The 102,058-nt window shown below is 46.9% G+C and overlaps 3 protein-coding genes and 1 long non-coding RNA gene across 17 annotated transcripts; 2 read left to right on the plus strand and 2 right to left on the minus strand.

Moving 5' to 3' along the window:
* Positions 1-41,210: 41,210 nt before the first annotated feature.
* On the minus strand, positions 41,211-51,975 carry C10H8orf33 (chromosome 10 C8orf33 homolog). 2 transcript variants are annotated; one of them, XM_005294411.4, is made up of 8 exons: positions 51,245-51,975; positions 49,336-49,403; positions 47,843-47,933; positions 45,734-45,871; positions 44,364-45,058; positions 42,667-42,757; positions 42,399-42,545; positions 41,211-42,229 (listed from the first exon to the last, which is right to left on the minus strand). In XM_005294411.4, exons 2-8 carry the CDS (start codon positions 49,342-49,344, stop codon positions 42,015-42,017), a joined length of 1,386 nt encoding a protein of 461 aa, XP_005294468.1. In that variant the 5' UTR covers positions 49,345-49,403; positions 51,245-51,975; the 3' UTR covers positions 41,211-42,014. The 2 variants fall into 2 exon arrangements, with proteins under 2 accessions (XP_005294468.1, XP_008172197.1); XM_008173975.4 differs by having other exon boundaries at positions 51,350-51,706.
* A 6,185-nt stretch (positions 51,976-58,160) lies between these two features.
* On the minus strand, positions 58,161-85,378 carry AMDHD2 (amidohydrolase domain containing 2). Of its 6 annotated transcripts, none has more exons than XM_065558642.1 (13): positions 85,279-85,378; positions 83,610-83,719; positions 81,015-81,119; positions 80,048-80,184; positions 78,127-78,266; positions 77,424-77,478; positions 76,172-76,384; positions 73,842-73,930; positions 73,176-73,320; positions 71,966-72,073; positions 71,166-71,234; positions 59,937-60,038; positions 58,161-59,294 (listed from the first exon to the last, which is right to left on the minus strand). In XM_065558642.1, the coding sequence occupies exons 3-13, from the start codon at positions 81,095-81,097 to the stop codon at positions 59,206-59,208; spliced, it is 1,230 nt and encodes a 409-aa protein (XP_065414714.1). In that variant the 5' UTR covers positions 81,098-81,119; positions 83,610-83,719; positions 85,279-85,378; the 3' UTR covers positions 58,161-59,205. The 6 variants fall into 6 exon arrangements, with proteins under 6 accessions (XP_065414714.1, XP_065414713.1, XP_065414717.1 ...); XM_065558641.1 differs by having other exon boundaries at positions 85,157-85,339; XM_065558645.1 differs by lacking the exon at positions 59,937-60,038.
* LOC135973787 (uncharacterized) lies at positions 61,035-69,088 on the plus strand. 2 transcript variants are annotated; one of them, XR_010590812.1, is made up of 2 exons: positions 61,035-63,558; positions 66,296-69,088. It is a non-coding gene; the product is annotated as an uncharacterized LOC135973787 (long non-coding RNA). The 2 variants fall into 2 exon arrangements; XR_010590811.1 differs by having other exon boundaries at positions 61,035-63,550.
* On the plus strand, positions 84,098-100,746 carry LOC101932413 (uncharacterized). Of its 7 annotated transcripts, none has more exons than XM_065558649.1 (7): positions 84,098-84,284; positions 85,984-86,097; positions 90,178-90,252; positions 90,761-90,868; positions 94,336-94,490; positions 96,251-98,911; positions 99,863-100,746. In XM_065558649.1, exons 6-7 carry the CDS (start codon positions 98,377-98,379, stop codon positions 100,456-100,458), a joined length of 1,131 nt encoding a protein of 376 aa, XP_065414721.1. In that variant the 5' UTR covers positions 84,098-84,284; positions 85,984-86,097; positions 90,178-90,252; positions 90,761-90,868; positions 94,336-94,490; positions 96,251-98,376; the 3' UTR covers positions 100,459-100,746. The 7 variants fall into 7 exon arrangements, with proteins under 7 accessions (XP_065414721.1, XP_065414725.1, XP_065414719.1 ...); XM_065558647.1 differs by lacking the exon at positions 84,098-84,284 and adding an exon at positions 85,350-85,490 and having other exon boundaries at positions 85,987-86,097; XM_065558648.1 differs by lacking the exon at positions 84,098-84,284 and adding an exon at positions 85,351-85,490.
* Positions 100,747-102,058: the final 1,312 nt, after the last annotated feature.

Below are 102,058 nucleotides of genomic sequence, written 5' to 3' on the forward strand. Positions count from 1 at the left end.
GTCTACGATGGGTCTGAGATTCCTGTTGGCCTTGGGGATCAGGAAGTAGAGTGAGTAGACCCCCTTGCCTCTTAACTCCAAAGGAGCCTCTTCCACAGCTCCCACCTTTAGAAGCCACTGTACCTCCTGGGCTAGAAGCCGCTCATGAGAAGGGTCCCTGAAGAGGGAATGGGAGTGAGAATATGAAGGAGGGGAGGAAATGAACTGCAGGGTATATCCCACTTCTACCATGCAGAGTACCCAGCAATCCAAAGTGATGTTGATCCACACACGGTAAAAATGGGACAAACGGTCCACAAACGTAGGGGTAAGATCCAGCCTTGTTCTGGTGTGCCATCTTCGGGTGCACCCTCATAAGGGCTGCTTAGACCCCGCCGGTTGTTTTGCGGGCACAGACACGGATGTTGAAGGGGCGTGAGGTGTATATCTCCTCCTAAAACCCTTGTTTCTCTGCTGACTGAAATCCTGCCTCTGCTGTTGAGGTTGGTGGAATGGGCCCATAGGTTGGGGCTTATAAATGTTTATACAATGTTATAGTGTTTACGAACCGGGACTGGCACGTGAAGTCCTAACAACTTTAGAGTGGCCCTGGAATCCTTCAGACTATGTAGGCAGGCATCTGTCTGGTCTGAAAAGAGGGAAGTTTCCTCAAACAGCAGGTCCTGAATTGTTTCCTGGACCTCATGAGGGAGTCCAGAGGGCTGGAGCCAAGAGCTCCATCTCATCACTATGGCTGTGGCCTGGAGGGATGCCTTGGATCCAGCCTTACCTTCCTCCATCGAAGCCGCAAACTCAGATCTGGACTCTGTTGATGAGAGTTCCTTGAACTTTAACATGGCAGACCATGAATTAAAATCATAATTTAGGAGGGCCTGGTGGTTTGAGATTCTCAGTTGGAGGCTCTGCGTAGAGCAGACTTTTCTCCCCAACAGGTCCAGTTTCCTGGAGTCCTTTGCCTTAGGAGAGAATCCTTGTTGTCCCTCTCTCTCCCGCTAATTGGCAACAACCACAACTAGGGAACCCTGCGGGGGATGGGTATAAAGTACTCATACCCCTTCGGGGCACAAAGTACTTCCATTCCACCTGCAAAGCCTTGATGGGCTGTAGAATGGCCTCGTTTAAAGGTAGGGCCACTCTAGCTGGACCTGAGTGTGCCAGTATGTCTACCCGGGCCAGGGCTGACTCCTAACTCTTCTGCTTGTACATTCAGGCTTTGAGCCACCCGACGCAAGAGCTCCTGATGGGCCTTGTAATAATCTTGTGCGGGTGCTATGAACATGCCCGCCACTTCTTCATCAGGGGAAGACAATGAGGAGGCTTGTACTGTCATCTGGGCTTTCACGTCTTCCGTTGCTAGTCAGTCCCCTGCGGGGGTATCCTGGGTCTCATCCACTTCTGCAGCCGGAACTGAACCCCTCTCTGAAGGGGAAGGTGGCGGTACTCTTGCCTCCAAGGGTGCCGAGTGGGACCGACCCGTGTGGGAGGCTCAGTAGGATTATGCTGCCCACGGAGTCCACATTGGCCACTGTAGTGGCCTCTGCTACTGGACAGGTGGCTATGTTGGCTGGCTCAACCCTTAGATCACCGGCACAGGATGCCTACAGTCTGGCTCGATGTCTGTTCCATTGCAAGGTATAGGACCTTGCCATCGACTTGGAGCTCGAGGACTCACTTCTGGGTGACCATGGAGGTGCCTTACCCACCCGGGCCGTGGTATCGCGAGAGGAGTGGTGCCTTGATGATGATTTGCTCTGGGAATGTGACTGGTCCCTCAATGTGGGATGGTGCCGGGGTAGTGACCAGTGTTAGGATTCCAATCGGTGCTGTGATTGCAAGAGGTGCCGGACTGTGATCAGCGAGGAGTGGAGCCTCTAGAGGATGAGTGAGATACCAGGCACTGTCTCGCCATCATTGAAGGCTTGCCAAAGACAGGCACTTGCATCCATGGGACAGTTCTTGTGGTACCCGACCTACCTCCGATGGGCCTTGGCTCGGAGAAGGTGCTGGAAGGGACTGAAAGCCTTTCGCTGCCTCATATGCCTCTGGCGTAGTTGGCATGGCCAGGGCTGAGTCATGTCTATGGCTCACCCTAGGCGAGGAGTCCATGCTCACCGGACTCAATGGGTCCCTTCCTGGGGCCAGAGTCAATGGCGCAGGCTGGTCACCGCCAGTGTGAGAGTAGCCCAGCACTGGTCTCACTCTGTCTGCAGCTTTTCTCAAAGAGGATCGTCCCCAGTCCCACTTCTTTGTCCTTTTGTTTGGCACTGTTGGCGATGGGCATGAGTATTTGCTTGCAGAACAAGAGCATTCCAGCAACTGTCACAGACTGAAAGAAGGAACTGAGGAGGCAGTTGTTTTAATTGTCATATTTGAATTCAGCACATCAAAATACATAATAAATAGCACATTTTATCTCTGAAGCAGACGACTTCTCAAAAATTGTAGACCAGTGTAATGTGATAAATAACAGTCAGCATGGATTTGTCAAGAACAAATCATGTCAAACAACCTGATAGCTTTCTTTGACAGGGTAACAAGCCTTATGGATAGGGGGAAGTGGTAGATGTGGTATATCTTGACTTTAGTAAGGCTTTTGGTATGGTCTCGCATGCCCTTCTCATAAACAAACTAGGGAAATGCAACCTAGATGGAGCTACTATAAGGTGGGTGCATAACTGGTTGGAAAATCGTTCCCAGAGAGTAGTTTATCAGTGGTTCACAGTCATGCTGGAAGGGCATAATGAGTGGGGTCCCGCAGGGATCAGTTCTGGGTCCGGTTCTGTTCAATATCTTCATCAATGATTTAGATAATGGCATAGAGAGTACACTTACAAAGTTTGCAGAGGATACCAAGCTGGGAGTGGTTGCAAGTGCTTTGGAGGATAGGATTAAAATTCAAAATGATCTGGACAAACTGGAGAAATGGTCTGAGGTAAATAGGATGAAATTCAATAAGGACGAATGCAAAGTACTCCACTTAGAAAGGAACAATCGGTTGCACACATACAAATTGGGAAATGACTGCCTAGGAAGAAGTACTGCGGAAAGGGAACTGGGGGTCATAGTGGATCACAAGCTAAATATGAGGCAACAGTGTAACGGTGTTGCAAAAAAACCAAACATCATTCTGGGATGTATTAGCAGGAGTATTGTAAGCAAGACAAGAGAAGTAATTCTTCCGCTCTACTCTGCGCTGATTAGGCCTCAACTGGAGTATTGTGTCCAGTTCAGGGCGCCACATTTCAGGAAAGATGTGAACAAATTGGAGAAATTCCAGAGAAGAGCAACAAAAATGATTAAAGGTCTAGAAAACATGACCTATGAGGGAAGATTGAAAAAACTGGGTTTGTTTAGTCTGGAGAAGAGAAGACTGAGAGGGGCCATGATAACAGTTTTCAAGTACATTAAAGGTTGTTACAAGGAGGAGGGAGAAAAATTGTTCTTCTTAACCTCTGAGGATGGGACAAGAAGTAATAGACTTAAATTGCAGCAAGGGCAGTTTAGGCTGAACATTAGGAAAAACTTCCTAGGCAATTTATTCCAGTGCTTAATGACAGCTAGGGAAGTTGTGAAATCTCCATCATTGTCCAACCCGCTCTTAAAAATCCCCAAACACCTGTCAGTGATGGTCTAGATAATACTTAGTCCTGCCATGAGTGCAGGGGACTGGACTAGATGACCTCTCGTGGTCCCTTCCAGTTCTATGATTCTAAGTTAAGACTGAATGCTCCTATATGTATATACATTAACAATGAGCTGTAAAAAAAAAAAAAAAAAAAAAACATGCACCTTTTATGGTTTCATAATACACTAACCAGGCCTCAACTTTTTTTTAATTCTCCCCTAAACTCCTTTTTAAAAAAAACCATTAGAAATATCTGCTCTTTACTTTCCTGATTTCCTGGAAATCCAGTTAGACAATCATATGGCAATAGGCTGAAACCTGAGTTGTAGCTTTCACAACCCTCATTAGACAGGCTGGGATGTTGAGCCTCAGGTCAATATTTTAAGGGGTAGGAAAACTGCAGATGATGTTTGACCCTCTTGAGATGTCATTATCCATCTTCAGTTCTCCATCTTTATTATTATTTGGTTTCAGTTGCGATTCCACCATGTCTCTATGAAGGCACACAGCCACATTTATTTTTCTTTTTCAGTTTGTCTTAAAAGTATAGTCCCTCTTTATACCATGGTAGAAAAGAATCCATACAATATTGTGCAGCATATCTAATACAGAACACAGACTACTGTAGAATTTGACACAACACATACACCATGGTGTACTACTATGTAATACAGACTCTATGCCAGAGTTAGACCTCAGCTACACTGCTGTAAATCCAGAGTCAGTTTGTTGGAGTGGCTCTAGCTTTACACTGGCATTACTAAGGGCTGGTCTATACTACCACTTAAGTCGATGTAACTTGTATCGCTCAGGGGTGTGAAAAATACACCCCCCAGAACGATGCAAGGTACATTGTTTTAAACGCTGTCCACACTGGCGCTATGTCAGTGAGAGACACCCTCCCACCAAGATAGCTTCCATCTCACACAGAGGTGGAATAATTATGCCAATGGGAGAATGCTCTCCCATTGGCATAGCAGGTCTTCACCAGACGCGGTGCAGCTGCACTGATGTAGCGTGGTAGTGTTGACTTGCCCTGAGAAAGGAGAACTTGTTTTTTTAAAGAAAAGCCAGTCAGCAGAATGAATGATCAGAGTCAAGTGACATGTTTCTTGGTGAAGTAACCAGCTGGGGTCATTGATAATTAGCTGTCTTCACTGTCCCAAAGGAGGTAGAAAATGGTCCCCTCCTCAAGTTTTCTATCCCAGCCTTAGCAGGTATTGGCAAAAACTATGCTAGAAGCTCATCCCACTTGGAGTAGGCCATCCAATATGGCCTTAGGTGTCCTCCCTAACCATGAAGAGAATACATTATATGCTGTACATATGGGACGTATGACAGATTGCACTGTACGTTCTGCCAGTGCCCAATCTACAGGCTGTTACCCTTTCAATTGATCTCCATTTCCTCGGTTACCCACTGCTGCCTACTGTAATGCCTGTTGAGGCTGCAGCAGCATCCATGCTGCTGTGAGCTCCCTTGCAAGCAGTCATTCTTTTAGAAGCTTTGTCTCCTTTCTGCTATTCAGACAGAAAGAACTGGCCGAGCTTAGCAGAAATGGAAAATCCAGAAGAGCAAATAAAAAGCTTATCTGAAGAGCCAAAGATCACTGAGGGCATGGCTACACTTGCAGATGTAAAGCGCTGGGAGTTAAACCAGCCTTCAGAGCCCGCAGCAGGGAAAGTGCTGTCATGTGTTTACACTGTCAGCTGCAAGCGCAGTGGCATGGCCACATTAGCAGCTCTTGCAACGCCACAGAGAGCAGTGCATTGTGGTAGCTATCCCAGTGTGCAAGTGGCTGCAGCATGCTTTTCAAATGGCAGGGTGGGGAGTGTGACAAGGAGTGTATTGTGTGTATGTGGGGGGAGAGAGAGCGTGTTTTGGGGGAAGAGAGTGTGTCAGCACGCTGTCTTGTAAGTTCAGACAGCAGCAGGGGGAAACCCCAACATTAGCCCACACACACACACCTCGGCAGCAGCAGCATTCCACAGTAACGGTTTCCTTTGTCCCAGAGCAGATAAGCATGCTGGCTGTCAGAAATAGAGCTTTGAAAGGGGATATCCGCATGCCTGCAGTCGAGTTCAAAACAATGACAAGAGTGGCCACTTGACTTCAAGGGATTATGGGACGTTTCCGGAGGCCAATCACAGCGCAGTAATGCAACACATCATCCACGCTGACACCTGGGCGTTTCAGCCAGTACACAGCAAGCTCTATGCTTCTCGTGGAGGTGTATTACCAGGAGTGCTCCAGCTGCAGAGTCCAGGCGCTCTAAGTGCCTTGCCAGTGTGGACACCTCAGGAGTTAGAGCACCCGGGACTGATTTAATGAGCTCTAACTTGCAAGTGTAACCAAGGCTTGAGCCAAAAGCACACCCAGGATGAACTGTCTTTACCATTGAGCCTCACCGTGGCTCCTGGGGATTGTCTGGTGCTGTCTTCTCACATACAGCTCTGTGTTTGCTGTCTCCTGCACTGCTTGTTCTGGAAGCAGGACATAGAAAAATATCTCTCTCTGTTTGATAAGATCTGAGACTGCCTTGCAGTACCAGCTCTTGATCAGGTTAACCACTGATGGAGGCTAGGACTTGAACTTCTGTCTTCCCTGCTGCTTATGAGTCCTACATCTGACACAAAGCTCCTGCAAGCCTATAAAACAGCCCTGAGGTTTCCTTCAGTTGGAAATGCCTTTATCATTTCAAAACTTTTTTATTTTAATTCAGCATTTATTTTTGGTGCTGTATGTAGTGACTGAGAACAGTGACCTTTTGGAGAGCATTACACTTCAGCAGCACAAGAGAACATAGCACTCTCATCCCTCCAACATCAAGGAGGGGTCTCTAAGGACAGGACTGTGACCAGACCCATGGAGCTATGAAAGGTAGCATTAGAGGGTTCCAGGCAAAATCATAGTCCTTGTGCTCCTAGAGCACAGGGCAAGAGCCTACAGTGGCACTGGTCTCCAAAAGTGGGTGGCAGCTATGGATCTGTCCCCTCTCCTGTGCCACTTTGGCCAGCACAGCTGGTCCTACACCAGGTAAAGGGAGCATGTCACACCCTTTCAGCAGGTGCAGCAAGGACTGTGCTTACCCTCCACTCCCCAGAGCTAAGGGAAGCACTTGAACTTGTTTCCAGGAGCTCCTTTTAGGGCCATGCCACCCTCAATGCAGGGCTGTGCCCGAACGGCTCAAGACAGACCAAGATGAGGGATATGGCCAAAACCAAAAATAATGAGCAGAGGAGGAAACGTTGTGGGTTCCTTTTCTTCAACATGTACAGTACAAACTTCTGTAGAGAGCTGATCGAATAACATTCCCTGGATGCATAATTCGGCAGATCTGGGCTTTTTTGTGAAGCCCTGGTGCATCATTCATCGGCATTCAACCGACATCACAAATGAATGAATGGCCATCTATGGAGCATTTATGTTGTGTCTAGTATTGGTACTGACTATCTAAGCTTCGAAATTGGCCATCCAGGTCACTCGTGGTATGACGCATCTATTCACAGTCAAAAGCGTGTATGTGCAGTTGACCGCAAACATACAATGCCAAAAAGGTGTATTTGATAAAGCTGGGAAACATTTTTTCTGCCAAGACATAATTCTGACAAACAAGGCTTTTGGTCAAAAACAATTTGTGTGTGGAAAAAATTATTTTCAAACTATTCTGTTTTTTCACAGGAAAAAAATGGAAACCCAAACCTGAAAATTTTTACTGAATGATTTTCAGATTTTGGGAACCGTACATTTTATCTGAAAATGGTTTTTGGTGTATCATTTTGGTTGAAAAATTCTCATGAGACATTTGATGAAAACAAAAAACCCTCAAAATTTCCAGTGAAAAATTACTGGCATTTTTTGACCAGCTCCAGAATTCAGCCAGATCATACAAAACAGTTTCCCAGCTTTGCGAACACTAAGGGGCTGGGGTGTAGTGGAATTCTGCATCTGAAATGAGAGGTGATTTGTAAGGGGAAAGGGTAATTTGATGAAATTTGATAAAATGAATGACATGAATCAGGTAAAGCACACACATAAAAAAGGGGAAGGCACTCTCACATCCTGGATTAGCAGAATCATGCGTCAGGGGCTTTATATAGTCCCATACCCCTATGTAGGACTGGCTTGACATGAGTAATTAAATATGGAGGAGGCCTCATATCTTGGGAGACAGGATTAGGTGGGTAAATGGATAAGCAGGCTGGAAACAGAATGTCTGAGCTTGCTAAGATAAGAGGGAGAACACCCTGGGAACCATTTACTAAGAACAAGATAACAATGGGGAAAGAGAAGTCAGGAGTGTAAAGAGAAAAGTTGAATATGGACAGCACGTGGGCAGAGCTTGCTATACAGGGATAGGTTCCTGCAAAGTAACTAAGCCAATCCCCAAAGGAATAATGCAATATATAGTGAATATAATGTATATAATGGAAGGGAGTTTCTGTATAACTTTGGATATGTGGTATAACCTGTGCCCACCCCCACATCTCAGTCTGATCAACTCAGCATAGCTTGAGGTATCCCAAATAAAGGACCCTGAGTGACGAGACCGGTGTCAAACAAAATTCTTGGGGAACCAAGTGGACAAGGTCTCAGAGGTACCCCAACATAGTGGTGCCATGACAGATCAGATTAATTCATCTGAAGCAGGTAACACATGGTTTATTATACTTGGAGCTTTACTGTCAAGGATTGCAACCCAACAGGTTAGCAATGGCACTGGAAGGGTTTACATTTAAGAATGTTTCCAGGGCACTAAAGAAGTAAGTTAAATCTAAGGGCGGACCCTAGGGACTCCCCAGAGAGATATCAGAACAACACTGGAACCAGGTGAAAAAGGAAATCCAATGGATAGTGCGGACTCCAGTGGCTGACTGCAGGCTCAGACGAGCTGCATGGTTGGATGGCTGCAGCTGGGTGCAGTGAGATGGATGGCATTAAATGGGGGAAGAGGAAGCCCAGACTTAGTTTTAGGATTCCCACTTCAATCTACCACGTTCTGGAGTCACTGCATCCAGACAGTGAATGCTCCCTCCCTTAACACACCTCAACTACACTAACACAGCCAGAACTCCCCTACACTCAAACTCTTACATTTCCTCCCTCTGGATTTACTTTCTCTCTAAGGAAATCTCCATTTGGTTAGCAGGTTATACACTAGATGGGAACCCTGGACTCCGGGAGAAAACTAAGAAGAAATCACAATCCATTGCTGGGTGCTCACTGTGCTGCAGAAAGCAAAGCTAAGTGTATTTAGTCTGTTGTTCCATTCAGCACGTAACAGATGAAATTACTCCAGTGAGCTCTGTGATGTCTGTGATCCCACTGATCAGCCCAACTCACCAATCTCATCCATGATATTCCCAGGGCCTCCAGGATGAGTTGCTTTCTCCTGTTTTAAAACAAACACACAGCAAAAACAAAAGAAACATCAATACTGCAGCCTTCTGTCCAGGACAGAATTAACTTCCTCTCCCTGAAACAGCTAACCTCAGATGGGTGCTCTCTGACCTGATTCTTTATTCTGAGAGAGGCAGTAATAGGCGCATAAGATTTCATGGCCACAATTATAATACATATACTGTGATAAACAACCCACAGCACCGAGTCTCAGAGCCCAGCTCAGCTGACTCTGACTCCCAGGGCTTGGGCTGTGGGGCTAAAAAGAGCAGTTTAGACATTCAGGCTTGGGCTTCCCCTTGCCCAAATGTCTACACTGTAATTTTATAGCCCTGAAGTCTGAGCCTCGCGAGCCTGAGTCAGCTGACCCAGGCCAGCTGAAGGTCTTTTACTGCAGTGTAGACACACCCTATGGCTGCAGCAGCAGTGGGGCTAGAATTCATATCCTTCTGCTCCAAAAGCACAGACCGCTACCACTTCAGCTGAAGGAAAATCTCCTTTACCTTTAGCAGTATTAGGACTATGCCACACAGTCACCTGGTTCCATTCCATCAAGTAGAGGACACACTATCAGCCTATGACATTTTTTTTTTAAATACAAAACAGTGACACTATTTCGTGTATCTGCCAGTGTGAGCCTGAAAAACACCACCACCATGAAACAAAGGGACTGGAAGGAGGCTAGTAGTGGAGCTCCTCCAAGATTGGTCTTGGGCCTAACCTTATTCAATATTTTTATTAATGATCTTGGCACAAAATGTAAGTGTTCTAATGAAATTAGCTGATGAGACAAAGCTGGGAGGTATCGTCAATACAGGGGAGGATTGGAACATTATACAGAAAAATCTGGATGACATTGAACACCAGAGATACAGAAACGGGATGACCTTCAATAGTACAAAGTGCAAGGTCATGCACATGGGGTCTAATAATAAGAATTTCTGCTACAAGCTGGGGGCTCATCCACTGGAATTGACACAGGAAGAGAGAGACCTAGGTGTGTGGGTCCATCACAAGATGACAATGAGCCACCAATGTGATGTGACTGTGAAAAAGGCAAACACAATCCTAGGATGCATCAGACAAGGCATTTCCAGTAGAGATAGCGAAGTGTTAATGCCTTTGTACAATAAGACCTTATCTGGAATAATGTGTACAGTTCTGGTCACCCATGTTCAAGAAAGATTAATTTAAACTGGAGTAGGTACAGAGAAGAGCTACTAGGATGATCAGGGGAATGGAGGGCCTGTCTTCTGAGAGGAGACTAGAAGAGCTTGGCTTGGTTAGTCTAGCAAAAAGAAGGCTGAGAGGGGATATGATTGCACTATAAAATACATTAGGGGGATAAATACCAGAGAGGGTGAAGGCTATTTAAGCTATAGGACAATGTTAGCACAAAACTAAATGGCTATAAACTGGCCATGAACAAATCCAGGCTGGACATTAGAAGAAGGTTTCTAACCATCGAAGAGGTGCACTTCTGGAACAGCCTCCCAATAGAAATTGTGGACAAATGTATGAGTGCAGTTGTATGACAGGATTGCTTGTGATGGTGCAGGTCAGGGCAGGGTTCAAAAGCCCTGGGGCTCGATTCTACTTTATGGCTTATGTTCCTAAAGCTCAAGTTTCAGAGTTTCAGCTGGCCACCTGGAGGGGTTAGGAAGGGATTCTCCCCCAATGTATTTGGAGATGGGGTTTTTTCTTCCTTTGAAGGAATCCATCCATCAGGGATGGCCATGGCTGGAGATGAGACATTGGAGGAGTGGGCCACGGCTCTGTGGTGATACTGAACATTGTCTCTCTCAGGTGCAGGACTGGCAGGTTCTTGTTCATATGCTCAGAGTCTAACTGATTGCCATATGTGAGGTCAGAAAGGAATTTCCCCCTAGGTCAGATTGGCAGTAACCCTGGGGGTGAGGGGTTCGCCTTCCTCTGCAGTGTGTGGGTGTGGGTCACTTGCCAGGATCATATGGGTATATCTCTGTGATGTTCCCCTCTGGTGTTATCTGGACCAGTGATCTGCTAGGTCACTCTAATCCTTGACTCTGGGAGCCAGCCTCACCCTGCTCTGCTATGAGAACCCCCACTCCTGGGCTGTTCACGCACAGCCTCTGACATGTAAGCTGCTCCTTGGATTGTGCAACCGAATGACACTAGCCAATACCTCCAGTCCCAGACACAACCCAACCCTAGGAACCTCCATCTTGCACTGCCCAGTTATGCCCGCTGGACACTGCAAGCTTATACGAGTTCATCAATTTAACAAAGAAATTGATATGTACCAGGCTTGTTATCTCAAGGGGAGCCTCCAACACTAAGTCCAGGAAAGTGACAGGAATGGACAGAATATACCACAAAATTGCTGAAGAACCTTGGCCTGAAGGCAAGAAGTTGGCTGGTAGACTTCTTCAGCAACATCCACTCTTCTGGCATAATACCGAAAGAGTGGAATGTAGCCAAGCTCATAGCTATTTTGAAGCCTGGAAAAGAACTTGGCCCAAAAAGCTACCAGCCCATCTGCCTCCTTAACAGTTGCTATAAACTGTTGGAGCAGCTCCTATTTCAAAGGTTACAGCCAACTCTGGAGCAACTGGTCTCCAAAGAGCAGGCTGGATTTAGAACCGGTCACAACTGCTGTGGCCAGGTGCTGGCTTTAACCAGCTACATAGAAAATGGCTACCAGCGAAAATTAAAAACAGCAGCAGCATTCATTGATATTTCTTCTGCATACGATACTGTGTGGCACAAAGGTCTGCTGAAGGTAACATTAGCTCTCCCGTGCCAATCAGTCATCAGACTCATCACCAAGGTGTTGAGTAACAGAAGATTCATTGCACACCTTGGTGAGTCTTCTAGCAAATTATGGAGCTTGAACAATGGCCTCCCACGGGGATCTGTTTTAATGCCTTCACTGTTCAATCTCTATACCAGTGACATTCTGGTCACATCATCCCATAAATTCATCTATGTGGATGACATTGTGCTAACAACACAAGCGTCCTTTCTGAAGGCCACAGAAAAGGTCATGAACAATGAACTCTGGACACTTAAGACATATTACAAAGCTTGGTGACTGAAACCCAACACTTCGAAAACACTTGTTTCTGTCTTCCACTTGAACAACCATGATGCCATGGTCTACCTCTTTTATGGTCTACCTCTTTTGCATGACCACAACCCATGGTACCTTGGAGCTACCATTGATTGGATGCTGAGCCATCACCAACAACTTGACAACACCACAAAGAAGATAAAGGATGAGGGTTAACATTATCCAGAAGTTTTCTGGCACATCCTGGGGATGTGATGCACACAAGCTTCGAACGTCAGTACAAGCCCAGGTTTTGTCAACAGTGGAGTATTGCATACCAGTTTGGTGCACAGCTCTCACACCAATCTCATTGACACTGAAATGAATGCGGCACTCAGGATTGTTAATGATTTTCTTGCATCAATGCTAATACTGAAGCTCCTACTTTAGGCGGACATCACACTAGCTAAAATCAGGTGAGATGTTGCAGTGGTCTGGGAGTTAAACAAGATTCTGGCCACTCCGGAACTGCCAATACACCAAGACCTCAATTCACTGTCACTCTCCTGACTCATATCCAGGAAGTTTGCTGGATCAACATGTCAATGCCACAGGCCAACAGAAAGGATGCTAGAACTTGCTGGCTCAAATTGTGGGCTGGTCCCAAACAAAGACCTCATTGAAAACCCAACAAAAGAAATCCCAGGGTTCTGTCTTCCCTGTAGGCAGTGGACTGCACTAAGCTGCGTTCAGACAATGTATGGAAGGTGTGGCTATCTCCTTCATTAATGGAAAAATTAAAGAATCACCAAATTGTGACAGTGGTGAGGTACAAACCATGCAACATCACAGATAACTGCCCCATTCACGCTTACCATGGTGGTAAAAGTGGGATCCACCAAGCTCGTCCAGAAGCATGAGAATGGCTTTTGAATCTTAAGATTCAATTATAATCCCAGCCCACTGCTTTTCCATTGTCACATGAAAGAAAAGAAGAAGAAGAGGAAACTCATTGATTCTGTGACCCCTAATGCACTGGTGCTTGAGGACTTGTGGGTTTAGTATTTGGAATAATAATAAGTGTGATATTCGAGAGTCTGTGAAGTGGAATGTAAATTTAAAAATTAAGAAAAAACAGAAACAGTAGTGATAAAAATAAAAATATATATATAAAAACTAGGCTGAGGTTTAAAAAATAAAAATTAAGATAAAAGGAGTTTAAATTAAAAAAAACGAACAAAAACTCTACTTCCTCTCTCCCCCCCAAAAGGAAAAAGCTAACAACAACATGATGTAATTGAATCAATTGCACACCGATGCACATGGCTGGATCATATAACTGCCTACACTACTGCGGTAAGTAACTGAAGTCAACGTAGCTTAGGTTGACTTACCGCAATGTCTAAACCCCACTGTGTAGACAGGAGACGCTCTCCTGTCAACTTACCTTATGCTTCCCAGGGAGCTGGAGTACCGGAGTCAACCAGAGAGTGCTCTGCCATCGACTTAGTGGGTCTTCACCAGACCCGCTAAATCGACACCTGCTGCATTGATCTCGGACCTACCTGTAAGTGTAGACATGGTCTTAGTACTGTCAACATCATTTTCCCAATTGTTCCCTTACTTGTTGCATCTTATTTTAATTTACAGTGTAAGCACTTCAGAACAGGGGCTGTGCCTTTCTATATGCCTGCACAGAGTCTAGCACAGTAGAGCCCCAGTCAATAGTAGGCAGTAACATAATATGAACAATTACAATAATTATTAAGAACATAAGAATGGCCATACTGGGTCAGCGCAATGGTCCATCTAGCCCAGTACAGTGGCCAATGTCAGGCGTTTTAGAGGGAATGAACAGAACAGGCAATCATCAAGTGATCTATCCCGTAGCCCATTCCCAGCTTCTGGCAAACAGAGACTAGGGACACTCGGAGCATGGGGTTGCAACCCTGACCATCTTGGCTAATAGCCATTGATGGACCTGTCCTCCATGAATTTATCTAGTTCTTTTATAGTTTTGGTCTTCACCACATCCCCTGCCAACAAGTTCCACAGGTTGACTGTGCATTGGAATCTAAATCTGCATTGCCCATAAAAAGAGTCCATAATACAATCATATAAGTTGGATTTTAAACATAAAATCCTTTCTGGGTTTCCCACTGTGTTCTCCTTCTGTATCACTCTTGCTTAGACTGTAATAGGTAGTGTGGCCTTTGAGAACTGGACTAGGACTCAGGAGTCCTGGATTCTATTTGCAGGTCTACTGAGTGACCTGGTTGAGTCACTTCACCTTTTTTATGTCCCCATCTGTAGATGCTGACGTCCGTTGTTAAGTGCTTTCAGACCTACTGACAAAAAGTGGTAGGTATTTATCTGGGGTAAGGACTATCTTTACTGGACGTTCTGTATGATGCTGAGCCCCTTGATGATAATATGTTGAAATTAGATATATTTTTGCCCTTATGGACCAACTCCATCCTAATATCCGTGGATTTGCCACCAGTCCTGCCACTTACTTTCTGAAGCCTTTAACAGCTTGTGGCTCTTTTGGTAAGAGCTCCTGGGGAGGGAGGATTCCTTGACAGCAGGCACTCAATGTCACTCTCTAGCTGTAACAAGAATCTCACATGAACCCCCTTAGTTTCATTTGTTTTGAAAGGCTGCTCTGACTAACTGGGCTTCCTTGAACATGCCTTGGCACTGGAGTCTTTACTTATCGTTTGGCAGTGCATGTTTTCTGGGCTATCTGGAACTGACCTTTGGGATGGGGAAAACACAGTTCAATTTCCCATCCCTTCTAAATGTCTTGAAGGGGCTCCTAAAGTAGATGTTGCTGTTGGCATTGGCCTCTCCTGCCAGGTACCCACTGACCATCTCCTCCTGCTAGATGGATCTCTTGATCTCTCCCCGTCACTCATACTGTGGTAGTGGCAGGTAGGTAAGAACCTACAAAGATCAGACAATAAGCTGAAAGTCTGATGTAGAAGGTTGGCTTGCCCTGGCCCCAGTGTGCTGCCCTATAGCATACAGCGATGGAAGTTTTTATAACAAATTAATCAACCAGTGGGAGATACGGAACAAAGAGAGGAAAAATATAGCACAGGTGGTAAAATTACAGCTGATTATCTCTCCCTAGTTGCACTTCCAGAAGCCCTGTCATTGGCAGAGACATGGCATGACATTAATTTGACCTTTTGGGTTCAAGGCTTCCAAGGGCTCCAGCATATCATATTAGATCATATTGGTATAGCCTTACATTCCTGTGGGGGCTTGAGTGTAACTAAATATTGCCCATGTTGAGCAGTGGCATGTGACATCAGCCTTCCCTGCAAGAGCAGGAGTCTAAGATTCCTTCTTCACTGCTCACAGAATGTGTGCTACAGCTCAGCCAATGACCCTCAGACAGTGTGTTATTACAGCACACAGGGATGGCACGTTGCTTGGAACAAGCGTAAAGCAAGACCTGGCTTTCAGATCAGCTGCAGATGCACCCAGGGTTTTCACCAGTGACTTTGCTGATGTGTTACAAATTTAGAGCTGATTTAGGCATTTTAGAAACAAGCAGAAGGAGCAGTCTGGAGGTGGGAAGTCAGCAGTCTTTCAAAGAGTAAAATTTTAACAGAAGCATTCAAGTGGCTGAAGTATGGGATGAAGGGCCAAAAACATGGACAGCATTAATTCCAGAACACTAACTCCAGATGGATGCAAATGCTTATTGAGGAAGGAGAGTAATGCCAGCTGAAAGGCACAGGCTTACCACCTGCTTGAAGAGAGCCTTCTCACATGTCTGCTGCCTAATGAATCTTACTCCAGTTCTGTAATTGCTCTCCTATGGCTCTGCCCCAACAGATTATTTTCCCCATCTCCCTCTATGACAGTGTGCTATTTCAGGACCCTCTCTACTCCATCATCAGTTTTCACTGGCACTTCAGCTGCCTAGAACCTGAAGAAAGATATACGATTAGCTGTAAATCGGTCACTATGAGGACTGACATAAACACTTCATTATTACGTTTTGGCTAGCTGGCTGCTGTGCTAGATTCCATTCCAGTGCCCACGGTTAGAAGAGAACTTGAAGCCTGGTTTGTCAAAACTGGGTTAATTTTCATTGGCTGGCTGAAACAACCTGCTATCTTGGTTTGACCTAGAATTCACCTTATATGTTCTTTCAGACCGAAGACTCTCTTCCCATCAGGCAGAAATGGCAAGGTCTAAATGTCCAATACACCTGCTCAGTCCCTCATCAGTTCAGCCTATCAAACAGTCTATTTTTGACTGCTACAGCTCTTTGGGGGTGGAACTAAGTTCCAGTTTGATTCCAATTAGGAGACAAAAGAATAGCATAAACAAGGCAATGTCTCTTTTCACCAAGAACAGGTAGAATAAATAGCTTGGGAGCTAAATCTGATAAGAAAGCTTAAACCATACAGTTTCTTTCTTTGTGCACAACTGGGATAACTGCTATCCAGATTTATGAACAGGCTATCGGTTGATGGATCTGGTGACTAGCTCTTCTAAGATCTCATCTTTGGAATTTGCTTCCATCTATTGGACCATCACAGTTTGAATGTATTCACCTCTTAGGCAAAGCTGGCCTGTTCACTCACAATTTTGCCTAATGGGGAGATTGTGGGGAGTGTGTTGAGCTTTATTCTGTAGCTGAAGTCTATGTTGTCTGACATGTCAATCAGTGAGAATATATATGTGTTGTTTTGACTTTCTGTCCATGCATCTAAAGAGGGTGCAATAGGCCAATTTTATAACAAACAAAATAAAGTTAGAGTGCAGTAACCAGAAGAGAAACAAAATGAGCAGCATTTCTCACCACTGGAAAAACTGTGACCTGCATTTGATAATTAAGTTCAAAATTAAAAATTATGCCTTTTAAAAATAAAGGAAATTTGGTGCTTGTTTAAAAGTGCAAAGTCCCACAGCCCTGGAGGCTGAAATCCTCTGGGAGGCCACAAGAAAGGTCTGTCATGGACAGTAACAGTCTCTATGCTATCTTACTCCTTGGGTTCTGCAAAGATTTTCCTCATCTCAGTTCGTACCTTTGTTGACGTGTGTTTGCGAAGACCTGGACTGAGATCATAAACAGTCACACAAGCACTGAATAGTTGGACAGCAAGAACCTTTAGTCACTATCAACCTAGTAGCTTCTGAAGCAGCAATCTAGAGGTAAAAAGTTCCCTATTGCCTCTACTCTAACCTCTGTGAAATAACACCCACCTGCTTTACTATACTTTTGTTATTGTTATTTACATCATTGGGAAAGGTTCTCTCAAAACTAAGAGCTGAAGAAGAGAGTTCCCCTCTGACACAGATGGTAAGGACATCAACTCTTGAGAACTATTATAGTGCCCAAAGGGCACCTCTGGTTGTATTTGTAGCGTAAGTACTTTGGGATATGGATCCACTAGGAGACCCTAACGACCAATTTCTATCCTGCCTTAATGCTAATGTAACAATCACAAGAACTTTACTAGGCACAAGTTAGACAGTTTGTTAAAATTCTTCCTCCAATGTTAAAGCAGTATGAAACAAAAGGCAGAAAATTGGCGTGGGGGTGGTATTTCCTCCAGACCTGGACTGCTCTAGGACCTGATCCAAAGCCTGCTGAATTTACTGGAAAGACTCCCTTAGAGCTGTGGATTGGGCCAATAGTGCAGATATTTCATGCTATGGGTCAGATTGCCCCCTGCCATGGGGAAACCAATGGATCCTGTGGGATGGGCAGCAAACTGCCTTGAGATTCTCCTTGTGGAGTATCCTGCACATTATGACGACTGCTCATAGCAATGCCAATTTGAATGTAACAGATTCTGCCCAAGAAATTCTTCCCATCCTGTGAGCTCCAATGACAGTACAATGAAAAGAAAATGTCACCCAGTTTTTTTTAACAAGAGAAGAACAATCCTTTACAAGAAACAAAGATGGAGACATCCTGTGCTTTGTACTGAAAGTCCTGGTTCTCTCATTATATTCCTATATGAATTTTTATTACATTAGTTGTACTAGGAAAACATGGCTCCCTTTGCTGTTCCTGCCAAATCTGTAGCAGAGGTGGCCAGGTCACCGGCAGTGCAGGTTAGATAAGACTTTAGCAGAACTGATGTAGGAAGCAGGCTGACTGAGCCAAGGAATAATTTCTGAGCCCTATCTAAAATTACCTCGGCTGCTGCTCTCAAAATGTTATAGAATCCCTTCCCCAGTCCTCTCAAATCTAACCTCCCATGCTATATAGCTCATTCCCTCAGATCTGATTACAAAAAGGAACCAAACTAAAGTCCAAGATACAACTGATTTCTCTTTACCGTGCACTGTGGTAACTACTCTGCAGCCTCTAATCCCCGCCTCCTTTCCTGCCTTATGTTGTCTTCACCCCTCCACATCTGCCATCAGACTATTTTTATCCCTAATCTCATGGAAATCCTTAGAACAGGGAGTTTCTTAGTCATTTTATTTTTACCTAGCAAGTGCCATGATGCTAGATAAATAACCAATAATCTGAAGGTCTTGTGCAAACCTGTTTTAAGTGAATTTTGGTCTCCAACAAAAATACACATCACAATATTAATAAAGCCAAATTGTATTCACTCCATGTTGATAGGACAGTACATGAGCTGATGAAGGAGAATTTCTAAAGCATTGTTACAGTGGAGTCAAAAGTGAAGTAGATCTGCTATGGTGGTTTTAAAAAGTACTTCATGCAGAGCATTCATTATGATTCTTTTGATAGGCAAAGCCAGTCTTCAACTTTCTCCCATTCTCTCACCTACAGTAGTGTCCAATCAGCATTGATAGAGAAGTGAGTGTGTACACAACTAAACAGCAAAAATTCCATTAGCAGTCACTGGTAATGGGTGGCAAAAAAATTAGAAACTTAAATTCAGCAGGCTTTGGATCAGCCCCTACGGCAGTTCAGCCTCAGAGGGGGAAAAAACCCACCCAATTTTCTGCCTTCCTTTCATACTGCTTGGGTGGCAAAAAATATAAATTCAATAAATGCACTGAGTATTTATATGACACATTGCTTAACAACACAGGAACATGTGGTAGGACTGTTTTTCCAAAACTCCTGGCCAGAGCTCTAGTACAAACTCAATTAAAGGAGCTGGCCAAGGGCATATGACTGCACTCTTCATTCTCTGTACTTTGCAAAATCCCTGGACCAAAAAGAATTAAATAAGTCATGCAAGCATCTGGTCATTACCGTCTAGGACCATGGATGCACACATTACATGCGTATATTACCATAGCCTGCTTTTGTTAGCAGTGATGTCTCAGACAATTCCTGACTTAAGTGGCAAATAAAGGAAAAAGTTGAAACTATCCTAAAATTTCCCTAGTTATGATTAACTCCTAACTCCCCCCAACTGCTCCCACTCTCTTCCTGAGAGAATCAAACACCCTCGTGTTGTATCACACTTGCCTCCTCTTACTGCAGCTACACTCATCCAGCTGGGAGCAGAACAAACGCCATACAGCTAAGATGCTTCATTAACCAAACAGCGGTGATAAGACATGTAGCAAACGACCCAAAGCTGAAATATGTTCACATAAAACAGTCACACAATTATGCAGTACAAACAAAGGTGGGGTCATTTCCAAACTTCAGATCTGTGATCTGATTTCAACCACTCCCTAAGTTTTAGGAATGATCAGATCTGTGGTTCCGATTCAGGTTCAGATCTAGTTAAAAAAAAAGCACAACTAACTTGTTTGGGACAAAACATCATTCTTTTCTTTGGGATTCAAATATTCTTACTAATTTACATACCAAACCACACCCACTCCCAAGCCCCATACCTCCACTGTAAAATTCTAGATCTACTAACATCGTGTTGGTTCAACATGACTAAAAACAGTGACAAAAATGGGATGTCTCTTTAGACCTTATTTATTTGTATTGCCATAGTGCCTAGCAGCCCCAAACATGGCACAGGACCTCAGTGTGCTGGGTGTTGTACAAAAACACAGAACAAAAGGTGGCCCCTGCCCCAGAGAGTTTACAATCTAAGATTAGGTTCTTTAGTATTCCTCCATCTCCTGAATAGTGAACTGTAGTGGGCAAACCTGCAAGAAGTCCTGCCTGCTGCCTTACCCAAAGCACAAACTACTGAAAGACCTAACTAAAAAGTGGTTGATGTTGCCATCTTCTCCTTGCTTGCAGAGCTGATGTGCTCATATCAGCATTGCTGATTGTTGGCTGACGTTGTAAACTGCTTGGATATACTGGATTCTTACAAGGCCTCATAGATTACATGTTGATTTCATAGCAAAATGGAAGTTAAATCCTGCAAGTTTAAAAGCCTAATCTGCTATATTACAAATAAAGCTTGTGCTCACCAACCGCTGAGCTATAGGCCCTGATCCCAGGAGTGAGAAATTTTGGACCTGTAATAAATGATTTCTACGTATGATGAGCTCTGAACCCGCAAAAGATGTTATCATCCTACTGGATCTTCCACTCCTAGGCCTTACCTTACAGCAAGCAAAGAGGATGGGTGTGTGTGTGTGTGTGTGTTTGTGTGTCAGGATGGATTCCTCAACTTAAAATAGAAGCACTAGAGCCCCTTGCTGCAAAATTCAAAGCAACTGGAAGTCATCAGAAGTCAGTTAATAGAAAGCCTACTAGTATCTTTAAATTTGGGGTGAGTGAAGGAGAGGGGCTCATTCTTGTATCATAAGAGGCAACACCATCAAGTATGTATAATAAATACTTCCTTGCAGTTCCGTCCACTTGCTGTAATAAATGCCAAACACATATGACTTAGACTTATATTAGCACTGTCATAAAGCAGTTTCCTGGGTACAGCTTTCTGAGGCCTGCTAAAGGAGACCCATGTTTAGGTCAGCCCTAGCCCTAATACTGGAAAAAAAACTACTTGGTTCAGGAGCACCGGCTGTAGGCACGTCCACTGAAAGAAGTGACTTCACCTGACCCACTGACCAAAGGTGAATGCAGTCTGAAGAAGAGTAATATATTATATATATACACACATACACACACACACACACACACAGGTGTCCATATTCTGGTCTCAGTTATATAGCCAGGAAGTTACTATGGATTTACACCACTGATATCTTAATTTAATTTTACAGTCAATGATTGACAGCACAGGCTCTAGTTGTAAATACTCTAAGGAGACAGACTAAGACATGCTCATGCCAAATTTTAATTTCCCCTATCATGGAGCCTTACCCCAATCTACAGCCAAGCAGATTTGGACACAACCCCCATGTTGTCATTAGCTGGGTTACTACACTAGCCCTGAATGACTAAGTTGGCACGCTTGGTTTTTAAAGCCCTTGGCTATACTGAAGACTTCCTATTTCTGCCTTGCCCTAATGGGTATGTGCACCCTGACACTTTAGGGTACTCTTTAGGGTACAATAAGATTAGCATCCTCTGTGCCATCTGTCTCAGTCCATTTCTCTCGACCTTTAAAGAACAACTTGAGAGTCTGACCCTGCTCCAGGAGACTTCAGTGGAGTGGGATTCCCCTCATTTGTGTTGCGTTTTCACAATATGACTGCTGTTGATCCCACATTTATGGCCTACACCCATCTAAACCTCCCGCCCCTTATATTTGAGTATTGAATCCCTTCACCTGGTTTTGTGTGTCTGAATTATAACAAGTGGTTCATGTTACTAGACTGTTCAGCTTCCACAAGTATGGGGAGGAGAGAGATGGTTTGTAAAATAGAAGATATACTTTAGTCAAACATAAGTTACTGGGCTTCATACAGTGGTAACTGGATGAAATTCTATGGCCTGTGTTATACAAGAGGTCAGACTCGGTCTAATGTTCCTACCAGGCTTTGAAAAATCTATGCATCTATGAATGTATCAGTCTAGCTCTATAGAGCAACACGAGTGTATTTGGAAAATACGTACATACTTGGTTTCAGAGTAGCAGCCGTGTTAATCTGTATCCGCAAAAAGAACAGGAGTACTTGTGGCACCTTAGAGACTAACAAATTTATTAGAGCATAAGCTTTCGTGGACTACAGCCCACTTCTTCACATATCTCCTCAATATATGTTTCACTCTATATGCATCCGAAGAAGTGGCCTGTAGTCCACGAAAGCTTATGCTCTAATAAATTTGTTAGTCTCTAAGGTGCCACAAGTATTCCTGTTCTTTATACATACTTGGGTTACCAAATGTCAGTTGACCCATAGTATAATAGCAGAAATAAGAAACCCTAACAATCAAGTTTCATGAATACCAAGGAAAGATAATCTATAGTCAGAAATGAGATTTTGTATCTAACTCATCAAAAACGGCTTCAGAGCATCCACAGTAACTATTTTACAAATGGGATGGTCGGTCACTTCAAAGCTCTTACAAAACTCAGGCTTTAGTAATGAAATACTCCCCTTAATTTTGTTAGATTTGTTAAATTAGCTTAACTGGATGTTGCAATAACACAATCATATAAGAACATAAGAAAGGCCGTACCGGGTCAAACCAAAGGTCCATCTAGCCCAGTATCCTGTCTGCCAACAGTGGCCAATGCCAGGTGCCCCAGAGGGAGTGAACCTAACAGGCAATGATCAAGTGATCTCTCTCCTGCCATCCATCTCCATCCTCTGACAGACAGAGGCTAGGGACAGCATTCCTTACCCGTCCTGGCTAATAGCCATTAATGGACTTAACCACCATGAATTTATCCAGTTCTCTTTTAAACTCTGTTATAGTCCTAGCCTTCACAACCTTCTCAGGTAAGGAGTTCCACAAGTTGATAATTTAATAATTCTACAAGACTTCACTTTTATGATTGTGGCAACTGCCCATATTTAAAAATCATTTCACAAAATAAAAGGGTGTATAAAGGTGATGTTCAGAGGCACACACAACAGTTCTGTCAAGTGCCCCAAGAGAGCCCCAAAAGTGCGGATATATGGCATCAAGATGGCGGGGGAGAAAAAAATCTAGTTTTTGGGCAAACGAATGGAAGACAGATACCCTAAGAACACTGTTTCCAAACTACAACAACAAGCTGACAGTATTTCTTTACAATCTAAATTCCTACTAACGTGTCTATAAACAAAAAGTAATGCCATTATTCCACTGGATGAGCCATAGTACTTCAAATACAGATCTTTGCCATTTTCAGCCTAAAGAAGAGATAATAAAACAAACAGCACCTACACTTAAAATAAATAAATAAAAAATATATCTAACATGCCAGGGAGTTTGTCATTAACTGAGTTATTGGGTCTCTCAATATATGCTGCATGAAATAATCTCACATTTTGGATATCCTCCACCTCTACCTCCCTTTAGTTAGATTATTTTAATCCATAAATAGCCACTCTGTCAGCTGCTGACGACTGGGAATTTAAAATGGGATTTCTTAGTCAGCTGCTCAGAGTCTAGCTAACTGAAAAGACAGTATGCAATGGTAACTCATACCAAGGGAAGTTGGGAGCACCTTTTGCTGCTTTGACAAGAAATGGGATATTGACATTAAGTGCCTGTCTGCCCCTCTGGGCATCAGGGACTCAGCATTTAGAAATATCTCCCATTGAGCAAAGAATATGTTATCTCACAAGTGGGGTACTGGCAATGGAAGACGTTTGTGCCTCAAACAGCTGCTAGCAGAAAGTAATAGAGCTTTGCAAAACTGGCACAAAACTTTGTCAGCCCAAGCACAAAAATCTGACTTATTGTGATGAGAACAATGATTAAAAAAATATAAAGGTATTTAACTTGTCCCCAACCCCTTAAAAAAAATTACTTGCCTAAGGCAAGCTGCATTTTACAAGTCTACAACAGCATCTTTCATATTCTTAGGAGTTAGGAACACCACCAAAATAATATGCATTATCACCCCACACAAGGGCAAATATATATAAACACTGTCCACCATTCAGCATTATACCTGCAACAGGCAAGCATGGGCGTCAGCAGAGCATCTATACATATTGGACCAGATCCTCAGCTGGTTTAAATGGACACAGATGCATTAAAGTCTAAGGAGTTTTGCAGATTTGTACCAGCTGAGGATCTGGCCCATTATTTCTTAAAATAAAAAAAAATCCTAGTTACTTATATGCTTAGTACAGTCAAAAATAAGATGGATTTACCAGGTTCATATACACACAAGTGGGAAATATCTATATCCAATACACACTACATGGAGCTTAAGGTTGAACTGTTGGATCATGTTGAAATACAGCATAAGCCTGTGGGTTTGTGTGTGTGTATTACATACATACACATCTCCACCCACCGACCCACCATATATATTTCAACAGGACTCAATATATCAACCAAGAGCTCAATGTAGTGCTGACTCAAATTCTTGGGTGGCCTTGCTCCATTACCTGAACCCTGTGCTGGCTAGATAGATGCTGGGAATGTCCTGGCCCCTTTCCCATTAGCTCTTTATTTTCAGACTCTGCGTCAGGTGCTTTGTGATGGTGATAGGCTTCTGCCTTTGCTGTTTTCTGCTCATGGTGGGTTTCCCTTTTTCTAGCATCTACCTCATACAAGATGCTGGTTAGCCTCTCCAGGGATTTCTCCATCTCTTCTTCAGTGTATTCCAGATGTTTGCCAGCACCACTGGAATAATAGGTGGTTGGTGCTGGGGTGCTTGGTGTTTCCTTAACTTTCTTTGCGGCCTCCAAATCTGGGTCACGCTTCATTAAAATGAGCACCAAGACAAGCAAGAACAGGGACAAGTAGACAACCCACACTTCTTCCATCTCGACACAGACACTAGGAAGATAGGTGCCTGAGAGAGAAAGAGAGAGAGAGAGAGAGAGAGAGAGATCTGCTAACCAACACAAGGGTTAATTTAACAAGCCTCACTGTTTTCACTGTCAAGGGGGAAAAGGTCTATTACTATGAAGAGGACCAGTAATTAAACCACCCTCTAATTTACCAAGAAAAATGTTCAAAACCAAAAAAAAAATTAAAGCAACGTAACTTAAAAAGCTTTCTTCAGATGAAAATACCAAGTAAGAAAATAGCATAAGCAGTAAACAGCCAATAAAACAGATATTTTCTTGAAGAGAGGAAAATAAAAATGATTTCTTCTACCTTTTGAATGAAACAGCTTCAGTAGAAAGTTACAAGCTTATGCCTGCCAGCACTTTATAGTCCCGAAACACCAATATTTCTTTTTTTACTGGCTTCAAACTTTTAGATGCAGTCTCTTGGAGTGGGAATATCTTCAGGGGAAGAGAGTCCCAAAGAATCCTAGGTCAGGAACGTCACAGCTAGAGTTTCTACGTGAAATTAGGTATCTCCAAGTCCAATTCCTCCTTAATGTCTGAATATTAAGTCTTTTCTTATGTTTAAATCGAGTATTGATTATTTCCTTGGCTGCTGTTTTAATTAAATATCAAGGTTTTCTTTTGTTTGATTTTTTAAAAAAAATTGTAATTCAGGATTCATTTTTAATTGAAGATATAAAATATTTTATCCCCCAATGATTGTTAAATGCAGTTTCCCCCCATCTCTTTAACACTATTTTAAAAAAAGATTAAATGACCCAGGTGAATGATAAACAAACTGTTACTTTAGATAAAGATTCAGTGGGAGTGACTTCAGGTGGCTTCTCTCTCTGCTGGCCTTGGGGAGAGGCGGTCAAAGCAGATGATGGAAGTGGTTGCTGGGACTCCACAGATAACTCCAGCTGCACCTTTGCAGGGAGCCCAAGATCCTCCGTTGGCTGTTCTTCAATGTCTAAGCACTCGGATGCTCTGCTGTCCCACCTGCTTACTTCATGCACCACATGGGCAGCCCAGGGACCAATCAGTTCACTCCTTCAACCAATCCCAGGGGGAAGGAAAAGGAGGCAGCTGGCCAATCGGCTCTTAGCATTGGGTATCACAGCCAAAATGGAAACTGAGAAAAGGAGCTGATAGTACTGGGCCAATCAGGGAGTGGGGAAAGCTTGGCTGGTGGTGCCACTCTTTTCAGGGCCTGACTGGAATGGGATTATGTTTCAGAGCCTTTGCTGTGGGATATTATTACAGATGAGGGTGCCAAGCCTAAAAGGGACAGAGACTGTGCCCAGGTGTTGCCTGCCTCCACCATATAACACTCCTCATCTCAATGACCAGCAAAAACAACTCCAATTTCTTTGTTTCCAACCCATTCCCTGCTTCTCTGTGAAATATCCCTGAGCTGGAAGAGCATTTTGGCCTTCTCCCATCCATTACTGACTCTACATGATGACAGAGGCTCACCCCAGGGCATCAGCAACCTCAGTTCTGCCATTTCCGACCTTTTAACTCCAACCGTAATATCCTCTTAACATAATTGTTTTGGATGTAATTTACTAATGTAAAAAAAACCCTGAAAAAAAACATATGCCATCACATTGAACTATATTGATTCACCCCCACACACACACCTGGGTTGACCCTTTATATCTTCAGCACAGATCTCTACCACTTGAATTAATGGAGTGAATGGTAGCAGTAGTAGGCTGTTATCCCTATGTAGACCAGTCACTAGACACACACTTTGCCAATGGATTTCACAGTTATTTGCTGACAACAGAGGAATGTAGAGACTGAGGACTTCTGGATTCAGCTCCAGGTTCTGGAGGAGAGTGTACTCTAATGGTTATAGACCCTTCTGCTTCTGTGTCCCTGGCCAGTCTTGGTCTCTCCCCCTGCCCCATTCTTTCCCCACTTCTACCCACAACCTCCTCATCCCCTGCTGCCATTCCTCACCCCTCTGTATTCCTATAAAGCATCTTCCTCCTCCTCCTCCTCCTTGCTGCCAGGGCGCCTGCAAGGGTGGACCCTGAGAGCCCAGGAGAGACAGAATCTCCCTGCTCAGTTCTGGTACCCAGCACCTCAGTAGCCTCTTGACAACCAGGAGGAGCAATTGCAAGGAAAGTGCTGCTCAGCCCCTGCAGCCCTAGGATGGAACATGCTCAATAGCTCTGTGGGGATGGTGCGCAGAAGCTGTGAGGTGATGGAGCATGCTCAGTGCAAACAGAAAAAGATGGTTACTAACTTTTCCATAACTGTTGTTCTTCGAGATGGGTTGGTCATGTCCATTCCAATATAGGTGTGCGTGCGCCGCATGCACCATTGCCAGAAGCTTTTCTCCTAGTGGTATATTTCAGATCAACTCTGGTGCCCCCTGGAGTGGCACCTTCATGACGCAGTATATAGGCACCTGCCGACCCACCACCTTTTCAGTTTCTTCTTGTCGGCAACTCCGACAAAGGTGCAGATGGGTTGGTTGTGGAATGGACATGAGCAACACATCTCGAAGAACAACAGTTAGGAAAGGTTAGTAACCATCTTTTTTTCTTTGAGTGCTTGCTCATGTCCATTCCAATGTAGTTGATTCCCAAGCAATCAGTTAGGTGATGTGATTGGAGTTTCGCTGAAACACTGACCGGAGGACTGCTGTGCCAAAAAGCCACAGCATTTCTGGACTGTTGAGTGATGGCACAGCACAAGGTGAATGTGTGTATGGAAGACCAGATCGCCACCCAGCAGATATCCAGGATTGGGACTTGAGCCATGAATGCCGCTGAAGAGGCTTGAGACCTTGTGGAGTGTGCTGTCAAGCGTGGAGATGACACTTTAGCTAAGTCATAGCACATGCGGATGCAAAATGTGACCCAAGAGGAGATTCTCTGTGCCAAGACAGGGTTCCCCTTCATCCTGTCCGCGATAGTGATGAAAAGCTGGAGTGGTCTTCCAGAATGGCTTGGTCCTTTCTTTTTAAAAGGCCAATGCGCCTCTAGCATCCAGAGAATGTAGAAGCCTCTGCTCTTGCCTATTAGCATGAGGTTTGGGATAGAAGACTGGAAGAAAAATGTCCTGGCTACTATGAAAATGAGAGACCACTTTCAGGAGAAAGGATGGATGTGGTCAAAGTCGGACCGTATCCTTGAAGAAAACCATATACAGTGGTTCAGAGGTGAGGGCCTGGATTTCTGAGACTCTTCTGGCCTAAGTAATGGCTACCAGGAATCAGAGTAGCAGCAGTGTTAGTCTGTATCCGCAAAAAGAACAGGAGTACTTGTGGCACCTTAGAGACTAACAAATTTATTAGAGCATAAGCTTTCGTGGACTACAGCCCACTTCTTCGGATGCATATAGAGTGGAATAAATATTGAGGAGATATATATACACACATACAGAGAGCATAAACAGGTAGGAGTTGTCTTACCAACTCTGAGAGGCCAATTAAGTAAGAGGAAAAAAAACTTTTGAAGTGATAATCAAGATAGCCCAGTACAGACAGTTTGATAAGAAGTGTGAGAATACTTACAAGGGGAGATAGATTAAATGTTTGTAATGGCTCAGCCATTCCCAGTCCTTATTCAATCCTTTGTTGATTGTGTCTAGTTTGCATATCAATTCCAGCTCAGCAGTCTCTCGTTGGAGTCTGTTTTTGAAGTTTTTCTGTTGTAATATAGCCACCCGCAGGTCTGACATTGAATGACCAGACAGGTTAAAGTGTTCTCCCACTGGTTTTTGAGTATTATGATTCCTGATGTCAGATTTGTGTCCATTAATTCTTTTGCGTAGAGACTGTCCGGTTTGGCCAATGTACATGGCAGACGAGTCACCTCCTACAAGACAGGCCCAACAAAGAAAAGAACAGAACACCACTAGCTGTCACCTTCAGCCCCCAACTAAAACCTCTCCAGCGCATCATCAGAGATCTACAACCTATCCTGAAAGATGATCCCTCATTCTCACAGATCTTGGGCGACAGACCTGTCCTCGCTTACAGACAACCCCCCAACCTAAAGCAAATACTCACCAGCAACCACACATCACTGAACAAAACCACTGACCCAGGAACCTATCCTTGTAACAAAGCCCGATGCCAACTCTGTCCACATATCTATTCAAGTGACATCATCATAGGACCTAATCACATCAGCCATACCATCAGGGACTCGTTCACCTGCACATCTACCAATGTGATATATGCCATCATGTACCAGCAATGCCCCTCTGCCATGTACATTGGCCAAACCGGACAGTCTCTACGCAAAAGAATTAATGGACACAAATCTGACATCAGGAATCATAATACTCAAAAACCAGTGGGAGAACACTTTAACCTGTCTGGTCATTCAATGTCAGACCTGCGGGTGGCTATATTACAACAGAAAAACTTCAAAAACAGACTCCAATGAGAGACTGCTGAGCTGGAATTGATATGCAAACTAGACACAATCAACAAAGGATTGAATAAGGACTGGGAATGGCTGAGCCATTACAAACATTTAATCTATCTCCCCTTGTAAGTATTCTCACACTTCTTATCAAACTGTCTGTACTGGGCTATCTTGATTATCACTTCAAAAGTTTTTTTTTCTCTTACTTAATTGGCCTCTCAGAGTTGGTAAGACAACTCCCACCTGTTTATGCTCTCTGTATGTGTGTGTATATATATATATATCCTCAATATTTATTCCACTCTATATGCATCCGAAGAAGTGGGCTGTAGTCCACGAAAGCTTATGCTCTAATAAATTTGTTAGTCTCTAAGGTGCCACAAGTACTCCTGTTCTTTTTGCGGCTACCAGGAAGACAGTCTTCTAGGATAAGTAGAGCAACGGGCATGTTGCCACTGACTCAGTCTTGACACTACCCGGTTGAGGTTCTAAGGAGGCAAACGTTGGTGCACCTGTAGATACAAACACTCTAATCCCTTCAAGAATCGGGCGCAGATTGGGTTTGAAAATACCAACCGGCCATTCACCACTATGTGGAATGCCGAGATTGCAGCAAAGTGAACCCTAATGGATGATACCGCAGGACCTTCCTTTTTCAAGTAGAGCAGGTAGTCCAGGACAACGGGCAGTGGGGTCTCCAAAAGGTAGGATCTTTCTCTGCAGTGACCGCAGTGTAAACTTCTTCCACTTAGCCAAACAGGCCATTCTAATTGATTGCTTTCTGCTATCCATAAGAACGGCACACACCAATGCCGAGAAACTCCTTTCTGCCTCATTCAGCCATGGAGCTTCCGGGCCATCAAGTGTAGGGACTCGAGGTTGGGGTGGAGCATATGTCCGTGCTCCTGGGAGATCAAGTCTGGCAGCACCGGAAGGCTGACTGGTGTGTCTATCGAGAGGGCCAGCAAGGTTGTGAAACAATGCTGGCGCAGCCATGCCAGTGCTATAAGGATTATGTGCGCCTTGTCCCTCCTTACCTTGAGGAAGACCCTGTGGATGAGCAGTGCCGGGGGGGGGGCAGAAAGGTGTAGAGAAACCTCCCTCCCCAGGGAAGGAGAAAGGCATCTGAGAGTGAGCTGGGCTGTTTCCTAGGCACAAGCAAAACTGGGGACATTTCCTATTGAACCTGGTCGCAAACAGGTCTGTCAAGGCTGACTCCCCATTCTGGCACTTTGAGTGCCGAAGGTGACGGCCCGTAAGGATTCTAAAAGTTAATACTGGCCACTCCAGTCTTGTATTAAACTCCCAAGGTTACAGTTTCTCTCTGACCTTGGATGGGTAGATGCTGCCACCCAAATGCAAAAAAAACCCCACCTTTGAAACCATAAAGGCGCACTTGGGAATTTCTTCCTGTGGGGTACCCTCAATCCCTTTCACCCCCCTCTGGGGAAGAGCTGAGAAAGAAAAACAAAAGGAAATCAGCTGTTGCCACCAGCTAATTAAACATGTGCACAACTCTCTTAGGACACCAAAAAGCCAATCCTGTTCTTAAAAAAGGTAAATTTTATTAAAAACAAAAAGAAAGAAAATACATCTGGAATTTAGGCTTTTGCTAGATTTTAAAAACCCACTTACAAAATTTAAACATCAAAAATAACCGTCTTGAGATCCAGCTTAAAGGTTACAAGCAAAACAAAAAGCATTTGGGGTTAGCACAGAGAAGTCCACAAGCCAATAAGAAATAAACAGAAATAGACCTAATCGCATCTTTCTAGACATTCCCTAATTTATTTGTATATCTGGGGGTTTCAGATAAGCCATCTCTAGGTATGATCGGATTGTTTTCATATCCGGCTTAAGCTTCTCACAGCATACCTGCTCCCTGTTAGAACATCAGAACGGCCGTACCGGGTCAGACCAAAGGTCCGTCTAGCCCAGTATCCTGTCTACCGACAGTGGCCAATGCCAGGTGCCCCAGAGGGAGTGAACCTAATAGGCAATGATCAAGTGATCTCTCTCCTGCCATCCATCTCCACCCTCTGACAAACAGATGCTAGGGACACCCTTCCTTACCCATCCTGGCTAATATCCATTAACGGACTTAACCACCATGAACTTATCCAGTTCTCTTTTAAACGCTGTTATAGTCCTAGCCTTCACAACCTCCTCAGATAAGGAGTTCCACAAGTTGACTGTGCGCTGCATGAAGAAGAGCTTCCTTTTATTTGTTTTAAACCTGCTGCCCATTAATTTCATTTGGTGACCCCTAGTTCTTTTGTTTACTTATACCCATAATACCTTTTCCTTATCCACTTTCTCCACAGCACTCATGATTTTATATACTTCTATCATATCACCCCCTTAGTCTCCTCTTTTCCAAGCTGGAGTCCTAGCCTCTTTAATCTCTCCTCATATGGGACCCATTCCAAACCCCTAATCATTTTAGTTGCCCTTTTCTGAACCTTTTCTAGTGCCAGTATATCTTTTTTGAGATGAAGAGCCAACATCTGTACGCAGTATTCGAGATGTGGGCGTACGATCAATTTATATAAGGGCAATAATATATTCTCAGTCTTATTCTCTATCCCCTTTTTAATGATTCCTAACATCCTGTTTGCTTTTTTGACCGCCTCTGCACACTGCATGGACATCTTCAGAGAACTATCCACAATGACTCCAAGATCTCTTTCCTGATTAGTTATAGCTAAATTAACCCCCATCATATTGTATGTATAGTTGGGGTTATTTTTTTCAGTGTGCATTACTTTACATTTATCCACATTAAATTTCATTTGCCATTTTGTTGCCCAATCACTTAGTTTTGTGAGATCTTTTTGAAGTTCTTCAGTCTGCTTTGGTCTTAACTATGAGCAGTTTAGTATCATCTGCAAACTTTGCCACCTCACTGTTTTCCCCTTTCTCCAGATCATTTATGAATATGTTGAATAGGATTGGTCCTAGGACTGACCCTTGGGGAACACCACTAGTTACCCCTCTCCATTCTGAGAATTTACCATTTATTCCTACCCTTTGTTCCCCGTCTTGTAACCAGTTCTCAAACCATGAAAGGACCTTCCCTTTTATCCCATGACAGCTTAATTTATGTAAGAGCCTTTGGTGAGGGACCTTGTCAAAGGCTTTCTGGAAATCTAAGTACACTATGTCCACTGGATCCCCCTTGTCCACATGTTTGTTGACCCCTTCGAAGAACTCTAATAGATTAGTAAGACACGATTTCCCTTTACAGAAACCATGTTGACTATTGCTCAACAGTTTATGTTTTTCTATGTGTCTGACAATTTTATTCTTAACTACTGTTTCGACTAATTTCCCGGTACCGATGTTAGACTTACCAGTCTGGTAATTGCCGGGATCACCTCTAGAGCCCTTTTTAAATATTGGCGTTAGATTAGCTAACTTCCAGTCATTGGGTACAGAAGCCAATTTAAAGGACAGGTTACAAACCTTAGTTAATAGTTCCGCAACTTTACATTTGAGTTCTTTCAGAACTCTTGGGTGAATGCCATCTGGTCCCAGTGACTTGTTAATGTTAAGTTTATCAATTAATTCCAAAACCTCCTCTAGTGACACTTCAATCTGTGACAGTCCTCAGATTTGTCCCCTACAAAAGCCGGCTCAGGTTTGGGAATCTCCCTAACATCCTCAGTTATGAAGACTGAAGCAAAGAATCCATTTAGTTTCTCCACAATGACTTTATCGTTTTTAAGCGCTCCTTTTGTATCTCAATCATCAAGAGGCCCCACTGGTTGTTTAGCAGGCTTCCTGCTTCTGATGTACTTAAAAAACATTTTGTTATTACCTTTTGAGTTTTTGGCTAGCCGTTCTTCAAACTCCTCTTTGGCTTTTCTTATTACATTCTTGCACTTAATTTGGCAGTGTTTATGCTCCTTTCTGTTTGCCTCACTAGGATTGGACTTCCACTTTTTAAAGGAAGTCTTTATCTCACTGCTTCTTTTACATGGTTGTTAAGCCACGGTGGCTCTTTTTTAGTTCTTTTACTGTGTTTCTTAATTTGGGGTATACATTGAAGTTGGGCCGCTATTATGGTGTCTTTAAAAAGCGCCCATGCCGCTTGCAGGGATTTCACTTTAGTCACTGTACCTTTTAACTTCTGTTTAACTAACCCCCTCATTTTTGCATAGTTCCCCCTTTTGAAATTAAATGCCACAGTGTTGGGCTGTTGAGATGTTCTTCCCACCACAGGGATGTTGAATGCTATTGTATTATGGTCACTATTTCCAAGCGGTCCTGTTATAGTTACCTCTTGGACCAGCTACTGCGTTCCACTCAGGACTAAATCTAGAGTTGCCTCTCCCCTCTTTCCCGGAGAACCAAAATACAAAGGGAAGTTTTTTTCCCCCCCAATTTTAAAAATTTCTAGCCCTCCCATTGGCTCTTTTGGACAGGTGCCCACTCACTTCCTTTTACCTGTGGGCTTGCTAACGCGGAAGGCTGACTGGTGTGTCTATCGAGAAGGCCAGCAAGGTTGTGAAACAATGCTGGTGCAGCCATGCTGGTGCTATAAGGATTATGTGCGCCTTGTCCCTCCTTACCTTGAGCAAGACCCTGTGATGAGTGTGTGTGTGTGTGTGTGGGGGGGGGGGGTTGGTAATAGAGAAACCTCCTCCCCAGAGAAGGAGAAAGGTATCTGAGCATGAGCTCGGGCTGTTTCCTAGATACAAGCAAAACTGGGGATATTTCCTATTGAACCTGGTCGCAAACAGGTCCACCTAGGGAAACCCCGACTCTGGAAAACTGCATTCAAGATGTCTGGTTAGATGGGCCACTCGTGATGATTGGTGAAGGATCTGCTCAGGTGGTCCACCACCCCGTTCTGAGCACCTGGTAGATAGGAGGCTTCCAGGTGAATGGAGTGAGCTATGCAGTACCCCCATAGAATCAGTACTTCCTGGCACAGGGGAGAGGAGCAAGCCCCCCTTTGTTTGTTTATATAAAACCATCATGGTCATGTTGTCTGGAGGACTGACACGCATTTGCCATGTAGGATGTGACAGAACACCTGACAGGCTAGGCTCACCACTCTTAGCTCCCAGACATTGACTTGTAGGGCTAATTCCTCTGGCATCCTGAGGGGCCCTAAGTGAACTTCCCATCCCATGTCCGAGGCATCAGTTACCAGCGTCATTGAAGGGGCAGGCCTTGTGAAGGGGACGCTGGCACACACGGTGACCTGGTCCAGCCACCAATGAAGAGTGAGTGTTACTGCACAGGGAAGAGTGACCACCTTGTCCAACAGGTTACAGCCTGGTATACATACCAATGCCAGCCACGCTTGGAGAGGCCACAGTCTGAGCTGCGCATGTTGCACCACGTAGGTATAGGAGGCCATATATCCCAGGAACCTCAAGCATCTTCGTGCCATGGTGATGGGAAAGAACCATGGGCCGTTTATGATCTCTTTGAAGGCCCGGAAGTGGTTCTCCGGCAAGGAGGCTCTGGACTGGTTCGAGTTGAGAACTGCTTCTATGAACTCCTTTGTATAGGAGAGAAAGTCGACTTGTGCTTGTTTATCAGGAGCCCCAGGTTCCTGAAAGTGGATTGTATGAGGCTCACGTGCCCTTCTACCACGTCTCTGGACCGACCTTTGATCAGCCAGTTGTCCAGATAAGGGTGGACCTGGACTCCTTGCCTGCTGAGAAAGGCCGCCACCACTGCCATGCAGTTCATGAATACTCATGGGGCAGCTGACAGGCAGCACTGTAAACTGATAGTGTTTGTGGTCTACCACAAACCGAAGGTATTTTCTGCACCCTGGGAGGATGGCTATGCAAGAGTACACATCCTTCAAATCGAGGGCGGCAAACCAGTCCCCTGGATCTAAGGAAGGGATGGGCAGGGAGACCATATGGAACTTCAGTTTCTTCATGAACTTGTTGAGGTTCCACAGGTCTAGGATGGGTCTGAGATTCCTGTTGGCCTTGGGGATCAGGAAGTAGAGTGAGTAGACCCCCTTGCCTCTTAACTCCAAAGGAGCCTCTTCCACAGCTCCCACCTTTAGAAGCCACTGTACCTCCTGGGCTAGAAGCTGCTCATGAGAAGGGTCCCTGAAGAGGGAATGGGAGTGAGAATAGGAAGGAGGGGAGGAAATGAACTGCAGGGTATATCCCACTTCTACCATGCAGAGTACCCAGCAATCCAAAGTGATGTTGATCCACACACGGTAAAAATGGGACAAACGGTCCACAAACGTAGGGGTAAGATCCAGCCTTGTTCTGGTGTGCCATCTTCGGGTGCACCCTCATAAGGGCTGCTTAGACCCCGCCGCTTGTTTTGCGGGCACAGACACGGATGTTGAAGGGGCGTGAGGTGTAGGTCTCCTCCTAAAACCCTTGTTTCTCTGCTGACTGAAATCCTGCCTCTGCTGTTGAGGTTGGTGGAATGGGCCCATAGGTTGGGGCTTATAAATGTTTATACAATGTTATAGTGTTTACGAACCGGGACTGGCACGTGAAGTCCTAACGGCTTTAGAGTGGCCCTGGATTCCTTCAGACTATGTAGGCGGGCATCTGTCTGGTCTGAAAAGAGGGAAGTTTCCTCAAACAGCAGGTCCTGAATTGTTTCCTGGACCTCATGAGGGAGTCCAAGAGGGCTGGAGCCAAGAGCTACATCTCATCACTATGGCTGTGGCCTGGAGGGATGCCTTGGATCCAGCCTTACCTTCCTCCATCGAAGCCGCAAACTCAGATCTGGACTCTGTTGATGAGAGTTCCTTGAACTTTAACATGGCAGACCATGAATTAAAATCATAACTTAGGAGGGCCTGGTGGTTTGAGATTCTCAGTTGGAGGCTCTGCGTAGAGCAGACTTTTCTCCCCAACAGGTCCAGTTTCCTGGAGTCCTTTGCCTTAGGAGAGAATCCTTGTTGTCCCTCTCTCTCCCGCTAATTGGCAACAGCCACAACTAGGGAACCCGGCGGGGTATGGGTATAAAGTGCTCATACCCCTTTGGGGCACATTCCACCTGCAAAGCCTTGATGGGCTGTAGAATGGCCTCGTTTAAAGGTAGGGCCACTCTAGCTGGACCTGAGTGTGCCAGTATGTCTACCCGGGCCAGGGCTGACTCCTAACTCTTCTGCTTGTACATTCAGGCTTTGAGCCACCCGACGCAAGAGCTCCTGATGGGCCTTGTAATAATCTTGTGTGGGTGCTATGAACATGCCCGCCACTTCTTCATCAGGGGAAGACAATGAGGAGGCTTGTACTGTCATCTGGGCTTTCACATCTTCCGTTGCTGGTCAGTCCCCTGGGTCTCATCCACTTCTGCACCCGGAATTGAACCCCTCTCTGAAGGGGAAGGTGGCGGTACTCTTGCCTCCAAGGGTGCTGAGTGGGACCGACCCGTGTGGGAGGCTCGGTAGGATTATGCTGCCCACGGAGTCCACATTGGCCACTGTAGTGGCCTCTGCTACTGGACAGGTGGCTATGTTGGCTGGCTCAACCCCTAGGTCACCGGCACAGGATGCCTACAGTCTGGCTCGATGTCTGCTTCATTGCAAGGTATAGGACCTTGCCATCGACTTGGAGCTCGAGGACCCACTTCTGGGTGACCATGGAGGTGCCTTACCCACCCGGGCCGTGGTATCGCGAGAGGAGCGGTGTCTCGATGATTTGCTCTGGGAATGTGACTGGTCCCTCAATGTGGGATGGTGCCGGGGTAGTGACCAGTGTTAGGATTCCAATCGGTGCCGTGATTGCGAGAGGTGCCGGGACTGTGATCAGCGAGGAGTGGAGCCTCTAGAGGATGAGTGAGATACCAGGCAGTGTCTCGCCAACATTGAAGGCTTGCCAAAGACAGGCACTTGCATCCATGGGACAGTTCTTGTGGTACCAGACCTACCTCCGATGGGCCTTGGCTCGGAGAAGGTGCTGGAAGGGACTGAAAGCCTTTTGCTGCCTCATATGCCTCTGGCGTAGTTGGCATGGCCAGGGCTGAGTCATGTCTATGGCTTGCCCTAGGCGAGGAGTCCATGCTCACCGGACTCAATGGGTCCCTTCCCGGGGCCAGAGTCAATGGCGCAGGCTGGTCGCCGCCAGTGTGAGAGTAGCCCAGCACTGGTCTCACTCTGTCTGCAGCTTTTCTCAAAGAGGATTGTCCCCAGTCCAACTTCTTTGTCCTTTTGTTCGGCACTGTTGGCAATGGGCATGAGTATTTGCTTGCAGAGCAAGAGAACAAGAGCATTCCAGCAACTGTCACAGACCAAAAGAAGGAACTGAGGAGGCAGCAGGTTGGCAGGTGCTTATATACCGCACCATGAAGGTGCCACTCCAGGGGCCACCAGAGTTGACCTGACAGATACCAGTAGGGGGGAAAAAAACTTCCAGGGATGGTGCACACGCCCTATATTGGAATGGACATGAGCAAGCACTCAAAAAAACCCCTCAGATTTAGCTATCAAACTCCAACAAGTGTCCACTGAGTCTGAGCAAAGTGAGATTTATCCAAGGTTTATAACTTGGCCAAATTTTGTCAGATATTCACAGGGATGGCAAAACACACATTCCTGATACACGCTCCCTCCCCATTCCCAATGAAATTTCAAGTCCCCGCTCCACAACGTGGGGGCACTAGAGCTTCTCAATGAAATGGTTGTAAGATTTTCTTTTTTCCCCAGCACAAGCAAACAGCATATTTCCCCCTAACCTCATTCTTGGAAATGGCCACTCACTTTTAACTAAAACTTAAAAAAATTAAATTAAAATAAAATAAAAAATTACAGCCTGAGGAAAACAGTTGGCATGGAAAATTTCTGCCCAAATAGCTGGAAATTTGGCAATGTTTGAGTAAGGGTAAGATTTTATCATGGATATTTTTAGTAAAAGTCAGGGACAGGTCACGGGCTTCTGTGAATTTTTCTTTATTGCCCGTGACCTGTTCCTGACTGTTACTAAAAATATCCATGATAAAATGGGAAGGGGCTGGGCAGCTGTTGGGTGGCTGGGAGCTCCAGGACCCCCACCACCTGTGGGGGCTCAGAGCTCCAGGGTTTCCCTGTCCCTGCAGTGACAGGGAGCTGCAGGGATCCCCCTGGCCCCCTCGTGATGGGGGCCGTGGAGCTCCGGGGGTCCCTCTGCCCTGCCACGGTGGCCAGGGAGTTCTGGGGGTCCTCCTGCCCTGCCGATCCCCCTGCCCTGTTGCAGCTGGCAGGGAGCTGTGGGGATCCCTCTGCCACCATGGTGGCTGGGGAGCTGTGGGGGTCCCATGTCACCTGTAGCAGCTGGGAACTTCGGGGTACCCCCCTTGCCCACAGTGGCCGGGAGCTGCGGCAGGGGCTTTGGGGAAGGGGTTGGAATGGGGGTGGGGAAGGAGAGGGAAGAGGCAGGACAGGAAAGATGTTGTTAGCTGGATCAGCAAAACATAATCCACCTCTGGCCCTGCTGCTGCCAGCTTCCACACACATGCTCTGGGGAGGAGGGCAGGCTGACAGGCGGGCTCTCGGAGCTGCTGTTTAAAGTCACTCTCACTTTGGGGGTGGGGGATGTCTGTTGTGTGCATTTCAATTAGCGGTTTCCACAGTTCTCTGAAGTTTATCCAAGTCAAACTGCCCAAGCTTGACAAATAGCCTTGCAGCGACCAAGCCATTGAGCCTGCTCTTCCTACACCCCCAATCCTTCCCTCCAGCTATACCTTGACTCACACCAACCCTCGGCCAGCCCCTTCACCACTCTTTAAATCTCCCCTCCCTCAAGGGAGGACCAAAACATACCCGCCATTGAAATCCATCCCCACTGATCACATGCACAGTGTGAAACGCTGGGGGAAAAGGGAGCTGGGAAAGCTGCAGCAGCCAGTCACTACTTTTCCTTTAACACTGGGAGGGAGGCAAATCAGAGAGAAATATCATGAGGGAAGGGGGAGGGAATAGGGATCTTGGATTTTCCAGTTTACAAAAGCCAAGCCTGTTCCCCACATCTCTCACCCTCAACAACACCTGGGTGGGAAAGAAATCCCCGATCCTCCTAGGGGATGCGGATGCTTCAACACAGGTGCTGACTGCTGAGTAAATTCGCTCAATAGAAGCCTACAACTCCCAGCATGCTGTACTCCACCTTGCATAGAGCTGCTGCCTTAGAGACAGAGCAGGGCATGCTGTGAGTAGTTGGGAAGAATGTTTGTTAAAAGTGGCAACGTATTTTGTATGAATAAAGAACAGGAGTACTTGTGTTTGTATGAATAGTTACTTTAAAAAGTTCCTGCCATTACAGCGATGTTGATAGACTTAGTGTAGATCATAATCAGTGTTACTGATCACATAAGGAATAGTTACAGGTGTTTATATTTTATTAAAAAACCCCTTCGCATTACAGTTTAAAAAAAGTTAATACATTGACTTTTAATAGCATACTATATTACTCTTCATTCTTTCATTTTTGACTATACTTTTGTATTGTTGTATGAAAAGATTTCAGTGATGTGGACCTTGGGCCAATGTACTAGTCCTCATGTGGCCCTCGTGGTGATTTGAGTTTGAGATCCCTGCTTTAGGAGTTGGAGCACCTCAATTTTGCACAATTCACTTGTAGAGGTAGCCTACACACCAGGAAGCAACACAGGCAGTATGAGCTGAAAATTCCCCAGTAAGGAAATGAGTAGGGTGTTACAGCAGAAGGCTGGTTAGATCATAAGAAAACCAGAACAAACTTCTACTTTCAGTGTAACTCAGCCAGCACTATAAAACAGACTGTGAGCCTGTGCTACAAGACTTTCATTAACACTCAGCCAAGTACAAAAGCAACTCCTTTGTGAGATGTCCTACCACACCAAGCCAACTGCACAAGCAAGTTTAGAGATGTGGCCACAAAAGGCCCAGTAATACAAGGCTACAAAGAATCAAAGCAGAGAGTGGAAGATATCCAAGAGACGCTCATAATTTACTGGAATAGTCACATAGGGTAGGCCCCATATTATTACAAACAGTGACAAGGAAAGTCCCCCAGATTCCAAATAGATTTTTTTTTTTTATTAAAAAGCCACTGTGTCTTTGCGATGAAACATTTTTGTGGAACCCACAGCATCTGGTTTGTGCTATTTCAACCAAAAATAGTCAAGAGATACATTAACAACTGATAATGGTCCAGAGATGCTTCGAGCATGAGAAAGCAACAAGAGTGGAGTTAAAAACTGCTGTAAGCTTGCTTCTTATACAGCAGTTATTTATTAACTAATGTTCAACAAGTCTTTGAAGTAGGAAAGCAGTATCCCCATTTTACAGCTGGAATAACTTGCTCAGGGTCACACAGTGCGTCTGTGGAAGAGCCCATTCTTGTGATCAGTCCACTTTCCAACTTACAAAGGTAAAGTATCTGTGCTTGGAACTGTAATGTACCCCTTTACTGAACAGCTGCATTCTGGATCCTCCCATGCTGAAGCACAGGGAAAGGAATATGGCTTTATAGAACAGCTTTACAGAGGTCTGAAGCACAAACCTGTGAAAGCCCACAGAATGGCTCTCCCAAGTTTTGGAAGCAGTTTTCATGTCCCCTGCCACCTTTGGAGATAGCAGGATTTTATGGTAAACTGCTATATTAATTCCAGGCTCTTTGGAAGCAAAAAAGAGTCAACATTTGCCTAATAGAGACCACAAAACTAGTGAGGATAAAAGACGACCATAATTCTACAGCAATGGGAAAAAATTATTCCAGTGTCTTTGTAAACTGCATCAAAATGCTAGAACTTTGGGAGTGATGCAGCTTTTTCATGTTTAATACGAATACAGGGGGCGGCAAACAATTCCCCTACACCGCTCAGCATCTGACCTTGCTGCACAGTCAATAAGTTCGGATGGCGTGAGCCCAACAGGGACAGACGGCCCCACGGACAGTCCTCCTCCGACACCCCAATAGAGATTTCAAAAGGTCTCTTACCTCTATTGTGGCGCCATGGGGTTTGAAGGGGAACGATCCGTAGCACCTGCCGGTGCTTTTGTGGGCGTTGCCATCCCGGACGAGCCCCCAAATTGTCAGAGAAAAGCCACAGTTCTCACTTTTTGTTTGGGTACAGCAAGTCAGATGCTTTATTTCTCTCACAATTGCGCAGAGGGAGAGAGCTAAGCAGGTCTCTCTACAGGTAATAAATTACAGCAAACATTTATACCTTTCATTACAGACAATAACAAGCAACAGCTGCATTTTGTTTATACATAGGCCATCTTGATATCTTATTTTTCTCACTTGTTTTGACTCTAGCCTACATACAATATTTTCTACACATTATCTACACAAGGTTGCAACAACTTCTCACACAGTTCTTTCCCACTCACCTCACACAATCCTCGTTTCTACAAATCTCGCGTTATTAGGGTTACAGTTAGCCTGACTCTTGCTAACGAACTGTCATGCATTGCAGTTCCTTCCTGTCAGTTCTTTCTCTGCTTCCACAACCACAAGGAGTTTCGATCCTACTTTGTTACTCTGTTCCATACAGCCAGCATGACAGCTGCACTTCGCATACAACAGAAGAATTGCCTTCAAAGTGCTAAGCTTCTCTTCACCTTTACTTATCCCTTCTCTGACCATAGATCTTCTTATTGGATTTGTTTCCAAGCAAAGGTATGTATGAGGAAAGGAGTCCAGCCCACAGACTGAGTCTGGGGAATTGTATGCATTATAGATAGAGCTGTTACATACACTTGATCCAAGGCACTTCGTGTCTTTTCACTATGAACCTATGCATGTTTCCCACATGATCCTTTTACTCTGCTCAGCATCCTTCTACCCTCTAAGACTATACAGATTTTGGCAACATTTTCAGCCATTAAACAAAAACAATAAATGTCCAAGGGACTTTCCTAAAAAAAATTAAAGCGGAACGCCCCTTGGGAAGTTGGGGACATGAACGAATTTGTGCCAGAGGCCTGGCGTGACTCTGGATGGCTGGGAGGATGAGAAGGGGATCCTGCAGAACTTGGGCTTTTCCTGGATGCCTCTGAACACTTCCGGAAGACCTGGCTGCTCTTTCTGCGGGCATTCTCCCTCACCTCCATGACCTGAGCAGACTTTACAGCTTACAGAGGGGAAGACAAAAAGACACAAAGAAAAACCATTAAGGCTTCTCATGCACCAGAATTCCATTCTCTAGGGCTACATGGATAATGGAGGGATTAGTATTCCTGCTCCCTTTTTTCAGGCATGGTTTCCCATCCTGGTCCCTCATGTAAGTCTGCCTCTCATACCTGCCTGCATAAGCTTCAGCTGTTTCTGTCTCTCCTCCTCCATCATCTTCTTGTAATCTCCAAACATGGCTCGCATTACCTGACGCTTCTTTGCCAGCACGGCCTTGTCACTGCGTAGTGTCTTGATGGCACGAAGAACTTCTTCAGCTGAATCATTGGAAAGGAGAGACATGCGAACACAGAATATAAATCTTTCCTTTTGCTCTCTCTCTGCACCACTGCTTCTGCCTCCCTTCCCTTCTAACAAGACACTCTCTGGCTTACTCACCCTGTTTTGGAGTGGATTTCTGTGTCTTCAGGCCAAGTTCCAGCTGTTCCACACACCAGTCCACTTCCCTCCACAGCTGTTTATCTGACTGCTACATAAAACAGAACACAGCAAGGCGAGGAAACTAAATTGTCCAAAAACTAAAACAGCATATGTTAGTCAGCAAGGAAAATCAAGGATCTATAGATTTAGGAGTTGTATGTTCATGTTTTCACTCCCTCAGAGCTGGCTTCACTTCATATTCTTGATGCCACTTTATGTTCAGCACCTTCCACCTGATGATGTCAAGCCTTTGCACAAACAGTACTGAAGCCTCCCAACACCTATATGTGGAAGGTTTGCTTGCCTATGTTTGTCCAACACTATGGGAGCCTTTGGTCTGACAGCAGTTATACAAACATAAAATAAATCATTTTCCAGCGGGGAAAACTAAGGAAGAGAGAGGCAACATGACCTTCCCAAGGTTGCACAGTGGGTGAGTGACAAAATCCAGAAGAGAATCTGGTGTCCTGTCTCCCATTCTCCTGCCTTCCCAGGGATGTGCAAGTTAGCTAGTTAATGTCTGTGAAAATGGAAGGAGCTATTTAAGCACTAAGTGTTGTCCAGCATAGCCAACAGACTGGACGCTGGCAGCGGGAGTAGCAGGGTTGCCTCCTAGAATTGAAGTAGCATCATGCTCTAGATCTAACAATGTTGTAACTGTTACACATTTATGAGAATCCCCAAGCTCTTATCACCTCCATGTTCCACAACTTCTTTCCAACAGGCTTTCAGTCTCCTTCAGAGCCTCTTATGTCACAGTTACCTAGGAAAGCTACACCCTGGTGCCTTATATACAGTGCCCACCTGAGGGATGGATGCCTCAGGAGATAGGTAAAGGGCTGTGGGGCTTTTCACCTCAGGCTGGTCTAGTCTAGGGTAGTAGTTGCTGAGATTCATCTTCTGAGGTGAGTTTGTGGGTCTCAGTCCAGTTCCTAATGGACAGCTGTCCACATCGCACAAACCACTGTAGTTGTCTGTCTCAACAGAGAGGCCAATAACAGAATGGCCAGAGACTGAACCTCCCACCCCCACACACACTCTTGGAGGGGGAGCTCTCAAGGTCAGGGTTGAGGCACAGCAGCTGGGTGGTGGAGGAAGCTCACGGCTGCTTCCTGTGTTGCAGCCTTCACATTCCAGCATTGCTGATCTGGGACCATTCATGAGACCTAAATTCACTGACATTTTAAAGAAAAATGTAACAGACTATAGACTTCAGTGCAGCATTAGCAGATGGTAAGGTGTACTTTAATGATCCCTGAATACATGACTCAGAGCAATTGGTACCTTCAACCTCTTTCCGTGCCATTATAAACCTAGAGACAGGGGCTGGGACACAGGAGGTCTTCTGAAAAAACAACAAGGAGTCTGGTGGCACCTTAAAGACTAACAGATTTATTTGGGCATAAGCTTTCGTGAGTAAAAACCTCACTTCTTCCGAAGAACTTGAGCCACCTAGTCCACCCTCACTTGTTAGGTTTCTGGTCACAGTGAAACCCTAATGAGATAAGCAGCAATAAATGGCTATCCATTTCCAGCCTGTGCTACCACACAGATTTAGAAACCTCACACATACATTAACTTTCCCTTCCAAGGAAACTATGGAGACTTAACAGTGAGGTTATGTTTGTTTATTAGCCAGAAATTAATTCACATACCTGCGTGGTCTTGTCCTGGAGGGACAAATCTGTGTCTTCACACCCACTGGCTCCCACCTTCACCTTCTTGCTGACCTCAGCTTCCGCCATCTCCTTCTTACTATTTGAGGATTTCTTTTTCTTATTCTTCTTGGGTGCTCCAGTTGCTGCTGTCTTCTCTGCCTTAACCTCATCTTCAGCGGCGATCTCTGGTTTTGGGGTCTCTAAAACGAGAACCTTTCTCCCCAATCCTCCAGCCACACAGCCCACAACCTCAGGCATGTTAGCCTCCCACAGAGTTGAATGCGTAATTGGTCCTGCAGATAAGCCACCTGATGTCACATTTTCTGCTACACTCTCTGCTTTTTGGCCTGTAACAACAGATGGCCCCCTGATGCCATCTTTATCTGGGATGACAAAATTGAAAGCAAACTTGGGCTCTTGTCCAGGGGTGGAAAAGTTCAACACTCCACTCAAATCATCTAGTTCTGAGGGCCTCCGTTCAGAACCACCTACCCCCTGGGCCTCTTCCATAGTTCCACTGGTTGCTTGTGGATCCATCTCAGGAAGTGCAAAGCTGAATCGGAAGCTATCATCAGATGGTGTGAACCAGTTTGTTGTTGACTCAGAGGTCTGTCCAGATCGCTTCCTATACACCACGCTCCCTGAAACCTGCACATTCCCTTGCTGTATTTGTGCTTTCCCAGGTTTCATGGCTAGAGAAAAGAGGAAGATTTGTGTTTCTATTAATTCTCTGATTTCTTATCATGTTGGCGCCACACTTAGAACAATTCACTTCTATAAGGGACACCCAACCTATGTGTATGCAGAATGCGATTGTATTTTGGTACCAGCAAGGGACTGTGGGCAAGATACCCAGTGCAGCATTTCCACATGGGACTGCCTGACATGCAGAGGGAATGGGGGGGAAAGGGGGAGGACTCGCTCCTATTTATTCAGGCCTTGTGCACCACCATCATACCAATCTCACACACAGATCCACAATGGATTCTTGGAGGAGTCCCATCTTCTGCTATTTCATCCTGCTCAGTGCCATGTTAGGCCTTACTCTAGCTGTCACTAGTAGAGCTTCCAAAACTATGAACTTCTCCTTAACACTGGACCCACCCCAAAGTGATGCCATGAAGTTCAGACAGATACAACCTTTACTTCACCCTCAAAACCCCCTTCAGCTCTGGGATTACATATGCTTAAAGGCCCTTCCACTTTAATGGCTTCTGGCTGGCCCCTTAAAAGAACAGGACGGGGGAAAGAAGGTTTATTCCTCATGGGAATGATTGGACGAGAAGCCTCAAGAAAGGCCATTTGCTAACACCACATCAGAGGGAACCAAATGGTTCTGTAGACTCCAGGGATGGCCCCAGCCTCACCTGCTTTCTCCATCTTCTTCTGCTCCTCGGCTATCTTCAGTCGGTAATCCCCAAACACGCGGTTCATCACCTGCCGCTTCTTCACAAAGGCAGCCTTGCGGGAGCGCAGGACTTTGAGGAGGTGCTGCGTCTCCTCTGCTGCATTTGAGAAGCCAACCGACACAAAGACAAGAAATGGGATCACAGTGAGTCCTACGAACCATAGTCAGGGAGGGAAACAATGGTGCTTCTTCCCTCGGCCAGGTACTCGGATCAGAGAAAAGTCTCAGAGCGGCAGTACTACAGATGTGTCCCAATCGCTATTCTTTGACTGCATGAGGACTGGAATGGCTACTGGTTGGGACACTGGATAGTTACACCACATACAGAATTAGTCCCTTATCAGTGGTTCAGAGATAGGGATTTCTACAAATGGATGCAATACCATGTAATGCTTTTTGGGGGAGCACTTTTATGTGCTTTGTGGAAGTTGGGAAAAGCGCAGACATCTTAGTCTTCCAGGAAGAGCAAGAGTCAGGCTAGCTCTTCTATTTAAGAACATGAAACTTTAATGCAGGGCCTGGGTGAGTGGGAAAAACTGTGAGAGGTTATTTTGACCTTGTGTTAGATAAGAATGGAACGCAGACTGTAGCAGAAAGTAACTGAGAAAAGTAAGATATCAGGAAGGAATATGTATAAACAAGATGAGGTTGTTGATCATTATTGTCTGTAACAAAAGGTATAAATGCTTGCCCTAATTATTTATCTAACAGAGACCTGCCTTGGGAGGGGGAATCCCTGTCCGTGTGTACTCTCCCGTGCATATTGCAATTACTCATAATAAAGCTGCCTCTGGCTTGTTGCTTTAAACTCAGAGTGAGGACTTTGTTTTCCTCCACAGCTTATTATTGCATACATCTTTCTATAGTACCTGTCCCCATAGTATGTGGAGATTGACTACAGCAAAGGTTCTCAAACTTCACTGCATTGCACCCCCCTTCTGACAACAAAAATTACTTTACAACCTCAGGAGGAGGACCAAAGCCTGAGCCCACCCAAGCCCCTCTGCTCCAGGTAGCGGGGGCCAAAGCTGAAGCTCAAGGGCTTCAACCCCAGGCAGGGTGCCTGTAACCTGAGTCCTGCTGCCCAGGGCTGAAGCCCTCAGGCTTTGGCTTCAGCCCTGGGCAGTGGGGCTCGGGTTTCAGTCTCAGACCCCGACCCCAGCAAGTCTAAGCCAGCCCTGGCGACTCCATTCAAAGGGGGTTGTGACCCACTTTGGGGTCCCAACCCACAGTTTGAGAACCGCTGGACTGCAGGATACTTGTATAACCAATAGCATATGAAGCAATGCTCTAATATATAAATGATCAAATCTCATGCTTCTGCATAAACCAATGGCTGCAATGTTCAGGAAGGAATTTTGTATCCTCATGTGCACCATGACAGTCAGCCAGATGCCTTACAAGGGAAGTTTCACTTTCCTTTGAATCACTAAGTAGTGGTCACTGCTGGAGGCATGATACTGGGCCTGGTGGATCAACAGGTATGAACTCTTAAAACGTTCCTGAATACCCTGAAGCCAGTATTTTAATGGGCAGTAAAGTTTCTCTTTTAAGTGATTTCATCTTTTTCCAGGGACAGTGAGGAACATGCTTAAAAAAATAAAGCTACAAGCATTTAAGGGGCATCTCTATTGATACTATGCAGCAGCAGTCACTTGAGATTGTGGGATTATACCACAGATAAAGTATCAGATACAGAATGTGAGTGATCAAAGCACTGAGGGGGATGAAACCACTGTCTGAGCTGCAAAGCACTGTAGGAAGCCTGAAGTAGCTGAGCAATATGTAAGTGAAAGGGCACAACTAAGGGGAAGGGAGGAATGAGGCATAGGAGCTAAAAGGAAAATGAAGAGAGAAGAAACAATGCATAAGGAAGGAGACAGGCAGGATTAAGAGCGGATAGGCAGATGGAGTTCAAAGTAGAACAGATGTTAAATAAGGACAAAATGTTTCATTACATTTTACATTTAGAAAAAATTCCAATTATAATTCAATAGACAGAGAAATTAGAAAGGCTTCTGGGTGAACTGAACCAGCACTGAGTTTAGATTTTAACCAGAAAACATACCTTGTTTTGGGGTTGGATTGAGACGAAGGAGGCCTGTTTCCAGCTGCAAAATACACCATTCCAGCTCATCTTGGAATGTCCCTTGGGGAGTCTAGGATATTGGGAAGTGCACAGATGGGACAATGTTTATTTTTAAAGTGTGGACGTGTACATATACCAACCCCACACCCTTGTAGCTGACACCAAAAAAGGTTATTCTAAAATTCTCTGGCCTGAGCTATGATAAGATGATCACAATGGTCCCTTTTGGCCTTAAATTCTATGAATGTTGCACATCAGCTGCAAAGCAATGAAGAATAAAAGTACTATGGGCCCTGTATTAATCCAGGCTCAGAGTGAGAGTGGTGGTGGTTTTATGGTTAAATTGTTAAAAGCCTATTGAATGAGGCCCCTGTATCATAGAAATTAGTGACAGAAAAGATGTGTCCACTGTCTGTCATCCTGTCCATTTCTATGCGGTCAGGATTTTCCCTATAGGATTTTTCTAGTTTGATGCCGTGTCTAATTTAAAGGTCCTACGTGATGGGTTCCCACCAATCCTCTTTGAAAAACAGTTTCCAGTCTAACAGATCTCTCGGTCAGGAAATTATCTCCTTTGTATAAAACTTATACCCCATCCCCAACCACTCTCTCTTGGTTGCATTAAGTAACTTGTATCTATGTTACAATGGAAAGAGTGAAGTATATCAAACAGATAATTAAATACATTTGAACATACATAATTGAGTTACATTGAACAAACAGAAGACTCACTAAACCCAAAAGATTAGGGCCAAGATTTTCAAAACTGACTAATAATTTTTGGGGGCTCAACTTGAGATACCTCAACAGGGCCTGAATTCAAGAGGGCAGGTGCTCATCATTTTCAGTAAAATCAGGCTTCTTTAAGGGGTCTCAAGTTGGGCTCCCAAAATCACTAGTCAGTTTTAAAAACTTTGACCTGGATTCTTTTTCATTATTACTACAAAAGTGGTAGACCTTAGGATTGATTGACTGTAGATGATTTCCAAGACTTCTTATATTCCTCAAGAATATACCATAGGAAAAAGTTAAAATGAAAATAGTTTGTGTAGGTTTAAAGATGACAAGTTTAAAGATGAGTTAGAAATTATATTGGTCCCTTTTTAATATTTTGAAATATTTTAAATTAGGGTTTCATTTTGCAATCGTATATACTTGGGGATCAATACAAACTTTTTTACCGGAATGTAATACTGTTAGCAAAGTGCTGTACTCTGAACAATATGTTCCATTGCATTTATCACTACAAAAATATGAAGGCTTTTTTGAAGCTATTACAAATATTAACAGATGGACATATGGTCAGCCTGTTGATATGTGGAGAATTGTGGGGAGCTTTGAGGGGAAAAATGCATGGCAAACTCTGCACGGGGCAGCAGGAAAATGCCTTGAAAGATCAGGCCAGGTGGCAGTTTTAATTGTATCTATCAACTTGAGTGCAGAAGGCAGAGAAGAGCACAATGAGTTTTTACCTCTTCCATTAGGAAAGCTGGCCTTGCTAATGTGCAGCTCTGGAATCCTCTTACATCGCTCCTGTTACCTAGAATCACAAGACAGTAAGTGAGCTTTTGCTTCCTTTATATCATAGGAAGGAATGAAGAAATCCAGAGGCAGCAAGAAGCGGTGATGGAAGCACCCCTCGGAGTACTTCAAAGTAACATTTCAGGAGTGGGAAAGAAGTAAAAGCATTTTACCTAGTTGCTAGTTTCAGAAAGCTCCCTATTGTGGAGGATTTCCAAGGGTGGAAGGCAAGAGTGGGATCAAAACTAAGGCTTGGTCTACACTACCCCCCTAATTCGAACTAAGGTACGCAACTTCAGCTACGTGAATAACGTAGCTGAAGTCGAAGTACCTTAGTTCGAACTTACCTTGGTCCACACTCGGCAGGCAGGCTCCCCCGTCGACTCCGCGGTACTCCTCTCGCCGAGCTGGAGTACCGCAGTCGACGGCGAGCACTTCCGGGTTCGACTTATCGCGTCCAGACTAGACGCGATTAGTCGAACCCAGAAGTTCGATTGCCAGCCGCCGAACTAGCGGGTAAGTGTAGCCAAGGCCTAAGATGGCTACTTTCAATTGGTGCTCCATCTCTGACAGACTTCTTCAGCAACCAATCACTGATGTCATTAGGGGAGGCTGCAGAATGCAAAGTGATTGTTTTTGTCTTTTAATGATTGGCTGAGCACCTAATGTGGCCAACCAGACATTTAGCAGCCAGAGGTGCCAGTGTCCCTTTTTGACCAGTCAAAAAACAGACACCTGGCAACCCTATGCTCACGACAGAGGGTCAGGACCCAACAGAATAAAGGATGCTGCCAGTGACTATTGACCCAAGCCACCATCATGATTTAATTATGTCTAGTGCAATAATGTCTCCTACCAAACTCTAAGAGCTTGCACATTTCTTTATTAACGGATCCCACTGGAGCCACTGTCATGGAGTGTGGGGGAGTCAGGGCCCTGCACCCCCCCCTTCCTGCGATTCACCGTGACTCTCAGACAGCCAGTAAAACAGAAGGTTTATTAGATGACAGGAACACCGTCCAAATCAGAGCTTGTAGGTACAGACCACAGAACCCCCTCAGTCAGGTCCATCTGAGGGGCAGGGAGCTTAGATCCCAGCCCAGGGGATCCCTCCATTTCCCCAGTCAACTCTCAACCAAAACCCCCTCCAGCAGTCTCACCCAGCCTCACACTCTCCCCCCCCCCCCAGCCTTTGTCCAGTTTGGCAAAGGTGTCACCTGGCCCCAACTCCCCTCCTGGGCTCAGGTTACATGCTCACGTATCATCCCTCAAGTGAAGTCACGCCCTGATATCCCCATCACCAGTGCAGACAGTCCCAGTAAAACTCCCACACAACATTCCCAGGTCAATCCGCCCCACTCCCTACTCCATCACAGCCATATCCACAAAACGACCACCCAGCCCTCCCCAAATTCAGTACCCCACTTCTCCTCCCCAAACATTTATGCCCCATTCTATCAACCTACTCAGGGTAAGTCCAGAAAGTAGATAAGCTTTGTTCTGATCAACAAATCAGGACTCTGAGGAGCAGGGGGAAGAGAGCAGAGTTCCACAGCCAAGGAATCCTTACTGAAAGCACACATTCCCCCCCCCCCCCCCGCAATGGGGCTACAATTGAGTACTGCTCAAGTGTGCAAAGTGCTATACAGTAAAGAGCCCACAGCCCAGTTGGCAGAGCTGGGTACTGAGACCCCTTGGTCTGTTTAGTGATGCAAGAGATGAACCAGTAACACTGTCAGAATGGCGATGGTTGTCAAAGCTATAACCTACTCCCTGCCAGCCTCAACCCCCATGAGCACTAGGACAGCCCCTCCCCCCAGCTCTGCAGACAGACACCCCGAGGCCGGCTCTGCTCCTCACCTGTCGATAGCGTGGGGGAGGGGTAATCCGTCCCGAACTCCTTCCCCTACCGCGCTCCTTTCCGGCAGGGTCCGCTCTGCGCGCTGCTAAAAATGTGCTACTTACCGTGTATTGAGCACGCTCAGTACATCTGCTGAAGCCACTGCCCTTCACCCTGCCCTTATACCCGTAGGATTTTGCTGACTGCTTTTGACAGGGATTAAAAAGGGGCAAAGGGGGCGAATCGGGGGTGTGGTGGTGGCCAGGGTCTGAGCAGGGGGTGGAAATTTACTGCTCTGGGGGGGTCAAGCAGCTGGAGGCAGCAGTAGAAGAGGGGCTAAAGGGAAAATCAGGAATGGGGGTGAGGAGGCGGAGTTAAGCCCAGGAGTGAGGCACTGGCAGAGGGCGTCAGAGGGCAAAACCCAGCACAGTCAGGGGCACCGGGGGTAACAGTTACCCCAGTGTGACTGAGACACCAGTGTTTGCAAAAATGGTGGGGGGGGGGGGCAGAGGGGCTTTTTTATTTCCCCCTCTCACAGACAGCACCTCTCAGCATCGGCTTCCCAGGGCTGGGCTCTTAAAGGCACAGGCATCCCAATGCCCAGTCAATGCATCTCCTCTTTGTCTGATCTAACCTACTGAGGCTATGTCTACACTACAAATTTCAAAGCGCTGTCGCGGGTGCCAGTGCTCCTGGTAATCCACCATGACGAGGGGATTAGCTCCAAGCACTGGGAACCGAGCCTGTCCACGCTAGTGCTTTAAAGCGCTCAAACTTGCTGCGATCGGGGTGGGTGGATGAATTTTCACACCCCTGAGCCAGCAAGTTAGAGAGCTTTAACTTGCCAGTGTAGATAATCCCTGAGACTTAATTCAGTGAAACATTTTATATATATCCCCTCAGAAACAAAGGAGCCGGCAGCCCAAACCCTAGCGCTCCGCGCAGGGCTGGCAGCCCAAGCCCCAGGAAGAGCGGGGCCGGGCAGTTGGGACTGGCAGCCTGAGCTCTGCCCCCGTCAGCAGGGGAGCCGGTAGCCTGAACCCCAGCGCTCCGCGGGGGGCTGGCAACTTGAGCCCCAGGGAGAGCGGGGCCGGGCAGTTGGGGCTGGCAGCCCGAGTCCCGGTGGGCAGCGGGGGAGCCAGCAGCCTGAACCCCAGTGCTCCCCATGTAGGGTTGGCAGCCTGAGCCCCAGGAAGAGCAGGGCCAGGCAGTTGGGGCTGGCAGCCCGAGCCCTGCCCCCGTCAGCGGGGGAGCCGGCAGCCCGAACCCCAGCCCGAGCCCCAGGAAGAGCAGGGCCGGCAGTTGGGGCATCCATCACATTGAGGAAATTTAGACTTAAATCCCTGAAAATATTCATTTTTAGGAGGGGGTTCATGATATTTCACAATTTAGTGAAAGGGGTTTGCGGGCTGTTAAAGTTTGGGAACCACTGCTGTATCTGAATGCACAGAGTCTCCTAGCTGTTTCCCAAGTTGTCTTAGCTGCTGCTAGGATTCCCTGAATTTTTAATTCTTGATTTTTTCTTCTCATTTTTGGAGCAGATGTTTATTCTGTTGGATCATCTGACTTCCACTCTGACTGAATTTCTGGCCTATTGTCAAAACTTTGTTTTGAGTCAATCCACCAATGGTGTAAATATTGGTGGTCAGACCAATAGTCCGCCTAATCTAATATCCTGTCTTGTGACAGTGGCCACTGCCAGGTGCTTCTAAGGGAATGATCAGACCAGGCAATGACTAATTGAACCATCCCATTGTTCACTCCCAGCATCTAGCAGTCAAAGAACATTTTAGGGACATGTAGAGCATGGGCCTGCATCCCTGATTATCTTGGCTAATAGCCAATCTACTTATCCTGAGGGACTGATCTAATTCTTTGTTCAACCCATTCATAGTTTTTCCTTTCAAAATATAATGAACACACATCTACAACCCCAAGATACCTTTACAACCACAAGAATTCTAAAATCTTGAGTCAAGAAATTTTAATAAATAAATATCATCTTTTTTTTATGTGCCTCTTTGTTCCTGAGCCTGTAGGGTGCAGTAAGGCCAGTTCCAATGCCTTGAGCCTAAACACCTGAATGAATCTTAATCTACCCTCATACTCTCAAACATTTAATATACATAAAGCCATATCTACAGTTTAAGTGTGGGTTAACTCAAGTTATGTCACCATAGAGTCACTACGGTTACTATGTCACTTGTGTGCATGCCTCCTGGACTCCTTACCTCAGCAGCACTTGTATAGATTCAGAGTCAGGTGCACCATGAATAGATATCCCACTGTCCACCTACTGTATTTTGGGAAGCTTTTGTTTGGTAGTGTATGCTGGGTACCAAATAGGTCAGACGGGGTGGTTGTGGCCATGGGATCAAACTTCTTATAATGCATTGTTAACCATCCACTAATTTTATATGTATCCCATACATAAGTGTATACATAATGTTTACACCTTTTTTTTCTAAACCCACTAACGTGCCTGACCCTCCTCACTGTCTGCCATCTCACACAGAATCATGGAGCTTGCATGGCTCTGCACTATTGTCAAGAGCGTTTGCACCCAAAGATGCATGCTCCTTTAGTATTTGCAGATCAGCAAACATACATGTAGGGTGTGACATTATACTCTACATTCTTTATGAAAATATGCTTATGATATGGATATGACATAGCTAATATATACTTTATGCAAGATGGCTGATGTGGGGTATCATTGAAAAACTTAAGACCTATTGACTGTGTTTATCCAACCTGTATGCATGTAACTCAGAACACACTACTCCTAAGAGGGATTCTGTCTCTCCCCTTATTACTAGACCAGTAATAGAGATCAGTGAAAAAACAAAAGCAGTTTATTGTACACAGATGCACTCTGCTGGACACCACAGCCCAAGTGCACGGCCTCATTTTCCCCTCAGCTGGCAATAGTTGCTCCCTTCCTTCTGGGGCAGAAGGGTGAGCTGATTTTATTAGCACTGGACCAGGTCAGTACAATTATTAAAGGGAAATCTGTAATAAGAACATTGTATTGGGGATGAGAAAGTGAAGCAGTAATATCTAATTTGAAGATGGGGAGGCAAACATTAAGCTCCTGATCCTGAATTTTGCCACTGCTTCAGTAAAGAGTAGCCCCAGGAGGGCACTGTAGCTACTCAGCTGTTTAAAGTTAAGCACATGTGAAAATGTTTGCAAGACTGAGGCCATGTCAACACTTACCAGTAGATTGGGGGGAGCGGGGGCAGGGCCGGCTCCAGGCACCCAAGCGCATGCTTGGGGCGGCACCTGGTAAGGGGCGGCGGGGGGAGCGCGGCATTCTGCGGGGGGGAAGCGCTCTGGCGGCACGGGCTCCGGTTGCGCAGGGCTCGGCAAGGGGGCGGCGCAGGCGCGGCACTGGATGGGGGTTCCGGCAGCGCTTGGCAGGGGCGGGCTCCGGCAGCGGGGGGTGTCGTGGGGCTCGGCACTGGGGGGGGGGGGTGTTTCCAGCGGCGCTCGGCGCGGGGGGGGGTGGGCTGCGGTGCTCGGCGGGGGGGCAGCGCTCTGGGGGGGGTTCCGGCGGTGCTCGGCGGGGGGCCTGGGGGGCGGCGCTTTTTTTTGCTGCTTGGGGCAGCAAAAAAGCTAGAGCCGGCCCTGAGCGGGGGGCTGCAATCAATGCAGTGAAGGCCCACTAAATCGATGGGAGAGCGTGCTCTCCAGTGGACTCTGGGACTCCAGCTCCCCAAGAAGCATAAGGGAAGTCAGTGGGAGAGTGTCTCCCATCGACACAGTGTAGTGTAGATGCTGCGATAAATCAACCTAAGCTACATGGACTTCAGTTACGTTATTCACATAACTGCATTAGCATAACTTAGGTCCACTTACCATGGTACTGTATACTGTGACGTTCTGTACCTCGGGGGAACACCCAGCACACTCATGTTCATCCTTATAATATGATTGTGTGGTATCTAATGCAAAGTTTGTTATCAGTTCAGAAGGCTCATGATGCACTGAGTATTGTTGTTATGGTAATATTATAGCAATCATTGTTATAGTAATGTTATACCTTGTAATTTCATGTATATAGTTATGAGGCTGAAAATGTGTCCTCATGGCTTAAAGCAAGCCCAGGCAAAAACTCTCCAGAAGCAGAGGGGCAGTTCACACCTCATCAGGGCATGCATGGGACAAACCCAGCCCAGCCTCACAGGAACAAAGGACACTGACTTAGGCAACAACAAAGGATCTGTTGGACTCTCGAGTGAGTCACCCCCTTCCTTTGGTCAGTTTGGGAGTGCGATGAGGTAAGGCTCACCTCACTCTGGGGGTGGGTGGGGGTGACGGACAGTTGGTCCTGTCCAGTCACTACGCAAGAGGATAAATGGACACAAGTCAGATATCAGGAATGGCAATATACAAAAACCTGTAGGAGAACACTTCAACCTCCCTGGCCACACAATAGCAGATGTAAAGGTAGCCATCTTACAGCAAAAAAAACTTCAGGACCAGACTCCAAAGAGAAACTGCTGAGCTCCAGTTCATTTGCAAATTTGACACCATCAGATCAGGATTAAACAAAGACTATGAATGGCTATCCAACTACAGAAGCAGTTTCTCCTCCCTTGGTGTTCACACCTCAACTGCTAGCAGAGCACCTCACCCTCCCTGATTGAACTAACCCCTCGTTATCGCCACACTGATTTATACCTGCCTCTGGAGATTTCCATTACTTGCATCTGAAGAAGTGAGGTTCTTACCCACGAAAGCTTATGCTCCCAATACTTCTGTTAGTATCAAAGGTGCCACAGGACCCTCTGTTGCTTTTTACAGATTCAGACTAACACGGCTACCCCTCTGATAGGTTAAAACAGTCACTCCCCTCACCAAAACTGCTCTCCAAATATTCAGTCACTGGAGCATGCCAACTCCCCTTAACATACTCATTTTCAATTCAACCATCCCATATCAACACACACCAACAACTGACTGGATACACTGCACCCCATATTCACCATTGTGGTATGATTGTACACAGTGCATCATAATTATGTCAAAGTGTCACATAAGGTGTCAATGGAAAAGTTATGATTTGCTGAATATGATTATCCTATTTGTATGCATGTATTATATTTGTTTCTGGAGTAATGAATATTGACTATGCATGTGTATTTCAAATGTGCTTGCTCTGGGTAACACCCACAAAGCTTTACTTCTAGTCTGGCCAGCACATTGTGAAGGAACTATTCAAGTTGAATGGCCCATCAAAGAACACTTAACTCACAATGGACCATGGAAGAAGCCTATCTACACCTGATGGACCTTCCTTCATAGAATCATAGAATATCAGGATTGGAAGGGACCTCAGTAGGTCATCTAGTCCAACCCCCTCCTCAAAGCAGGACCAATCCCCAGACAGATTTTTACCCCAGTTCCCTAAATGGCCCCCTCAAGGATTGAACTCACAACCCTGGGTTTAGCAGGCCAATGCTCAAACCACTGAGCTATCCCTCCCCCCTTTCCTGAGAAAGTTCTATCTGGAATATGGGTAATGGCCCCTGCTCTGACTCAGTAAAGCATGCAAGGCCATGTGAGGAGATCACATGATACTGAACTCCATTTTGGTACTTGTATTTTTCCACAAACTGGGCTGGGAACAAAGGGGTTCCTGCCCTATGGAAGAAACTACAAAAGGGGGAAATGACATCACCAAGAGGCCTCATTCTCCACCCAAGAGAACATCTGGAAACACCTTTGAAACAGAGATTGAACTGGGGGAAGTGCTTGTCCCAGGCTAGAAGAGAGGATTCCTACCTGTGAATAAAACAGCTACAAACTGCTTGTACTATAAGGTGGAATCTCCATCCTTAGAGGTTTTGACAAATCCCTGGCTGGGATGATTTAGTTGGTGTTGGTCCTGCTTTGAGCAGGGGGTTAGACTAGATGACCTCCTGAGATCTCTTCCAACCCTAATGATTCTAACAGGGTGAGACACTGTTTGATTCAAATCCCGTGTAGTGTATAAGATTTAGATTGCATTTTGTTTAAGTAATCTTCTTTAATCTGTTTTCTATCACTTAAAGTCTATCTTTCTGTAGTTAATAAATCTATTTTATATTTTACCTTAAAGTCAGACTATATTTATACCGCCTTTTGAGCACTTAAATCTATAACATTTATTCAATTACAAAAAAAATAAGTAAAACATTCTCAAAATTAGGGTCTATCAAACTTTTTTTGTCCTGAAATTTCCTCCATTTTTATACAGAGGCTCCATGGCCGTCAGAAGTGCCACTGGTGAGATGTGGAACCCCAGAGTGCTGCACATGCTAGCACAACATTTGATATCTCCTTCAAATGTTGCAGTCTGGGAGGGCAGAGTATCTGCTCATCTAGGCAGCAGATGTTAGAAATTCTCAGAGGAGACCAGTGATGCCAGCAGGGGTTACAACTACAATGAGGGCTCATTCAGATGTTGTTTCCAGTGAACTTATAAAAAGGTATTGCAAGGAAGAACAAACCTAACTGAAACCTACCAGATTTAAGGTTTCTTTATGAACACCAAACTTGCTAAGCTTCACCACAGTTTAAGTCCTATCATTGTCTGATTGACCTAAAGTATCTCAGACACTGTCTCCTCTACCTGTGAGGGGGCATTTCAGATACATTTTCTTGTTGGCAAGTTCAGAATCAAGATCAGGATTAGAATGGAAACTCTCTCAGCCTTCTGTAGAGTCCGAAAGCTAACTGACACATCAAGTGAAGATAATTATGAGAATGAGCAGATAAACAATCATCTAATCCCATCCAGAGCTTCTAGTGAGGACATAAACCCTGAGAGAACCCTGCACCTCAAGATGGAATGGTGTCCAGTTACATCACTGCCATTTTGGATACATTCCCTACAGCAAAAGTATCTCACCTCATCACTGACACAAAGAAACTAACAGACCAGCAAGCTGTGTAGCGTCCTCGGGAAGCTTTCCAATCATATTAGTTTAATACAGATGGGAATATATACTAGAGCCTGTAAGACCCACTTTGCATGTGTATACAGTTCAAGAACAACACTGCTTTCTGCTGCAGAATGAAGTCCATGCACCCAGCAGACAAAATCACTGCCCACACAGCAAGACAGCACAAGGAACCAGCAGCTCCTGCTTTTCATGGGTTTGTACACAGCCCTGAGGATTCAGCCCAGGATGAAAATTGGTGGTGAGGGTCTCATCCCAGGGAGCAACACAAGGCACTAGGGCTGCCCACGGCCTGAGCGAGGTGGTGAGTACTCTGCTTCGGGGTACAGGAGATCAAGGGTGTGACATGAACTCACGGCCCTTGGCTGACAGTGCCAGGTAGAGACATCGCCCCCTCCCCAGGCTCCCAGCCAGATTGCAGGCTGTCAGCAGAGCTGCTTCAAGGCCACTGGGATTTCTCTAGAAAATGGGCAGATGAACATTGGGAAGTCAACACACTGGCATTAATAGGCCCGATGGTGAGAGACAAAGGGCACAGCCAGAGGCCTATTCTGGGAAGTGAAGTTAGTGTTGTGTGTGTGCTGTGATATGCACATAGGCCAATGTGGGCACATATCGAAACAGAACAGTGCATGGAGTAGCTTCCCTTTCCTCTACAGCAGGGCTCAAATCCAGTGCTCAAGAGAGAGAACAGAGACAGACAGGCACCTTGTCCTTCAGGTGGCTCCATCGCAGAGTGATCCCAGCAGCAGAGCTCCACCCACTCTTTTACCTCTTGTCTAGCAGACAGCTGACAAACTCATTGCAGGCAGGGCTGGCAACTGAAAGCAAGGGCTGCTCTGGAACATGCAGTTCTTTGGTACTTTCAAGGGTGACCCAGGAGGAAGAAACACCAAGGTCTTACAAAAGCGTTCTTTGAGAGGGAGAGGACAATGTGGCTGCCAGCGACCACTGAGCATGGCGCTTGGGGGAGCTGGTAGTTGGCACCAGGGTTGGAGGGAGTGCTGCCAGTCCCAGGTGAGTCTCTGGTTTCATATAGTGAAGGTGTCCTGACTCCAGACCCGTTCACCTGCGATGTACGTGGCTCGCACCTGTAAGCTGTTGTCCAGCAGCAGGAAATCTGCAACAGACAGAAGAGAGGAAGCAGGAATCAGAGGCAGCAGGAGGGGTGCTTGATCTGTTGGGGTTGCCATGGGAAAGGACTGTAAGGGTTTTCCTGCTGATGGAGGAGACATTCCAATACCCATGGAGACCGCAGAGGATTTACGGTAAGGCACGTACCCCAAACAGTGGTAGAACTGCCCCTACCCAGGCTGGCAACTCTGCCATTCTGGGGAGGGGCAGTTGCATCTTGAGTCTGTACAGGTGGAGTGACCTCCCCTGGTTTACAGACTGCCACAGGGACTAGACTGCACAAGAGGACTGGATTCAAACAGAGACAATAGGAACCAAAGGAGCCATTTCCCAATCCAAGTGCTAAGGCCAAGCTTGAGAGGGCATGTTACTGAGCCTCAGCCAGCAGACCCCAGCTATGCCAGCCCCATCCTGTATCAGTAGGAGGCGCTGTAGGGAATGGTGTAGCAGCCCCAATGGTGAGGGAGCTCATAGGTACGTCAGCCTCAGCTCCTTCTAGGAGCCACCCCCATGGGGAATGGTGATGGTGGGCTGGGGAGCTCACTGCTACTCCAGCCCTAGCCTCAGCCACCAGACGACACTGTGGAGAATGGTGAATTGGTGCATCAACCTGCAATCGTGCCGATACCTGCATCGGTGTCATAGTTCAGGGTCCCCTTTCGGTGCTCAATTCCCAGGAGCTGGGCAGGATGGAGGGATGCTGCCTCCAGGGCCATTTCCACAGTGCATCCTTTGGGGAAGAACAGCACCTTGTTATGGCAGTTAACAGACATCCTCTTTCAGGACCTCTCCACTGCTTCCCACACCGGGCAGCCCTTCAGACAAGGCAGGGCTGCTGGAGCAAGGTGCCAGCTGAATCAGGGTCCTGCCAAGATACTGACAGCCATCTCTGTGGGAAATGGAACAGCAGGGGGCTGCTGGCTGCTAGCCAGCCACATGCTGAAATCAGACACACAGGGTCTGCTGTGACTACTGGGCCCATAACATTTACCCCCGTGGGAAGCTGAAACGTACAAAAGCACGTGAAAGCTCATAAGCCGACACGCTAACCAACAATTTTTGCCTACTTGGAAATTAACCATGAGCAATAGGTTAAGTTGCCAATAAATGATTATAAACAAGTGCAAAAGAACCAGACAAAGAAGCTAGGCTAGTCCAAACATAAGGAGACCTGACGGTATGATTCAAGGACTGTGTTGAAATCATCCTTGGTAAAAACAGAAGATGTGGAACCAGAAGTTAATGGACCAAAATTGGTGTGAGAGATATTGGGTCTAATTGGTAGAGAAAATAATGTGGGGGGGGGATGAACTCTGACACCAACATTTCCCCTTTGGGGATTTCCTTAAAAAAAAAAAAGAGACTCTCTTCCCCACCCCACCCTAGAATATCAGGGTTGGAAGGGACATCAGGAGATCATCTAGTCCAACCCCCTACTCAAAGGAGGACCAATCCCCAATTTTTGCCCCAGATCCCTAAATAGCCCCCTCAAGGATTGAACTCACAACCCTGGGTTTAGCAGGCCAATGCTCAAACCACTGAGCTATCCCTCCCCCATGCATCTCAGTTCATCTCCCCTCACCCCAAGATAGAAGCAGCAAACCAGACTGAAATACTTTCTTCCAGGCAGAATGCCAGCTGGCCTTGCTCTCCATTAAGGAACTTGATTTTCAGAACTCTTAGATGAAAATAATCACAGCATTATGACACCCAGTCCTCAGTCCATCAGTGGGGATACTTCATTGCCAGCATCGCAGAGATGCACAAGATCCTGTTTTGTCTCCTTCCTTTCAGGTTGTTCCCCGCACCGTCCCTCCTCCTGTCCTATTTCTTACTCTCTTGGCTTTCTATCATCCTGAAATCAGCTGCACTGCATCAGCACAGCGAGATGAGCTGACCACAGCCTTGCCCCATCTAAGGAGAAAAGACCCAACCAGATGACATCCCTGACCGGAAAGTGAACCAGGGTCCAAGCAACAGGGGCTGTGGTCAACCTGCCAGCCAAAGCATCCATTTGAGACTGACCAGCCATCCAGGATTCCAAAGACATCAACAAAAGCCATTGTGACGTTGCTCCATATGATTTTATGGAAATATGCTGATGAGCGTGAATATAATGTATCTGGAATATGCTTTATGCAAAAAGTCTCTTGTAAGGTATCATTACTGTGGAAGCAGAGAAAGAACTGACAGGAAGGGGATGCAATACATGACAGTTCGTTAGCAAGAGTCAGGCTAACTGTAACCCTGATAACGCGAGATTTGTAGAAGCGAGGATTGTGTGAGGCGGGTGAGAAAGAACTGTGTAAGAAGTCATTATGACCTGGTATAGATAAGGTGTAGAAGACCTTGTGTAGATAAGGTATAGAAAATATTGTATGTTGGCAAGAGTCAAAACAAGTGAGGAAATGAGATATCAAGATGGCCTATGTATAAACAAAATGCAACTGTTCTCATTATTGTCTGTAACAAAAGGTATAAATGCTTGCTGTAATTGTTTACCTGTTGAGAGACCTGCTTAGCTCTCTCCCTCCACGCAATTGTGAGAGTTAATAAAGCATCTGACTTGCTGTACCTAAACAAATAGTGAGAACTCTGTTTTTCTCCAACAATTTGGGGGCTCGTCCGGGATGGCAACGCCCGCAGAGGCACCGGCAGCTGCTACGGATCGTTCCCCTTCGAACCCCATGGCGCCACAATAGAGGTAGGAGACCTTTTGAAATCTCTATTGGAGTGTCGGAGGAGGACTGTCCGTGGGGCCGTCTGTCCCTGTTGGGCTCATGCCATCCGAACTTATTGACTGTGCAGCAAGGTCAGATGCTGAGCGGCTTAGGGGAATTGTTGCCGCCCCCTGTATGCATATGCGAGGTGCATAGGAATGCACCGGTGTTGAGGGGTTGTTACCGCCTCAGGAGGGGTTTTTACCGCCTCGAGTGATGCATCGAGGTACTTGGGAATAGTACCTGGAGGTACTTGGGAATAGTACCTGGAATAAGGTAGGGGTGTGTGTGTGTGTGTGTGTGTGTGTGTGTGTGTGTGTGTGTGTGTGTGTGTGTGTGTGTGTGTGTGTGTGTGTGTGTGTGTGTGTGTGTGTGTGTGTGTGTGTGTGTGTGTGTGTGTGTGTGTGTGTGTACACACACCAGTTGAATTGAGTGTTACCGGAAGACGCCCAGAGTACTCTGCGAAGTCTTTTGGCTCGTGATCAGAACTACTCTAACGCAAGCCCGGTAACTAGAGGATCTTTTAGGCGATCCGACCCACGGTGGACTAACTCGGCCTGGCATCGTCCGGCGAGGAGGCTACCTGGGTCTAGGAGTGTGTGAACCCATCTTCCCTCCCCTTTTCCTCTCCGTGTGAGCCACTGACAGTCTGATCATCTCACTGGATGCAAGAGAGTAAGCGGCGCCGTCTCTCTGAGACTAGCCGACGCTCTTTGCTGAAGGGAGGTGTAGGAGGGTCATGGCCATCCTCGTTAGTCTCTCCTGTGTGAATACCCTGTAGGGAGAGATCCTTAGTTTATGTGCCGCTAGCGCGGACAGGGCATCCTCCTCCCTGTGTGTGTGATTGGAAAATGGGTGGGGGACAGTCTAAGGATTCCCTCTCACCCACTAAGGGTACCCCAGCTTATTTCATGTACGTACATTATAGTACTAAAACCTGCAGGTATTTAGAGAATTGAAATCATTACACGCGTGAAAATTCATCTAAACAATGCCCACTAGAAGGTACCTTCAATCTAGATAAGATCATACATCTCAGAGGAGCTTTTAATCACCAAAAAGCCTCTGACACACAATGGGAGCAATTTGTCTATTGAGGAAAGGAACGGGTTAATTTGAAATTCAGCTTGGTCCAGAGATAAAGAGAAAGTTAATCTGCGTTCAAGGTCAAGAATCAATGCAGACCAGGCAAAGTACAAAGAAAAACTGCTTTTGGCCCCAGCTGACTGTGAAAAAATATAGACATAGTCAAACCAAAGGCAATACAAGTTACAGTGCTGAGATTACATTTGCAAAGCTTAACTGTCCAGTGAGATCCAACAGTCTGCCTTTGCGACCCTGGAGCCGGCGTGGTTTGGGGACGCTGAAGAAGCCACAGGCAGCCGGCCTGGACTGGAATCACTGAAAAGACGCCCCAGGAGACCTCAGGGTGTAAAAGAACTGCCCTCCCAAGAGAGGAAGCAAGTTGGAGATTGCACAGCACCTTCTCTGAACGTTATACACAGACATGGCCAGTCTGGACGTATGTGTGTGAGTATGAAAGTGTGCCTACTCTCAGCCGCAGTAAGTCTGAGAACCGGAGAGGGATTTAGCATTCCTCTTTCCACCCCGGTTGACCGGGAAGGGTGTCAGGTGGATCTACCCCAGTCGTAGCAGGACTGGGCAATAGAGAAGTTGGAGAAAATGGAAGAGTTGTGTACTTGATAACTAGAATTGAGCAATTAAGAGCATAGATCATGAACCAGGCAGCAACTCAAACCTACGCCCAGGGCAAGTTGCAAGCCTTGAGACAGGACTTCCAGGCAGAAAAGGAAGCACTGGCTAAGCAAGTACCGGTCCTTCAGGGACTTGTCAGAATTTAACCATTTGTGTTTGCATATGCTGTAAGAGCAGTGTGTTTGCCACAAGAGAAAATTGAATAGTTAAATGCCAATGGGTCATGCGTTTTGCCCAAGTGGCAAGCCTCACGAGGGAGGACTCGGGTAGCCTTGTGAGTAAGAATGTTTAAGAGAAGAGACCAGGAAGGGTGGGGGCTAGTTGAGAAGCCCACCCTCCTATCTAAATTGGTAGTGAAAAAGCCGGTGCCCATGGAAGGGACGGTTCAGCGAGAAAAGCAGGATCGGGCCCAAGCGGGCAGGCAATAGATAGAGAGATTGGAGAACAGGTTGGAAACTTTGAGGGCATAGTGGAAGGAAAGGAGTAAGTAATTATAAGCATGGGGATTTCAAATCCCCAGGATAATAATTGAAATGGTAAAATGTGTGTAAAACAGAGTCTTTGTACCAAGGTGCAAGGCTCTCCTTTCTTCTGCTGAATAAAGCAACTCTTCCTTATCCCTGTCTGGCTGTTATTGGCTCTCAGCTAGGTGGACCCGATATTTTGGTGACAGTTAATGGCGACTCCGGTTAATGAATTTCTGTCTTATACATTTAGGTGTTAGGTGTGTGGATGGAACTGAGCCTCTCATTCGTAATTCCTCAGAGTGGAAGCCATCGCGTGCGATGAAGCTCTGAGGTTGAATTGGGATCCTTCTGTCCCATCCCCTGTAGCGGTCAGTATTAGTAGAAATTCCTGTAATAGGATCCTATTAGGCCATAATTCCCTCTGTTCTCTGTGTAATTCTCTGTTAGAGTATCAGCAGGCAGATGGGTGGGTCTCTGGTAAAACCCTCTAAGGATAGCCCTTTGAATTATATGTTAAGTAAATGGCCTTTACCCAGTGTTCAGGAAAGAATAAAGATTTGAATTTGTTTTTGGGTAACAAAATAGCAGATAAAAGATCTGGTAAAAAGAGAGAGAAGGACAGTGCCCCTGGCTCTGTGTGGTCGAGCTGTCACTTTACTAGGGGTGCATGGAGATTTTGTAAGCACAAAAGAAACAGTTACACCTTGTGTAGAAATTGATGTGGCTAGTGTTGTGGAAATTGAATTGTGGATAGGATGTGCATTTTCCCCAGAACATGTGCAGTGTATATTGTAGCAGAGGTAAAAGAAATGCAAACCTACCAATATAGGTTGTGTTGTCTCTTTCAGATCACTGGGTGTTTGAAAGCAGGAGTTAGAAGTAAAAGGCAATCAAAAGTCTGGGAAAGTTAATTGTGACTTCTTAAGTAAGAATCTTTAAGCTGTGGATAGCTTTGGATCTGGAAGCAAGCCAGAAAGCATCTCTATTAATGCAATTTTCTAACTAATAAGGTAGAAGCCACTGAAACCTGGGCTGCCTATGAAACAAATACAAGGAAATATGGGGTAATTCCTCTGTTTTGTCTAAAATCAACAAGAGTATGTGTGTATATAAAGGAAATATTTTAAGTAATGACTGACTACCCAGAAGGGGTAGACCTCTGTTCTTTTGTCTTTCAGATCATCAGAGAAAACGGATGCCAGCTGAACAGCATTCAATGTACCATGCATTTACTGGTACAATAGGAATTATTTTTGTGTTCTTTGTCCTGTCTTGTGGTGTTTGTCTTGTGGCCAGAATTGTTGGGTTTAATATTTTCATAAGACCGTCTAGTTCAAAATTAAATAGAAGGGTTAAATCAAAAAGCAGATACTTGTTTTTATTCAGCTTGGAATACAAAAAGTGTTTGGATAAATCAGGAAAATGTGATATACTAAAGTCTAATACATTTGCTTAAGTAAGAAAAAGAAACTTCATTGGCCAGATTTTTTTAATTGAAAAAATTGTTGTTAAAATTTGCATACCAACAGTCTTTGGAAGCAAGGACATGGAAGGTTAACCCACTCCCCATATTGCCCATGGGATCCTTCTGGCTACTTCAGATTTCTAGCCAGAGGGCTGGGGAGGGAGGAAAGCTATTGGACACCTGAGGTTGTACCGAGTGGACTCCTCAAAAGTGGGTGTGCTTGTCCTGGTTTGTTGCTCCAAAGCTCTGTAATAAAGTTATTTTACTGGAAGGGTGTACATGGCATACATTGAGTAATAAGACTAATGTACTGTATAATGGCAATGTGTATGTGTTCATTGTTGGGAAAAGGTGTATGAGTGAAGAGTGGAAGTTTCCTTTGTAGGTTAAAAGAAGCCAAGAAGGGGAGAAGGAAAAAGAACAGAATGAGTTAACTGAGGAAAAATAGCTAGCAAGCTCAGTCCAAAGATAAGATGCTGGCACCATCCAAGGACACTGCCCACAGCTAAGACTTGGCTGATAGCCAAGAAAAGGGGGGCCTGAATGTGCCCAAACAACTATGAGATCTGCAAAACACTGCCAGGCATTAACGAAATGTGTTAGGTTTCTTTTCTCACAGATAAAAGAAGTGCTACCCAAAGACCCTAGCAGCCCTGCCATTCATTGAAACAAGGAGACTGAGTCTACGTAAAGTCCATCAACGAAAGACTGCTTTGGCTCCACACTGGAAAGGCCCTTTCCAAGTCCTGTTAACCACCACCACCACCACTGTGAAGTGCCAAGGACTACCTGCCTGGACCCATGCTTCTCACTGTAAAAAGACCCCTCCACCTCCGACTGATGATAAGCCTATTTCTCCTTCTAGCTCTGCTGTGTCTTCTGGACAGCAGGAAAAAGAAAGAAAGAAAGAAAAAGACAAGGTGAAGTGCTAGTAACCTCTCCCTTGTCCACTGACAGACCTACTGTGCCTCTGGATTTTTTCTAGAAGAAGCAAAACCATTACAGGGTGATGTGCTAGTAACCTCTCCCCTGTATGATGCTAAACCACACTGTTTCAGGAAAAGAGAAGAAGGAACACTTGCTTCACTGAAACCACAAAGTCCAGGGATTCCTGACTACAAGAGACATTAAGAACTGACCCTGGTGAAGAAACAAAGAATTATACACTGGCAGGAAGAAACTTGTGGGACCCATGCTTGGGAACGTGGTATTGATTGGATTTTGGGGTTTATTCTACAGGCTGCGCCCTGTGTTTTGGATAAGTCCTTCAGCATGTATTGCCCTCCCTAATTGGATTTTAAATGATAAGTACCAAAGGCACCTTGTTGCCATTGCCCCGGCCATCTCCTCCATTACACTATTACCCCTGTAACACATCCAAATACAGACAATGCCATATATTTGATAAAACCAACGACTAACGCCTTCACACTTTAGTGATTTATTTAAATATTGTTTAAAAAAATATATTTTTAAGGTTCAGGATATCCCATATAAGCGAACAATTGAATGGATCAGTGGAGATAAAAGTATATGATATCACTACCAATGAACCCCAAGAATTTATAATTGCTCACAGGGGGCTGCCATTAGATTAGCACAACAGAGGGCTTGGGTTATTTCCTCTAGAAAGAAGAGAGACTTGACCGGATCCCTTTGGGATGGGGCCAATAATGCAGCAGCAGTTTGGAATATTTTTAAGAACCAAGAACATGATGAGAAATTGGGGCAACTAGAGAAGGCCATTGGCCTTGTTTCTGGAGCACAACTAACCCAGGTACAGGCTGGAGTTGGTGAGTTACATGTTATTTCCGCCCTTAGTTCAATGACCCAGAAGTTGCTGACAGAGATGGTATTGAATATCACTGAAGCTGGGAAGGCATTGCAGTGGGATCTAGCATGTTCAGAAATTCAGGATTTTCTGAATGACCAGCTAATGGCCATTCGGAATGATCTAGAGCATCAGGCTTGGCCCACTGCCCTTACAGACACATCAGGAGTACCATCTGATCTGTGGCCATGGAGACATACTTGGAAACTTTCTGGGTGGAAGTGTGGACGTTCTCAGTGCTCCTTCCAAGCATATGGACCGGTTCAGGGGGTGTGGGCTCCCACATACCGAATCCTGCCGGGTCCATGGGGAGGATGCATGTGGGATTGGGTAATTCACCGAGACATCTGGGAAATTAGACCTCCTGGTATGCCCAATCGATTTTTAGTCAGTGCTCCTGGGATTACATCTGACATTTGGATGGGGTTAGGGAGTCAATGGACATTTTGGCCGTTACAACCCCCACAGCTTCAGTGTATCCGTAAACTGAAGCCAGGAGAAGTTGTTACTCTTCATGACTACGTTTGCTGGGAGGGTAGGGGACAAGGAACTACCCTGACAGGACACTTATTTTTTAAGCTAATGATAGCTGTGTGTATGTTAAAGCCACCACATTGCAAGACATACATTTTAATCTCATTACCACTGCAGGCAATCATATTATTTACTGGCCTGCAGATAGAATTTTGCAAGTAGTCCTTAGGTTCCAGATACCCTTTAATTGGACTAGTTTAGTACCTGATCGATTTCAAAATTTGCTTTCACTGTTACCAGAGGTTCAGAAAATCTCTGAAGTACAAGGGCAAATTCACATGCTTCAAAATATGTATCAAGTTAAAAAGTATGCCTTTCAGACAGCTTATAGAGTATCCACCTTATGTACTAAGTATGATGTATTGTGTTATATGACTAAGATTGTACAACAACCCCTTCATATTATCGCTATGGGAATGTTATTGCTTGTGTTGTGCAGGAGTATGTTATTGTTGTTGTAAAGGACGTAATAATAGTAATACCTTTCATGTCCATGCTCATCATGCATTGTCATTACATCCAATCAAAACCCCTAAGGTTGAAGCATCTGATGTAGAATCTGAATTCCGAGATTTAATGCAAATAGAGATTTGAAAATGTTTGTTGTACTAGTAGTACAAAAGGGGGGGTTGTGGAAGCAGAGAAAGAACTGACAGGAAGGGGATGCAATACATGACAGTTCGTTAGCAAGAGTCAGGCTAACTGTAACCCTGATAACGCGAGATTTGTAGAAGCGAGGATTGTGTGAGGCGGGTGAGAAAGAACTGTGTAAGAAGTCATTATGACCTGGTATAGATAAGGTGTAGAAGACCTTGTGTAGATAAGGTATAGAAAATATTGTATGTTGGCAAGAGTCAAAACAAGTGAGGAAATGAGATATCAAGATGGCCTATGTATAAACAAAATGCAACTGTTCTCATTATTGTCTGTAACAAAAGGTATAAATGCTTGCTGTAATTGTTTACCTGTTGAGAGACCTGCTTAGCTCTCTCCCTCCGCGCAATTGTGAGAGTTAATAAAGCATTTGACTTGCTGTACCTAAACAAATAGTGAGAACTCTGTTTTTCTCCGACATTACCAAGCTTATAATCTACTGAGTGCGTTCATCCTACTTGTGTGTATGTATCGTATCATTCCTGTATCTAAAACTAGAAATATGAAGTTAACTCTGAGGTCCTATTGTAATTATGCAAAGTGTGGGCCATTAATGGTGGTTTAGAATCTTGATGGCACCCACTGACTAGGACAATTGGCTGTAGATGGTTTATTTACCTGCAAGCCTTCTTGTGGATGTGGGGGCCAGCCTGTGGGTAATGAAGAATGAGGTCTTACAGTGACATGTGACCATGTCACCTGATACTGTAATCCATCTTAAACCTGGTGCTTTTCCATTTAGACGGAGGGGTGGGAACCCAGAGAGACACAGGATTCCCACCTTGGGCCAAAGCTATAGAAGGGGGTGGAACAGAACAAAGGGGGCTGCAGTCATGAGAAATCCCCCAGCTACCACCTGAGCTGGAACAAGAACTTTACCAGGGGAAAGGACTGGGCCCAAACTAGGAAAGAGTCCAGTCTGTGAAAGAAGCTTATTGGAACATCTCTGGAGTGAGATTTTATCTGTAATCAGTTTCTTAGTGTATTAGGTTTACACTTGCATGTTTTGTTTTATTTTGCTTGGTAACTAACTTTGTTCTATTATTACTTGGAACCACTTCAATCCTACTTTTTATGCTTAATAAAATCACTTTTGCTTATTAATTAACCCAGAGTAAGCAATTAATACCTGGGGGAGCAAACAGCTATGCATCTCTATCAGTGTTATAGAGAGCAGACAATTTATGAGTTTATCTTGTATAAGCTTTATACAGAGTAAAACAAATTTATTTGGGGTTTGGATCCCACTAGGAGCTGGGTGTCTGGGTGCTAGAGACAGGAGCACTTCTTAAGCCATTTTCAGTTAAGTCTGCAGCTTTGGGGTGTGTGATTCTGACCCTGGGTCTGTGTTGGAGCAGACTGGCGTGTCTGACTCAACAAGGCAGGTTTCTGGAAGCCCAAACTGGCAGAGAAAATGGGCTCAGAGATAGTCTCAGCAGTCCCAAGGGGGTCTCTGTGACTGAACCCATCACAGCCGTACGTTCCCCACCTTTTCTGTCCTATCTTCCCCTCCACCTTGTGTGGGTCTGTCAGTCAGACACAGGAGAAATGAATACCCTTTTCACATCAGGACTGAATGTAAATTTAACCCTTTTCTTTTCTCAAAGAAAGGTTGTTCTGAAAATGAGACTAATATTTTTCTCCCAAAGGAGAGCGACTTTAAAGGATTTGATTAAGCTTGTTTTGCGTAATCACTCAATTTCAGTTTCAGTATAAATGCTTGTTTTTATTTCTTGTTCTTTCTTGTTCGTGATCAATAAACATTCAGTTTTAGAATGAATGCTTTTGCGTGTTTACCAAGAAATTGACTACACCAAGGCCCCGGTTGAGAGACCCTGGACCTCTTTGCATCACTCATTTTATGTTGGACAGTAGAAGAGTTTAACACTATCTCTTCTGACCCTTGAAGTTAATATGACAGGTCCCAACCCAGCCTGGTAACCCCCTTCTCCGGGAGCAGAGTGAACAATCATACAGAGAAATGGACACTTTGCTGAACCACTGGGGACACAAGGGACTCACATGTGAGCAACTCAGACATAGCTTTTTAATAGTTACTCTTGGATGGTGCTCGCGGGGAAAGGCCCAGAGGGGTTGCAGGAGAGGGATGAGCAGTTGTGGTGTGGCTGGAGGGAGGAAGGGAGGAATCAGAAGTTGTGGACAAGATTATTCACCTTTGATCCCTTTGCACCTGTGACTACGGAGGAGCTCGCTTGTTCTCACTGCAGTAAAAGTAAAGCCTAATCTCTCCCTGGCTGGCACCCAGTGTGGCTCTGCCTGCTAGCTGACCTGGGACTCCAAGAGGGCTTGGAAAGAATGCCCATAGCCAGCCTTGTCTGGGGAGAGGATCTCCTTACTACGCTCTCTGGATAGGTGTAGAGACCTTTGGCCCTAGGAGAAGTGATAACAGCAAGGGGCACTGTTCTCCATCCCAGAGCCCGCAGGCAGAGAGTAGGTGAGTTGGGCTCACCTGTGGCTTCCAGGAAGTGCCGAACACAGGAGTCCATGGTTGCTACGCTGCCACTCAGGGTCTTCGTCCCTGAGCAGGAGAAAAGACAGGAAACTGAGCAGATCCACCAGCCATCTAACAGCAATGGTCCCCGTAGGGTTACAATCCTATTCCACAAGTGGAACGAGTCTAAGGGCTCTCAGCCTCGGCTCCAGAGAAGCCATGGCAGATTTTGGCAATAGGCTGGGGTCGCAAGGGGTGTGACAGGGCAGGACTGAGGAGTATGGTTGGAGGGAGGTTCTGGACTGGAAATTACAGGTTGTTAGAGGTGCATGGCCAGCTCCCGCTCACCCCATGCCTGACTGTGCCCTGTGCTCCTGGCACCTCACTTTCATGGGCACCACAACCCTGGGAGTGGGTTGGGCTTTAATGGGGGATGAAGTAGATGCTATTGTCCCACATAATGCAAGGAGACCTCCCATAATGGCAGAGGGTGTGCCTCATACCAGTGCCCCTTGAGATGTGGCACCATTTTCTCATATGTCCTCCCCAGCCTTTCCCCTTACAAGGTACCACACCATCAGGGGTCAGGATTTCAATCAGCCAGCAGCAGGTGAGACAAGCCAAAGGGCACTCCCTTCTGGGCCAGGCGACAGCGGGCTCCCTCATGGCACTGCCAGCCTTTGCTAGGTCAGCACACACAGGGCTCACACCCGCTCTGCAGCCAGTGGAGCCATCTGGAAGGCCCAGGGATCTACCTTAAAACACACACGGCCCTAGGTGGGGGCTGAAGGTGACCAGGCTGCGTATGGAGTGCTCACCTGCAATGTATGTGTTCAGCCCGTCCACCTCGATCACCTGCTGGCCCAGGGTGTGCCTCCCTGGGGCCAGCCCCATTCCAGCAATGGCGTCTGTCACCAGCACCAGGCCTAAGGGGACAAGGAGGGGCCACATTAGCTCTAGCCTTCAGCCCAGCTTTGCAGGGGGTTTCTCTCCAGTTCTTCAGTGCAAGTCCCAGGCATTTCGCTCTGCTGGGAGTGGTAATAGCAGCAGTCAGGATGTCTGTGACCCAGCAAGGAGGACTCTCCCGAGAGCACTGCGCCTTCTGGGTGCAGGGCTGACTGTAGCTTAGGAAAGTGGGGAGGAAAAGAAGATGGAGAAGACAGACTGTTTCATAAGACAAGCACAAAGCTTTGGGCTGGTCACAGAGGTTTGGGCTGAAGGACCAGGCTATAAGCTGGGTAATTCTGAGCCACAGGGAACGTGTAAGTGCAGTAGTGGGTGGGGAGTGACACTGGACTCTACTCATGAGGGGCCATTGACACACAGGATTCCTTTCACACAGCACTGGAGAAGGGTGCAGGAGTGCCCTGGTGCCTGAAGTCCCCTGGTTATCCGCAGAACAGGTAGAGCATGGGCAGTGACAGAGCCACTCTTCACCTCACATTGGGCTACCAATGGGCCTCCCCCAAGCTGGGAGGCCTCATCCCCAGGGCAAGAACTTGGGACATTCTCTGGGCATCTCTCCTGAGATGGTCAACAAGGGTGCAGTTAGCCCCACTCTCCATGACCGTGTGCTATGCAGACACCCATTCTTTGGGAGCTGGAGGGAGCCCCAACAGCACAGGCCATACCTCAGAGATACTCCGGGAGCCTGCTCCTCCCCACACTCCTGACTATAGAACAGCCTTTGGGCAGCTACAGCAACTGCTCACATGGAAACAATAGCAATGAATCATGGGTTTTCAGCTTCTTTTAGCAGGAACAAGGAGGAGAAACCAGCACCATGTGATCAGCAAATGATGCACAAGCCGTACTAGTCTGAAACCAGTAACCTAGAGGTGAAAGCTCCCACTATCCAGAGCCAGCCAGGCCCCTGACACACACCATTCTTAAGTGGAAGTAATCCCATCTGGTACCATTTGAGGAGGATGCTGCACATCAGCTGGGAGAAAAGCAATCCAGATGGGCACAGCATTTGGGTTCAGAGGTGCTGTGCTGTCCAGACCAAGGGGATCCCCAGTGATTCACCTTTGGGGTGTGCTCGATGCGCAATTCTCAGAGCTGCAGGGTTGGTGTGGATCCCATCTGATATCATGCCATAGAACACCCTCTGCCTGGCAGGAATCTGGTCACTCGTCAGCAGCCCCACAATCCCAGGGTCGCGATGGTGGAACTGTGCAAAGGGATGAGAAAACAGGTGTGATACCTGCCACGAAGAAACCCACAGGCTGCCAGTGCCCCGTAGATGCCCCAATTTTATAGGGACAGTCCCGATATTTGGGGCTTTGTCTTATATAGATGCCTATTGCCCCCCCAACCCCTGACCTGATTTTTCACACTTACTGTCTGGTCACCCTAGTGCCCTGGCTAGGGGGTGCTGCCATGAAGGCAGCAGCTGGACGTAGTGACAATGAAGAGGCATGCATGGTGATATAACCCAGACCCACTCAGGGTGGCACTTTATCCCCCACTAATGGTGGTTGGTCCATGTATAAAGTTTGATGAGGCTGCTACAGTCTTAGCTAACAGAGCTGTGTCTTCATTTCTGGCAATAGGGGCTTGTGCGTTTAGACCCAGAGTCACTTCCCCTTGCCGACAACCCACCCAGATGCGTGGCAGAGAATAAATGTCCGTGGAGGAGAAGACAAGCCAGAGTGAGCCACGGGCAGGCAGTGGGCTCCCTCGGTTACTTACAGGTAACATTGCATTGAAGAGATGGGTGATAAAAGTAGCACCATGTCGGACAGCTTCCTCTGCCTGAGACAGATTAGCCACAGAATGTCCTGCGAACAAAGAGCATCAGGTGACTTCTTTGGCTATTTCCCCCTTTACTCTCCCCATTTACTCCAATAACACCCAGGGGCAAGTGTGCTCAGTCCACAAATCACTAGAAGTTTGCTGGAAATCCACCTATTATTCAATCATGCTACACTCCAGTTCTGACAGCCCCATTCAGAACCCAGCTGGAGCATAGAAGTTCTAGTGCCAGTGGTTGAGATGAATTTGGATCCCTACTGCAGTGTACCATGGCTTCCAAAGACTTCAGAAGATAGACAAAGTGGGTGAGGTAATATCTTTTACTGGACCAACTTCTGTTGGTGAGAGAGACAAGCTTTTGAACTTACATGGAGCTCTTCTTCAGGTGCTGAGGGTGCTGATGAGATCTCGGGGCTTTGTTACAGTGATGGAATGAGCTTTTGTTTTGCCCAATGAAGATGAGAACCGTAGTCCTTTCCAGGGGCCCCGAATCTCACTGGAGGCAGAAATTTGCCCTTCTGGATTTTTTTTTATATGGCCTGTAGGGCAGCGAACGCTATGGCCGATTATATACAGATTTGTTGCATAAACCCTTCTTTTGCATGGTTCATCAATTTCAGCCCAAAGAGGAACAACTCAGGGGAAGGGTTAAGTTTTTCTATCCTTTATCTCAGCACCAAAGGGGAGCTTGTGAGGAGAACATGAGAAAAATACAGCCAGTGCTCTGTGCACATGGCTTCCACTTAAAAAAAAAAAAAAAAAAAAAATGGACTGTGCTAAATTTTCCAGAGATTAGTGATGCCTCCATTTTTGGGTGTGTAACTTGAAACACAGTAAGAGGCCCTAGTTTTCAGAGGGCAGGTATTCTGCACTGTCTAGAAAGCAGTCCCATTTAAGGTGGCTACAGCTGGACACTTAAGCCTCTTTGTGCAAGGAGAATTCAAACAGGTTAACTTTAGAAGTTGAACCTTTGCATGTGGTTGGCCCTCACTGGGGTCTTAGCTAAGTTTAAGACAAGTAAAGGTCAGGATCATATTCTGTCCTCAAATACAGATGGCCCGCGCACCCCACTCCTACATCTTGCTGGGGTCAGAGTTGCTCACTCTTATCAAAGTGGAATTTGGTCCTTATTTACAAGCACTTTGAAACACTAAGATACGCACACCGTCAGATATGCCCACCCAGTTTAGAGCCATGTTACAGAGATGAAGAACAGTGACTCTGCACAGTTGTGGACATGAGGAGTGGAAGCAGAAAGGTTTTCCTTTGAGGCTGGAAAAAGACACAAAGGGAAATCCAATGCAGACAGCTTGCACTAATGCACCATTATGGTTACTATGCAGCTGATAGCGTTCTCATATCCATGTTGGCTTGAAGACACTGCATGCACTTTGCACTACAGACAGTGGCCTGATTTGCTAGAGTAACTCCATTAACCTCAAAAAGAACAGGAGTACTTGTGGCACCTTAGAGACTAACAAATTTATTAGAGCATAAGCTTTCGTGGACTACAGCCAACTTCTTCGGATGCATATAGAGTGGAATAAATATTGAGGAGATATATATACACACACACACAGAGAGCATAAACAGGTGGGAGTTGTCTTACCAACTCTGAGAGGCCAATTAAGTAAGAGGAAAAAAAACTTTTGAAGTTATAATCAAGATAGCCCAGTACAGACAGTTTGATAAGAAGTGTGAGAATACTTACAAGGGGAGATAGATTCAATGTTTGTAATGGCTCAGCCATTCCCAGTCCTTATTCAATCCTGAGTTGATTGTGTCTAGTTTGCATATCAATTCCAGCTCAGCAGTCTCTCATTGGAGTCTGTTTTTGAAGTTTTTCTGTTGTAATATAGCCACCCGCAGGTCTGACATTGAATGACCAGACAGGTTAAAGTGTTCTCCCACTGGTTTTTGAGTATTATGATTCCTGATGTCAGATTTGTGTCCATTAATTCTTTTGCGTAGAGACTGTCCGGTTTGGCCAATGTGGGCTGTAGTCCACGAAAGCTTATGCTCTAATAAATTTGTTAGTCTCTAAGGTGCCACAAGTACTCCTGTTCTTTTTGCGGATACAGACTAACACGGCTGCTACTCTGAAACTATCCATTAACCTCAATGCACCTGCACTGGCATGAGACCAGTGTGACAGAGCAGAGGATCAGGCCCAGGGTGAGCAATGTGAGCAAACAGATTGGGCCTTTAAGGGACTACCCAGACCCACCCACATAGCCTACCAGGCCCTAGCCAGCAGACACCCTTACCCAGCGAGACACAGATGCCCCGTCTGGTGAGTTCCTGGATCACCTCACTGCTCCTCTTCATCTCAGGGGCCAGGGTAACGATCCGGACGCAGTCCAGGTGCCTGTAGGTGGCAAGCAGGTCCTGGAAAGCTCCCGATTCAAAGGTGCTGAGGTAATGTTCTGGGTGCGCCCCCTTCTTCTCTTTGCTTATGAAAGGCCCCTCCAGATGGGCCCCTGCCCACCAGGGAGAGAAAAAATACCCACAACTGTTTCCCTTTCTTACCCCAAGGGTGAGGACACCCACCGCCCCACCTCAGCCCAGCCAATCCCCTCTCCTGGCCAGCCCCACCCTGGGGCTTGCCAAACCCCTCCCCCATCAAGCTGGCTCTGAGAATGAAAAAACAGGCAGCTGCAGAGTAGGAGAAAGTCAAGGCTTTTTCGTATCTCCCTGTAGGGTGACTAGACAGCAAGTGTGAAAAATCGGGATGGGGGTGGGGGGGTAATAGGAGCCTATATAAGAAAAAGATCCAAAAATCGGGACATCTGGTCACCCTATCTCCCTGAAACTGTTATCCTGCTCTATCCCCTGCCCCAGACTCCTTCCCCTTACCATCCCACTCTTGCCTGGCTTTACTTGACCTCACCAGCTGCTGGCACCTATAATCTTTATTGCCCCAGCTCACACCTCCCCACAGCCCCTTCCTGCTGCCTGTTTCCCACTCTCTTCTTCTCAACGAGCTTACCCCAAATGCCAGCAGCTCAGTTTTAAGGACCAAAGCGAGGTCCCTAAGGTGCAGCCTTCCCTGAGGTGCCTCACCCCCAGTTTTCAGTCAGAGATCTCCCCACTCCTCAGAATGATGGAGGCCCTTGGGCTGCTCTCCTCAGCATGGCACGAGAGATGGCATTGCTGCCAGCATGGGCAGTCTGCCCCCTCACAGTGATCCACTGCCACACACTGCCCAATTCCAGCAGGGCCGACATGTTGGATGCAGAGACCAGTAGAGAGGAGTGCAGTAGCAAGTGCCATGGGGTGGAGCTGCGGGAAGAACATGGCAGCCAGCATACGGAGCTCTCTGGGAGTCATGGCCAGGCTGCACCTGGCCTTGCACAGAGTAAAAATCTCAACACCACCCCCACTTCTCTATGGCACAACACTCCCAGCCACAGTGAATGCTTTCCACAGCAGCTGCTTCTCCTTCCTCCACAGAGGAGCGAGTCTCCACACAGCAGAGAGGAGAGGGGCCAAGAGGACAGGACCTTGCTGTTCACTTACCCAGGATACCAGCTCCATGAGGCCCTCCATTTCTTACGCTGATCTGAGGAAGAACCTAGGACGGGGATGTGTTAGAAGCCTCATGGACACAGTACCCAGCCTGCCTGTATTAGGACCCCTAGCATAATGCCTATGAGTGCCAAAGGGAACTATTTCACCCACTCGCCCCCAAGGCAGTGAGAGAGAGGTAACTACCCCTGCTGGAATGGTAAAAACTGGCCCCAGGGTTAGATGTGCTTTCCTGCTGGGCATGGCCTGTACAGCTCTCCTAGTGGTAGGGCAGACTGATGAGTTGGTCTTTAGCAGAAAGGGTTAATCTCTTCTGGAGGGGAACACTATTTCAGAACCCACCCTCTTGTGGGCCCATGTACCCCAGCTCCCCAGTGCCTGGTTCTCAAAAGAACCCAAAATAGATCACTGTGCATGACTTGCGATACACTGTGCTCGAAGAAAAAGCAGGTCCCAAGCCCTGTATAACTTGTCTCTTGGGACCCTGGGAATATTGCAGCATCAGTTGCCTAAATGTGCAGAGAAGCCATCTGGGTTTAGAACCCAGCTCCTCACACCCCTTCCCCTTCCCAACTGGCCACTGCCATCACAGAGCCCACTCATTCCACTTCTGTGGTGAAGCCCCCAAGGCTTAGCCACCTGATCCAACGGTGCCATCCCCACTGCCGTGAGTGTTTTGGGGGGCTCCCCTTACCTTGTGATAGACGGATGGCGGGGAGGTCACCAGGGTTGGGCAGAAGGAGGTCACACCATGGGAGAGAATCTTCTGACTCACCAGAGAGATCCCTGATTGGACGTCATCCGCAGCCAAGGAGAAATCCACCCCAAAGCCCCCTGCACCATAAAGGAAACAAGGACAGCAAGTGGTGACATGGCAGTTGGCTCTAGAAACCAGGGAGGCCAGCTCTGGAGGCAGCACTGTAAATGATACCTAATATAATGTGCAACTGAAGATTAACTTTGAGAATAAGGGGAGTGCTACAAGCAAGTGGGGTGGGGGAGGATTTTGGTTGCACAGCAAGCCCCTATAAAAGGAGATGTGGAGTACCCAATTGCACTAGCTGTCCTGGGAACTAATCCCCAAGGGCAAGCAGGCAAACCCACCAGAAGGGGCCTGATCCCTCTATTTCATTCCCCCACACTGCCCTGTACTCTTTCTTAGGTACTTACCTGGCCCCCATTCCCACAGTATATGAGCACCTCATGAGCTGTAATTCATTTAACCTTATACACACCTGGGATCAGAGTCTTAACCTGCTTCACATTGAACTGAGGCACAGAGAGGCCCAAGATAATGCAAGAAATCTGTGTTGGAGCAGGAACTTAACTCCTAGGTCCTCGGCTAGTGCCCTAACCACTGGACCATCCTTCCTCTCTGATCCTTTATGCCACACTACACATCATCCTTCAGATCCCTCCTCAAAACCCAGCCCATCTCCACAATTCTCCCAATGGCAACCCACCTGGCTTTGCTACCTCCTAACTTAAAACTCTAGTGTAGACATGGACTGTCAACAAAAGTTTTGCTGCTTTAATTAAACTGCTGCTGCCTGCCCAGACTATGCTTCTTGTGTCGGCGGAGCACATCCACACTAGGAGCTCTTGCATCGACACAGAGAGCAGTGCACTGAGGGTAGCTATCCCACTGTGTAACTGGCCACAGGGTGCTTTGGGAAAGGTTTGCAATGCCTCAAGTGACTGACAGTGTATGCATGGGGGAGGAGGGAGTGTGTGTTGGTGTGGGGGGGGGGCAGGAAAGGAGAGACAGAAAGAGTGTGTGTTAGGGAAGTGTGTGTGTGTGTTGGTGGAGAGTGTGTCTGCATGCTGTCTCTAAGTTCAGACAGCAGCCTGAGCAACCAATCCCGGAAGAGGGGACACACACTCCATATCAGCCCCCGGCTCTGGGAGGGGACACCCCCCTGGCTCTGCACAGCATAGCAGTCTCTCCTCCTCCTCCTCCCCATAGCAGCAGCCCGCTCTGTCTGCATGCCTATGGTTCAGGGCTTTCTCCGCATTCTCCTACAGCAGCTCTGTGAGCTCTCCAGGCTGAGGAATGTCAAAGCTTCCCAGAGCTTTGAAAGGGGAGAGGCATATCTGTAGGGCAGAGAAGTTCAAAACAGTGAGCAGAGCGGCCATGATGGGTATCGTGGGATACTGGAGGAGGCCAATTATGTCGACATAATGAACGGCATCATCTACACTGGGTCTTTGTCACTTTAACTTTGTTGCAAAAAGCTTTATGCCTCTTGTTGAGGTGGTTTTATTTTATTGGCAAAACAGCAGAGTTTTGCATCAAAAGTAGCTTTGCAGTGTGTACACCTCCATTGTTTTGTTGGAAAAGCTGCCTTTTGCCGACAAAATTGTACAGTGTAGACAAGGCCTTAAAACAGAGAGCCAGCCACAGACTGCTAAACTAGAAGTTATGCAAATCTTATCTGATAACGCAGCTGATCTCCCAACAAAGTCCGTTTTCAGGAAACAGGCGCACTGTGAGTCAGAGTTCAAACGGCAGGAGGGTACGCGTTTGTGCTGGAACTCATCAGTCTGTTTCTAAATGGCACACATGGAGCCTGGTTCTCACTCAGATCTGCTCTAGATCAGCTGGAATGCCTTACCATTAATCTGCACATCAATGAATCCGGGAGCGATGATGCTGTCCTTACAATCCAGCTGAATATCAGCAGATCCCTTCTCATCAAAGAACAGCTTTTCTGGGTTGAGGATCTTCCCCTCTCGCACCCACAGATCCTCCCTGACAGAAGAACCATGCAGAATAAAAGATCAACCATTCCTCCCAGAAGCAGGGGAGGGGGCCTTGACTGCTTTCCACACTATTCAGTCCCCCTTTATGTATTAGGAAACCCAGCACATAGACCACCCCAACACAGGGACTGGCGGCTAACCCACCATGTGCTGTTATGGCAAGCAGGGGCAAGAACCAAATCAGCACCAGGCACTCCTGCCCCAGGGAACTGCATGTGTCACCTCTAGGATGTTTCCCACATGCCACCCAAACATGAACAATGCCTATACAGTCTCATTGGGAATGCTGGCGTCCTCCGAGTCCTTCCTCTCTCCCTGAAGAGGACAGATGTGGGAAGAGGATAGCGTGGATCAAATGAGCCTGGTAAGAGTCTATGCCTGTTCTGATTGTTACCTAGGTGGCAGCCTAACACACATAGTTGAGACCTCTTGGTCTGTGCTACAGGGAACAACTGCAGCTTTAAAAAACAGAGGGAAGTTGGGGTATTGTCAGAACCAGCTAGGGTGAGCAGACAGCAAGTGTGAAAAATCGGGATGGAGGTGGGGGGGTAATAGGAGCCTATATAAGAAAGAGACCCCAAAATCGGGATTGTCCCTATAAAAATCGGGACATCTGGTCACCCTAGAACCAGCAGCCCTGTGGTTGGTATTCTTTGCTGCCATGCAAGAGATCTGCATAGGTTCAACTCCCAGGCCTGGTTTTTCCAAAGAGCAGCACTTTGAGGTCCAATATTTTCTATACCTCGCATTCCACGGCATCGGAGGAGACATTTTGGTATGCAGGCAGCCATCCCAGGGCAAATAGACGCATCTGCTCACCTTTGCAGCTGGTGACTCCTCAGAATCCTGCAGTTAGTGAACTGGAAGATTGGCGCATCCGAGACAGACTTATTAGACGGCATCGTCGGGGCCTTGAGAAAACACCTGAAACAGGTGAAGGGTTAAAATCCATGTACATGTTATATAAACAACCTGGTATATGAATTATGCCAGCTCTTTTCCAGACCCAAAGTCCAGAGTTTGGTCTGGAGACCAGAGGCCTAGCTAATAGTGATCAGCTACGAGAAAGCTGGGGTAAACAAAATAACATTGCCTTTGCTAAGATCTGCTTGGTCAGTAGAAATGCCAGATGTTGAAGCAATAACTGAATAATTATGTTTCATCCAATGTTTCAAATTGAACAAAGGATCCCTGTTCCTATTGTGTTTCTCCTGAAGGGAAAACAGTCTTCCCACAGATCCAACCTTGAGTTTATGAAATATTGGCACATGTCACTATAATGATATGGCACCCTTCCACCTCCCTTCCAAGGGACCAATGCCCTGCCTTAAGACATAGAGGAGATAATCTCTATTTCCATATGCTTTCACTGTTTCTTTGCTTTATCCCCTAGATATGTACCTGTCGGACAATCAAAGGAGTTACTCCATTCCTATGGACCCCAAATCAGAATTCAACATATATATTTTATACTAATAACATTTTATCAAAGTATTAATCAAATGTTAATTTGCTAACTTGAGACCATGGGCGGAGACATTGTGTAACCTTTTAACCATTGGCTATTGTGCTATCTTGTCTTGCTGCAAAACCTATCCCGGGGTGTGGAACTGCCTACCCCGTCATCTTCCCCCACCCATGGAAAATCTATATATTTCATTGTAATCAATTGATTGACAGTGTCTCTGAGCCTGATAAGCCAGGTGACACTCCGCCAGCGCTGTGTGTAATAAACCCCTATGCTTTGACCTCTACACAGTGTGGATTTATGTCCTTCACAGGGAAGGGGAATGATGCAGAGGATGGGATACTTCCAGTAACCCTCATAGAGGCATAGACAGAAGAATGAGAAAGAAAGGGTGGTTAGCACACAGGGCTGAGACTCAGGAGACCTGGGGCGGGTTGGTGCAGAATGAGAGCAAGGAGGTGCTGCTTTGCAAAGAAAAAAAAACAGAGCGAGAATACAGTAGACAGAGGTCAGCCGGATGGGTCAGGGATCATCAGAGAGTTTGGACAGTGCCTAGCGCAGTGGGATCCTAATCTTGATTGGGGCCTGTGTGTGCTACTATGACACAAATAAATAATTGTGGGGCAAAAGTGGAGATAATGTGTTGGAGATGGAAGTAGGAAAAAAAGGGGAGAGGGAAAAGCAAGAAGAGAGAGAACTTAATTTAGTGAATATTTGTGCTCTTTTGTTTTACTGTATTTCCAGGACCATGATTTTCCAAGCTGCTCCACAGACCCTTAAACCTGCATGGAGCTCTTAAGAAGTCAATGAGGCTCTGGGGGGCATGGCTCAGCATTCATGTCATGCTCCCCATCAGTACCAAGCCCAGGCCAGGGAAGCTAAAGATCCAACCAGTGGACCAAATTCAGTGATGAGTCCTGGTCACATGCCACCTGAGGCACATTGTGAACATGTTAAGAAGAACGAGGCTCCAAGCATTGGTTCATCCATATGGAACAGTGGATGGGACAGTTACTCAGAGCCCTTAGGCTGCAGTTGCTCACCATGCTGGATTCTAGAGATAAATATTTGGAGGAAGACAAAAAATAACCTGATCTCTGTCAAACTGCACACAAAATGCCCTGATAGGTGGGGGGGGGGGGGTCTGATTGCTGCAGGGCTCCTTATTTATTTAGAGCATTTCCCCACTGAAAGGTTTCAGGTGTTTGCAACTCCACCAGGACCTTCACAGCTGCAGCTTGGCTCCACTTGTCCAGCAGCAGGAGGGGAGGCGATGGTCACCAACACACATGTTTTGTTTCAAATGAGTCTCTGTTTAGAAGCACCCCAAATCCTAAAGCCCTGCTGACAAACAATTGATCCAGGCTAATCTTAAAACACCCTTCAATAGTCACACCAAATTAGAGTGGTTTCTTTGGTTAAACACACACTTTTGTGGGCACAGCTTGTGTCGTTTCAGCCAGGTGGGATTTAAAACGGCCAGTCTAGATGCCCTTAAAATGGAGTCTAATGGAAGTAGGGTGACCAGATGTCCCGATTTTATAAAGACAGTCCTGATATTTGGGGCTTTTTCTTACATGGGTGCCTATTACCAAGTGTGAAAAATGGAGACAGAGGGTGGGGGGTATCTGGTCACACTAAATGGAAGTGATAGGGGCCTGATGCAAGTCCATTGAAATCAATGGAGGACTTTTCACAGGCTTCAATGAGCTTCAGATCAGACCACAACAGACCTTTTACTAACATATTACTACCCCTAAGGGCTGCTAGAAATAATGAAGTAAGATTCTCCAATTTAGGATTCTGTGAACAGGACATAGAAGCTGACAATGCAACCAAACTGCCCCAAACTCTATGATTTTGAAACACAACATGATACCATAGGAAAGTCAAGCACAGAGAGTGAGGATAATGAATAGAAGTCATTTGATTTCTTTTCAACTAACCTCAGTTCCTGGGAAGATCAATCTGAGCTTTTCAACTTGTGAAATTGCTCCTCTCGCTCAGCATCCCATACTGACTTTAGAAGAGGATTGCACTGACAGTCTGCTGGTACCTGTGGAAGAAACTGTTAAGTATAACCAGAGGTGAAAGTAAGCCGGTCCGCTCTGGTGTACCGCCAAGAGCCAGTACGCCATGCTGGACTGCAACAGCTTCCGCAGCTGGGATTAAAAGGGCTCTGGGCTCCCCGCAGTGGCGGGGAGCTCCAGGGCTGGGGCCGGGATTTAAAGGGCTCAGAGCTCCCCACCACTGCAGGGACCCCAGAGCCCTTTAAATCCCGCCCGCAGCTCCAGCGGCAGGGATGGGGCCAGGATTTAAAGGGCTCGGGGCTCCCTGCAGCCACGGGAGCCCCGAGCCCTTAAAATCCCAGCTGGAGCTGCGGTGGGGATTTAAAGGGCCCAGAGCTCCACGGCAGCCAGAGCTCCAGGCCCTTTAATTTGCCCATGAGCCCCTGGGGCTCCCAGCCACCTCTGCAGCTGGGAGCACTGGGCTGATTTAAAGTCCCTGGGCGCCACAGCCAGTGCCCCGGGGTCTTTAAATCTTGAGAGGCTCTGCCTCTTCTGGTTGAGGCCATGCCTTTTCTGGATGAGGCCATGCCCCCCAGGACTCTGGCAGTACAGGTAAGTCCTATAAATTACTTTTACCCCTGAGTATAACACAGTGGAAATGAAAGCAGAGAGTCTCTGCATATCCCACTCCTTGACTGTCAGTTAGGCCAGACTCCTATTGTAGTAACTGAATACATGATTGCACTACACTGCACTGGGGAAAGAATCAAAGAAATCAGCTAGCCTACTACAAACTTTACACCTGTCAGAGACTACTTATGAATGGAATTTGATACTTTCAGGCTAATGCCATTATTTACTATTGTATTACGGTACGGTCTAGAGGCCCTGGAAGACATCAGGGACACATTGGGCTAGCACTGACAACACATAATGAAAAGATAGTCCTTGCCCCTTTATTCTCTTTCCCCACTCTCCATATTTTTGGGTCCCCCAGGTAGTTTCAGTGGCATTACACCAGTTCTTCTTTTCAGAGATACCCCGCTAGGTAGATGAGAGGGATTATGCAGTCCAGCGCAAGTCCCACTACTGCTGTCCTACGGGGGGGGGGGGGGGGGGGTGTGGAAGAAATCCACCCCCCTCTGTATCCAGGCACTGATTGGTAGACAGTGTCTCCGCAAAGAGCCAGCACAGTGAGAAGGCAGCAGCAGACAGAGCTGGGGGCAGATACAGAGAGGGTACTGTGGAAGGAGCTCAGACCATGCTTCCTCGCTGGTGGCACCCCATAGCTCTGGTAGCGTAGCCAGGAGGCAGCATTAGCAGAAAACGAGTGTGAGTGGGAGGTGCAGCACAGCTGAGCTCATGTCTATCTCCCGGCTCTCTAAAGCCCCGCCAGCGCAGGGCAGAGGGGGCAGCAAGCTGGAGGGGGAGAATGGAGATCCTTAAGACAGCTTAGCCCAGGCCTCGCTTCTGTGGGTTCTTACCGGGCCGAGGCGGGGTCAGCTCAGCCCGGGCCCGGTTCTCCGGGCCGGGGGCGGGTGCACGGGCAGCTCAGCCCGCGCCCAGCCATACTACCCCCGGCGCGGGGGCAAGGTCCCCACCTTACCCCTACGGTTTGCCCACTCCTGCTGCCGCAGCGCCCGGTCAGGTGAGTCTGCTCAGCTGATTGGGCAGGGGCAGGAAGGCGAGGTTACCCTGAGCACGTGATCAGCAGCGAGGGACTGCCATGATGGGAAGGGCGAAGAAAAGGAGGGTAGTCAGCTGCTGTCGCCATCTTAGGGAGGTCGCTCGCGCGTAAAGCCGAAGGGAGCAGATAGGGTGAGTGACGGGTCGCTCGACGCTAGGAGCAGGTTTGACGGTTGGGTTGCTGGGGGGCATGTTTGGGGGGCGAGTCGGGCGGGTGGGTTGCTGGAGGCAGGTGGGTCACTGGGGGGCAGATAGCTGGGACAGGTTTGGGCGGGGTAGCTTGGGGGCAGGTTTAGAGGGCAGCTAGTTGTGGGCATATCACTGGGGATGATTTGTGATGGGCTGCCAGCAGGGTTCTGCCAGGCAGAGCCAGAGCTCCTCAGGGGGGCTGGGCTTAGAGGGTTTTGGGGTTACAGGGGATGTGGGGGAGGGAACTTGGGTTCATTTGACCCTTTTCTGAGTTTGTGAGTGGGGTGAGCTCTGCTGCCATGAGAAGAGGCTGTGTCACCGGTCACAATAATGCAATGTGATGAGGGGCATCGAAGTCACATAATTGAAATCAAGTTGCCAGCATGTTGTAATACAATGCTCTGCTTTTAAAAACATCTTTATTCACTTTTCTCAGTAGACTAGAATAGGGACAAGCTACTTTTGCCTTTACAAATGCAATCCTGTTACCAGGATCTGGAATGGTCCCCTGCCCTCATCTCAACGCCCTTTGCAAGTAGCCCCTGGTGAGGTAGGTATTTTTGTTCTATCAATATAATGATTGGCCAAAAGTCACATGACAAGTCAGTAGGCTTTAATTTTGTACCTCCTCAGAGATCAATGCTACCGCGCCAGTCACTTCACAAATGTAAATAAAGTATTTGGAATTAGGTTGAACACATAGCAAGTGTGAAAAATCGGGACGGGGGTGGAGGGCAATAGGAGCCTATGTAAGAAAAAGCTCCAAAAATCGGGATTGTCCCTATAAAATTGGGACATCTGGTCACCCTATTTGGAATGGCTGCAGTCAGTTCCGTGAAAACTCTCCTCTACCGACCCATCTATGGCTGCTCAGTTCCTGTGGAGATCAGGCCATGGATGTGGGGAGGATTGAATTTATTTGGTAATTTTGTATCGCCAGATAGCCAGGGCTATGCGGGGTGGCTATCAGGAGGGGATTTTGCCTGAGGCTGCATGGGCTGTTTGGAGAAATTTCTTTTTAAAAGCTTTTTTGATAGGGGATTACTAGGGCGTTGCACACTTCATTACTTCTATAGGCTGTGTGCATTGCATTCCTCCATCCCACCCCACCAGCCCTCTCTGGTGCCCTTGTTGTACTTAAAGTACTGCACAGGATCTTTTCAGGGGGAATAAGACAAAACGCCACATTTATTAGTAATACATGTATTCATGAACACTGTATTATATGCATATAATATATTACACTTACACTCACACACACACACACACAAACACACTCCGTCTTGTTGTTACCAATTAGTTGCTCCCCTTAACTTCACTGGCCAGGTGAGTTAGATGGGGGAGGAGGTGGAGCCGGGCTTCTGCCGATCTGGATTGATGCTCCCATGTTGACAAGACGAGACCCGGGGTCCTCTGCAAGACACCTCACTTTTATAGCATCTTTCCTCTTATGCAAATCTATACCAGATTCAAACTCTGTGTCTGTGTCCATTGGTCCTTTGTGCTGCTTTCTTTTGAGTGTTGTCCCAATGCTGCAAAGAGGGTGTTGCTTGCTTCTAACCCCCGAGGCCGTCGGTATGTCTGCTTGTTTTTAATGAGCCCACTTGACACGTTTTATTGTCCTTGGGTCTGGCTCCCAGCCCCTCTCCAACAGTTGAGGCTGTCTGGAGGTGCTGCCTTCCATGCCTTGCTCATCCACACCTCATTCATTCAACAGGGCAATTGATTAAGAGTGGGGGGCGGGGGGGGAAGAGCTCTTGTTCTACTGCTAGCAAAAAGAAATTTTTCTTCTATCTTATTCTATCCTTAGGGGCTATAATATTATACCAAGGGCAATGCAAAGTTTCTAAATGAGGCTTTGATACAAAGTCCCATGAAAACAGAGGTCACACGTGGGTAGACCCACCACAAGGTTATATGAAGAGGCACAATGTAAAGTCATATGAAAATTATTAGAGATTTATCTACACCCTCCCATCCCCCTCTTTCAGGGAACCACCTCCACTCCCTTCCCCCATACCATTGTCTTTGACTCCCCCACTCCTTACCATGCCAGGGGCTCGGTGTGTTCCCCAGTCCTTCCTCTCCCCATACGGGGTCCCCCCATTCTCCACCCCCCATGTGCCGGGGCATGTGTCTCTTTTATACCTTTCTTCCCCTGCGGATTGGAAGGGACAGGCAGGTGGTTGGTGCCATCTCTCTTTCTCTTTGCCTCCACCACTATGGAGAAGGCTTGTGGGGGAGGCAGCACACTCAGATGGAGGAAGGAATGAAGCCTCCTTTACACCCCTTTCCCTCTGGCTCCCCTGCTGGCTGAGCATCCAGCTCTTAGCTCTCCACAGGCAGAGCCAAGAGCAACTTTTTAAGTGAAAACAGCTTTTCCGGTTGTGACATTACACCCCATATTCTTATTCCATATTCTCTTATATGAATATGGCATGACTAAGATATGTTTTATGGAAGAGGGGTGTAAAGGGGTTTGTTAGGGTCTCCCCTCTCTGGGGCGGCTGGGAGCCAGGCCGCCTCACTACTGAGGTCCACTGAGGCAGGGAACTAGCCGGGTGAAGCAGGAAACAGTCAAGGGCTCAGGCCCTCAGGTAGGGGCTGAGCAAATAGTTCGAGAACAAGCCCGGGCCCTGGGTCAGGGCAGCAAACAAACAGGGGCTCAGGCCCTCAGGCAGGGGCTGAGCAAATAGTTCAGGAACAAACCCAGACTCCCGGTTCTGGCATCTGGGGCGAGGGAGAGACTGCCACCCATAAGTGGGGTGGCAGGGGGGACGCAGGCCCACCCACTCCACTGCGTCCCAGCCCGGGGCCCTAACAGCAACAGGCAGCCTGCTGCTGTGTCAGTGGGGATCCTGGCCGCAACACACTGACATCGGCTCTGGGTGTGCCGCAGCCAGACTAGGGTCGGCTGCCCCCGGACTACTTCCTATCTCCCTCTCTAGCAGTACCTGCATCTGGTCAGTGTCCTCCACGGAATCAAGCACCATGGGCTCCTCAGGGTACTCGGCGAGCGGTAGGCTTGGCAGCCCCTCTGGGTCGCTTCCCTCCAGTAGGCTTAACAGCTTCTCTGGGGTCTGGTCGTCCTCAGGCCTTGACTGGTATGGCCAATCCTCAGGTTGGTCACAGACTGCAGAAGTCTCCCCAGTAGGAGCTAGGGCCCCAGCATCTGGCTTCTCCAGCAGCCAGGCAGCTTCTGAGCCCTGGGATGCAGCTTTTATACTTCCGGTCCTGCACTTTGACCTTTGGGAGGCAGGTGCAGGCTCCATGGCTCTGCCCACTTTGGCATCCAGAGTGGCTCATCCCTCTCTGGGGCGGCTGGGAGCCAGGTCGCCTCACTACAAGGGGCCATGTGAGGTACTGAAAAGGTTATGATCTACTGAGTGTGTTTATCTAATTTGTATGCATTTATCATTTTTTTTTATCTGAAGCTAGGAATATTGACCATGTATCTGTATTTCAAATGTGCTACTTTGGGTGACACCCACAACTAGCCCTTCAGGTACAACAATGAAAAAGTCAGACAGCTCCCAGTCAGCTGCACTGGGCAACACAGTATGGGGAGGAGGTGAGCAGCCCTCAGTGGAGAAAGAACAGGTTAAGGACTACTTAGAAAAGCTGGACATGCACAAATGTGTGAGGACATGACCATACGCTTTCCAGCTTATGGCTGCTCCCCCTGCTAAGCCAAAGTCCTTAGCTTAAGAACAGGGCCTCAGACTGTCACAATGAGAGAAGGCCGTTACACAGGCTGTGATTTTGATTCTTTCTTTTATACCTTTATAACTAGCTAAATGATAAACATATACTGACATTCTTAAAGTATAGGCCTTTACAGACGGGCCGGAATTTATATCCTAACAATAAATTTGTTTTGTTTATTATTAAACCCAGTTTGTGCAATTTCTAATTGGGAGAGGGCGAACTTTTATGAGCTTGCCTTATACACAAGACATGTTGTGCAGGACAATATACCTTAGGGTCTGCACTCCAAGAGAGGTGGGCACCTGAGTGCTGGAGCAAGTCCCTTAAGCTGAGTCTTCCCAGAGCTAATCTCAATGTCTGTCTTTCTGCAGCTTGGTGTAGCAGAGGAGGCTTAAGAGCCTGGCTCAGCAAGACAGGTTAAAGGGGGCTCAGGCTGGCAGAACAGTCGGGCTCAGTAGTATCTCAATACATCAGATGGCACCTTGAAGGTGGGCAATCCGTCAGATCAGTGTTCCTGATTTTCACCAGAATCAATAGAGTTCAGCCCACTGATACCTAGAACATCCCCTGAAAATTTTGGATTGATCAGATATGATTTCAAAAGTTATCATGTTACACCCAGACAAACAGAGAAATGCCATTGGATTGAGCATAGGACCTTGTTTAATTTGGCCAATTATCATTAGTATTGTGGTAGTGCCACTATAGAGCGCCAGGCATACCCCATTGCGCTAGGCACTATACAAATACAGAAAAAAAAGCTGACCATCTATATGTGTTTTATATCATGTAAATGCCTAGAGAGCTGGCTTGCTATGCCCACTAATGAACTAACATAATTCAGTGAAATGTGAGCCCTTTCTTTGTTTATGGAGCAGAGGTAAATATGTGATTCCAGAACGTCTAACTTCGTTTCTCCAAGAATTTTAGGTCCTTAGGAAAAATATCACACCTTTTGAAAATCATGGCCACAGGTGGTGTCTGGAACGTGGGCAAGGCAAGTTATTTTTCAATATTATTTTTAACCTGACTGTGTCCCTTTAATAGTGACTTTACCTGAGGTCACACAGTGAGTCAGTGGTAATCTAAAATAGAATCCAGTTCTGACTCTCCGTTCTAACTGCTAGTTACCTGCTTCTTCCTCTCCAGTGATCATGATGATGACAGCAAAAAGGTTCACTTTTATAATGTTTTCAATCTTCCCATTGACTTCAATGGGAGTTGGATCAGGCCCCAAATGTTTCAAACAGATAAATTACAAGCTGGGGACATCATCCATATTTCCCTTCAGTTTAAGCAAGTGTCTCAAATAGTCCACCTGCTAGCTCCTTCGTTTTGCTTATGTTCTTCTTGCCCCTTAATTGATGGTCCCCTGCATGAGATGGTTCTTCCTTCTCAAGAATTCTTTAATATGTAATTTTTGCTTGTCCACTTGCCTGTTGGTTCACACTCCAGCAACACTGCATAGAAAGACAAGTTCCTTATCAAGTTTTGTATTTGGGCAGGGCACTGATGCAATCTGCTGTCTGGTGAATCACATTGCACACAGATAAATGATAAGGAATTGAATTACGTGTGTGTAACATCTCAGGCTGGCCAGCAATCTAATATAGGTAAGGTTTTATACTGCACTAAGCACCATAGTAGCTGACAATGATGTCAAAGTCCTCATCTACACTATGGAAACTACCCCTTGCTGCCAATGGGTGACAGCAGCAGGGCAGCTGCAAGTTCAGCCAAGGAAAAGCCATGCTCAGCAGTGTGTCGGAAATCCTTAGTTAAGAATTGCTCAGAGCAGGTTTGGAACAGTTTTTCTGAAAGGGTGTGGAACACAGGTTGTTCCTGCCCTAATAGGTAGTTAAACCATGTTCAGCGGCACCCATCACTGACCCTTTGGGACTTTTACTGGAGTTTAACCCATTACTGAGCCCAGCTGTTGTCAGTAATGGTTCATTTTCCAGCATGGTCATAAGCTGAAGAAACAGGGAGGCCATTTGGAAGAGAGAAAATGCCATCCACAAATACATTCCAATGCCAGGCTGTTTGCTCAAGAGGGAGAGTGCCTTCTGAAGGTGCAATATTGTGTGTATGCATAAAAAGGTGAGTGTGGGCCTCACACTCTACTATGAGATCAAAAGGACATGTTGGTATGTGCAAATAAATGTGAATAGGCTTGTTCTACCTCCAGAGCCAATTTGGGGAGAACTTCCCAGATTATGGAAGAGAAATTTATTTAAAATGTAAATTTTCATTGCTTAAAGATGTTTAAACTGCAGTTAGGGATGGTCTAGGTATAAAGTATCAGGGGGTAGCCGTGTTAGTCTGTATCTACAAAAACAACAAGGAGTCTGGTGGCACCTTAAAGACTAACAGATATATTTGGGCATAAGCTTTCGTGAGTTAAAACCTCACTTCTTCGGATGCATCCGAAGAAGTGAGGTTTTAACTCACGAAAGCTTATGCCCAAATATATCTGTTAGTCTTTAAGGTGCCACCAGACTCCTTGTTGTTTTTGGTCTAGGTATACTGAATCCTGCCTTGGCGCAAGGGGACAGACTAGCTGTAATCCCTTCCAGCCCTGCATTTTTAGGATTCTGTTTAATATCCATTGATTAAGGATGTTCTGACTTGATCTGGCATATTAATAAGACTTTTTTGACACCTGCATGACATCAGTTCTAAATATGGCAGGCGACCAGTTTGGCTTAACAGTGAAATCCTTGCTGATCTTAAACGCAAAAAAGAAACTTACAAAAAGTGGAAGATTGGACAAAAGACCAGGGAGGACTATAAAAATATTGCTCAGGCATGCAGGAGTGAAATCAGGAGGGCCAAATCACACTTGGAGTTGCAGCTAGCAAGAGATGTTAAGAGTAACAAGAAGGTTTTTTTCAGGTATGTTAGCAACAAGAAGAAGGTCAAGGAAGGTGTGGGCCCCTTACTGAATGAGGGAGGCAACCTAGTGACAGAGGATGTGGAAAAAGCTAATATACTCAATGCTTTTTTTGCCTCTGTCTTCACGAACAAGGTCAGCTCCCAGACTGCTGCACTGGGCAGCACAGCATGGGGAGGAGGTGATCAGCCCTCTGTGGAGAAAGAAGTGGTTCGGGACTATTTAGAAAAGCTGGATGAGCACAAATCCATAGGGCCGGATGCATTGCATCCGAGGGTGATAAAGTAGTTGGCAGATGTGATTGCAGAGCCATTGGCCATTATCTTTGAAAACTCATGGCGATCGGGGGAGGTCCCGGATGACTGGAAAAAGGCTAATGTAGTGCCCATCTTTAAAAAAAGGAAGGAGGAGGATCTGGGGAACTACAGGCCACTCAACCTCCCCTCAGTCCCTGGAAAAATCATGGAGCAGGTCCTCAAGGAATCAATTCTGAAGCACTTAAAGGAGGGGAAAGTGATCAGAAACAGTCAGCATGGATTCACCAACGGCAAGTCATGCCTGACTAACCTAATTGCCTTCTACGAGGAGATAACTGGGTCTGTGGATGAGGGGAAAGCAGTGGACGTGTTATTCCTTGACTTTAGCAAAGCTTTTGATACGGTCTCCCACAGTATTCTTGCCGGCAAGTTAAAGAAATATGCTCTGGATGGACTATAAGGTGGATAGAAAGCTGGCTAGATTGTCGGTCTCAACGGGTAGTGATCAATGGCTCCATGTCTAGTTGGCAGCTGGTATCAAGCGGAATGCCCCAAGGGTCGGTCCTGGGGCTGGTTTTGTTCAATATCTTCATTAATGATCTGGATGATGGGATTAATTAATTGCACCCTCAGCAAGTTTGCAGATGATACTAAACTGGGAGGAGTGGTAGATATGCTGGAGGGTAGGGATAGCATACAGAGGGACCAATATAAATTAGAGGATTGGGCCAAAAGAAATTTGAGGTTCAACAAGGACAAGTGCAGAGTCCTGCACTGAGGATGGAAGAATCCCATCCACTTCTACAGACTAGGGACCGAGTGGCTAAGCAGCAGTTCCGCAGAAAAGGACCTATGGGTTACAGTGGACGAGAAGCTGGATATGAGTCAACAGTGTGCCCTTGTTGCCAAGAAGGCTAACGGCAGTTTGGGCTGTATAAGTAGAAGCATTGCCAGCAGATCGAGGGACGTGATCATTCCCCTCTATTCAGCATTGGTGAGACCTCATCTGGAGTACTGTGTCCAGTTTTGGGCCCCACACTACAAGAAGGATGTGGAAAAATTGGAAAGAGTCCAGTGGAGGGCAACAAAAATGATTAGGGGGCTGGAGCATATGACTTATGAGGAGAGGTTGAGGGAACTCAGGGGGAGGGATAGCTCAGTGGTTTGAGCATTGGCCTGCTAAACCCAGGGTTGTGAGTTCACTCCTTGAGGGGGCCATTTGGGGATTTAGTTGGGGATTGGTCCTGCTTTGAGCAGGAGGTTGGACAAGATGATTTCCTGAGGTCCCTTTCAACCCTAAGAATCTATGATTCCATGAACTGGGATTGTTTAGTCTGCAGAAGAGAAGAATGAGGGGGGATTTGATAGCTGCTTTCAACTACCTGAAAGGGGGTTCCAATGAGGATGGATCTAAACTGTTCTCAGTGGCACCAGATGACAGAACAAGGAGTAATGGTCTCAAGTTGCAGGTTTAGGTTGGATATTAGGAAAAACTTTTTCATAGGAGGGTGGTGAAGCACTGGAATGGGTTACCTAGGGAAATGGTGGAATGTCCTTCCTTAGAGGTTTTTAAGGTCAGGCTTGACAAAGCCCTGGCTGCGATGATTTAGTTGGGAATTGGTCCTGCTTTGAGCAGGGGGTTGGACTAGATGACCTCCTGAGGTCCCTTCCAACCCTGATATTCTATGATTCTATGAAGAGGTTGCAAGCCAAAGGGTGAGTCACTGAACCTGCTGAAGGATGCATGCATAATAGCTTGAAGCTTTCTCCATGCTGCTGGAAAGAGCAAAGCAGTCTGTGCTTAGATGTACGACTTTGAATCCTACCTAATCACTAGGCTGTAACTACAGGATTCAACCTACCTTTGCCCAGTTTCTAGAATATTTAATTCTGCTTAACTTTTGTCCGTTTCAATTTTCTCTATTTTCAGTGCCACATTGACTTTATTTGAGAGGATCAGAACTGCCAACTGTTATTGGAAGTTTCTGAAAGACCTGAGATTAATGCATCAGAGGAGGCCAATGAGAGACAAGGATGCTAGCGTGAGAATGGATCAAAAGTATGGGGAAGGCTCATCTCCAAAAGGTACTGATAAAGCTGCTAGCTGTGACCTGATCTCTAAACAGTTTGCATTATGTACACTCTAGATTGTTCAACAATTCCAAACCAACCAACATGCCAAAGGGATCTCAGCTTCTGATCTCTCATGTACACTCACTCAGGTATCTAAAAAATAGTCTTAATCCTTAATATCTGGTCTGAAACTGGTTTCATGGATGACCTGGTGAATACATCAGTCTGGGACTCTCATGCTTTCATGGGGTTTCATCTCAGTATGCACGACCCAAAGAGGAAAGAGGTTTTTTAGGCAGTAATTATAATTTTTAACTCCTTGTCTCCACAAAAGGAACAGAGGCTGACAGTCAAATTGGCAGCCCCTATGGAGGGAACGGCATAAACATGGCAGCCTGAAGTGCTGACAAAGAGCCATGATTGAACCAGTCAGCATGGCTGCTAGGCAAGTGAGAATGGAGAGAAGACTTCAGTCTACGCTACATGCACCTGGTTACCTCTAGGAAAGATTGGACTGAGCCAACTCTTAACCAAGAGCAGGGGTCTCAAACATGCGGAGCTCTTCCCTGCGGCCTGTGGAGCTCCCCACGCCTCCCCCCGTTACTTCCTGTCGCCACCAAACTCCCCTCACCCCTGCCCCCCCGAGTTATTTTCTGTGCCTGTTAAGCTCCCCGTGCACTGCTCCCCAATGTTTGGGGCACCTGCCACCCCCACACGCCCCCCCGGAGTGTCTCCCGGCACCCACTTGCTGCCTCCTCACTGCCCCAGAGCCTGGAGTCTGCAGCACATGGGTCACCAGCACACGTTGAATCCGCTCCGCTCTGCAGGCTTCCGGCAGGTCCTAGTGTTCCTCTGCACTAGGGCCAGGGCAGGCTGCCCTTCCCCTGCCCTTCTGCCCTAGTCCTGAGCCTCTCTCTTCAGTGAGGTGCTGCCACACTGGAGTCGTTCTAGGTAAGCGGCGCCAGGCCGGAGTCTGCACCCCAACCCCCTGTCCGGAGCCCCCTGCCACATCCCACACCCTCCTGCACCCCAACTCCCTGCTCTGAGCCCCCTGCCGCACCCCAACCCCCTGCTGCACCCCGCACCCTAATTCCCTGCCCTGAGCCCCCTGCTGCACACCTTCTGCACCTCAACTCCCTGCCCTGAGCCCCCATCACACCCTGCACCCCAACCCCCTGTCCGGAGCCCCTGCCACATCCCACACCCTCCTGCACCCAACTCCCTGCTGCACCCCTCCTGCACCCCACACCCCAATTCCCTGCCCTGAGCCCCCGCCGTACCCTACACACCACCTGCACCTCAACTCCCTGCCCTGAGCCCCCATCACACCCCGCACCCCTCCTGCACCGCCTGGGGGCAGAGAGGGGGTAGAGTTGGGGTGAGGACTTCAGGGAAGGGGTTGGAATGGGGGCAGGGAAGAGGTGGGGTAGGGGCGGCGCCTCATAGAAGGGGTGGAGTGGGGGTGGGGCCGGGGGCAGCAAGGGGTGGGTGTCAGTGATGCGGCCCTCAGGCCAATGCACTAGTCCTCATGTGGCCCTCATGGTCATTTGAGTTTGAGACCCCTGACCAAGAGCCTGATCCTTCAAAGTCAATGAGAGTTGCAGATGCTCAGCATTTTGCAGAAGACATTTTAGATTCTCCAGGATTGGGACCTATAAGAATAGCTGTACATACTAGGTGCAAGGTGTTGCATTATAAAGCTTTTTCAGGGTTTTCTAATGCTTTTATTGATGTTATTTATCATTTATTATTTGTATTATCATACCACCTAGGAACCCCAGTCGTGGACCAGAAACCTGTTGTGAGAGGTGGTGTGAAAACACAGCAAAGCCAGTCCCTGCTCCAAAGAGCTGACAGTCTTGGATTTGGAACATCAATACCAAAACCAGCTTGACCAAGAAACAACTCATTCAAAAATTTTAAGGACTTAACATCTTTAATCCCGTCCCTTGCTAATGCTGGGCTGCCCGGGCCGAGGGAAGCACGAAGCTGCCGGGGAGAGGGGATCTGCCCGCCAGCTGCGGAGCGCTCGGCCGCCGAGCCCTGAGCTGCCGCAGGAGGCGGCCGCGGCGATATTGGGGCCGCGCTGAGCGTGGGGCACGATGACTGAGGAGCCGGCCCCTTCGCTCCTCCGGCCGCGCCCGCTGCCCCCCCCCAATGGCTCCTCCAGAGTCTGGCCGTGCTGCCCGCCTCCCCCTTGCCTGCAGAAGCCCAGCGCCGGCCTGGCAGGCGCCGCTTTTGAAAAAAATGCTGGGCTGCCCGGGCTGAAGGAAGCAGGAAGCTGCCAGGGAGAGGGGATCTCGCCAGCTGCTGTCTGCCCCACTGCTCCGCTCCCCCCAGCCCCCGGGAGAAGCGAGCAGCGCCCGCCCGCCACCCCTTCCACGTGCCCAACCCCCCTCCGTGGACCGAGCCCCTCCGAGGGGGGGCGCAGCATGGCCGCAGCATGGCCGGAGGAACCAAGGGGGAGGGGGGGCACGGCGCGGCTGGAGGAGCCAGCCATGGGTGGGGGGCGCGGAGCGGCTGGAGGAGGAGCCAAGGGGTTGCCTTTTTTATGTTTGCTCCCCCTGCACTTAGAACCTGGCTACGCCACTGATCCCTGTATAGGGATCTGCTCCCCCATCCACCCAACCCCCATGCATCCAGACACCCTAATCCCCAGACCCTCGCACCGAGCCTCACCCCCCTGCACTCAGAACCCCCCATGATGAGCCTCACTTCCCCTACACCTGGACCACCCTGAAGAGCCACCCACACCCGGATCCCCACCTCACCGAGCCCCAACCAGCTCTACCTGGATCCCCACCCCACTGAGCCCCCCCACACCTAGACCCCCCTGCCGAGCTCTATCCCCCCCCACATCTAGACACACACACACACACACCCTGCTGAGCCCCAGCCACCTTCACCTGGACTACCTTCACCTGCAGAATCCCATTGCTGTTGCACCCAGAACCCCCCAACAAGGCCCTGTGCATTCAGATCCCCTCCACACCCAGAACCTCCACTGAGCCGCCTGCACCCAGATTGCTCCACACAGAACCCTCTCAACCCACAGCTGGCTCCCCCGACACTAAGCCCCTCCACACTTGGACCTTACCTTGCTGAGCCTGCCTGCCCACACCTGGTGCACCTGGGAAGGAGGGGCAGGGCCCTGGGGTGTTTCTGGGGCAGGCCTGGTCCTTTCATTGTGTGTCAGTTCTGTGCAGCCTCACTGCTGAGTCTGTGTCCCAGGGGGGCTGCACAGTGATCTCCTACCTCTGTGTAGCCAGTGGCCTGTGCTCCCCAGTGCTATTCTGGAGCCTCCACATTTATTTGACAAATAAAATTTGAAGAATTTTAAAATATTGTGTGCAGACATTGATTTGTACAAATTAGAATGTTCTAATTTTTTCCTTAAGTAAATTACCTGACCTTCATCTCAATGATTTCTTGTCTGAAAATTTCCTAAACTGGGAATAAATGTATCAAGGAAAATTAAGGGACCCTGCAATGCACAATTATTTATATTAGATAAATTAGATAGCAGTTAGTCCTATGCGCTTCTTAGGCCTGGTCTACACTACGACTTTAATTTGGATTTATCAGCGTTAATTCGAATTTACCCTGCAACCGTCCACACAACGACGCTATTTATTTCGAAATAAAGGGCCCTTTAAATCGATTTCTGTACTCCACCCCGACGAGCGGAGTAGCGCCAAAATCGATTTTAACATTTCGAATTAGGGATAGTGTGGCCGCAATTCGATGGTATTGGCCTCCGGGAGCTATCCCACAATCTAAACTCGGATGCACTGGCCAGGTAGACAGGAAAAGCCCCGCGAACATTTGAATTTCATTTCCTGTTTGCCCAGCGTGGAGAGCACAGGTGACCACAGATAGCTCATCAGCACAGGTAACCATGCAAGCCGATAATCGAAAAAGAGCACCAGCATGGACCGTACGGGAGGTACTGGATCTGATCGCTATATGGGGAGAGGATTCAGTGCTTGCAAAACTTCGTTCTAAAAGACGAAATGCCAAAACTTTTGAAAAAATCTCCAAGGGCATGATGGAGAGAGGCCACAATAGGGACTCAGATCAGTGCCGCGTGAAAGTCAAGGAGCTCAGACAAGCCTATCAAAAAACAAAGGAGGCAAACAGTCGCTCTGGGTCAGAGCCGCGGACATGCCGCTTCTACGCCGAGCTGCATGCAATTCTAGGGGGGGCCGCCACCACTACCCCACCTGTGATCATGGATTCCGGGTCGGGGATAGTCTCATCAGCTACACCTGAGGATTCTGCCGATGGGGGAGAGGAGGAGGAGGAGGAGGATGAGCTTGCAGAGAGCACACAGCACTCCGTTCTCCCCAACAGCCAGGATCTTTTTCTCAGCCTGACTGAAGTACCCTCCCAACCCAGTATCCAAGACCATGACCCCATGGAAGGGACCTCAGGTGAATTTACCTTTTAAAATATAAAACTTGTTTTAAAAGCAAACGGTTTTTAATGATTACTTTGCCCTGAGGACTTGGGATGCATTCGCGGTCAGTTCAGCTACTGGAAAAGTCTGTTAACGTGTCTGGGGATGGAGCGGAAATCCTCTAGGGACATCTCCATGAAGCTCTCCTGGAGGTACTCCAAAAGCCTTGCCACAAGGTTTCTGGGCAGTGCATCCTTATTCTGTCCTCCATGGTAGGACACTTGACCACGCCATGCTTGCAGCAAGTAATCTGGTATCATTGCCTGACAAAGCCTGGCAGCGTATGGTCCCGGTGTTTGCTGGCATTCAAGCAACATCCGTTCTTTATCTTGTTGTGTAATCCTCAGGAGAGTGATATCACTCATGGTAACCTGGTTGAAATACGGGAACTTAATTAAGGGGACAGAGGTGGCCATTCCTACTGGGCTGTTTGCCTGTGGCTGAAAATAAATCCTTCCCTGCAGTTAGCCAAGCGCAGATGGGAAATTGGCCCTGAGCTTTTCGCGTTTGGCTAGCAGGGATCTTCCCTGTTACCAGCCACGCGGTGGGGGGAGGGGTACCGTGATCATCCCAGAGAATTCATGGCGGGGGGGGGGGGGGTGGTTAGTTTTTCTGCTGCTGCTGAATGTTAACAGAAAAACCGCAGCACTCTACGGGCTTTGCTTGGTATGTGGGAAAGGAGGGCGCAGAAGCCGTAAGACAATGGCTTACCATGGCTGCATGCAAGCCGAATTCTGTTGCCCAGACCTGTGATCTCTAGCAGCAAAGCCACAGGCACTCAGTATTAAGAGGCAAAATGCGACCTTGCACAGAAATCACATGTGCTATGTAATGTGAATAGTGTTGGTCACCGTGAAAGAGTATAAGCATTGTTCTGCAAAATGTATCTTTTTAAACAATTCTCTCTTTTTTCCCCTCCCTACAGCAGCTGCAAATTCCTCAAGCCTCCCTCCTCCATCCCGAAGGCTATCACAGATAAGGCGTCGTAAAAAGAAGACGCGAGACGAGATGTTTGCAGAAATTATGGAATCCAGCCGCAGTGACAGAGCTCATCTGAATGAGTGGAAGGAAACGGTTTCAAAGTATAGGAAAGAAGCCAGTGAACGTGAGGACAGGAGGGACCAACGTGAGGACAGGAGGGACCAACGTGAGGACAGGAGAGACGCTCGAGATGAGAGGTGGCGGCAGGAAGATCAGAGGAGGCAGGATGCAACGCTGGGGCTGCTGCGTGAGCAAACAGACATGCTCCGGCGTCTTGTGGAGCTTCAGGAACGGCTCCAGGAAAACAGAGTGCCGCTACAGCCCCTGTACCCCCCTCTCCCCTCCCCGTGTTCCATATCCTCCTCACCCAGACGTGTAAGAATGCGGGGGGGGGGGGAGGCTCCGTACACCTTCCCATTCCACCCCAGTGGACAGCCCAAGCAAAAGGCTGTCATTTTTTTAACCTTTTTTTTAGTGGCCTTTTCCTTCCCACCGATCCTCCTCCCAAATCCCACCCGGGTTCCCTCCCTCTTTTTCTAATCTATTAATAAAGAATAAATGATTTTTAAATGATAGTGACTTTATTTGGTTTGAAAGCAAGCTGGGGGAAGGGGGAGGGTGGGTTCCTTACAGAAAATGAGTCAATAAAGGGGGCAGGTTTTCATGAAGGAGAAACAAACAGATATTTCACACTGTAGCCTGGCCAGTCATGAAACTGGTTTTCAAAGCTTCTCTGATGCACAGCGCTTCCTGGTGTGCTCTTCTAATCGCCCTGGTGTCTGGCTGCGCGTAATCAGCAGCCAGGCGATTTGCCTCAGCCTCCTACCCCGCCATAAAGGTCTCCCCCTTACTTTCACAGAGATTGTGGAGCACGCAGCAAGCAGAAATAACAATGGGGAGATTTCTTTGGCTGAGGTCAGAGCGAGTCAATAATGAACGCCAGCGACCTTTTAAATGGCCAAATGCACATTCTACCACCATTCTGCACTTGCTCAGCCTGTAGTTGAACAGCTCCTGACTCCTGTCCAGGCTGCCTGTGTATGGCTTCATGAGCCATGGCATTAAGGGGTAGGCTGGGTCCCCAAGAATAACTATTGGCATTTCAACATCCCCAACGGTTATTTTCTGGTCCGGAAAGTAAGTCCCTTGCTGCAGCCCTTTAAACAGAATAGTGTTCCTGAAGACGCGAGCGTCATGAACCCTTCCCGCCCAGCCCGCGTTGATGTTGGTGAAACGTCCCTTGTGATCCACAAGTGCTTGCAGCACCATTGAAAAATACCCCTTGCGGTTTATGTACTCGGTGGCTTGGTGCCAAGATAGGGATATGGGTTCCATCTATCGCCCCACCACAGTTAGGGAATCCCATTGCAGCAAAGCCATCCACTATGGCCTGCACATTTCCCAGAGTCACTAACTTTCATAGCAGCACCTGAGTGATTGCTTTGGCTGCTTGCATCACAGCAGCCCCCACAGTAGATTTGCCCATTCCAAATTGATTCCCGACTGACCGGTAGCTGTCTGGCGTTGCAAGCTTCCACAGGGCTATCGCCACGCACTTCTCAACTGTGAGGGCTGCTCTCATCTTGGTATTCTGGCGTTTCAGGGCAGGGGACAGCAAGTCACAAAGTTCATGAAAGTGACCTTACGCATGCGAAAGTTCTGCAGCCACTGGGAATCATCCCACACCTGCAACACTATGCGGTCCCACCAGTCTGTGCTTGTTTCCCTTGCCCAGAATCGGCGTTCCATGGATAGAACCTGCCCCATTAACAACATGATCTCCAAAGCACCGGGACCCGTGGTTTCACAGAATTCTGTGTCCGTGTCCATGTCCATGTCCTCATCATGCTTGTCGCTGCGCTACCGCCGCTGCTGCCTCCTCGCCTTGTTTTTCTGGTCCTGGCTCAGCATAAACTCCACGAGAATGCGCGAGGTGTTTACAATGTTCATGACTGCTGTCTTGAGCTCAGCGGGCTCCATGCTTGCCGTGGTATGGAGTCTGCAGTGTTCACCCAGGAAAAAAGGCGCGAAATGGTTGTCTGCCGTCCGTTGCTTTCATGCAGGGAGGGAGGAGGTGAGGCTGTATCCAGAACCACCTGTGACGATGTTTTTTGTCCCATCAGGCACTGGGATCTCAACC

Source organism: Chrysemys picta, chromosome 10 (genome assembly GCF_011386835.1).
Source record: "Chrysemys picta bellii isolate R12L10 chromosome 10, ASM1138683v2, whole genome shotgun sequence".
Lineage (NCBI taxonomy): Eukaryota > Metazoa > Chordata > Testudines > Emydidae > Chrysemys > Chrysemys picta.

What these genes read in the sequence shown, in the direction of transcription:
- C10H8orf33 (XM_005294411.4), bottom strand. An exon ending in CAATCCAACCCCAAAACAAG is followed by an intron (nt 45,872 to 47,842) that starts GTATGTTTTCTG and finishes TCTCAAATGCAG; the next exon opens with CAGAGGAGACGCAGCACCTC. An exon ending in TCCAGGACAAGACCACGCAG is followed by an intron (nt 42,758 to 44,363) that starts GTATGTGAATTA and finishes TGTTTTATGTAG; the next exon opens with CAGTCAGATAAACAGCTGTG.
- AMDHD2 (XM_065558642.1), bottom strand. Translation starts at nt 81,097, where the DNA reads ATGCCGTCTAATAAGTCTGTCTCGGATGCGCCAATCTTCCAGTTCACT. An exon ending in AGGAGTCACCAGCTGCAAAG is followed by an intron (nt 80,185 to 81,014) that starts GTGAGCAGATGC and finishes TTCTTCTGTCAG; the next exon opens with GGAGGATCTGTGGGTGCGAG. An exon ending in GGGCATCTGTGTCTCGCTGG is followed by an intron (nt 73,931 to 76,171) that starts GTAAGGGTGTCT and finishes CTTTGTTCGCAG; the next exon opens with GACATTCTGTGGCTAATCTG.
- LOC101932413 (XM_065558649.1), top strand. Translation starts at nt 98,377, where the DNA reads ATGCAAGCCGATAATCGAAAAAGAGCACCAGCATGGACCGTACGGGAG. An exon ending in CCCCATGGAAGGGACCTCAG is followed by an intron (nt 98,912 to 99,862) that starts GTGAATTTACCT and finishes CCCTCCCTACAG; the next exon opens with CAGCTGCAAATTCCTCAAGC.